Source organism: Vipera berus (assembly GCF_964194415.1).
Source record: "Vipera berus genome assembly, chromosome: 2".
Classification (NCBI taxonomy): domain Eukaryota; kingdom Metazoa; phylum Chordata; class Lepidosauria; order Squamata; family Viperidae; genus Vipera; species Vipera berus.
Window position 1 is genome coordinate 141,248,557 of NC_138203.1, and position 144,179 is coordinate 141,392,735.

The 144,179-nt window shown below is 42.0% G+C and overlaps 1 protein-coding gene and 1 long non-coding RNA gene across 2 annotated transcripts; one reads left to right on the plus strand and one right to left on the minus strand.

Annotated features, from left to right (window-relative positions):
- Positions 1–6,353: 6,353 nt before the first annotated feature.
- On the minus strand, positions 6,354–46,990 carry LOC308663868 (nuclear receptor subfamily 1 group D member 1-like). The gene is made up of 8 exons (XM_081320641.1): positions 46,146–46,990; positions 18,646–18,936; positions 16,892–16,980; positions 15,702–15,846; positions 13,936–14,456; positions 12,378–12,563; positions 11,400–11,610; positions 6,354–9,435 (listed from the first exon to the last, which is right to left on the minus strand). The coding sequence occupies exons 1-8, from the start codon at positions 46,159–46,161 to the stop codon at positions 9,239–9,241; spliced, it is 1,656 nt and encodes a 551-aa protein (XP_081176767.1). The 5' UTR covers positions 46,162–46,990; the 3' UTR covers positions 6,354–9,238.
- On the plus strand, positions 35,214–37,490 carry LOC308663869. The gene is made up of 3 exons (XR_014025517.1): positions 35,214–35,293; positions 36,657–36,790; positions 36,903–37,490. It is a non-coding gene; the product is annotated as an uncharacterized lncRNA (long non-coding RNA).
- Positions 46,991–144,179: the final 97,189 nt, after the last annotated feature.

Genomic DNA, 144,179 nt, shown 5'->3' on the forward strand with positions numbered 1-144,179 from the left:
ATTTCTCCTTAGTTCTAGGGGTTGTTTCTCTCTTTAACTAGTTTTTATCCGTTGCTTCTTGTCCTGCCTTCAGGTGCTTTGGAGAATAGCTTGACTCCCTCTTCTTTGTGGTAGCCCCTGAGATATTGGAACATTGCTATCATGTCACCCTTAGTCCTTCTTTTATTAAACTAGACATACCCAATTCCTGCATCTCTTCTTGTATGTTTTAATCTCCAGCCCTCTAATCATTCTTGTTGCTCATCTCTGCATGCTTTCTAGAGCCTCAGCATCTTTTCTATATTGTGGCAATCAAAACTGGGTGCAGTATTCCAAGTGTGCTCTTACCAAGGCATCATAACGTGGTATTAACACTTCACGTGAACTTGATTCTATCCCTCTGTTAACACAGCCTAGGACTGTGTTGGCTTTTTTGGCAGCTGCAGCACACTTTGGCTCCTAGTTTTAAGTGATTTTCCACTCGGACTCCAAGACCCCTCTTACAGTTACTACTACTGAACCAGGTACCACTCATAGCAACGGCAAAGGAATGCAGGGCAAAGCAGGGTGATGATGATGTTTCCTCCTTATATACCTCTACTGCCTAGTGACCAATCACTGAGACTACTTCTGAACACATATAAAAAGCCCATTTTTTTCTGATCAGGCATGATGCAGGAGGCAACTGTCCAGGGAGGCAGATAATCCAATCTCTGCAGCAACCCAAGCCAAACTGGCCATGAAGGGCAGTGCCCAGAAAATGGAGGAGTTGCTCTTTGGCACCATCAGTTTTTGCTGGGCAGATTCCAGCCTAACTTTATTTTCACTAATGTCAATGAGTCATTGTAGATCATGTGCCTGGCAAAACTTGTGCTGGGAGAAGAGGGATGATAGTGCTTTATGAAGAGATAAGAATGCCTTCTTAAATGAACAGTGCAAAGAAATAGAAGAAAACAATAGAATAGGGAGGAGCAGAGATCTCTTCAAAAAAACTGGAGAGATGAAGGGAACGTTTCATGCAAAAATGGGCATGATAAAGGACTAAAATGGCAGGGACCTAACAGAGGCAGAAGAGATTAATAAGAGGTGGCAAAATTACACAGAAGAACTATGCAAAAACGAGCTTAACATCCCTGATAACCACGATGAGTTGGTCACTGACCTCGAGCCAGACATCTTGGAATGTGAAGTGAAGTGGGTCTTAGAAAAACTGAGCAACAACAAAGCTACTGGAGGTGACAGTATTTCAGCTGAGCTATTCAAAATCTTAAAAGACAATGCAGTAAAAGTGCTACACTCAATTTGCCAGCAAATTTAGAAAACTCAACAGTGGCCCCAGGATTGGAAAAGATCAGTTTACATTCCAATTCCAAAGAAAGGCAGTGCCAAAGAACGTTCAAAGTATCGCACCATTGCACTCATTTCACATGCTAGTAAAGTTATGCTTAAAATCCTACAAGCTAGACTCCAGCAGTATGTGGATCGAGAACTACCAGAGGTACAGGCAGGATTTCGAAGAGGCAGAGGAACTAGAGATCAAATTGCCAACATACGCTGGATCATGGAGAAAGCTAGGGAGTTCCAGAAAAACATCTACTTCTGCTTCATTGACTATGATAAAGCCTTTGATTGTGTGGATCACAACAAACTGTGGCAAGTTCTTAAAGAGATGGGAGTACCAGACTATCTTATTTGTCTCTTGAGAAACCTATATGCGGGTCAAGAAGCAACAGTGAGAACTGGGCACGGAACCACTGATTGGTTCAAAATTGGGAAAGGAGTCCGGCAAGGCTGTATACTGTCAACCTGCCTATTTAACTTATATGCAGAGCACATCATGAGAAAGGTAGGGCTAGATGAATCAAAAGTTGGTATTAAGATTGCCGGGAGAAATATCAACAACCTAAGATATGCAGATGATACCACTCTAATGGCAGAAAGTGAAGAAGAACTAAAGAGCCTCTTGTTGCGGGTGGAGAGTGCAAAAGTTGGGTTGAAACTAAACATTAAGAAAACCAAGATCATGGCATCCGGCCCTCTCAATTCCTGGCATATAGATGGGGAAGAAATGGAGGTAGTGACAGATTTTATTTTCCTGGGCTCCAAGATCACCACAGATGGGGACTGCAGCCAAGAAATTAAAAGACGTTTGCTCCTGGGGAGGAAAGCCATGGCAAACCTAGACAGCACACTAAAAAGCAGAGACATCACCCTGTCAACAAAAGTGCGTATAGTCAAGGCTATGGTTTTCCCAGTTGCAATGTATGGCTGTGAACGTTGGACCATAAGAAAGGCTGAGCGCCAAAGAATTGAGGCCTTTGAACTATGGTGCTGGAGAAGACTCCTGCGAGTCCCTTGGACTGCAAGGCGATCAAACCGGTCAGTCCTAGAGGAAATCAACCCTGACTGCTCTTTAGAAAGCCAGATCCTGAAGTTGAAACTCAAATACTTTGGCCACCTAATGAGAAGGAAGGACTCACTGGAGAAGAGCCTAATGCTGGGAAAGGTTGAGGGCAAGATAAGAAGGGGACGACAGAGAATGAGGTGGCTGGATGGAGTCACTGAAGCAGTAGGCGTGAGCTTAAATGGACTCCAGAAGATGGTAGAAGACAGAAAGGCCTGGAGGAACGTTGTCCATAGGGTCGCGATGGGTCGGAGATGACTTTGCAGCTAACAACAACAAAGTGCTTTAAATCCAAACACTTAAAGACAAATGTGTAAGTTACCTGTGTTTCAGGCTGAGGAGGAGATGAAATGATGAGACCATCTCCATACCACAGTTAATGGGACATGAGGATGAGCTTTCATTGTATCATGAGAACACAGCAGAAGTGGAGGTACACAGATAAGCTAGCAGTCAGCTAATAATAGACAAGTGACCGGGAACCACTGAAGTAGTCTGTGAATTTAGATTATTCTATTTGTGTATAATATTTGCAAAACCCCTTTAAAGAGGAAAGGAATATTATTGTGGCCTTCACTGGCCTCTAGTGGTGAACAGAGGCCATTACAGTTGCAAAAAGCTAACTGCCAACCATAAACCACTTGCCTGAAATTAAATGCAATATAAATCCTGCTTTGGGACATTTTTAGAAATGAAAAAAGGATAAAAATGTAATAAATACACTATTTATATCATCTTAAAAAATATGGGAAGATCTTCAGAGAAGCAAAAACCCGGGATATGGAGGAGTGATGACTGAAATAGCTCAGCCTAAATCAGAGGTAGGCAACCTTGGCTCTTTTATGACTCATGGACTTCAACTCCCAGAATTCCTGAGTCAGCTATGCTGACTCAGGAATTCTGGGAGTTGAAGTCCATGAGTCATAAAAGAGCCGAGGTTGCCTTCCCCTGGCCTAAATCATTATTAACAATATGAATACCTCCCACTTAAGCAGTTCCTAATGTTTAACTCAGGAGAACGGCAGGCATTGCCTTTTTTAGAATGGCCAGGAATATTTCTAATGCAAATCTTCTCAATACAGATATTACAAATACACATTTCAGAATTCTGGGCAAAGGCTTTCATAGGAAAGACAAGTACTGGGCCTCCATCATTCCTTTTCCTTCAGGCATCCGAATTTGTTTTCCTGGAGGGTAGGGGGTGCTGCACAATCCAGGGTGGCTTCAAAATCAGCAAGTTGATGGTTGCACTGTTGCAATCTAAAGGTCTTTTGTCCATAGAAAAGAGATGGAACTTGGATCGCAATGCCGCTCTCACCCTGTGGCAAATTTAGATCCCCTCTTCCCTGTGCACAGGCTGGATATTAGTGTGTTTGCATGCAGGCAGGCACATCCTTGTGCATCATCTGTCACCTTACTATCTAACATTTTCAAATAGCCCTGAAACTGCTTCGAGGTTTTGCATATATTGATAGTATTACAAACAATAGAGAATATTCATTATGCCTGCCCAGGGGTTTTGTTTATTTTTTGTCATAGAATGCCCAGAACAGAGTTCCAGCACCTTTTTTGCATGGAACCTTGTAGGGTAGGCAAGGCAGGTTGTATGACATGTGTGTGTTCCGGCACCTTTTTCTTTTACAAAAAAAGCACTGCGCCTGCCCATTTCAAACTGAAAACACCCTAATAAGAGAGCTTGGGGAGGAGTCTTCTAAACAGTTATTTAAAATATGGTCTCTAGGCAGAAAATCTTACCTAAAGGAATCCTACAAGGTCTACCTGTCTATGGAGGTTCTCAGTCATCCAGGTTACGGTTGTCTGAAAGGTGCCTTTTCAAGAAGCTTCTTGAATGAGAAGAGAAATGTCTTCAAAGAAAAATGAGAAAGTCCAGTTGCCTCTTGAAGAATACAAGGTCTACCAAACTTATTTCTTTCTAAAAACTAGACTTATTACTACTGGGATTGTATTTTAATCTTTTTTCATTGAGACATTGTATGGTATTGACAGTGGAGCTACACGCCTTGCTTGATGAGAGCAACAATGACCATAATTCTGGCCTCAGTTGTGGTTGCGAGTCAAAGACTACCTACTGTAGCTCGTTGTATTCTTTTTTCTTCAGCCTTAAGAATTTGTTTTGAGGGAATGCAGTGCTTGACACAGTATAAGACTGCTCTCATGCTCACGTCTGGGGAAAAATAACTCTTAAATGCATAAACCAAACATGGACAGAGCCAGAACGAAAGTAAAGTCTCATACTTTAGGTCTTTGTTAACCATCATCGGTTCTAGATCAGATGGCACAGCTTTGGGACTATTTAGATCATAGACCCTTGTAAAAAAAAAACCAATAAAGACTTATTTGAAGAACTGGAAAATTTACACGAATTTTTTGTTGCAGGAAGAAAAGACTATATTGATGATTTACGGATTTGGGGAATAAAAAGGATTAAAGAGGGAGGAGAAAGCATAAATGGGAGCTACTACATAGAAGGGTGGAAATCATAATCCCATATTTTTTCTTATTTTCTATCTTCTCTTTTTCTTATTTTTCTTTTTTTAATACTTTTATTGTATTCAAAAATTCTAATTAAATTCTAATTTAAAAAATAAATCAAGGATCCCAGAATCGATCTGTGCAGTTGTCCTATCATGGATACAAGATGAAGTTTTGTGACAAGTCAGACCATGCCCCCAAGTATTTTGATAGGTAGATGTTCAACAGAGGAGTCCTATTCCTGGAGGGTTATTCTACTAATCATGAAGGTGATTGCCATCAGAGATGGCACCCAGCAGATATTTGGAAAATCTGCAGTAGTTCATCAGGAATATCTGAATTAGTTTAACATTACTGTAGCATCCACCAGCCTCACACGGTAAATTATTTTGCTGATATTAATAAATCAGGAGTGTGTTTCTTTTCTCAGTTCTAAACTCTACACCAGCGGCCCCCAACCTTTTGGGCACCAGGGACCAGTTCCACGGAGAGGTTTTTCCACAGATCAGAGGGGCCGTGGTTTTGTGTGTTGCCTGCAACCCGCTGATGGGGCTTTGCTTGTTCGCGCGGCTCAGTTTTTGGCATGCTGCAGCCCAGTGCCAATCTACCGACCGGGGATTGGGGATCCTGCTCTACGCCAATATCTGGGCTCCAAATGTTTGGGTTTTGTAATAAGGTCCCCTTGGCCGAACTCAATGTTCCAGCACAATGGTTCTCATCCTGTGGTCCGCTGACCTCTGGTGGTGGGGAGGGGAGGAAACCACAATGTTGTCACAGGAGGTCTAATGAAAGCTTGAAGAAATTATTTAAATATTTACCGGTATTTATTTATTTATTTTATTTTAATTCCATTTATATCCCGCCCTTCTCCGAAGACCCAGGGCGGCTTACAAGCTTAGCAGTAGCCTTCATTCTATGTATATGCCTGCTTATTAGGGCTTTCACACACACCCCAAGCGGCATTATTACAAAGTCAGCTTAATTGCCCCCAACAATCTGGGTCCTCATTTTACCTACCTCGGAAGGATGGAAGGCTGAGTCAACCTTGAGCCTGGTGGGATGTGAACCTGCACTAATTGCAGCCAGCTGGTGTTACTTAAGGAGGCATTAGCCCACTGCTCCACCAAATATTAAGTCGTGGAGGTCCATGGCCATGTTCTATGGCCACAAAAGGCATTTAAAAGAGGTATGTGGTGAAGTAAAGGTTGAGAACCATCCTTCTAGCATAAAGCCAAATCTGTTCAGTTCTGCATTATTAAGCCTCCAGAGGGTATCAGTCTGCTTCTGTAGATTGGTTGTTGGGGAACAAGACAGAGGGCTACTGCGATCCTGAATTGCTTGCCTGATTCCAAGGATCACCTGGTTGCAAGTTTGGTACTACCGGTGACGCAGGAGGCTATCTCAAGACTGTGAATCTTGGAACCCTTTTTTGTCACAGTCCTAACTCCTGAGCACAAGAAGGACAGAAAGCTTGTACTGTTAGCAAATATTTATTTTATTTATCTTTTTCATGTATTTATTGCACTTCAATTTTAGACAAAAAATAAATTCTCTCTTTTCTCTGCCTTGCCAGCATCTTTTATGAGTCTTTTGGACTCCCAGCAGTAGCAGCAGCAGCAGCAGCAGCAGCAAATAAACCCCTCTCCATTTTCCCATTGCAGCAAATATACTTCAGTTTAGGGAGGGGACTCTCTTTGTTCCTACATACATCTCTAAGAAAGTGCAACGTTTGGTTTCATTTTCAAAGCAGTGTTGAACAGCAGCAGCAAGTGTCCCTCCCACCCTGCAAAGAACATCAAATATTCCCCACATCATGCATCAGGAGGATGATCCAAACATGCTATGAGACCTCCTGTAAATGGGATGGAAAACCTGTCATATATCAATGTAGAGAACCAGGCAGGGCTGACCACAACCAGACAGGGACACTGGGAGATCCTACTGGAGAGAAGAGGGAGTCCAGGATCCCTTTTTTTTTGGTCATCTCCTAGTCTTTTAAAAACATCCCAATGGGTCGGCTTCTTCTTTTAAATCTGTAATTCGATATGGGGAAAAATAGATCCTAGGTTCTCAAGGCCTAGAGCGCTCAAGTGTATTAAACATGTGGATCTGCCGTTCCATCTCCTTTTGAGCACAGAATGTGGAGCTACAGAAGTTAGCATCCTGCACATCTCCTCTTTCCTTCTGTTATTTGTCGTGGGGAAATACATTTTCTATTCTTTCAAGGTTGGGCTTCAGCAAAATCCAAGTCCCAAACATACATCAGAGCCATTTCTCCAATGCTGTGTCACAATCGGGCATAAATAAAAAACAACAACACAGAATGCAATTGAATATACACACCCATGTGACCCTTTGGTGCTTCAAACCATATATATATTGATCGGGACACTGATGTGCCATTGTGATGTACAGTCTCAGAAACCCAGAAAAACCGTAACAGAGTTTTTAAGAGATCAGAGGGTGGAGCTAACTTCAGTATGCATAGCTTCCAATGCCACCTTCACTTTCATTGTCCGTGACTAGTGGAAGCAGAGTAAATTATGCAAAATAAACTAATATGGCATCTGTTTAAGTTGAATAATTTACTCAGGTCATAATTTACACATTTCTTGGCACAGAATCTGGTTGCTTAAAAAAAAAGTAATATAAAGTGCAAAGAACACCTAAGGAAGGCAGTCTACTGATGACTGGGTGAATCAGCCAAAATATTTGGGGTTTACATGGGAAATCTATAATAAAAGATGGTGCTGAATATAATAAGAAAGGCAGCTTGGAAAGTGCTTGGGATTCTTGGCCCCATCCTTAAAAAGGAATGGGATTTGGATGTCGAAATGAGAGGCCAAGGGTTTTTAGGAGAAAATACCCCAAACTTCATTGTTTAGGGGGAACAGATAGGAAAGCACCAAAGCCCAGAAAGTAATCAGAAAAGTTGAGCAGAAAGGTCTTGGAGTGTTTGCTTCGCTTCGCCCTTTCTTCCTCATGGCTGGACCTTATAGGAAAAGGAAGACTGGCTAACCCAAATCGTTTTCTCTCTTCCAATACAGGTAGTCCTCAACTTACGACCACAACTGAGACATGTTAGCGAGTTTTGCCCCATTTTATGACCTTTCTTGCCACAATTAAGTGAATCACTGCAGTTGTTCAGTTAGTCACATGGTTGTTAGGCGACATCTGGCTTTCCCATTGACCTTGTCAGGACCTGAGAACACTGCAACCGTCATAAATATGAACCGGCTGCTAAGCCTCTGAATTTTGATCACATGACCATGAGGATGCTTCAGTGGTCATTAAGTGTGAAAAATGATCATAAGTCATTTTGTTCACAGTGCCATTGCAACTTTGAACTGTTGTAAGTTGAGGACTACTTGTAGTTCTTTCAAGTCATCCAACTACAATCAATTTCCTATCACTTGCTGAAAAACTAGACTTCTGATCAACTGATAGTATCTCCATAGCTTTCCTCCCCTTACCGCCTCTTTAATCTGCTGTATCCACAGATTATGGAGAACCAATCTGTCACAAACTGATGGAAGACCTGTTGTATGTTTGTTTGAGATCTTTATGAAATATGTATTATCTACACACTCATACCTAACAAGATGAAACAGAACTGGGATGTCACTTAAAACAGTTGCCGAGATGAGATGGGGGTGGAGGTGGAAAGCTTAAGTAGTTCTATTTCCTCTTTGATCAGACCATCTACTCAGTAAAATCTCTTTTCTTTGTGTGTACCCACATACGTACACACTTTCTGAAAATAGCAGCAAAGGAACAGAGGCCAACAAAGGAAAAGGAAAAAAAGTTTTGAGACTTGGGACTTCACTAGCGTGCAGATTAAGGAAGCTAGATTTTGCAGTAACTGCCTTGCCAGGTGGTCCTACGTTTGCCCACCCTCAAGAGCTACCAAGGATTACTCTTATGTACAATGTAGGTGGTGCATTTATATACAGGGTAGAGCCTCAAAACAACACCGTATGGAAATATATGTGTGAATATATGCATGCGTGTGTGTGTATACACACCCACACCCGTTTAGAAACAACAGATGTGTCCAGTTTGTTTGCCTGATCTCTCTTGGCACGTAAATGATCTTCAGTCTGCATTGTGCTGTGGAGAGCGCTATCTGGGAAATGCATCCTTCCTTCCTTTATCCCATCTCTCTCCTCACTGGATCTACTCCAACAAGCTGCCAGGGGCTATAGGCTTCCTGCCTTTGTCGTATCCTTTCTACACCTCTTATTTCATCATTACGGTCATTTCCCAAAGAGCAACATTTAGTCCGCTGCAGTAAATTTACTTGATGGTGGATTTTTTTTTCTTTCCTGAAGTCTTAGGGCTTATGAGATTGATGTGCTGGAATTAAGGGCTGATCCGGAAGGCAAGAGGTTTCTCTGAATGCTGCTTGTTCAGAGTTCTCAAGTCGGGGAGACGGAGAAGCAGCTTGGGGAAAAGCGTGGAGTCATCTGGATGCTTCTTGATTACTAGAGTTCTCAAGGCCCGGATTAAAGTCTCCTGAAGAATTTCAACAGCCTCCACATCGGAGATCCCAGAGCGATCTGAAAACCAAAACAAAGGTGTTAAAAATTAAGAGAAATAAAGAAGATATGGAAAAAAGAGGGGACGGGTTTAGCTGTCTTGGAAAAATGACAACACATTAGGGAGAATTAAACCACTTAACGGTAGCCCTCAGCTTACAAACAAAATGGAGGCTGGAACTGCAGTTGTAAGTCATTGTAGTCATAAGTCGAGTTGCCACATGACTGAACTCAATTTTACAACCATTTTTACAATGTCATAAAGTGTGTCATCATGGTCATTAAATAAATCATATGGTTGTTAAGCCAACCCCCAAGCCCTTAATTGAATCCAGCATATCCAAGGGCTATTTTTTTTGCTTAAAATCAGTGAGTCATAAACCACAGTCACATGACCGTGGGACACTGCAACCAATCGTAAATATGAGCCCTAGTTGCCAAGCTCCCAAAATCTGATCATATGAACCATGAGAGGGGGAGACAGCAGTTGTAACTTTAAGAACAGGTTGTAAGCAGCTTTTTGAAATCTGCCGTTACTTCCAATAGTTATTAATTAACCAGTCATAAATCAAGGACTAACTGCACTATTTCACTAGATTTCTCAATATAAAATGCATTGTCAAATATATAAAATACAAAATGTGAAAGTGATCTGTGTTCTACATAAGATGATGTACAATGCAAAGTATACGCATGCATGGAATATAACTATAATTGCAGTTTATCTAATTATATTATATTGCATTGTACAGTTTTTTACCATTCATAGTCTGGTTCTTCTACTGTAAATGCACAAAAAGGACAGAACAGACTCTTCTGACAAATTTAATACTTGTTGGACTTTTGAAATTTCAATAGATATTTCTCGCATACCTACTTGCTGACTGGATAGAGGAATTTTAATGGAATTCTAAGAAATTATTCTTGTACACAAAAGAGCCTTGGTGGAGCAGTGGGCTAATGCCTCCTTAAGTAACACCAGCTGCCTGCAATTAGTGCAGGTTCGCATCCCACCAGGCTCAAGGTTGACTCAGCCTTCCATCCTTCCGAGGTAGGTAAAATGAGGACCCAGATTGTTGGGTGCAATTAAGCTGACTTTGTAATAATGCCGCTTGGGGTGTGTGTGAAAGCCCTAATAAGCAGGCATATACATAGAATGAAGGCTACTGCTAAGCTTGTAAGCCGCCCTGAGTCTTCGGAGAAGGGTGGGATATAAATGGAATTAAAATAAAAATAAAAATTGCATCCACATTTCTAAATGGTAAATTCATTAGAATTCATAAGCCCCTATGCTGAGAAAATGTTTCATTGTACTATTTTAAGTATCTTCCTTCTCACCAGAAAATGTCAAAAAAGCAGCTCAATTGCCCATTTCACTGGGATGCACTGGGGGGCTATTTTTTCTCCCCAGATTCCAGCTGGATCTATTTCTTAACCCATCCTTCCTTCTGCAAGCTTCTTCCATCATATCAAATTGGGTTCCATTCTGTTCTGGTTACAGAAAGGCACATAGACTCCATCTACATGATCCTCCACCAAGGCAGGTGATCCTTGACTTAAAACCACAATTGAGCCAAAAATTTCCATTACTAAGCAAGACAGTTGGTTAAGTGAGTTTTGCCCATTTAACAACCTTTTTTGCCACAGTTCTTAGTAACAAGGATGTCATATGAATCTGGCTTCCCCACTGACTTTGTCAGGTTGCAGAAGGTGATCACTGGGACACTACGTGCGAATTGCCAAACATCCAAAATTTGATTATGTGATCATCATAATGATAATGGTCATATGTTACTTTTTTTTCAGTGCTGTTGTAACTTCGGTCACTAAACGAATGGTTGTTAAGTCGAGGACTACCTATACAGTCTCCATCACAGGATTACAGCGAGAAGGAAGGCCTTTAGTAAAAGTTACAAGAGCTCTTGCCACAAGTATGTCTCACTCCCCAAAGCCTTAGTCTGGTTGTAACACAAGCTTACACCCACCTGCTGAGACAAGGACCACAGCCATGAAGAGGGCCATCTCCTGTGCATCTAGCCCCAACGAACTGAGCTTCTCGCTGAACTCAAACATGGCATCCAGCAGAGAGCCCATGCCCATGGAACGTAGGCTGCAGAGTGAATATGTTTCCCCACTCAGAAATGTTACTTTCTTCTCCTTGGGACTGAAGAGGGTGGAGAAGCGTACCATCAGCACCTATGAAAGGACAAATGGTGGAACAGTGTCACATTAAGCAAAGACACATCTTTTTGACAAACACACTCTCCACTGAATGAAGATACACAGCTAGCAACTCATAATTTCCCAGAGCAAACTCATTATCATCTCCATCTGCATCTGAAGAACCACAAAGAAATTTGGAAGAAAAAAAAAGGTGCCCAGCCTGGAAAAGCGAGGCAACATCTACGTGCGTGCTGTTTGCATCATGGAAGCAAGCCAAAGGCCTAACAAGTAATCTACTTCAAGTGTAAAATTGATAAGATTTGTAGGTACAACTTTCTTGTCCTTACTTGCATTTTCCACAGTTGGGCAACTGCTGGGACACAAGAATGCTATTTGGAAAGAGTTCCAAATTCTGAGAAGAGAGTGTCTTAATTATTAAGGAAAATTCCCTACTCCAACACTAAAAGCAATAAGGAGACAGTCTGTAGGGAGGTTTCAGCTTCAGCTCCAGTGAAACCTTGCCAGCAAGATTTATGTTCTCCAGATGATAGCAAAGCTATTTGACAATTAAAAGGCAATTCCGTAACACTTGAGAGACTGTGGAAAACAAACCCATCCCCAAGAGTCACTCTCTTTGTACTTCCTCATCCTTGCTGTGTACCCTCATAGCTTCTCTCCAAAACAAACAAACAAAAGTCATTCTGAGCACCATTGCAATGCAGAAAAGAACTTGAGGCTGACTAAGTTTGCATCCATCATTTTTTGCACAGATTTGGGGAAAGAACGCACCCAACACTGACCTGGAAAGTGCCCGCTTTGAGGAGCATCACTTGATCCTGCTGGCAGAGTGACTGGAAGCCCGGGATGCTCTTGGCAAACTCGACCACCTCCTTGACAGCTGGTGTGAAGCACTGTAAGAACTCTTCCCACACTTGCTGACTGCTCTTGCCACTGCCACAATAAGGGGTGGCATTCAGAGGACAAGCCTACATGCCACAAAGAGATTGACAGAAAGAGGGATGTTTGGTCAAGCAAAGCTCTTTGCAAAAGTTCCATTTTAACACTCAAATAGTATTATTTAATACTTTTAAAAGATGCTTGTTCTCTCAGCACATAAACAGGGTGGCTTTGTGACTAGAATGCAAAGTAAACTAGCTTAACCCAAAGGCACATCCAGATATAAGGATAGAATTTGTAAAAGGAGAGGGAGAGAGAAAAATGATTAAAAGGGTAATTTGCCTAACTGGCCATTCTTTTGGATAAAAGAATATTTGTAACTTTCCTTCTTCCAGTTGAGGTTATTTCCAAAAATGATCCTCCAGTGGAATAAAAAGTTTTTAAAAAGTATCTGGGATTAGTAGAAAGCATTGCTGGAAAGTAAGAGGGGTCAATTTGCAATTCTTCACTTGAAAGCCCTTCCATAGGCCACCATTTCGAACCGTTTTAGCAGTAAACTCAGTAGCTTGCCAATGTGGACCTGCCATCACAACTAACTGTCATTTAAAAACTGTAATTGAGAAGTGGCCCAAATGATTTTACTAAAACAATGGATTGGCTCAAAAAAAAAACACTAGAATTTTTCATGAACTCATGCAGATAATGATTTTACGTCTTACTTTCTTTGGTAAAACTAAGAGCCACAAACAATTGTTTAAAATCACCAGGAGCTATTTTGCATTTGTGGTGGCAACTGGTTGTGGCACACAGTGCTTTGCTTTGTACTGTTTGATCTGGACATGGCCATTCCATCTGGAGGGCACCACTTTTACTATTTAATCCTGTGGTTCATGGTCTTAAAAATTAGAACAAGAGCAGTTACTTATTTAAAAGAGGGGCAAGGACAGGAAATGGCCATGGGAACCACAGATACCATGGCAGCTTGTCCTGCCAATCCAAGGATCCAAGGAGAGCAAAGTCTGTTTGGTTTTTCTTATTTCCACTGCACTACCAATACTTTACAGCAGAGGGACATCAAGGATTTGAAAATCAGCTTTCTTTTTGGCAAAGCCTATCTTTTTACCCGAGATCCAAGGAAGTAGACCCAAATCCATGCTCTGCAGGCTTTCCTCAACTGTAATATCTAAGATTTTAAACTTCCAGAAAGAGACACAATGTGGCTCCAAGGTGACCAGCAGTGACACCAGAGTGTCTTAATGCTAGTTGGCTGAGTTCTGGTTGAACAGAAATTCTTTGGGACAAGATGGCGTCAGTCATCCTCTGCAATTTCCCCCAATCGTTTGCAGGAAATAAACCCAAAGGGTGCATGCAGAGCGATTATATCAAGAAAGCTGCTTGTATGCTGATGGATATCTCCACGTCCCCAGCCACCACTCCCCAGTATAAGACTGGCCTACTCACAATGCCCCTTCTGGTGGTTCCCCGCCATGGACAGCTCCTCTGGACATCTCCCTCAGAATAACCAAAATCAAAGGGTGGGTAGCATCCGGCATTTTGAAGATAACTGGTCTGCTGGTTCTGGAAGATCTCATTGCCATAACAGGAGGGACTGTTGTCAACGTAACAGGGTGGTTCTTGAGGGTTGTAGCTGGAGAGGCGAAGAGTGGCTGATTCGTATCGCCCATAACCCAGGGAATGATTCAGCTGCGGCTGTTCGTTGTAGTTGGTCAAAGGGGCAGCCTCGGCCCCTGGGGAGCTACTACGCCTGCCTAGACGGTCCTGCCCGCTGAGGAAGATGTCATGGTAAGCCCTGGAGATGGCATTTATTGCCTCCTCTTCCTGCGTATTAGGACTGGGTGGAGCATCCACCTCAGAGCTCAGGCCCACATCCATGGGGACTTCGTTCAGGCTGCTCATGTAGCTTTGCATCTCATCCAACAGGCGCTGCTTCTCTCGCTTAGGGATGCGACCAAAACGCACAGCTGTGGAAGGGAAGAAGGAGCGTGACAATCTGAGGGTCAAGGAGACATTACGCTGTAACAAGCAGCAATAAAGGAACTGAACAGGTAGAACTTTCTTCTGTGCCATAACCCTACAGGAGGAGAAGCTGCACCCTAACACGATTCCACCGAAGGTGGCATTTCTAGCTGGGGAAACAAGGAAAGCTGCACGATTCTTAAAATTCACTTAATACAAACACAATGATGCTCAGGAAAACCCGTCCAAACTCTCAGACGCACAAACGTACAGTATGATGGTCTTCTCCAATTTAGGAGGTTGTGGCAAGCGATTTATCTTTGTTCATTCTTCCCCAGCAAAGAAAGAGAGGATCAGATCCAACCCTCCTTCCCAAGCCAGCAGTGCCACCACAAAGCCAACATTATAAGCAGTTTATAATTAGGCCTCTGGGTCATGTACTTGGGAGAGCCACTGTGCCATTAATCAAAGGACATTGCTTGGTCTCTGCATGCAAGTGGCTCTTCCCCATCTTTCTCTCCTGCTCTGCAAATTCTGACACAAAAGCATTAATCAGCCCAGGGTTTCATTTATCAACCAAGCATTTGCTGACACTGTACCTTTGTGAGAGAGTGACTGCAGGGACAGCACTACAGGCCAAGAGCTGGGGCTAAGGTTTTATCTCTTTAAATACATTAACACTGAAACATGTCTTGGTATCAGCCCAGCCTTTGCTTGTTTCCCTACCACCCTCTGCCATGTCCTAATCATTTTTAGCAATGGCAACCATCAAGTTATTGTTCCTTAAAAAAAGGGGTGAACAGCCTTCCCAGTGCTAGGGACCACTGTGGTTTATGACACTGGACAAAGGGCAGAAGAAGCATACGGGAGGCAAATTTCTCATTTTCATCATTGAAGAGCTTCAAAACAAATCATTCTGCCAAAATTCAGTAGCTAAATCTAGGCAGTGCAATTTGAGGACATGGGAGGATGGAGCTGAGCGGTTTTTTCCAAGGATGGAAATGGGAGCACGTTGCCTTCCAGAGGTTTTCCTGCTTCATGTTTTCTGTCTCGGAGCTATTCAAGAAAAGGGAATCCACGTGAATGGCTCTCAGTGTCAGCCAGTTAATTCTAATGTGTTTGATCATGAAGCAAACATTCATGACTACAGATTGTCAATCAAACTGAATTCATTACAGTTGCTTTCAAGCCTTTAATTACAGACCCACACCGACGCAAAGAGGGACCAGCCCTACCCAGATGCTGCTTACCATCTCTTGACATGCCCACTGCCAGACACTTCTTGAAGCGGCAATGCTGGCAGCGGTTGCGATTCATACGCATGATCATGCAATTTTCGTTCTTCACGCACATCTTGTAGTTGATGTTCTGCTGGATGCTCCGGCGGAAAAAACCCTGAAGGCACCAGGAAAGAGGAGGTGAGCCAACAAATGGACACATGTAAAAAATGAGTCTACTGGTTTTTAGCTTTCTACTCTGCTTGGTGTCAGCTTTGGAGTATCCCTCGTGCCTTTTTTTCTTAATGTTGGCTGAAGACATCTAAGAAGACAAAATATCCCCCCTTGGGTTCCAGAGAGTCAACTGAACAACTGGCAAGTTGGTAGGGTCTAGCTACCTGGAAGAAAATACATGGCTGAAACATTCCTTGTTTTGCCAACTGAATTGCTGAAGGACTGGTGGATGCTGGACAGTGCTACTACTTAGCAGTGGAAACTCTGGTTGTAAGTCAAGCATTATTGGTATTGTGGTTCTTATTTTAGAGAAATCAAACACCTAACGGAGAATCCAACTTGTGGATTAATAAATTAATCCAATTTGTGTGTTAATGGAGACTCCAACTAAACTAATTTCTCTTTAGCCTGGGATCAAAACCGAAACTCAGTATGGATTCAAGTTGCACATGCCGCCAATAGGTCTGCCAGTGTAGGATTTTATATTAGGTATCCTAAATATTTTGGACTTTGAAAGAGCAGGGTAATTGATTCTTTTGAACATGGGTGTTGAAAAGGCTCCCGAGTGCACTAATGGATAGCTAAGAAAACAGGCTAGTGGGTCATCAAATAAAACAACCCAGAGTTTTCAGCAGAGACTGAAGCGACCAGATTCAAATTATCACACTATGGAAACTTATATCCTGGGAAAGATAGCAAGAAAGATAAGAAAAGAATGAGTAGCATCAAGCTTGAGGGACTTAGTTTTTATAGTGGTAATGGGGTACACTGGAAGATCTGAAGGACCAGATGAAGAAAAGATCAACCTGGAGAAAATCCCATCTACATTGTCACTAAAAACTGACATGGCCTTCAGGGCACATGATCAATCAATCCATCTTGAGCATTTCAACTTGAACTATTTTTAAACAAAGATGTTTTTAAGTCTTCTACAGTCTTGTCATAATAGGAACAAACAAAATAGGAAGAAAGCAAGAAGATGCACCTACCTTACATCCTTCACAAGCATGAACCCCATAGTGGAAGCCTGAAGCAATGTCTCCACAAACTTTGCAAAGCAACACCATCCCACCAGTCTCTGCAAAGGAAGAGAAGAAGTGATCTTAATTCCCTGCCAGGCCCAAGTTTCTGATCCAACCTCCCTCTTCTCTGTCCTAGCACACTGAAGTAACTTTTCCTAACTTGTCTATGGAGCTTCTCAATCACCCAAGTCATGCTTGTCCCAAGGGTGTTTTTTTCCATAAGGCAGCCGGACTTTCTTCTTTTTTTTTTAGTATGAAAACATTTTGCATCTCATCTAAGAAGCTTCTTTGGTTCAGAACGGAACGTTTTCAAAGAAAAAAACCAAGAAAGTCCAAATGCCATTTGGGAAAAGGACCTTTGGGTTTCCCCAACTTGCTGTCCTCCAGACGCAATACACGTCAACTCCTCTAATCCCAATCAGCATGCCTGTAGGATTTGGAAATGGAAGTTCAGCAGACTTAGAGAATAACAATTGGGAAGGGCTAACAGTGACAAACTGGCTCCATCAGAATGGAATCCATCTGAACTTTTATTTAAAATGGAAATAACAATGGTCACGTGCACACCTGTACAGAAAGACTTTGCACGTTGGACTACCACCTGTTTAAACATGTTTTACTGACTAATTCACAACTGACTAAATTCACCTCTCACATTCAGCAGAACCCAAAATTCAAAAGCCATGATTCACTATTGTCATAAGGGACCAAACCAAATTAAAACAAATCACAGCTTAGTACTGCATGGGAACCTTGTCCAATATATTTGCAAAACGTTACTGTAAGTAAAACAATACTATACCTCCAATAAGGAGGGTTTCATAATTTCAAGGGACTGGGTGGATCTATGCCCTCTTTAATGGTTCACTTTTTTGTTTGAAGCAAAATGGTTTTGAGCAAGGGGTGATTTTTAACATTTGATTTAAATCAGAAAATGAGTACACCCAAAAGAGCAGTAATTACCCTTCAAGGAGAATAACAGTTCTCTTGGTCTTTCTAACAGGACTCTAGGTTCGAACCAAACCCAATGGAACGATTATTAAATATCTTGAATAGTAGTTTTGATAGAAATAATCTCCCTGACAAGATCGGATGGCTTTTGAGCTTCTAGATCTGAGACTTTAATCCATCTGATTCAGGATGAGGTCGCACTCCCGCAGATAGACCCAGTTCTCAACTTGGCTGATCTCCTGGATTTGTGATCCCTACTCAAAGACCAAGTGGCACTCACGGGAGGAGAGCCTTTGTACAACTTCAGTTGGTGCTCCAGTTGCAGCCTTTCCTGAATCAGGAGTCCCTGCACTCAGTCATTCAATCCCCGTCATTTCACGTACGGACTGCTGCAAAGGGGTCTACGTGGGGTTATCCTTGAAGAGCATTCGGAAGCTTCAAACAAATCCATACAAACACTTTTCTACCATTATTCCTTACTGCAGAAAGAGCAGGGTTGAGACTACAGGGAAAAGAACCTGTGGCTTCCTTAAGACTGCCTAGCAAGCACAGCCTTGCTCGTAACTCAGATCCTTAAGGCTCAATTCTCAGCCATCACTTCCAGAATCACCTTGCAGTCCAAAGATTTTCCTTTCTTTGCTCTTAAAGCAGAAAATGCAGAAAAATAAGAAACTGAGCATTGGGTTCAATCTAAGACTTTATTCCATCTCTTCATGTATGCCAGAAAACCTATACCAAACTGAGGAGATATATGTGGAAGAACCACTTACTTGTGAAAGTGCTGGTGGCTCCATTCTGCTTGGCGGCAGGCACCTTATTTGATGCTGGGGGTAGCTGGCCCTTGCTGGGGTAGCAGACCCCTTCAGGAAACTGGAAGGCTACCTTGGGTGAAGAGGGGGAGCTGGCCTGCTGTGGCTTGATGGCTCCAATCTCGGTGAGGGTCAGCTCTTCTAACGAGGATGGCAGTGAGTGTTGGGGTGAAGACACCAGATATCCACTGGGAGGGCTGCCTGGAGTGGGGCTGGAGCCAGCTGTTGAACCCACATAGAGGATCACGCCACCTGGTGTATGAGAAGGAAGAGGGAAGTTGAACCCAGTGCAGAATTAGAAAGATGACTGTGATGGAGATAGGCAGGAACTATTTACCAAGGCAAAACGTGTTTAAAGTCCAGAACAACAAAATTGCATTTGGGAGGAGGTCAGACAGAGACCTCCCTAATTTACAGGAGGAGGAGGAGGAGGAGGAGGAGGAGGAGGAGGAGGTACAGCACAATCAGACTTGCAAGATTCTACTTATTATAGCCAATCTCAGTAAAAGTAGTTTTAGCCTTCCCGAGGAGTCAATTCCTGATACGTCTAGGGCTGACAACCAGGAACTATGGATGGCACTGCAGAGGGAGTTAAGAAGAATCTGCAAAAAATGGCTGCCTTCTAAGTCAGAATTGTGGCTGGAAATCTCTGCAAGAGCACACATTTGGGGAAGATAAAGAGCCACTGAATCCATATCCTGTCCAATGATGATGCTACCCATACCCCACTGATTTAACTCACACTATTCCGACCACGGTTTGCCTCAAGCATGTCACGTAGTTCAAACAAAATAAAGATAGTCTATTCATAGAGAGATGTGTTACTATCAAGCCCACCATCAATCTGATCATCCCACTGGGTTATGCCTGCATGATTTATGTCTGACCAAAGCAAATACCTGTGAAGCACATACTATAGCTGGCCTGCCAGATGCCTCCCCTGCCTTCATTACAATTCAAAGCAAGCAGACAGGCAAGTTGTTTCTGAAACAAGACTGGTAGGTTGTGTTTGCTGGATGGGTCCATAAGCTATGCAAGCTTCCAATAGTCTGTTGAAAGAAATACGACCTGCGTTTCTAGGTCACCTGTTCAAGAAACACAAGTTCCTACATATGAAAGAGCAAAGGACATTTCCAAGCAACAAGAAACTATACCTGAAAAGCTACAACCTTCATTTTCTAGCTTTGCATACTGGCCAAAGAAAAGCAGGCTCCTTGCACTTAGAACAGGGGTGTCAAACTGTCAGCCCACGGGCCTGATGCATCATGCTGAAACCGCACCCACCCCAGCTCCATCAATGAGGGAAAAATCGCGATACGTCGCGACACGTCACGTGACTTAGAAGGTCTCACTGTCTGTGGGTAAGCAGAGACAGAGAATGGAAGCAGTTTCTACAATTGCCGGCACTGCTGTGTTGCGTTTCCACAGGTCTTAACAGCCTGCCTACACAAATCACATTCTTAGATGGAGCATACAGAGGTCAAGAATCTGCATTCACATTATCACAGAGTGCTTCCAGACAAAGCCTTGAGTATGCAATTCCTGTGAGTTGTTCACAGCTCTTGGGGGGGGAATGGGGGATATAAGCAGCCAAGCCACAGCATCTTCTCACTTTCAACCTTCTTGCATTCCTTTTAATTTTTTTTAAAAAATAAGGATAATGCAATAATAACTGCACAAGATGCCACAAAGCAAATAGATCCTTCTTATTCCTCAACTGCCATTTAGAAATGGCAAACAAACAACAAACAACCCCCACCCTAAGCCTGGCACTGCTACAGAGACCACAGAAAAGCGATGACTCCATTTCTCCTGTTGCAGCTTGGAAAGGCCTCTACAAAGACGGTAGGCCACCAACAGAGTTCAGCCTTTATGCTGCCGAACTGCCACTCAGTCCTAGCACAAACAAAAATAAAGATTCTGCTATGTACCCAGATGGCAAGCTTTCCTGCCCAAGAGGGACCCTGCCATACACTACAAGCTGTAGTAGAGGAGATATTCACAGCTAAATTGCAACATGAGCATTTATTCGGCACTCGTGATTTAAGGCCACCCTTCTTATTCCTGCCCCTGGTAAGACACACAGTAAACAAGTGTCTCATTTTTCCAGTCTTCTTTGTGCCAACAAGTTGGCCTGCCAAACTATATATGGGATGTCAGAAAAGAGGAAGTTGAGAAACTGGATTTGAACTAGGTCACTGCCACCCAAAATCATCATTTCTCCCCCCTCCCCACTTTTTACCCTGAAAAATATCTCTTTAGGCATGGCTCTGATCTGCTCTGTGGTTGTTGCCAAGTACGTCTCAAGGTACAAAGCCAATGACCAGCTGAACGCATGCAGGCTCCATGTGACTCCTGGACAAGGCCAGGGAAACAGCCGGAAAAGCGTGGCCCAAGAGGCCCCAGTCTCTAGAAAACTAGGGCAAACGAATGGCACAAACAAACACCCAAACCCCAGATCTCTGCAGAAAATCATTCTAAAAAATAACCCCTAAGCCAGCATTGCTTTTGGTTCTGGGCAGAGCTTTTCACCCTGGTTCCAGGGAATAATTAAAAATGGTAGGAATACCATTCCATAATTTTAGATAGCAATCTATTCCATTGGATAATAAAGCAACAGCCTGTCATGAAGTTGCAAATAGAGGAATATCAAGATGGAGCTCCAGCTTGCACAGACATCCAGCCAAAGCAAGGAATTAACTAGGGGAGGTCAACTCACAACAAAAGTAGTCCAAGCCAGGTGAAAGTCCTTTATCTGATAAAGGCTATTAGGTCAGATTTGCAGGCTAACCTGTGCTCCTAAGGCCTCTTCCTCAGTTCCACATAAGTGTAGCATAACAAGCTCCAGTAACCACTTGGGGGGCTGACATATCTTTGCGAGATTACTTTTGTCTCATCTTCAGTTATTGATGGAAGCACCTTAGTCACTCTTAGCTGCTCCAGTTTTAAAGTAGCATTTTCTCTCTTTTCCTAACACAATATTTTGGTTCACTGTTGATACGGTTGTTGACATCAAGGCTAGGATATGCCCAGCTTCAACTCACCCCTTTAGGCTGCTGCAGGCCTCACCTTTCCCTTCTGATCATTGGATGTGACTTGGGCTGTAGGCAAAGTCTAATACCTAGCTTCTGCCTGGGTAATGCTTAACTGGCATTTTTTATAGCACTTGTCTTCTTAAAAGTACAGGGCTTAGTTCTTTTCTGAGAGCGCATTGGTCTTGGTTTTTAAAAAAACAAAACAAAACACCAACTAGTGCTCTCTTGAGGCCTAGCCCTATAATGTACAGTTCAATTTAAACCAGGAAACAGACTTGGTTTGCTGTGTGCTGTGTGTTCTATCAACATTGGGTGTATTACAGGTTTTCCACTACTTTTGCCAAAAGATAGGCTTTGAATGACCGTATTTTTGTTATTTCTGAGACTTTCACACAAGCACCAGAACGGTTGCATTTAAGTTGTCCTAAGTGGGTAGGGAAAAGGCACCATTTTGCCTATTCCATTCTGGCTCGGCAACACTCAGTGCCATGGTGATAAATGCTATTTCATGGAGCCTTTCACAATTATATGTTCTACCCGTTCTTTCCAGTCACTGCCTGCCGTGAGGTCAGAACTGCCCTCTTTGGTCATTCACTGCCAGCCAGCACTACCATTCCTTGGCGGAACAAATCAAGGAGTCAGCTCACTTGTTGATTGCTCCCTCCCACTTCACCTCCAGCATGGCTAAGATCTATCAGCTGGACTATTTTTAAACATGGATTTCGCTCTCTTTGAGGTATGCAGGAGGTGATGCACCAAGCAGAAGCCTCAGGAGGGCATCCACCTGCATCAGCCTGCACCTGCCACCCAATTTTGGGGCAACATGACAGGTAGTTAAGCCTATTATTTCCAGCATCTGGCTAGGTTGTCCTAACTGCCTACTCAAAAGGAGTGGTTAGCATGTTAAAGCAAGTCTTCTGAAAAACCCTCAGATTTCAATCTGGATGAACAGGAACAGATCTAACCATTTCTCCATCCAGCCCAATATTGCATGCTCTAGGCATTTCTTCAGGGTATGAACCTGGAAAGATCTTCCATATTATCTGCAACATGATCTTCCCTAACTACAGAGATGTCAGGGAAACGTGTGCCCTTCCCACCTAGGTCTGGCCCTACCCCACAGACTGCTCTCCCTTTTGCTTCTTGGATCCTCCCTCTCCCCTCCACCCTTACATTATAATTTGTCATATTCTTTTGCTACCTCCAATTTTTTTCATCCCCTATATAAATACTTTGTAAAATGGGCCTCAGAGGTTTAGCAGAAGCCAATCTTCCCCTTACATCTGTGTCTAAACCTAACACATCCACAAGGAACCCACAGCAAAACTGGAAATGTACTTTCCATGTGAACCTCTCCACACTGATCTTCCCACTGACAGGAGTTTCAACCGCCTCCACGACCAATTGTCACCAGTCAACTTTGTCTTGCAAAACCTGGCTTGAAAAACATGTGCCCAAAATAATCAGCCTTTCTTTTCCATTTTCACAGGCATAGTGGGGCTTAAAAGGGCTTCAGTGAATGCTGCCAACTTTAAAACCATTTTGGCCTTGTATCCAACAAGAACATGCTCAGAGAGCAGCTGTGAGGCATCAGGAGTCTTTCTGCTTTGGCCTCAAGCATACGTGAACACCGCCTCCTTGGATCAGAAAGACGGTCCAACCATCTTCAAATGCACAACAATAAACTCAAATAATAAGAAAGCTCAGCAATAACAAAGCAGAAACAATAAAGCTCTTGGCCTCAGTGTTAATGAGTTATCCCTTGATTTTACTGTCAGGTTTGCAGTGATCAAGGAAGCAAATTGTTCCTAACCCTGAGAAGGCCTAAGGATCACTTTGGAAGCACCAGAGATGCTAACACAAGGGCAGATATGTAATATTTTCAGTAATTCTGAAGCCATGGGAGAAAACAATTGGGGTATTTTTTTGCCTGGAAAAGAAAAAGAAAAAACATACATGGAAACTTTAAAATGTTGTAATTTTTGTCTCTAACTATTAGCCGCAGAATCCTAAGAAACCTAAGCTTTCTTAATTTGATCAGTTTGACAAACCAGAAAACAGCAACAATAAAGGCAGAAATAAACCACATGAACATAAAACAAAATTATGTCCTCTGATGCCTAATGGCAAACAGAGCCAACAACCTCCAAAATAAAGTATTATCAGCAAACAATCCCATAAACAAACAGGGAGCTGAATCCTTGGGGGGGGGTGAGTGTCTGAAATCAGTTCACACTTCAACCTAAGAGCTGAATTGTCCTCCTTGTGGTATATTTTCAAAAAAAATAGCACTCTGGAATCTGAGATAAAACTTAGTACAAATTAATAGAAAACATGTGGAAGGAATAAAGGATAGCAATCCATAATACGTTGCATTCACTATTCCAAACAAATTTCATTGGTGGTTTTTTATTCTTGCCATCATTTTTTTTACTTTTCCTGATTTTTTTTAAAAAGACCTGGGGGGGGATGAAAATTTCCCTCTTCTCATTTTTTTCTTCTACTATTTGCACTTCTAAACAAGAGAATAAGTCTATTCTCTTAGTTCTTGGAATAAGTCCAAGGAAATTTTTTCCTCCCACACGTTTATCACTTGATTTGGTGAAGTACACTAGCACTGCCCAGAAATTACCTCAAATTCTTTTCTAAAGTAATGTTTGAGAGACCATGGGCAAACAATAGGCACCAACTGCTTAGGATGTTGCATTCCATTGCAGAAAGGCATTACAGGGGACCTACAACCCCAACTGGGACCAAAATTTCCATTGCTAAGTAAGGTGGTTAAGTGAATTATGCCCAATTTGGCCACTTTTGTCATTATTGTTAAGCAAAATCACTGCAGTTAAGTAAATCCAGTTTCCCCCATTGCTTTTCAAAAGCTGGCTGGAAAGGTTGCAAATCGCAATCACGTGACCCCAGGACACTGCAACTAAGTACATGCCAGTTGCCAAGCACCATGACTGTGGGGATGCTGCAATGGTGGTAAGTCCCTTTTTTCAGTGCCACTGTAACTTTGAATAGTCACCAAATGAGTGGTTGTTAAGCTGCCTATATCAGCTCACTTTAATAGAGGGATGTTCTACTACACCAGGGGTCTTCAAACTTGGCCCTTTTATGACTTGTGGACTTCAACTCCCAGAATTCCTCAGCCAGGCACACTAGCTGAGGAATTCTGGGAGTTGAAGTCCACAAGTCATAAAAGGGCCAAGTTTGAAGACCTCTGTACTACACCTTTCTGCAATGGAATGCAACATCCTTACCGTAGTAGATGCCTACGTGGGGGCCACTGCCTTTCATCAATTATTGTGATCCCTTAAGGAAATCAAGGATAGACTAGCAGGTTTATAAAATATCAGAAATCGTTTGTGGACTTTTTGCTGAAAAATGGATACAACAGAGTTAAATACTTTGAATTCGCAATTGAAAAGGGCTAGATATGGGAAGAAGTGATTTATGCAATGTAACTTTAAGGGTGACGGGGAGTGATATTTTTCCAAATGCTGTAAATATTAGAAATTACTTCTTTAAATACTTTTCTTATTTTTCCTCTTTTACTTTTTGCGCATTCTATTTTTCTTTATATTCCTTTTTTCTTTTAAACTCATTTTGTATTATCTTTTATTACTGTTAAAACAATCAAAAATTACTTGGGAAAAAAATAGGGTACCAAGTTAAAAAACCTAGCCATCAAATTTAGGGAAGGTTGAGCCTTCATGAAATTCCATTCATTCTAGTAGGGAAATGAAGCATATACAATACTAAATTAAGTCCTTAGCATGGAATTAATGATACTTAACCTTCATCCTCCTTTTCTTCAGAGGAAATAATACTGCATGAAAAAAGTATATTAAATCACAGGAAACCACACAAAATACAAAAACGACATAGGGGGAAAGGGGCAGATTTGCACTGAGCTCAGAGATATTTGTGTGTATGTGTGAGAAAGAGAGAAAGAAATATTACTCAAACTGAGCTCTCCTCATGCTGACTATATATGTAGGGGGGTTTTAGCAGTGTGACCAAGTGGTTTGACCCTATCTTCTTTTGGTAAGTTTTTTCAACTTCCTACTCCAGTCCACAACTCTAGCTCCTCCCCATCAAAGGACTAACACAAGCTAAATCTTAGTTTCTGAGAGTAGCCAAGGTTAGTTAGATGCTGCCATCTGCTGAGGTGAGGATGTGTAAAGGCTACCTTAAAAAAAGAAAGAAAGGATAACCAATAAGGAAATTCTATTTCTGCTGCTCCTTTCATGCTAACTTTCTACTTCCAGGATGTTGCTGTTTTAAATATAATATAAATAACATCTCTCACCTCCAAGAGTAAAAAAAACAAACCCAGTTTATTATATTTTTGTACATCAGTATCTGCTAGTTCATTCTGCTGTAGAAATCCAAACTTTGGACAAAGTACTATTTAATGGAATTCACTTTGAAGCAGGCATGCAAAAGAACCATTGAGAGAGTCAGTCAGTTGAGTGTAGGTGACATAACAGAAACAGAGAGATTGAGTTCTAGTTCCACTTTAGGCACAACACCAGCTGGGTGACCTTAGGTCCACCCCTCTCTCGTAACCCTAGAAAGGAGGCAAGGGCAAAGTGCTTTTAAAAAACCATGCCAAGAAAACTGCAGGGACCAATCTAAGTAGTTCCAGATATTCAATATGGCCTTGTAGGCATAAACACACACACCAAAAAGGGCATGCATAAGTTTTGGTGAAAAATTGAGACAAACACTAAACAAAACCAAGCCACCTTGGGTTTCCAACCCCTAATTCCTAATCTAATGGTACATCCTGTACAAATTTATACATAATTGCTATCTGTTTTTAAATCATGCCCAGCTAACAATAGTTTAATGAACTCTAATTATGGTAGACCAGTTACTAATTGTAGAACTGGTGTATCTGGCTGGAGGCAGATAAACTCCATTTTTATTTAAACTCCATTTTTGTCTGTGTTTTTGAGTCTTCACTCTGCCTGTATATTCCTGGATCATGTGGTATCATTATCAGAGAACTCCACACCCAGAGAAGCAGCTCATTTAGGATTAACTCCTTTTTCTTGTTGTGGATAAATTATGTAAACGTTTTTCATACTTAACGTCTAGCCTTATCAGTTAGTGATAGAAGGAACCTATCTTCAGGGACAGCCATCCTCTATTAGGGGTGTGAATATTTTTCTGCTTTGAGAATTGCTTGTTCATAATTGGGTTTTTTGTTCTTCAGAAGTTTTATAAAAATTTGCAAATTGTGATTTGTGATTGGGTCCTGGGAGCACCTCTTTGTTTCTCTACAGAATCTATAAGTTGCTATTTCCCTGCCTTGTGGGATAATTGTTCCATTGAACCAGGAAAAATGATCCCAGCATTTGATTGGGCCAATCTACAGTTTGGCCAACATTTAATATCTGCACAAGAGAGCGCTAGCAAGAATCAGGAGTGGAGGAGAAGCTGAAAAAGCCCAGGAAGGCAAGGATGGAAAAATGCTATTGCAAGGAAAACAGTGCAGATGTAACCCTATAGTAAGGTAAAGGTAAAGGTTCCCCCACACATGCGTGCTAGTCGTTTCCGACTCTAGGAGCCGGTGCTCATCTCCCTTTCAAAGCCGAAGAGCCAGCACTTGTCCGAGGACGTCTCCGTGGTCATCTGGCCGGCATGACTAGACGCCAAAGGCGCACGGAACGCTGTTACCTTCCCACCATAGTGGTCCCTATTTTTCTACTTGCATTTTTAACGTGCTTTCGAACTGCTAGCTTGGCAGAAGCTGGGACGAGTCTTCTGATCGACAAGCTCAGCGTCCTAACCCACTGAGCCACCGCAGCCCTTTTAACCCTATAGTAGGGGTGCACAATTAATTTTCCCAAGGCGCCATATGAGAAGCTGGGACTGTTGTGGATGGCTCAACCAATAGATTCAATACACTACTGTGAAGTATGCACTATGCACATATGTAAATTGAAAAAAATAGTCACCTTCAAAATAACAGCAATGCAGTTCTATTTGCATGCATGGTGTATACTTATTTACATTTCATTTTTAATTTCCAACTGATCTCATTTGGGTCAGACAGGGGCAACCAAAGGGCAGGATGTAGCCCAGGGGCAGTAAAATGTCCAGTTCTGCCCTACAGTGACCAGGTGAGCTTGGCTTGATGGTATCTTCTTGAAAATAAATCTTCATCCACTGCAGTATGGATTGTTTATGCTGTCCAGGCATTCTAGGAGATGCTGTCTTCAGGCACGCCTTTGGAGACCAAGTAAGGAAAGCTACCTTAATGGCTTGCGGGCTGTTTTGTATTTGGAACACATTTTATTTGCAGCAACAGCTGCTTCAAATGCATCTTGGTAGAGGAAATTTCTCTGATTTCTGTTCCTAACAGAAGGAACAGGCTCTTCAAAGGGGAAAAAAAAAGTAAACACAATTTTCTATCTTCAAAATAGAACATACGGATTCCCCTATCTTCTTTACTCTATGAGTAAAGCTCAGCATTATGAAAGGCTTGCGATGACCTAGTTGAGAATTTAGCAATTTAACTTTCATGTCCCCAATTCCAGTTAGCCCCCAGCCAAGGGATTCTCTGCATTAAAAAAAAATCTTGTAAACAAATCCTCCCTCATCATTTGCTGCTCTCATTTTCACCTCTTAACCAATTCTGACCTATTTAAAATCCCTCTCCCTTGCCCCCCCCCAAAGCGACCACATAAAAGACCCGCTTTTATGCAACAGGGCTGGGGCATGAGGTTAATCAAGGCTAACGGCACCACTCAAAACTGTCCTGGTGTTTGCGGTGAGTCAGTGCCAAGGGAGAAGCTTTAAGTGCTGGTTATTTTTAGCCTCTGCCGATAGCTGGAGAAAAGTTTGGACTGCGGGTGAGGGAGCAGGTTGCAAAAAAAAAGAAAAGAAAAAAGAAAAAAAGAGCTCCGGTTCCCAGCTCTTCTTTGCCTCCAAATTCGGGTCAGCGCCTCACGTGTCCTCATCTCGCTCTAGTTGAACGAGTATCAGGAACAGGCAACGTGCTGGAGTCCAGCCAAAGCGGGGCGAGGAGACACCTGACTCACGATTCACGTGGCTCGGCGGCGCAGGCCATTCCGATGGCAGGCGGGGGCTTTTTCGCCCGAATCGCTCGGGATGCAAAAGGAAGGAGAGGGAGGGAGAAGAGGAAAAAAAGCCTCTGAGACTTAGACGCTTAACTACGCCTAGAAAGGAACCCAAAAATATCACGGAAGGTGGAATCCTGGAACCCCGAAATGAAATTGGGGGTGGGGGGTAGGAATTCAGCAACAAGAGAGGCGCTTTTGCATTTGCTAACAGCTTTATTGTATCTTATGTAATCAACTTGGTTAAAATAGGGTTGCCTCGTTTGTAGTTGTGTGTTGTGCAAAAAGGGCCGAAATATGGCACAGCAGCTGCAGAGAACTGCACGATCCCAAGAAAAGAAGCAGATGCTTCCCTACGTTGCAGGCAGCTGCCACGGTATACACGCGCGCGCGCGCTATTAATCGCTATTCTATTGGCACCTTTATGTTTCACAAAATGGGCTCCTTAAAGCAGCAGTACCTTCCCCCAAAAAAGTCTGAAGAAATCGGCCTATTTTAATGCCTACCGGAAAGGAGCTGTGGTCTGCCATGTCCGAAGCAAAGTTAATAGCCCCAGCTGCTTCCAGATGTGTAACTTAAGCTGTCACCTCCCATTTTCCCCACTGTTTTGCAATTCAGCTAATCTACCAGTGAGAATCCAAAATAGTAGGATGAGTTCATATATCACACGGGATGTGTTTGAAGTCTGAATGTAGTCACCTAAGTCTACAAACCATGGTTTAGCATGAGGTAATTTGTTACTTGTAAAGATTATGTTGCAATAAGTGGTAATTTCTAGTCAAGCGTCCCTGATTCTTACTAAAAGATAAACTGGGATCAGTCCTATTTGGATGGGATACACTAGGAAATTCCTCACTATACAATTCACTGGGAAATTGGGAAAAATATCCCAGAATGTTTTGAAATATTTCAAAGAACCATTTCTGATGTCACTCAGATGTCACACAAATTCTGGGTTTGTTATTCACTGAAACTGTCCATCTTTCTTCAGGCCTGGAAAAAAAGGAAGGAATCTACAACTTTTAAAGCAAGTTTTGATTTACATAGAAGCCTGAAAAAAGGTGAGCTGCTTTTACTGCTGTGTTAACATAAGGGCTGAAGCACGTCCAAATCATCATCAAAGCTTGTGTGGCTCTATATTGGTGCCAAGAAAGCTATTCATTTAATGATCAGGAGTCAAAACTAACTTGAGGAATCCTCAACATTTTACTATTCTTTTATCCCATTTCATTATTAAAAACAATCCCCAAATCAGATTGTCATTTAGCACTATTATTTAAACGATACAACCAAAGATAGATAAAGCATGCAAATACTGATTGGCAGACAATCTGGAAAAAATAATATGGGAAGAAACCCAATGCACACAACTGGAATACAAGGAAGTGATAGCAACAGTGGACATTTTTACCATAAATAATTCAAGGTGGTGAACATATACAATACCTCTTCCTTCTTCTTTTCCTCTAAAATAACAACTCTTGTGAGGTACGTTGGGCTGAGAATGACTGGCCCAAAGTCTCCCAGCCAGCTTTCTTGCCTATTGCAGGACTAGAACTCACAGTCTCCTGGTTTATAAGCCATTACCTTCACCACTACAAGCAAGAGCAGGGGGTCTCCACACTTGGCAACATTGTGACTTGTGGATTTCAACTCCCAAAATTCCCCAGCCAGCTTGGGTGGCTGAGGAATTCTGGGAGTTAAAATTCCACAAGTCTTAAAAGTTGCCAAGTTTGGAGATCCCTGACTAAGAGGCTTGGAGACTATAACCTTTTGCTAATTTATAATCTAGGGAGTGTTAGCAGAGCAGAGCAACCTATATCTAATTCTGAAATTGGTATTTAAGTTGCATTTTTCTCTGCCCATCTCCCCCATGACAAAAAGATGAAAAATGCTTGTTGCTTATAAATGCTGGGCATTAATATAGTATTCTTAGCCATCAAGCCAGAGTACACTTCCCAGCATTCCATTAGAGCAGGTTTTCCCAATATCTACTCCCAAGGCTGTATGGGACTATCTATTGCTGCTGTTGTGTTATTATTTGCAGTACTATTAGTTAAAGTAGTATTTATTTCATACAATAACCGTTTGGGGGTTGATAAACAATCCAAAACTTAATTAAGGGGTTGATGGGCTGAAAAGTTTAAGGACTTCTGCATTAAATTAAAAATCAGTCTACTGGTTCCATACAGAGCCAGTTCAATCAGAAAGGATACTTTTATTTAACAGCCCTGGTGGAGCAGTGGTTAGAATGCAGTATTGCAGGAAACTCTGCCCACAGCCTGGAGTTCAATCCTGACCAGCTCAAGGTTCAGCCTTCCCCCCTTCTGAGATTGGACCCAGATTGTTGGGGACAATATGCTGACTCTTGTAAACTGCTCAGAGGGTACTGCAAAGCATTATGAAGTGGTAGATAAATCTAAGCGCTACTGCTATTAACCTTCAAAAAGCTTTAAACCTGTATGAGTGAACCCCAGTTATAAAATGGCCTTGCAAACAGACATACCAACTGAGCATATATGTCATACCAAGCCAAAATTATGGTTTAATATGAGGTAGAACTCCCCTCCCTCCATTTTCTTCTAATAGATCAAACTATGGCCCCTTTATGATTTGTAGACTTCAACTCCCAGAATTCCTGAGCCAGCAATGGTTCAATTCTGGGAATTGAAGGCCACAAGTCATAAAAGGGCCATAAGTTCCCAACCCAGTAATAGATGTATGCTTACAGTTCAACACAAAGTAGGACTTGTTTTTGCCTTATGTTGAACTACAAGTACAGGAGTCTTATAACCATTTGTTTAATGGCCATGCAAAGTTATGATACTGCTGAAAAAAGTGACTCGTAGCCAGTCTTCATACTTATGACCGTCACAGCAGTCAGATCATCAAAATTTGGGTGTTTGGCAACTGGTATGTATTTATGGCGGTTGCAGCATCCCAGAGTATGACATAAATGCCACTTACAATCTTCTCAGGGGGCTTCAGACAAGCAAAGTCAAATGGGGGAACCCTGGTTCACTTATAACTATGATTCACCTAACAACCGTGCCTTAAAAAGGTCATAACATCAGATACAACTTAATGACATCACTTATCAATGGAAGTTGCAATCCCAACTGTGGTCCTAATAGGACAAAGTAGCAATATCCTTGGCTGGTGGTGTTGTCAAGGCAGGACTTGGAAAACACGTTCTCCTTTGAAGCTGAATGAGCACCCATTAGCTACTAAGGAGGGGTCTCCGTAAGACCATTTTGTCCACAGAGTCTTAAAATATGGAATTGCATGGCTGCTTGCAACTTGTCAAAGTGAATTGCTATACACAAGGTCAGTACATCTGGTCAGTGTATCTTCACAGCTGTCAGCAATTCTAATTTCTACACTGACTTGCAAGTTTTTAAAACCTGCCTTTTTAAAAATTTTATTGCAGCTTTTTTGTAGCAAATGGCCCTCTCTGCAGAAGCAATCTCCTTGCTGCATTGCCCTTCTCTCAGTTGCATGATTTTCAACCATGTTGCATCTGCCTCATCCATCAACCCACCATTACAGGATCTGTGCTGATACTGCAGTTTGTTTGTATGCAGCAGTGTGGAAGAAGGAAGCAGTGGCAACCAACGCAGACAATTTCTGAACATCCAGCAAGCAAAGAATAGGTATGGCACCTTACATGTTTCAGCAAGAAAAAGAATTACAGTTGCAGAGAGATCAATCTGTGGCAACCTCCACAACTGACATGCTAAAGATAGCTGCTGTACTGCTTGTTTTGGGTGACCTGAATTTACCTGATAAAAGGCAAATTCAGCTGTGCTCTGAATTGCCTTTAAAGCTAACAACAGCTGGGGGGAGTCCTGCCTTATGTCAGAATGTAGGCCAAGAAAACTGCTTTTTCCCTCCACCCACCTCTTTTTGTTTTTTATGTTTTTGAAAAACAGCAAATCTGATTTCCCTCCTCTGCAGATATGAGAGATGGCCTTATTTTGAGCTCATATGAGAATCACTTTGAAGCTGACCTTTGCATTCCTCATCTCTAAAGACTGCAGTTCAACAGGAAAGAAAAATTACTCAAATTTTGCTTACTTAGCTGAATAACAGAAACAGCAACCCCAGTCAATTTTTAATAGGGAAATTCCTGGTCCAAATTCAGAAACTATCTTCCACCAAAAATAACAAAAAAGATTTCACTGAAAGAATGGGACACTTTTTGTACTCCTAGCGTAACAACTTCACCACAGGATTGTCAGGTGGCAGACAAAATTAAAGAAAATCAAAAGGAGCCGATAATAAGATTGAGATTAAAAGCTTACTAAAAGGCGGGGGAAGATCCTCCTTGTAATTTATCAAAAATTATTTTCCAACTCTTCGGGCTAGTTATAAAAGAATTGACAGTGTTGTCACCCAAGTACCAAACACGAATGCATTCTTTTTTACTTTACTTTAACTAGGATATACACATATACACCCCAAAGAGAATAATTTCGTTTTTTTTGTCCTAATATAGTCCTTATTTTTTCCTCTGCAGCAAAAAGCCTTTAAAGCAGATAGCTTTATTCTTCCCCATCCATCTCCTCTCATATGTTCAATCCAGCGCCACAAGTTTTCATCCTACAGAAGAAATGGCTTGGCATCCAGAACGTCACAAATCCTGCCTCTTTATTACCCAGTCATGAGAAGTCCCGTGTAAAGCAATAAATCAATAATGATGACTCCTGCATAATTTAAGAAAGTAACAAGGAGTTTTGGTGCTATGAAAGACAACTCTCCCAAGCGTGCACCCAGGGCTTTGACATACAGAAGCAGAAATCAGCACATCAAGATGTGTCATCTATCAGTTATAACCAACCACCTGGAACTACGTAAGTCAGCCAAGAAAAATCAGTATTTAGCTGGCATTGAGTCTTTCCCTTGCTCATCCCATTCCCTCTAATATGGAAAGATGTGACAATTTGGGAGAATGTGACAATGTTCTCCTTATAAGATGGGACCAGGACTACATACAAATGATGCATGAGCTGAGAAGGGTCTCAGGTGAAGTATGTCAGGAGACATCAGCAACACATTCAGATATTTAATATGTCTACACCCGCCATCAGTGGAACAGGGATAGGAGCAATAAAAGGGGGCAGTAGTTCAGGGTTTTTTGCCTTTAAATAGGTTAGGTTAAACAAATCAGAGTACATCCATGAGCTTGTCAGAAATGTAACCGCATTCGTAGATGCCTAAGAAATAAATGTGATAGTAAAGAAACTTGTTTTCCTAATAGGGCCAGATATCCCTTCAGTAACATAGTTTAGATGAATCTAGGTTTCCAATCCAAGGATCCAGTATTTGCAGTATTTTTCCTATATGTTACTCTAAAGGCCAGATTAAAGCTCCAAACAAGCTATCCTTGTATCTAACCTGATTCTACAAAGTGCTGAGAAGTTGGAACACTTTATAAAGAAGAGTGTTGTGAGAATTTATTCTATACTATGTTTGAATATCTAGCCTAGTTTGTACTGGCCGCCCTGACTGCAGTAGTCATGAATCTCCAGAATTGCAAGTATAAGGCTTTTACAGGCCTACCTACAGAATTCCCTACGATCTTATGGCATGTGTAGTATGTATGAACTGCTGCTACTATATGACGTCGTGGGAAAATCCATTCTCTAGCTTATGTATTTGAGCTTCTATGAAATCTGAAGACAGCAGAATCCAGCTTGCTCCCAGTGTGACCAGAGAGATTGTTCAAGTTCACTGGTAAAATTCAACTAGGGGAAATGCTGTAGGCAACAGTTTACTGCAAGTATCTTTGAATCATTTTTATTTTGTTTTATTGCATTATAGAATGCAACTAAATCAAGTTGACTTTTGGTGGTTGGCTTCCAAAGAAGCTCAAGGTAAGAACTGGGACTAGAGAGACTGTGGCCAAGAACTCATCCTTGGACAAGATTCCCAAAAGATTCTAATAGTGAACACTTCATTTCCTATTATTATGCAGAAATTGCTGTAAAAAATCCTGACAGTTTATTCTAGGTCAAGAAGTAGGCTTTGTTGAGCTACAAGCCCCAAATACTCTTAGCCAACCTTGCTCTTAGAGAAAGATAGAAAGAATTGGTCAGCAACATCTGGAAAAGTATACAGGTAGCCTTCAATTGAGCCCATACTTTCTGCTGCTAAACAAGGCAGTTGTTAAGTGAGTTTTGCCCCATTTTATGATATTTTGGTGGCAGTTGTTAAGTGAATCGTGGTCGTTAAGCAAATCTAGCTTCCCACATTGACTCTGCTTCTTGGAAGCCAGCTGGGAAAGTAACAAATGGTGATCACGTGACCCTCAGAACAGCACAACTGTCATAAAGACATGCCAGTTGCCATGTGTCCAAATTTTGATCGTGTGATTGTAGGGATGCTGCAACAGTCGTAAGTGTGAAAAACGGTCATAAATCTTTTTTTTCCTTTTTCCATTTCTGTAGTAACTTCAAAAGGTCACTAAACAAATGGTTGGTAAGTCGGGAACAACCTGTACATTCCCCATTGCTGTTCTAAGTGACACAGTCTTGTACCTGTAAATTAAAATTAGCCTTGCATTTCTAGTCCTCGTTGTTCCATTTCACAGACCTCACTGCTTCTAAATTAAGCTCTGAGGGTATCTCCTTTTCACACAACACAGTACTGTACATCTGTCAAATGCTGTTTGCTCATAAGCTTGTAAGCCGCCCTGAGTCTTCAGAGAAGGGTGGGATATAAATGGAATTTAAAAAAAAATAAGTCCTAACCAGAAAGAACGAAAAAGAGGACTGGGCTTATCCTGTCCTTTCTTCCCTTCAGCTTCTCTCACACTCCAGCAAAGCTTTTTCTGATGCTCAAATGCTACCAAAGCCCACAACGTTTCCTGCAAAGGTAAGCCACATTTGATTCTGCTGAATCGAAGAAGTTTAACGTAGGTGGCAGGCCTCTGTCCACCCAGAGCTGGCCTGTGCTCCTAGGTTGCCATAGCTTGCCTGCTGCAATACATTATAGCTTTGATCTCAGTCTCTCCGGCACCTATGTAAGTGTTGTTGATGCCTGCAGTCAGCAAAGTAGGTCAAAGTCACCCACAACGGGAGAAAAGGCAGGATGAAGTGGCAGAACTCTAAGTTGGGAAGGAAAGAGTATTTTTGATATGCAAAAACCAGCTATCTGTAAGAATCCAATGGGAATAAGAAACTAAAGCAACCTTATACCCTGTTGTTCACTCGAGAAAACCAAGCATCAAGCTCACTTGACAAGGCTGTAAACCAAAGAGTATTGTCTAATAAACAACAAGCAACTCTTTTCCAATTTATAAAACCTATTTGCTCTTCTTTGCTTGTTTGCCCAGAATTGATGCTAACTCACTAAAAGTGTTCAGGTAGTTCTCGACTTACGACCACAATTGAGCCCAACATCTCTGTTGCTAAGTGAGACACTTGTTAAGTGAGTTTTGCCCCATTTTATGACTTTTCTTGCCCCAGTTGTTAGGTGAATCACTGCACTTATTAAATTAGTAACACAGTTGTTAAGTGAATCTGGCTTCCCCATTGATGTTTGCTCATCAAAAGGTTGCAAAAAGTGATCACATCACACCTGCAACCATCATAAATATGAGTCAGTTGCCAAGCATCTGAAATTTGATCATGTGACCATGGGGATGCTGTAACAATTGTTAAATGTGAAAAACGATCATAAGTCACTTTTTCAGTGATGTAACTTCAAATGGTCACTAAACAAACTGTTGTAAGTCGAGTACTACCTGTATAACTAATCACAAGCCTGGCTTGGATTCATATTTATATTTAAGGCAGAGGTTCCTTTCTTTCTTTCAAAGTTTCTCTCCCTCCCTTTTCAGGCTGTCATCATGCCTCAAATGCATAAACTTTGTGTGGAGGAGTTTGCCGATTTACTTACAAATCTGAATTCTGCATGTTGCCCAAGTAATGCTACTGATCATAGGCAGCCTGTACTTGGGGGTGCCATTCTTGTGTAAGTATTGATCCCATTTTATATTTGGGGAAAATATCAGGGCAACCTTTTTTAAAAAAATCTGCTGATATGACCTTAGTGCCTTAAAATCTTTCTCATTTGAACCCAGTAGAGCTGTCATAGCAGGATTCTAGGCTAGAAAAGTGGAGACCATCTTGACAGAATGACCAAAAGGATCTTCAAACCCAGTTGTGTTGATTTCTTCCATATAAAAATTGCACAAATATACGTTGCCTCCTAAAGAGGCATGGCAATGAGACAGCTGGGTGATCAATACAATAGCACAGAAGTGCGAAGCAAGCTGTTATAATACTAACATCACTTAAAAATTGCCAGAAAAATATACATAAAACAGATAAAAAAGAACTGAGCCCCAGCTTTTTTCAGCAGAGACAATTATGAAATATGGCAACCTTTAAGTTTGGAGTTTGCCATATTTCTTAATTGTCTCCACTGTTAAAAGTTGGAGCTCACTTCTTTATTTGTTTTATGGATATATTTTTCTGGCACTTTTTAATCTTTCCCTTTTATCCCCTTCCCTTTCTTTCATTTATGTTAGCTTGTATTTTATTGTTTTGTTGAATTTTAATAAAGCTATGTGGAAAAACCCCTTAATATCACCATCTAATTCCAGACCCATAAATGGCATGCCTGTTGGCATTATCTATATCATTCCATCACCCAACTTGTTATATTTTGTGTCCCCTCTCCCTGCCCTGATCAAATTGTGAGGGCATTTTTGCTTCCTTTCAAGAAAATGGGCTGTGGGCTAATCAACGTAACATACAAATATGTAATCAGTGATGAGGTTTTCAAATTCTTGGATAAATCCCAAGAAGCCAAGGTGGATAATAATCAATGACTTTTTTAAAAAAATCCAAAAAATCAGATTTTTTTAATTTAAATCGGTTTTTTATTTTTATCAACTTTATTTGAATGAAATGCTTTTGGAGTAAAAATCTATCTAAAGATAGTTTTCTATTTAAGATACATTAATAATTTAGTTTATTCACCATGAAATGGAGTTTAGTTATGTAGCATGAGGCTGTATATTTACATTTTGCAAGCTGAGCTAACATACACTACATTGATGTATTCACACAATTTCACAGAAACCATGAGATAAATCATAAAGTTTAGGAATATTCCTTTATCCCATTGTTTTGCTGAGACTCCATCTATTATTCCCTACCAACTGCAGTATCAGCTCAGTAAAATTAATTGCTGAGAAAAATTGTCAATGTTCTTGACTGCCCAAACTCTGTAATTTACACAGAAGTCTAATAGTATATGCAAACAGAAGGGGGGGGGGGAAGAGTGAAGCATTTGGTATATGTGGAAGTATGTACTGTGATGTGATTTGTAGAACCACGAACTAAACGCACAGTGCATTTACTTCATTGTACTAGCTGAGACTATAGCTCTGAGAGAACATGTTATTTTGAGCATGCAGAGAGGTCAAGGATCTATGGGGAAAGGACAAAACACTAGTTAATTTTCTCCTTAAGAAGAAAGCTATCTATGAAAACCACTGATTATTAGAAACTGAATGGATTCTGGAAAAACAGCAGGAGATTCCTGGTTTGTATACCCAAAATAAAACAGCCTATGGAAGAAAACGTCAACAACGTCCAATGCAGAAAACAATATTTTGAACACACCTAAGTTCCATATACGGTTTCTACTGAAAACACAGAGAAAACTCTTTGACAAGAATGGGGATATGTTGGCACAATAGGGTATTCTGTGCTGAAGTTTTGGTGCAAAAGATATTGGGACCAGAAAGCTAGAAATATTTCTTTGGCACCTGGAAAATAGTAACACCAGCATATGAATTTGTATAGCATTATAGTTCAAATTTTAAACAAAACTTCCTTGTTAAAAGGAAAAGACTCCTAAGGCTACAGATAGTCTGGCAGCAATGGTGGGTGGAAAGAATGGTTTAATGAAACACAGGTTTCCTTTAGTAGCTGCAATGGTTTCGGGTTAGCAAAAGGCCACATTCCACTAGTAAATTGCTGAAAATTGTGCAGCTACTATATACTCCAGACTGTAGCCTGGAATCAAAAGGATACTTTGAAGCAGAACTCAGATACCACATCTTTCCAAATATTTACAGCCCAAGCTCCATCCATGAGATCTCCTATCAGATCCATGAGATCTCCTATCTAATACCCATGAAAGGATTAACATTGTTTTAAAAATAGATTTACAGAATATACGTTATAGTCCTCGACTTACAACCATTTAGCATTGAAAAAAGTGACTTATGATCATTTTTCATATTCATGACCATTGTAGCATCCCCACGGTCATGTGATCAAAATTCGGATGCTTGGCAATTAGTTCAAATTTATGAAGGTTGCCGTTTCCTAGGGGCCACGTGAACCTCTTTTGTGACCTTTTGACAAGCAAAGTCAATGGGGAAGCCAGATTCACTTAACAACTGTGCTACTAACTGAACAACGGCAGTGATTCACTTAAAATTTGTGGCAAGAGAGGTTGTAAAATGGGGCAAAACTCACTTAACAATTATCTCACTTAGCAACAGAAATTTTGGGCTCAATTGTGGTCATAAGTCGAGGACTACTTGTATAAGCACTGTTCTGTATCTTAAATATCTGTGACTACAACAATGTAGAGCCAGCATGAGGAAAAGAAAAAATGTTTTTATTTCCAGAATTTACAGAATGGTATAAACACAGGATAAGCAAGTGCCAGCCCAGAGGAACAATCTGGTCCTAGATATGGCCATTATTATGAATTCAGCACAAACACACACACCTAGTGTGATTTAAGAGAGAGGCAAAAATCCTAGAATACACAGGTTTATTCATTTCCATTTTCTATTCCCATTGTGTCTCCTTCCAAGGAAAGCAGAATCAAGCTTTGAAACATTCATCTTCAGCAAGAACCAAAGGTGAAAGACTTGATTCTTTGCCTCTGAAATCCAATTTAAATCTGTTTGCAAACCAGTCTATTCGCTAAGCACTGGCATCGCGGTGTTTCTGTTTCTCTTGCTTCTGAGTCAGTTGTACCTCTTAAGCAGGAATTAATTTTGAATGCTTCTTCATAGGACAGGTCATTTTCTAGTAGAACTGACATACAGGATGCTACACTAAGCACAGCATCCTCTGACAACTTGGGCATTTTTGAAAGCTCATAGCTTCTATCTACTCCTGTGGCAGAAAAGGCAGCAGCAACAATTCCTTTTACAATTGTCAAGCGTTTTCCTCCTTCACTAGATGTGTCAGGCAGTTCTCTAGGTTTGCCATATAGGTGCAGAAGGCAGGGGGCAAACTAAACATCATTTTACACAACGTTTCCAAAGACAACCCAGAGCATAGTCTTAAGACTTCCGCAATTCAGATGGCGGGTGCTGAACTAAGCAGGAATCACAGCAGCAAAAGATGACACTTGAAGCCAAACTACCTGAAGGTCCCATCTGAAAGCCGCTTCTAAAGCACTGGAAATAGCCTGCCTTTTCTATGTTTTGTCCTTCCCAAAACTTTTTTTAATTTATTATTTGTAGCCCACCTTTATTATTTTAATATAAACAACTCAAGGCAGAGCGTATATCTAATACTCCTTCCTTCTCCCATTTTCCCCCACAACAACAACAACCGTGATAGGTGAGGTGGGCCGAGAGAGAATGACCTGCCCATGGTCACCCAGCTGGCTTTCATGGCTATGATAAGACTAGAACTCACGATCACCCAGTTTCTAGCCTGATGCCTTAACCATTAGAGCAAACTGGCTTTCTTCTAAAGCTTACACCCATCGCTAGTAAGGGTGAAGCCCAAATTGGGGCAGGGAGAAGGGAAGGCCATATCCATTTCTCCAACAAAGCAGAGGAGAGACCTGCAGAATCCACATTCCACCAGATGCGGAAGCACACGAGTGAGTGAAAATAATCGCTTCCCAAAGCTGTAGACAACCAACATTTTTGTTTCCCAGCCATATCAACAGCTGCTTTGGAGCCAGCAACTATGCTTGATGGCAAAGATGGAGGAAACCCTTGTTAAAGAAGACATACAGCTTTGTCCTTCAGTCACTTTGTGTGATTGTTCCCGTATTACTTGAAGAAGTACGGGTAGTCCTTGACTTACCACAATGAGCCCAAAATTCCCATTGCTATGCAGGACAGTTGTTAAATGAGTCAGGCCCCATTTTATGATCTTTTTCTCTTTTTTGCTGCAGTTGTTAAGCAAATCACTGCAGTTGTTCAGTGAATTTAGCTTCTCCTGTTGCCTTTGCTTCTCGGAAGCCAGCTGGGAAGGTTACAAACAGTGTTCACATGACCCTAGGATAGTGCAACTGTCATAATTACATGTCAGTTGCCAAACGCCCGAATTTGGATCACGTGACCTTGAGGATGCTACGATCATAAGTATGAAAATCAGTCATAAATCACTTTTTTCAGCACTGAAAAACTTAAGTTCAAACGGCCACTAAGTGAATGGTTTTAAGTCGAGGACTGCCTGTAAGATGTACATGCCCATGGTATGCTTCTATTCTGGCAGAAATCAACAGGCAATGCCCATTTTACGAATATGAAAATGCAAGAATTTTCTTTGCTGTTTCCCATCCCTTATGTAGATTTTAGAGAATTTCACTGTCAAAAACATAAATGGAAGCCTTATCCTAATCTTATACCTAACAAGACATAAACTTCCAATGTTATCCCATCCAAAATTTGTACCCAGTTCCCAATTCTGATCATTTCTTGGCCTACAATATAAAACACTATCTTTGACATGCTTGACATGTTTATCCATACATTAACCTCACGTTCTGGGTTACCGTATCATACTGAATTATAAAATATCCACCTAGTGACTGCATTATCTAGAAGGCTAGCAGAGAGTTGAATTCAGTTTGAATTCAGTGTGCTGTGCCAACACAGGCATCATAAATGCCACAAGAACTAGTATGTATAAAAGAATTTCAACTCCTTAGGCTGCCTGAGACGGTTGGGTTCATCCTAGGATCAGCTGCTCCCAGCTGGAATCTCCACTGCAGATTCTTCTCTGGCAACAGAATGGCTTTCCAGATCCTGTGGATCCTCCCTCAGAATTCCATTAGCCACGATGACTAAGGTTTTCAATTCTAACACAAGGTATCTGACTAAGGAATGCTGCCACAGAGGTTGGGATCCCTTATTTTACAGTATACAGTGAATTAGTTACCATATCCTAATTCTGAAGCTTTGCTTATCTGGGCCAAAGCTGTCTACTCTGAGAAACATCCTAATGATAACCTGCAGAAAACTGCACCCCTTCCACAAAGTATGAAAAACATGTGAAGAACAGTTGCAGGAACTGGGTATGGCTGGTCTAGTGAAAAGAAGGACTAGGGGGGGACATGATAGCTGTATTCCAGCATTTGAGGGGCTGCCACAAAGAAGGGAGAGGTCAAGCTATTTTCCAAAGCAGCAGAAGGCAAGACAAGAAACAATGGATGGAAACAGGAGAGAAGCAACCTGGAATTAAGGAGAAACTCCCTAACAGTGAGGACAATTAATCAGTGGAACAGCTTGTCTTCAGAAGTTGTGGGTACTTCATCACTGGAGGTTTTTAAGAAGAGACTGGACAACCACTTATCTGAAATGGTATAGGGTCTCTTGCTTGAGCAGGGGGTTGGACTAGAAGATCTCCAAGGTCCCTTCCAGGTCTATTCTGATTGAAGGTATATGGCTTTGCATTGAATGTGGACATTCAGCAGGACTGCCTGGAATGGAGGCAAAATGGGAGATATGCTAACTGTATCAGGGAACAACTTAATCCTTCCAAGTCCTATCCAATCATGAATATCCCCTACAACTTTCTTTTTTGGCTTAGCAGAAGCCTGTGTCTTACCTAAGCCAGCCAGCAAGGAGAGGAATCTGAGGAGTAAACTATGAACTTCCCCTGAGCTGCAGATGGATGTATCTGCCTTGCATAACCTGTGTCCTTATAAATAGAATCCACCAAAGACTGTTTTGGTAAGTAAGACATTCCTGACCTGTTCTGCCAGCCTTCAAAAGACTGCTCCTAGCCCCTGCAGGCAGATGTAACTATGTTTGGCTCCTCTTTCTCAGTGAGTCACTTTGTGATTAACTGGAGGAATTCCTGGGCACGTGCAGATGCCAGGCCTGCGTTGTTAGAGGATTGCACTCAGGATTAGTTGGTATACAAACATATTTTCAGCCCCCCACCTATGTCCTGAAGAAAGTCTTTCAAATACAAAAGCTGACCCACTTCAAGAAAAGAGAAGTCTGGCACCCATTCAGTTACTAGTTGATGATTGCTGCTCTTGCAAAATTCCTATTTGAGAACAGGGTCATCCCCAAAAGAATCAATATTGAATGACAGCCCTCCAACAAAAAGCACACTAACATCACAAATCTACAAATGTGATTTGTATGAGTTGTCAATACAATGGTACACTCATCGTGAATTGGTTCTGGGAGGTGCCATGAATACCAAAAAGGATGAGTATGAAACAAATTTTTCCCATAAGGAATAATGTAATGAGTCACAAGGCCGCTGACATCGGCAGGTTCTAGCTTGTGTGTTGAATACCAAACAAACAATATGAATCAGGACAAAACTTTCTGTCAAAATGTGTTGAGTACCAAATTCAATGAGTTTCAAAGCAGTAGGTTACCAAGGTACCACTGTAGTTGGCAAAGGACTTGAGTTGCATGTCAATGTGAAACCAGAAATTATGAATGGACCCCCTGGAATGTCAAAGAGGTTAAAAAGGCTACATATCGTTGCAGGGAAGAGCAAGTAATTGGAAAAATTAAAATTTCTGCATCTTAGGAATAAAGGATTATGTCCCATTATTCTGCAGGGTTCATACATCATGTCAAACCGTGGCTTGCTTAACTGTGCTACTTAATCACCAAGTGACTGGGTTCACACACTTAAGTCAAAACCAAACAACCCAAAATATGGCTTAGCGCAATGTACAAACTGGGTCACTAGTGAAATTGCTTGCTCAATACTGTCAGCTCAGCATGCAGTACTGTTGCAGGGAACTCCAAAACTTCTGAGAACAGTTTTCTCCCCAACCCTCCCTGATGTTGGAAGGATTGGCCACTAAAGCTTCCTCCAGTAAAACTAGTACTCTACCAGCAAGCCCTGAACAGCCCCACAAACAACTGTCCTTTGCAGTGGATCAACTCAGATACAAGACAGAACGCTGCAGATATCAAATCTCTGCTCAGAAATAGGCTGAGTCCTCACATCTGTCCCTACCTCCTGTTTGGGGGCAGCAGCTTAGCAATTCCTATTGCCATCATCTCTGTCTCCAAGGGCCCCATGCATTTGAGAGAGAGAAGGTTCTCCCCAACAGTACTTTAACCAATATACACAATCTGGGTTGGGGAGATAGTAGATAGGAGATGGAGCACCAGGAAGTCATTGCATTCTATTGCTTTAAAAAATTCCCCATATGGAACTGAAAAGGCAACTTTAAGATATATGAGCTTCAATTCCCAGAATTCCCCAGCAAAAGCATGTTGGATGGAGAATTCTGGGTCCACATATATTAAAGTTACCAAGGTTGGGAAACACTGATCAGAGGGATCTTTCATCTGGAGAGAGGTAAATGCACCATACTGTGAAAAGACAGCAGAGGTGAGAACTTCTACCCCAGTTCTCCTGCACATTTCAAAACTTTGCAGCACATTTAATAACAATAGCACTTAAGACTTATATACTGCTTCACAGTGTTTTACAGCCCTCTCCAAGCAGTTTACAGCCAGCATATTGCCCACAACAATCTGGGTCCTCATTTTACCGACTTCAGAAGGCTGGAAGGATGAAATTTAAGAAACTCTGCAAGGAAGACATCATTACATGGAAGTTTATTCTTTGCAATAATATGCAAATCTCCAGCAGCAAAAGATAAATGTCACCTGCACAAAACACACACATATACTTATTCTGCGTTTACCATCTTTTGTATCTACAGTGTTCTGCTTCTGAAAAATCAGCACCCAAGTTGCTTTGCAGATCAATGAAGCTATGGCTCCTTAAAATCTTGCTTAAATCACCCTCTTGCTGCAGAAATTTAATCAAAATCTATCTTCAATGCAGTAAGGACCAGAAACCTGCCTTTTTAAAACAGCAGAATACTTAATTCTGCCCAGGCATTACTTTCTCCCTTTTCTTTTCTCCATGCTGGCTGGGGAATTCTGGGAATTGAAGTCTACCCATCTTCAAGTTGTCACGGTTGAGAAACTCTGTTCTGAATGGTTTGGACTAGATTCTCAGTATGTCTGAACTCAGCTTATGGGAGTTACAAGCCACACCTGCTTCAGGGCATCAAATTCAAAAAGTGTGTGTGTTGGGGGGGGGGTGTTAGACTAGCCCAGTAACCTAGTTTATCTGAAAATAGTGACTTTCCTTGCCTCAACACTTCCCCAGTTTTGGTTTTGACTATGGACTGCAAACTCTTCTCCTACATTCCACAACAGTCGTCAAAGCGCACTGACCCCACCTAACCTCTCCCGCATCCATACAAAAGGCGGCTGGCTGTAGGGAGCCCTTTCCCCCCGTTCTTCTAGCCGAGGATAACACAAAAACAAGAAGCCACTTTCCAGAATCATCCATCGCTTGGTTTGTTTACGGAGAAGCACAAATGCAGCGACACTCATGTGACCGCTTCATCGTACACAAATTAAACCGATTTTGAACAGCGATTCTCACCACCACCACCACCACCCCAAGCCCGGGTCCCTCGCCCAGTCCCAGTAATGAAAGATCCGCATTCTCCAATAATTTGCATTGCACCAATAAGTCCCCTCTTTCTTTGTACTGCATAAATCTCCAATTGGCTGTTTGTAACTCCCTTTTTCTCTTCCACAACCATTTCAGTATCAACAGAAACTATTATTCCGACTCCTCTTCCTTCGCGTACTGAGGTGTTTTTTTTAGGGGCGGGGGAGGGGGAATCCACAGCGAAAGCCCTTTTCTGATCCCGTTTCCAAAGACGTTCGCGACCCAAAAAAGGCTAACAAGCTAAACAGAATGCAAAAGAATGCATTTCCTGGTTGTTGTTTTTTTTAAAAAGCAAAATGAATTAAACCCGACTTAGACGCTCCTTCCGGTACTGTAGTGAGCTACGGTATAGTGCGCAAGCTAAGAAGGAGTGGAAAACGTTAAAAAAAAATCGGCCGTGATGGCATAAAAATACAAAACACCGTTCAACAACGCAGCGAGGTTCCTGGCTACTTCATTTCCTCGTTCGACCTCCTTTGGTTCGCGCCCATCAACCCACTTGCAAAGGACTGAAATCCGGAGCGGGGTGGGGGTGGGGGAGGGAGAGAGAGGAGAATAAAAACTGCAGCAGAAAACAGGCTTACCGGAATTATTATCCATGCTGGGTCTCTCTCGCCGTCCTCCCGTTATTAATGCAAACCTGGTTCTCGGGTTGCAGGGGGGGAAAAAAGGGTGGTGGTGGTAAGGAATCACCTCGAGGAAGGCAATGAAGAGTTGCGCGTTGGGTTCGCTTGCTTGCTTTCGTAGCGAGGACTGGGCTCTCCCAAATGAGCAAAAATAACTAGAAAGGGGGCGATGGGTAGCAAGCCGGCTGTGCGCGGTGAGGGAATCCTCTCCACCGACCCACCCCCCCCTCTTCTCCTGCCGGCTTGTGTGTGTGTGTGTGTGAGAGAGAGAGAGAGAGAGAAAGAGCGCGCGCGCGTGCTTGCTGACTCCTGAGCCACCGCGCTCTGCAAAATGGTTTGTGCTTTCAGCAGGCAAGCGTCGTGTTCTCGACTGCGACTTCCACGTGCTTTCTGAAGCAAGGCTCGGCAAAAGGCTCTGAAACCGAGTCGCTCCCCTCCCCAACCCAGTTCCCTTAATTCGAGGCTATGTGGGTGAGCTTTCCTGCTGCGGCTGGGTTTTTTTTCTTTTCTTTTCTTTTCTTTTCTTTTTTTTTTGCTCGTTCAACTCCAGAAAACGCTCTTGTTTTCTAGCCAGGCCAGGCGCGGGGGAGTTAGGATCTGGCGTAGCTCCGCGGCTGGCTCATGTGTAGCCTGCATGTGACAGAAGCAAAGGCTTGCCCCACTGACACACATTCGGGCAGCCCAAGCGATGACATCAGCTCCGCGGCTGCACATGGGCAGGAGGCGGGGCGGGAGGAGGGAACGCAGTGGAGCTGTGGCTGCGCGCCTTGTGGTCCCCCTGCTTGGGATGGGGAAGAAATTCACATACACGCACCTGCCTGGCACCGTCCCAGGTGGGACGTAGTCGAACGGTAGGGTCAGGCTTTTGTTAGGGTAGAAAACGGACCAGGTATTTCGCTGCGAAGCAGGAGCTCCAGCGAGGATAAGAAAAACAAAATATGCTCGAGGCGCACCGGTTTTACGACTTCTGCTAAGCGTGTGTAGGGGCGCTGCAAAAAGGCAAAGCTGTGCCTCTTTTATTACCTCTTACGTAGAGGTTTCTGGTTTGCCCCCTTCCTCAGCTTCTTCGGGTGGGAGGAGGCATAGCTTTCTACAGCACTTTGTTGTAAACCACTTTATGATAGTTGGGAGGCCTACAAGTTTAATAAATTATTACATTATTATGGTTGGTCACACTCAGCCAGATGTTTAGACTCGATTTGACATTTTTATCATCCAATAGAATCCTTCCCAAGGACTTGGGACAGGCAGATGTTTTATTTGGAAGAAAGCTACACATGTTGACTTTGTTATGGTACAGCTGTTAGGTGTGCCTTTGTGCATATGTTAGGAAAAGAGAGATAACACTCTTCTATAATCTGCAAGTTTTGCCCTATGGACATGATTTAGCAGAATTATGGAAAAAGAGTTGTACTGTCTGCTAAACATGTTATTTTTCAGAGAAGGGTTTAATTAGGCTATAGATGTATAAGCTTACCTGAATGTATGCTTCACTTCACCTAATTAGACTCACTTTTGAGAAGACACACGAAGAATTTAATGGGAATTCCAGGATTAAGAGAATTCCTTAATTCTCTTAATTTCTCTAGGACTAAGGATGGATACCAACAGCTAAACCACCACAGGAACATCTATTAAAGGTGAACTGATGCACAAGAGAAATTAAAGTCACTCCTACACTTGCTCACTGCAGCCTGAAATGCTCTTGAAAGATATATACGTATGCCCTAGTTTTGCTAACTTGAGGATGGGAAATGGGAAACTGTCACCCTAATTTCTAAATCCTAGTCCACAATCCCTGTAACCACTGATAAAAATCTGCCTAATCTTTCCTTTCAGGTTTGGGAAAAGAAAAGAGATTCCAAAAAAGGTTTGTTTTTGCCTCTGATCCCACTGTTCCTTTGCTTCTCTTCTACCTATCATTCGGCTATAATACATTACACCTGAGGGAAGGGGCCTTCAGCAAAAAACTGTGTTTCCTGTTATAATGAAAGGAAGACTGAAGACTGGCCATTTTAAGAGCCCATGGAGCCTATTCCAAAGGAACCAGAGCATCTTTAAATGTTTTAATGCTCGGAATGGCAAGCATTTCTCCACATAATCACTAGGAACAGAATGTAATGTTTCCTGTTAGTGAAATAAACTTGCTTTACATAAAAATAGCCAGAGAGAGACAGACTGACTGTATGCATATGTCTATGTGTATATGTAGTCCTCAACTTATGACAATTGGGACCAGAATTTCTGTTGCTAAGGTGGTTGTTAAGTGACTTGCACTCAATTTGTTGCCATGGTTATTAAGTAAATCCCTGCAGTTGTTAAGTGAATCATGTCATTAAGCAAATCTGGCTTTCCCCATTGATTCTGCTTGTTGGAAGTTGGCTGGGAAGGTTGTAAATGGCAATCACATGACCCTGGGATGCTGCAACCATCATAAATGCGTACCAGTTGCCTATTACCCAACTGGCAATCACATGACCACGAGGATGCTGCAACGTTCATAAGTTCAAGGACTAGTTTTAGTCACTTTTTCCTGTGCAATTGAAACTTCAAATGGTTGCTAAGCAAATGCTTATAAGTCAAGGACCACGTATATATAAAAATAGGCTAAATGTGTTCCTCATGAGCAGACAGACTACAGGAAGTAGGCTAGCTCCATTTTTTAGTCCACAGTACTCCCCAAGATCATGCTACTGAAATTCAGTGGCCGAACACTGATTTTCAGCAGTGCAATTTTTCTTTTAATTACGGTAAATCAGGCCTTAAATAGGTATATAAGCCTCTGTGTAGTTTAACATACTTATTTGATCTTATTTCCACCCCAAAAGCTGAAAACGTCAATCCGTTCACTCTAATGACATTGTCACATCTTCCTTCAATCCTTGAGACTGTTCTCCTAGTTTTTGTTTTTTTTAAAAATCATGGTCTGTGCCACAAAAAGATTATACATTCTCTGTAGACCTATGTGCTGTTTTGCCAGTAAGCATTGCCATATTTATTGGAAACCCCCAAATCTATACAGTAGAACAGAAATTGAGCAGCATAGGCAAACCTTCTCATCAGGTAGAAGGATATTTGTTTGTCTCCCTATCTATTTATTTATGAATACAATTTATATGGCAGGAATGATGAACAAAAGACTAAAACCAAGAAAAACCAAACATCATGATTAATAAAAAAAATAAGTTCAAAACTACCAATACATAGGGTGCCTTGAAGAGCATTCAGAAGCTGTAATTAATCCAGAATATAGCAGTGGGGGCAATTGGAGCATTTCATGATATGCTCATAAAAATGTGACATGAGCCTTGTGGCGCAGTGGTTAGAATGCAGTATTGCAGGCTAATTTTGCTGACTGCCGACTGCCAGCAGTTCGGCAGTTCAATCCTCACTGGGTCAAGGTTGACTCAGCCCTCCATCCTTCCAAGGTCAGTAAAATGAGGACCCAGATTGTTGGGGGACAATATGCTGGCTTTGTAAACTGCTTAGAGAGGACTAAAGCGCTGTGAAGCAGTATATAAGTCTAAGTGTTATTGCTATTCCATAAGCCACTTGACTTCTAGTGATCTTCTGAGTGCAATTCAAGATGCTGGTTATCATCTACAAAACAGGACATGCCTGAGATTTGAAAAAAGAAAATAATTCCATTCCTTAAGCAATAAAAAGACATCAGCCAAACAATGCAGCCACCAGTTTATTTAGCATTCCAGTCCAAGTGCCTGAAAGAACAACCAAATCTTTAACACTGTACAAAAGGACAACAGGACAGGGCTATCCAAAATTCAAGGGGGTGTTGACTCCTGCATGCTGCTTAATTGAAGGAATGCCAAGCGTGCCCACCTGATTGGCTCGGGTGGGGAAAGCTGAAACAGAGACTAGCAGTTTCACAAATAACCTGATCCTGTGCCTTGGATTTTGTATAACCAACATCTTGTATTGAATTCAGAAGATTGCTAGAAGCCAGCTTGGCTTATGGAGTAATGGTGTTATACGAGTATCATGAAATGGCCAAAACTGCCTACACTGCTGCATGCTGGATTAATTGCAGCTTCTGAATGCTCTTCAACAACACCCTATATTAGCGATGGCGAACCTTGTAGAGACCGAGTGTGCAAAAACCAGCCTCGCCGCTCCCGCTCCGCTCCCCTCCCCATACACTCCACCCCTGCTCCGCCCCCACCCCACCTGCCCACAGGGCCACCCACCCCTCCACGGCCTGCTGCAGATTGCCCAGGCGGCCCAGCAGTGCCATGGCAGCCACGCCCTCTGCCTGCACCCCGCAGTATCAGATGTGTGTGACAGGCTATGAGGGCGGAGTCTTATCCCCACTTCCCGACTGCCATGTCCTTGGCTGTGCTGCTCCGCGTGGGCTGCGGTCGGGGGCGACTGTCCTCCAGGGGGCTGCTTGTGAGGAGGGGGGGCTGGGGCAATGGCGCACGTGCCCACAGAAAAGGCTCTGAGTGCCGCCTCTGGCACGTGTGCCATAGGTTCAGCACCACTGCCCTATATACAGTATATTATAGTAATTCAAACAGGAGGTGAGAAGTGTAAATTACAGTGAACTAGACTAGAGCATAGGACGCTGAGCTTGTCGATCAGAAGGTTGGCAGTTTGGCGGGTTAAATCCCGAGTGCCACGTAACAGAGTGAGCGCCTGTTACTCATCCCAGCTTCTGCCAACCTAGCAGTTCGAAAGCACGTAAAAATGCAAGTAGAAAAATAGGGACCACTGGTGGGAAGGTAACAGCGTTCCATGCGCCTTTGGCGTCTAGTCATGCCGGCCACATGACCACGGAGACGTCCTTGGACAAGCGCTGGTACTTCGGCTTTGAAATGGAGTTGAGCACTGGCCCCTAGAGTCGGAAATGACTAGCATGCATGTGCGGGGGAACCTTTACCTTTACCTTTAGACTAGAGCATCCTGATCGAGAAATGGACACAACTGATGCACGACATGCATCTGGGCAAGGCTCTCCTAGCCATAGCTGCCACCTGCTGTAAAATGTAAATCCAAGGCACAGCAATTCTATCAGGTCCTTCAACTACTAACCACTGCATCTTATTAAAAGATAAGGCCACTAATTCCACTGCAACACAGAACATCTACAATAAAATCATTACTAAAAACACAAAACCATAGGCATCAGGAGAAAGATTATTCATTCTGTATACAATGCAACCCCAGTAGCCACCACCCAGTTTAACCCAAGGACTGTGGGAAGAGCCAGATATAAAGGCTCTCTTAATCATGATCAGAATGGGGTCAGAGCAATCTCATCAGGGAAATTGTTCCAGAGAGCAAGCATGTCACAGATAAGGCATGCTTCTTAGATCTCATTAGGGGATACAGGTTAATGGATGGGACTTGGAACATGCTCACTCTGCCATATCAGGCAGGATGAGCAGAAACTATGGAAGGTGCTTTCTTAGATGTTAGCAGCCTGATACCATTATGGGCTATTTAGTTTATAATTGGTACCTTGAATTACTCAAATAAGGAATACTGTAATTGGTAATCAGTACAGCTCATGTAGCAAATCTGTTACATGGTCATCAGCGGTCCCCAACCTTTATGGTTTGGCAGCCCTGCAGGGTGAGGGAGAGGGGAACCAGCACACTGCTTGTGCAAGTCAAGCTGCGCGTGCATGCACATGCGCACCAGCCTGTCACTTTTTTAAATTATAATTATAATTATTATAATTATTATAATTATAATAATTATAATAAGTTGGAAGGGACCTTGGAGGTCATCTAGTCCAACCCCCTGCTAAGGCAGGAAACCCATTTCAGACAAATGGCTGTCCAGTCTCTTCTTAAAAACTTCCAGTGTTGGAGCATTCACCACTTCTGGAGGTAGGTTGTTCCACTGGTTAGTTGTTCTAACTGTCAGGAAGTTTCTCCTTAGTTCTAGGTTGCTTCTCTCCTTGACTAGTTTCCATCCGTTGCTTCTTGTCCTGCTTTCAGGTACTTTGGAGAATAGCTTGGCTCCCTCTTCTTTGTGGCAGCCCCTGAGATATTGGAACACTGCTATCATGCCACCCCTCACCCTTCTCTTCATTAAACTACACATACCCAATTCCAGCAACTTACGCAAGTCAGGCTGCACGAAACGTGCACATGCACCAGCCAGCCGGTCAATCAGTCCAGTTCCGAACGGGCCACAGCCTGGATCCCAGGGGTTGGGGACCGCTACCTATAATTGTCTGTGTGAGTGCATCTGGATCAACTGTATCTTCCAAGTGGTTTTTCAAGGGTAGCCCTGTGTAGAGTATATTTATTTTATTTATATATCATACTTAAGAAACATCCATCTCTCTCTCAGAAGGTTTCTGGGCAGGGTAGAATATTTCAGTAGTCCAGGAATAAGGTTTGTCAAAACATGAGTAATTATCTGAAGGGTTCCTTGGTTCAAAAGAGAGCACAATTGGCACACAACATGGATTTGTGCAAAGGCCCTTTTAGCTTCAACTGCTACCTGCTCCTGTAGCAAAAACAGTAAATCTAAAAAGACCTTCACAGTGTGTACTCGTCCTGAAGAGGAAAGTGCAAACCCATTCTTGACTAATATGGAAAATCACCAGTCCCACGGATTGTAAAAACCCACAACCACTCAGCTTTTGTTAAGGTTGAACCTGAGTCTGTTTTTCCCCATCCAGGCTTCCATAGCCTCTGGATACTTAAGACATGACATCATCACCTAATCAGCCTGGAGTTGAGATGTACAATTTGGTATCATCATCATCCTAACTGACCGCAAATTGATGGATGACCTCATCCAGTGGCTTCATATAGAAGCTAAACAGAATATAGAGCCTTGAAACATTCCACAAATTAGGGGCTTCAGATAATGCTTGAGCAATGGGAAAACGTGTAGACTAAAGGTTTAAATTTTACATTAAATTATAATTTAAAAGAAAAAAATTCTAAGATGATATACCATTGGTTTTTAACACCAGACAAATTGTCAAGAATGTATAAAGGTACCTCAAATGAATATTGGAAATGTAAATGTAAAGAAGAAACTTTTTATCATTTATGGTGGACATATGACAAAGCAAAGAAATATTACAGTAGGATTCACATCTTAATACATTAGATTCTTAAAGTGAATATAAAGATAACTTTTCATTTAGGCTTAGTGGATAAAGAACTTGAAAAAAAATTGAACTTTGATGTTATATATGCTGTTAGCAGTAAGAATGTTCTATGCACAGAAATGGAAGGATACTATGATTCCCACAATGGACGAATGGCTTGAAGAAGATGGTGCAGTTAGCAGAGATGGATAAATTGACTGCTTTGATTAAAGAAAAAAAATACAATTAATTTTGTTTTTGCTTGGAAAGCGCTTTTAGACTTTGTGTTTGAGGTAGGAAAAAAAGAAACTTTGATTTTGGGTTTTGCTTATTAGTTAGGTTTGTTGTGATAGAAATGGCTAATATGCATTATTATATAAAAGTAAAAAGTTGATGTTTTATGTTATTTCCTTATTCTACTATGCGAAAGAGAGTTGGAAGTCAATGCCTTTTCTTTTCTCTTTTACCCTACACTTTTTTCTTTCCCTTTCCATTCACTATTTTCACACTATCTTTATTTTTCTTTGTATTTATGTATTTTATAGTTTGATAAACTAATAAAGATATTTAACCATAAAAGTTATGGGTCCCAGACTTGATTGCTTCTTCTCTGTCAATACCAACTGAACCTAATGACAGAGAAAGGAGGAGAACCATTGCTACACCATGATGTCCATACTCCTAATTCCCTCAAATAGGCTAAGACTGTGGTGGTGAACCTATGGCACACGTGCCACAGGTGGCACGCAGAGCCCTCTCTGTGGGCACGTGCGCCATTGCCCCAGTCCTAGGCCAGCTGGGTTTTATAAAACCTTTTTGCTTTAGGCCTCTGCCACCATGTGCAAAAAAAAAAGTTCAATCAATCAATCAACTTTTAACTTCTTGCGGGGGGGAAAAAAGATCTCGCAAAGTTGGAATTGATTGAACTTTTTAGTCCCACCCAGTCTGCTGTTACCACCCAGCCATGCCCACCCATTGGGCCACGCCCACCCAATGGGCCACACCCACCCAGCACCTGACGATATATAAGTGGGTTTTGGGTTGCAGTTTGGGCACTCAGTCTCTAAAAGTTTCGCCATCACTGGGCTAGGACGTGTCACACTGGATGGTGTTGAAGACCACTGAAAGATCAAGTAGAATCAGAATATTGCACTACTTCTTCTTGGCTCTGCCAAACATCATTAATAAGCTCAACCGATGTTCTCCCAATACCATATCTTGACTTAAAATCTGACTGAAAGGAGTCTAACTAATCAGTATCCTCCAAAAGTTGTTTCTGCAGTCCAGCCACCTTCTCAACCACCTTCCGTAAAATAGGAAGGCTGAAGACTTGAATATTGTCCAATACAGTTGAGTCCAGCTAAGGCTCCTGGAAGAGGGATGTGGCACTACCTCCTTCAAGACAACGGGAAACACCCTTTCCCTCAACAAAGCAGTTATTCCCCTATTACATGTCACCTCCCAGGCAGCCTTCACCAACAAGGAACAACATGGATCTAATAAACAGGTGACTGAGTTAACAGACCTGAGGATCCTGTCCACCTTCTCAGGAGTTACTGCCACAATTGTCTCCAGGCTATTCCTTCTGAATTCTCCAGGGGATTCCCTTTATGTTCAAGAGACAAGCATTGAATATCGCTCATTTCTTCCTGAGGTCTCTGAAACAAAATCATTTTGGGGTGTTTTCAGACAAGGTTAACAGGGAATTTTTGTGAATGTTGCCAGGAATTCCAATCTTATTAAACAAAGACCATTATAGAGAGGAAGAAAAATAGCTGCATGATATATTTTGACAGGGACGGTACTAGAAGACCTCTTTGTTCTCTCCAAGCCACTATTAATATTCGTGCACACCTAGAGGACCAGTTAGCTTTTCTAGGGGTGAAACGGTGTGAGCCAGAAGTAATATATATATATATATCTAGGGCACAGAGAGAGACCCTGCTGAATATGAAACTAGGACAACAGCTATTAATAGGACTCCTTTTATACTTTGAAAAACTGGGACAGTGCAGTGCACTCTTGACACATTGCCAGAACAAAAGATTACAGAGTAGGGCAATGTGCATATCCACATTTAGTGACTTGGAAGGTGACTCCTTGTCCTCTGCTAGGGGGACAGACCTAGTTGACCTTAACTGATCTTGAAGAGCAAAGACCTGGTTAGAACTTGGATGGGAAATTACCAGAGAAACCTAGGACCAAAGATTAGGTTAGAATTTTTTTAAAAAAATCATGAAAGAAAGCAGTGGCAATCTACTGTCTTGATACTATTGCAGGGGGAAACAATATGGACGGGTCCATGAAGTTACCATGATTCAACCCTGAATTAAGAGAAGGTTTACTGATTCTTCTATGCTGTTTGTTTTGCCCTGGAGTTCCTTGGATCAAAATCTGCACCGTAGAAGCACCAATAACTTGCGTAGCTGAACATCCTGCTGGAAATGTCTGTGCTTTCCCCCAAAAGACACTATATATGCAGTCTGTCATAACAGCCACAGGAATAGCAACATAAGGCAAGATGTTTTAGCAAAAGTTTTTTTTTTCTAGTCTGAGTACACTTCAGATCCCTGGAAGCTTTTCTACACAAGTTCCACTGAAATGAGTAAAAGATATACAGCAAAGAAATCCTGTTAATTTCAAACATTGGGGGGGGGGGGTCACAAGCAGTGGTAAAGGCTGCTAGTTTCATGGCTCTTAAAGGAGATTTGGCAAAGTAATGAAGGATAGATCTTTCTTTGCCAACTTGTCATGCAAGCCATATGCCAAGCTTCCAAAGAAATGTACATCCCTACAGGAAACAGGCATCACCTTCCTTCCCTGACGCAGGTTTCCTCCTGTGGCATCTGTCTGCTCTCAGAGAAAACAAGTTGCTGAACAACTTGGACCTTTTCATCTGATTTCGCAGGGCTTCTCTTATGTCCTAGAGCAGTGATGGCAAACCTTTTAGAGACCGAGTGCCCAAACTGCAACCCAAAACCCACGTATGTATCATCGGGTGCCAGGTGGGCGTGGCCCATTGGGTGGGCGTGGCTGCGGGGGTAATGGCAGACTGGGTGGGACTAAAAAGTTCAATCAATCAATTCCAACTTTGCGAGATCTTTTTTTTTCCTGCGAGAGGTTGAAATTGATTGATTCTTTTTTCTTTTTTTTTGCACACGGCGGAGGCGTAAAGCGAAAAGGTTTTATAAAACCCAGATGAAGGTCTAGGACTGGGGCGATGGTGTGCGTGCCCACAAAGAGGGCTCTGCATGCCACCTGTGGCACAGGTGCCATAGGCTCGCCACCACGGTCCTAGAGACCTAGCTTTTTACTGGATCTGATAGGAGCATGGAATTGCTTCTAACACAGTAATAGAATTACTCATCCCTAGAGAAGACTATTACTTGTGCCTCTGCATAAGTCTCTCCTCTGGGCATACCTTTTTCCCATCGACAGGTATCAAAGAGAAAATGGGCTTTACCGCACAAACCTGTTCAAGTCTTCTACCACTGACAGCGACTAACTCTCTAGGAGCTCAAGATATTCAGTTCCACAACAGTGACTCAGAAACATGATGTCTAATTGATTGCAAGTGTTAGGCTTATGGTGTTAGCCTACAATGTTGGGTTGAAAATATATTAACCATAATGCTATGTCTTTAAGTTGTTAATTGGCCAATGGGTGTGTAAGTGTTCTCATGGCCATAAGAGGAAGCTAGGAACGTAGATTCTCTCTCTCTCTGAATTCACTGATCTCTACTATTACTGTTTTTGCTCTGCTGTTGGTTTACTACTGTTGTAAACCTGAACTGTGTATTGACCTCTGGACCGGTAAGAAGACTTTGTATTTTGGATTGCTACTTGGACTGTTTATTTTTGACTGTGCATTTTTGTTTTTACACCACCTCAAAGTAAAATACTTTTTGCTTTTAGAACTCAGTGTATTTCTGTGTGTGACTTTTACTGCTCTCAGTGCCCTTCCTTGTCTGTGCAACTCTTTGGTAGCACAAGGAGACCTCTGCACAATAAATTCCTTAACACTGGTTATGGGCCCAGGCCTGTACTGAGAGTAAGTACACACAGTTTTCCTAGCTGAGTTTGTGTTAGCTTTTTGGTGTAAAATGGCACAAGAACAGTTGTCAGGCATCTCCTGGATAACCCGGTTGGATGGGACAAACTATGTTTCCTGGTCCACGAAATGCTGCTTGCACTTGCGCAAGGAAGGACTATGGGCTGTTGTAAATAACCCACCAGATACTACTGCTTGGGATCCAGATGACGAAGAGGATGCAAAGAAGTTAGACAACTTTAAACGAAGCAACGAGAAAGCTCTTTGCATTATTGGACTAACACTGAATGACCAGCAGCTTGTCCATATTCGTGGTGAGGAGTCTGCTGCTAGGTGTTGGGATGTTTTGCGAAGGCTTTATGTTCGAGACAGTGTGGGTGCACATATACACCTTACACGTAAGCTGTTTAGGGCTCGTCTGCAGAAGAATGGAGATATGCTGACCCATTTAAATTACATGAAAGCAATTTTTCAAGAGCTTCATGAAAAGGAGCTGATTTTTTCAGAGTTGCATCAGGTCTACATTATTCTGTCATCTTTGGATGAGAGTTATGATGGATATGTTTCTTCTTTGGAAGTCCTGACCAGAGAGGAACTGACATTGACTAACATTACTGGGAGACTGCTGGAAGAGTCCAGAAGGAGGCGTGACAGAGACCAGCTGAGAGAGACACAGCCACGAGAGAAGCAGCAATTCACCACTGCTTACAACGTCAAGAAATGTTATTCTTGTGGGGCTAGAGGGCATATAGCCAAATTCTGTAGAAAGGGTAGAAAACAGAATGTAAATAGCAGTGGGAAGGCTAAGAAGGGCATTGGTTTGGCTGTTTCTGATGAACCAACATCCAGAAATAATGAATTGTGGGTTGTTGATAGTGGGGCTTCACAATGCATTACTAAAGTGAAAGAGAGGTTTGTTAATATGAAAAACAGCAACCAATATGTTTCACTAGCCAACGGTTGGAAGATGAAGGCCTCTGGTGAAGGTAATTCCTATTGTCCATGCATTGATGAACAGTTACCTATGTTATATATACCTAAGCTAAGATTCAACCTGTTATCTGTAAGGGAATTGGTTAAGGTTGGGTTTGTGGTAACATTCAGAGGGGAGCAATGCACTATTGAGAGGAATGGAACCTGTGTAACTGCTAATTTGAAAAATGGTTTATTCGTTCTCACAAGTAACCAGGTTAGTACAGTTAAAGCTAACTCGATATGTGAGAACAAGAAGCCACATGATGAGTGTATACATTTATTGCATAGGCGGTTAGGGCATGTAAACTTTAACTCACTACGTAAAACAGTGGAATTAGTAGAGGGAGTTAAACTGAAGCCATGTAGTAAGTATTTGAATTGCAATGCCTGTAATCAGGAAAAGAGTAAGGCAACTCCTGCACACAGGATAAACAGCTTCAAAACAACTGTTCCTTTGGAAGTTGTGTTTGCTGAGTTAATTGGACCCATGAAACCAAGTTTAGGAGGGTCATGCTATATGTTAAGTATATTGGACCACTACTCTAGATATGGTTTTTGTTATCTGCTTAAGTCAAAGGCAGACACTTTCGAACAATTTGCAAACTGGCTGAAGTTCGTGGAGAGAAAAACAAAGAGAAAGGTTCAGTGCATAATTACTGATAATGGTACTGAATTTACAAATAAGTGTTTTGTTGATATGCTACAATCAGCTGGCATTGAGCATAAACGTTCAGCCCCATATAGGCCTCAACATAATGCTTTTGTTGAGAGACGTGGGCAAACGTTACAAGCCATGATTAGAACCATGTTAAGAGATTCAGGCTTAACAGATAGACTGTGGGGGGAAGCAGCAAAATGTGCAAACCATGTTCTGAATATAGTTGTTAATACTTCTACTGGTAAAATACCATATACAATATGGCATGGTAGAAGACCAAACCTTGATTACCTGCACACATTTGGCACCCCAGCTTGGGTCCACATTCCTGCACAACTCAGGAGTAAAGGCCAACATAGGGCTAGGCAATTATACTTTGTAGGTTATGAAGCTAACCATAGATCCTATCGTTTCTGGGAACGAGGCACAACTAATGTATATAACAGTGCGAATGCAAAATTCCTTGAGCACGTTGGTTGGGATAGGTTAGAGCAAGAAACTGTTAATACTGATCCTCTAGTGTTTGAGGACTCCTCTGATAACGTAACTAGTAATGATAATACATCTCCTGTAAATATAAAAGATGAAGAGGAGATAGGGGAGATAAAAGAGAAATCAGAGGAAGGAAAGGAGTTAGAAATTCAAAGCCCTGTAATTCCTTGGCGTTCAATGCGTATCAGACATCCACCTGATCGCTATGAAGCTAGTATAGTATGTCAAGTTAGTGTAGAGCCATCTAACTATGATGAGATCAGGATGTATCCTGAAAAGGAACAAGCATCATGGAAAGCTGCAATGAACAGGGAGTTGAAGTCTTTGCAGAATCTTAAGGTTTATCAGAAAGCAAAACTGCCACCTGGTGAGCAAGCTATAGGTTGTAAATGGATATATAAAATAAAGAAGGGTGTAGATGGAACTATAACCCATAAGGCACGTTTGGTTGCACAAGGTTTTGCCCAAACTACTGAGGATTATGACGAAGTGTTTGCACCCAGTCTAAGGGCAACTACTTTAAGAGCAGCTTTAGTATGGGCGGCTAAAAACCAATATATGGTTAATCATGTAGATGTTGAAACTGCATATTTACATGCTCCATTGCAACATACTATTTATTTAAGAATACCACCAGGATTGACCAGTGATAGAGACCATGATTGTTGGGAATTAAAGAAAAGCCTCTATGGATTGAAACAATCAGGCTATGAGTGTAATACATGTTTAGTTAATGAGTTAAGTGCAATAGGTTTTGTAGCCAGTAATGCTGATCCTTGTTTGTTTAGAAGGGAACACAACGGAGCATTATCTTTTATTTTATTATTCACAGATGATATTGCAATAATAACAAAAACTGAGTTAGAAGCACAAACTATCATTTCAAGATTGCAAAATAAATTCACAATTAGAAATCTTGGAGAAATTAGCCACTATTTGGGGTTAGATATTGTGAAAACGAATAGGGGTTTTAAGGTGTCGCAAGCCAGTAAAATATCTCAGTTATTAAAGAGATACAATATGGAAATGTGTAAACCAGCAAAAACTCCGATGGCTATGGATTTTAAGGACACTAATGTTGAGAGTCCTGTATTTGATAAGACTATGTACCAATCTTTGATAGGAAGTCTTATGTATCTGAGTAATTGGACTAGACCTGATATTTCTTACTGTGTAAATCAATTAGCTAGGTACAACAATAATCCAACTGTTAGACACTGGCAATCAGCTAAACGGGTATTAAGGTATTTGAAGCAAACTATTCACTACTCGTTATATCTAGAGCCAAATCGTGAGTTAATCCTTACTGCATATGCAGATGCGAGTTTTGCCTCTGATACAAACACTCGTAAATCTACTTCAGGGTTGGCTGTAATGTTGGGTGATTCTTTAATTGGATGGAAGTCTATTAGACAAAAACACATAAGCTTATCTACAATGGAGGCTGAATTTTCATGTCTATCAGTGTTATGTACAGAACTGCTAGTGTACAAACAATTATTGTTAGATATGGGTTTAAATGTAAATGATCCATTCATTGTGTATGAGGACAATCAAGCTGCGATAAAGATGGCTAGTAATGCTGCAGTAAGAACAAGATCTAAACATACTGATCTTCGTTATTTGAATGTCAGACAATGTATCAAAGATAAATTAATACAGCTAGAGTATTGTTCATCTAATGTAAATATTGCTGACCATTTTACGAAGGTACAAAGTGCTGTGAAACACAATGCTAATTGTGAAAGAATGTGCATAAGATTGTAAGAGTTATATATTATTCTACCCAAAGGGGAGAATGTTAGGCTTATGGTGTTAGCCTACAATGTTGGGTTGAAAATATATTAACCATAATGCTATGTCTTTAAGTTGTTAATTGGCCAATGGGTGTGTAAGTGTTCTCATGGCCATAAGAGGAAGCTAGGAACGTAGATTCTCTCTCTCTCTGAATTCACTGATCTCTACTATTACTGTTTTTGCTCTGCTGTTGGTTTACTACTGTTGTAAACCTGAACTGTGTATTGACCTCTGGACCGGTAAGAAGACTTTGTATTTTGGATTGCTACTTGGACTGTTTATTTTTGACTGTGCATTTTTGTTTTTACACCACCTCAAAGTAAAATACTTTTTGCTTTTAGAACTCAGTGTATTTCTGTGTGTGACTTTTACTGCTCTCAGTGCCCTTCCTTGTCTGTGCAACTCTTTGGTAGCACAAGGAGACCTCTGCACAATAAATTCCTTAACAGCAAGAACTCATCAGCTTCTGTTAAACACCTGAACATATGTCTGATTTTAATTCAGGCTTGGAAAACATTATTTACACCAGCCGTTTCCAGTTTTTCTCTTACATCAACTACAACATTATAATTAAAGCTTGAGAGACCATCCCGTATGCTTGGTCCAAGCAGTTGGAGTATTTCCAGTATCTGGAACACATCCAGATAATATCTGTAGGACATAGAACAGAATTATTATATATATATATATATCCTTGACTTAGGATCACAATTGAGCCCAAAATTTCTGTTGCTAAACAAGACAGTTGTTAAGTGAGCTTTGCCCTATTCTATGACTTTTCTTGCCACAACTGTTAAGTGAATCACTGCAGTTTTTAAATTAGTAGCATGATTGTTCAGTGAATCTGGCTTCCCCATTGATTTGGCTTGTCAGAAGATTGCAAAAGTGAATCGCATGATCCCAGGACTCTGCAATCGTCTTAAATATGAACTAGTTTTCAGGTGTCTGAATTTTTATCTCATGACCATGGGGATGCTGCAACAGTCATAAGTGAAAAATAGTCATAAGGCACTTTTTCAGCGTGTTGTAACTTTGAATGGTCACTAAACAAATTGTAAGTCGAGAACTACCTATAATAGAAGTCTCAAATCCAACTTGATTTCTAGTGAATTCATATAACTTTCTGGCATATAACTATTTTCTTGACAATATAGACGTGATTGTCTTTTTATGCATTTTTTTTACTGGCCAAACTCTAATGCAAGATGGAATCTAATGAGATGTTGATGTACCACCTAAAATCTTGCAAGATTTCGAACATTTTGTGAGTTTTGAAACAAGAACGGTCAGATTTAGTGACTGTGACTTCCGTTGTTTCTTTTAAGTGACTTCCTCTTCATGAATCACCTCCCATACCCCTTACACATCCTACAGTAGTTTCAGATCACAGGTGCGAATTTTTGCTCTCTAGGAACTTGCATTATTTAAGGCCTCTCCAAAAAAAGCATTCCCCACAGCCTTTCTTTGTCTTGGTGCATGGCATCTTCACCTCCTCCCCACGTGCTTTCCTAATATTCCCTACTGCAGCTATCATATTAATTCATTCAGAAAAGAATTTAGCTTTCTGGAAAGAAACCTGACCACTGCAAAAGATCTTGGGAGGAACGAGAATGAGGAGGGTTTGAAATACGGATGATGGCAATCTCTGAGTGAGCCCAGCCTCTGTTGGTTGTTTGTGGCAGTTTGCAGAAACTGCACTTCGCACCAGCATGGTCCAGAAATCTTGCCTTCCCACCCTCTTCAGGTGACCCAGATTCCAGCAGTGAAACTCTTCATTTTGTACTAAATAAAAGGAAGGCAGAGTTTTTCAGATACAAACAAAAGAGACTGTTAGGCAGCGAGAAGAGACTCTTCCTTGATTTTTTTTCAAGCAAACCGTCATCATTGGGACAAAAGGCCCACTTGTCTCAGAGATGCCAAGAACATAATGACAAGGGGAAGATCATTCAATCCTTATTCCTCTCACAGAGAGGGCACAGCTTGCTTCTCTGGCCTTTCCAGTAGGAACGCTCTGCTCCAATTCTTGCTTCCTTATTGCATTCTATCTGGTTCTAAGCCTGGACATGCACTTTGTTTTAGGATTACCTAGATATGTACAGTATCCACCTTCTTTCCTGGCAGCCTAAGACAACAGAGAGAGCACTCCCTTCTCTAATTTTTTTCCACAGTAACTCTTGTGAGGGAGGTTGGTCTAAAAGTGTAAATATCCCAAAGACACTGAGGGATCTACCACGTGCCGACATTCCTATACAGGTAGTCCTCGACTTACAACCACTCATTTTGCGACTGTTCGAAGTCACAACAGCACTGAAAAAAGTGACTTACGACCATTACTCATGCTTACGACTGTTGCAGCATCCTCATAGTTACATGATCAAAACTCAGATGCTTAGCAACTCATTCACATATATGACGATTGCAGTGTCCCAGGGCCATGTGAACACCTTTTGAGTTCTTCTGGCAAACAAAGTCAATAGAGAAACCGTATTAACAGCTGCAGTGATTCACTTAACAACTGTAGCAAGAAAGGTCGTAAAATGCGGCAGAAGTCACTTAACAAGTGTCCTGCTTAGCAACATAAATTTGGGGCTCAATTGTGGTCATACAATAAATCAAGGATTATCTCTACAGCACTAGTCAAGGACTGTGCTTACTAGTTATTAACTGCTCCCCTCTGTTCCACCTCACATTATTTCTCCATGCCTGCAATCCATTAGCTAGACTCTTTGTGGACACAGATTTAGCACTCTTTCAGAAAAGCATTAGATCCATGTGCAGAGTCAGCCTCACAGAGAAGTCACAGATGCGAAGCATGGCTGCATCCGCAACTTATTGGTTGGGCAACTTGGCAAGTGACTAAATATGCTCCTCCAAGCATGCACCCACACTTGCCCAACCCTTCCCCACCCCATATTAGGGAAAATGATTGGTGGTTGTTTTTTTTTTGCCACCAGGCAAACTTCATGGGAGGGGAAACAAATGTGGGACAGCCCACCAATCATTTTGTCTAACATTGGTCCTGCATTAAAACAGAAACAGCACCAATCGCCAGTCACATTACTGTGGATAGACAGGGTACAGCAATCAGGGCAGAAAATGTTTTGCCTGCATATTTTTCCTGGAGATAGTATTATAATGCAACCATTTGGTTGCACCAAACATTTGGTCTGCAAACTCCATCTTGGAATGTAGAACTGTTTCCCATAACCTGTTTTGGGGGTTACCTCACCTGATGCACGTTTGTGGAGACCTCAATATTGCACATCCTTCTGTAGTATTTTGATGGGTCCTGATATAGATTTTGCTCAGTGGTCTATTGTGTATTTTTATTTCACTGGTGGTGTCTTTAACAACAGTATACATTGCATATGTTCAAAACACTAAATAATAATTGTCATGCTACAATGCAAGACTGGGCACATTTGAGAGTAAATGCCATTCTCAAATATAGTGGGACTTGTTTCAAAGTTTGAATATCACTGCATAGTTTCTACTTGGGAATAAAGTTACTGGAAATCAGTAATGATGCAAAGAATTGGACTGCAAAAACACTATCTGTGGTTTCCTCCAAGAGATGTATGGCACACGGAAAAGCATTGCTTTGTAAAGTATGTGGTCTGTTTCCTAACTCATACTAAGTAGATTCATATGAGTGGTGAAAGAGAAACTGCCTCTGGAATCTTCTAAATGCAATAGGGCAGATCCTCAACGAAAAGCACTGTTCTATAAGTAATCTTGGAGATAGCTTGGCCTCATGCAGTACCTATGCCCAGCACTAGGAATCCAACAGAATAACACAGCCCTCCCTTTTTAACAAATTGTATATTTCCACCTTCTACCCATCTTTCCTTTGGAATGAAGACTAGATTTATTTAGATCCAAATCTTGCCAGCAAGGCTCCATCATAAGACTCGTTTTCAAGGACAGGCTGACATCATAGAATCTAGTTCCCCACATCTACCCGGTAGACTTCCCATCCAAACAGAGCTTTCCAAATGAGAACAGTAGTGCTGTGTTTTGCAAGGACTTGTGTTTGTTGCTCAGCTTCTGAACACAGGAAAGACTACAATAAGCAGATATTTACCAGGCTCTGTTATCAAGTCTGCGCATGTTGATTGCTTTAGTAAACAAGCCATCTATGGTACCCAGTCAAGTGGAAAGAATTTTTTAAACAACCAGTTGCAGATGGTCACCTGTGTCTCCACTGCCTTAGCAGCTTTCCTCATTCCTCAAAGCAGGTAGGACTCCACTGCTGATCTGCCAAGTGATGAGCTGGTTAGCACATAATCAAAACTGCTTCTGAGCGTGTAATGAACAAATTCCCCTCATCACTGAGTCAAACTATGAGTCAAACTAATCCGTATGTCTGCAGACATGTTATGATCAATATATCCATAGGAATAACAAAGGGTTATATTAAGAGACTTAAATTTATTTCATTAAATTGTAACTGCCCACTCCAAAAAAAACCTCTGGACAGCTTACGAAACCTAACACAGGTTAAAACAATTAAAAACAGAATAGTGCTGTAATAAATAAAGGGATGCATCGCCGTGGTGGGATTCAAATACGTGAACAATCGGTTCTCTGTGGATGCTGCTTCCAGAAGTCCATTCTGGGCCTGGGCAACAAAAAATTAGCTACGGTTCTGCCAAAGTGGTGCGAACTGGCTGAATCCCACCACTACATGCATGGTTTCTGAGCAAAACTGGTTTTAAAGTCCCTACAGCAGGGGTAGGCAACCTCGGCTCTTTTATGACTCATGGACTTCAACTCCCAGAATTCCTGGCTGGCTCAGGAATTCTGGGAGTTGAAGTCCATGAGTCATAAAAGAGCCGAGGTTGCCTACCCCTGCCCTACAGTATATGCAGCAAGTCAGGTTTAGGATCAAGAAGCGCGAGGGGGGGGCGGGTACCTACTACAGTATTAAACAGATCTGAAGCCCAGCATTTGTCTTCCTTCCTGGGTTTCCCATAACCTCCCAAGGGCAGAGCTGAAGAAAAAAGACACACTGCAGACTAGGCTGCTTTTAACTTCGGTTCGACTTCCTCAAGGAGGAGAGCGATTAATAGGAGAGATGTAATTACGCTCAGGGGGATCTCTCTCTCTCTCTCTCTCTCTCTCTCTCTCTCTCTCTCTCTCTCTCTCTCTCTCCCCTTTCTCGCTCCTTCCCCCTCCCCCGCCCTTCTTCATTTGATCCCGTATGCAAGAGTCGCGACTTCCCAAGCCAGAGTGAGTCCAGCGCCTGCGATCGCACGTGGGGGAGCGCAAAGGCCCCTTCCCTGAAAGTCTGGGTCTAGTTCTGCCCACCGGATTCAGGAAGGACGGGCCGGCTAGGCAGGCGTAACTGTTGCAGCTGTTCCAGCCTTCTGGGCCAACTTCAGGCAAATCGAGGCGATTATGCTAATTCCGCGAGAAGCTGTTGGCCCGGATCCGCCAGGGCGCCACGGGATTAAGGAAGCGAAGCCACATGCCGAAAGGAGGGGTGCAGCGTGACTTCTTTGCCGCACGTGGCTAGAGGACGGGGAAGCCGGGGAGTGGCACCCGGGGTTTGAATAGGATAAACATTAAAGAGGTGTGTGTTCTGAAGGTAACTAAACGTGCTGTTTGTCTTGGTGTGGTATGCAAACTATCCTAAAGGCCACTTTGTTGTCCATATTCAGGCACAGAATTATTTCATCTTTTCTGTCCCTTTTCCTGAATAACAGAGTTGGAAGGGATCTTGGAGGTCTTCTATCTAGCTCAAGGGGTCTTCAAACTTGGCCCTTTTATGACTTGTGGACTTCAACTCCCAGAATTCCTCAGCCAGCGTGCTCAACCCCCTGCTCAGGCAGGAAACCCTGTACTGTTTCAGACAAACGGTTGCCCAATCTCTTCTTAAAAACCTCCAGTGTTGCAGCATCCACAATTTCTGGAGGCAAGTGGTTAAAAAAAAACTATTGGAACAGTACAGGTGATGATCAACGCCTAGCCCCCACATAGACTGTCTCCAGGTGGATCTGTCCCCAGCTTGGTCCTTGAGATTGTCCAATCGCTATGACTGAATCATCCACCTTGTTGCTGGCTAATATGTTCTTTAGTGCAGAATTCCCCAACCTTTCTGGCTTTGTGGACCGAGGGGTAGGGAGAGGGAATAGTTCCACCCTGTTATGCAAGTGGGGATGAGTGAGTACGTGTGTGTGCTTGCCCACCGCTTCAGGCAGCCCAGTTAAGAACAGCTCACAGCCTGGTAGTGGGCCAGGGGTTGGGGACCCCTGCTTTAGTGCATGGACATAATATACCTAGAGTAAAGGTCCCCAACCTTTTGAGCACCAGGTACTGATTCCGTGGAGAGAAGGTTTTTTGTGGACTGGAGGGGGCGTGGTTTCATGTACTGCCTGCATCCCGCGGATAGGGCTTTCCTTTTTTTGCGGGTTGGTTTCTGGCATGTCATGGATCGGTGCCGATCCACAGACAGGGGGTTGGGGATCCCTGATCTAGAGGTCCCCTACAAAATCTTTTCCCCCAGGCCACTGGCTAAATTGATCATCTGACTGCTTGTCTGAGTTCACACATGACACTAAACTAATTTGTTTAACCATGGTTTATTGGATAAACCACATTTCAGTATGTACAACATGAAAACTTGGTTTTATAAACCACAGGACTGTATTTATACCACATGCTATTTCAACTCCAAACCAGTAGAAGTGCAATGTGAGGAGTGAAGAAAAGAAAAGAAAAGAAAAGAAAAGAAAAGAAAAGAAAAGAAAAGAAAATACTGCACAGTGGGAAGCAGGCCTAGCTGTTCTCAAGTGGGGGGGGGGTATCGCCCATCTTCCCTCTTGGCATTCTAGGTAACAAGTGGCAGCATTTTGCCTTGTGCTTAATTCCTGGATTTGTGGCTTCACTCTTCTAAATTCTATTGCCTGCCACATCCCAGAGAGGGGTCCTCTCCATGAAAGCCTGAAGGGAAAGGATTGGTTTCAGCTCACAGGCAACATAAGATGTTGGATTGTTGCTGCTTCTGCATAGGAAAGAAAAATAATAACTAGTTTGTAGCAACCAATCTGAATTGGCTATTTAAGACTCCTGGTTGCTGGGTTTACATATCATGCTAAACTTCAATGAGGTTTATTTGATTTTGGATTAGCATGTGATATAAATCCAGCCATTGTTATGAAACACATTAACAAAAGCATTGTAAAGTATGATGCATGAAAATAAGCTCTTATTAAGTTCTATAGCCGTTTGTTTTTATGTGATTTAATAGAGCTTTCCTCCTAGGAGGTTTTCACTCCACTGTTTTTTCCCCCCACAAGAGGATAGAGATTGTGACTGACCAAAAAGTCACTCTGTGGACTTCCACCAGCATCACTCTTCCATTCTTTGTTCTGGTATAATAAATACAGCAGCTGAGCTTCTTGCCATTCAGATATGTTGACTCTAACTCCCATCATGCCTCTGAAATAATCTAGAATCCCATTTGATTGAGGCAGTGTATACATTTCATAAATGTAGGAAGCCAGCTAATTAGCTATGATGAGAAGTAGAGCCCATCTGGAGGACACGGGAATGAGGAAAGGCTGTAACAAAGAGAATACTTCTACAATAACTAAGCTTGTCAAGTATCAAATGGTCCAAATATTTCATAAATAATCAGAGCAATTGATAATAATTAAAATGGCCTTCAAGGTAGGCCAATGTTTTCATTTCCCTGAAATGCAAGACTTAACAGAAATATAGCCTGCCTCAGGGCACTGAAAATTTGAAAGAAAGGATTTCCTGGCTTATATTTATTTCAGAAATATGCACATGGAGTACTAAATGTTATAATTGTACACTACAAATGTGTGCAGTCGATATGTGTATATCTATACCTACCTCTCCATTTTTTTTTAAATTGGAAAGCTGCTATGTGATAAAGCACAGCACCACCCTCCAGCATCCTGTTTATTTCTAGCAATGCTCTTGGCTCCAATGGACCACAAAAACTTTATTAGAAAATAAAATACAGTACAGTACAGTACTTTCTCTGGATGTATGCCAATCTGCCCAGAAATAGAACAGAGATAACCTGGCATTGTAGGAAGCACAGTACCGGATATCAAGGCTACAATGAATAGCAAGAAGCATTCCATAAAAATCGGGTTTTGTTAATGGCCCCAACGACAGCCATGTTTTGAACAAACTCCTTTCCCTCAGAATGCGCAAAAAAATATTTTCAATGTTTTAAATGTGCTTGCCGGCTCCCCAGTTTAAGGATCCCTGCTGTCCGTAGAGCTTATTCTGCTGAAGCTTCCCCACATACGCCTATTTAGTTGCCTGCCTCCCTACTGATAAACATTGCCTAAGCCACAATTTTGTTGCCTTCTTCAGCTCCCTGCGACTCAGTGCCCTTTCTTTGAGCGGGTGTTCTTCCAAAACAATCTAAGAACGTGTGTGTAGGAGTCTCTGCTGGGCATTGTGGTTGGAAAGCTCACAGCCCTGTGCTCCAGATCTGTCAGTTAACAAGTACTCATATTGAGATGCAAATGGTGTTCTTTCTCCTCATTGTCTGGGAATTAACTGGGGGGGAATATTGTTTTGTTTGATTATATGGGGGGGTGCAGAGGTCCATCAGTGCTGTTTCTGCTCCTTGTCTGAGGATCATTGGAACCAGATTAGGAGCCCTTTCAGCCCCTTTCTCCATAAACAACAAGCAATCTTTCCTCATTTTGTCCTTCATGGCTGCCCTTCCCCTTCAAAATAATACTGGAATGTTTAAAAGGAGTTCCCCTCGGAGGAAAAGAAATGGGATTTGGTCAGGGTTCTCACAAGGCAGAACAATCTTGAAGTGGACCTTTGAGAAAGGCTATGATGGGACGCGGTGGCTCAGTGGGTTAGGACGCTGAGCTTGTCGATCAGATGGTCAGCAGTTTGGCAGGTCGAATCCCGAGTGCCGTGTAACAGAGTGAGCGCCTGTTACTCGTCCCAGCTTCTGCCAACCTAGCAGTTCGAAAGCACTTAAAAATGCAAGTAGAAAAATAGGGACCACTACGGTGGGAAGGTAACAGCGTTCCGTGCGCCTTTGGCGTCTAGTCATGCTGGCCACATGACCACGGAGGCGTCCTCGGACAAGCGCTGGCTCTTTGGCTTTGAAACGGAGATGAGCACCGGCCCCTAGAGTCGGAAACGACTAGCACGCATGTGCGGGGGAACCTTTACCTTTACCTATGATGGTCTGATGCTGAGGACCCAGAAGAGGTGGATAGAGTGCGGTTTGCTAGGCATTTCTCACACAGCATACTATAGATTCTACACTGCATTCTCCTGCACAGTAGTATCTCCAGTCCTCTTGAGATCCTAGGGGAGTACTGTTTGCTAGGATTATTTTAAGGGTGATCTTTCAGAAACACCAGAACCAGCCCTTTCTTCCACCTTTAAGGCTGCCCTTAGGCACTGAGCGCAACCCAACCCTAAGTCCTCCAGAGTTGCTCCTTATACCTGATTACTGTTACTGTAGGAAGATTGTATAAGTAGGCTGCCCTCCTAGCCAATACGTTGTCACCGCCTCCCCCCCCCAAAAAAAAAGAGCTGGGTGGTACTTTCTGTGACTTTAAGCCAGGGAGCCAGGTGGGTGGGAATGATAGGAGGTGGAGCCCAACAGTTGGATGGGGAGAGTAGGTCACTACACAGAAATGAAGGGTACTTACTAGAGCCTGCAGTGTGTAGTAGCTGAGCTGTTTCTCTCACCACGCCTGGGGATTTCTTCCACATCAGAGGGAGAGAAGCATTAAGGGCAGCTGGGCAGCTCATCTGGAGCTGAAGCGGGTCCCTGACCTCCGACAGGCTGGGCAGGCAGGGGCGTAAGAGCGAGAGGGCAGGCAGCAGCCTGGACAGGCTGGAGGGGGACAACAGGCTGGGCAAGGATAGCAACAAGGGGCAGGTAAGCAGTGAGATTTAGGGCAACAACTGGAGTGGCAATAGGCAGATGGGCAGTAGCAGCAGCAAGGAAGACAGCAGATGGAGTTGCAGGGACGAAGGGAACAAGCTGGGCAGGAGCTCCAGAAGCAGCCCGGGCAGCACCTGGTGCAGGAGGGGGGACAGCAGCCAGGGCTACACATGAGTCAGGCCTGCCTGGGAGGAGAGGTCCTCCAGATGCTGGTTACCTTAGCAGGGTGGGAAGTAATTTGCAGGATCTTTGCTACTGGAACATAATAAAAGCATCCAGTCAGCGAGCCTTGTGGCTCCTAAGAGCCTTCCTTCACTTCCAGAGCATTTGGGGCCGTGCACAGGGCAGCAGGTCCACAGGAGGCAGCTGCCCAGAGTGTATTTTTAGCTCCCTAAGGTCAAGAACACTAACTTTTAAAGCCGGCTGAGCCAGCACACGGCCAAAGCTCACCAGGCTGTTTTGCACCCAGCAATGGGAGGCACTCCCGCTTCTTCTTTCTTTTTCTAAGGATGTTCCTCACCACAAAGGGGGAGGGGGAGGGGGAGGACATATTTCCACCCCTCTAAGACAAATGCTTCTAATTGTCACTGGCACTGGGATTGCAATTCCTGGAATTCTCAAGCAAAATGACAGGTTGGGAATCCTATAACATCAAAATATTTTGAAGCTGTCAGGTTAGAAAGACTGACCAAAGAACCACATGAGATAGGAATCGCAGCACTGAGGCGTAGTGAAAAGCCTCAGTTTCTATCATATAACTTTTATTGGCCGGACAGATTGGTGTACTGTACATGCCTCCAAAGTTAAGATCATGCCCTATCAAGGCTTTATTTCTTGTGCCTCCTAAATATTTGTTACAATTAATCTCAGATATATTCTTCTTCACCCCTGAGATCTGAAGGCAAGCTTCAGATTTAAATGCTTTTGTGTCTGAGCAAGAAAAACTTGTTAAAAAAGTATAATTATTTTATACTATTGCAAAAGTTTCTGGTGATCGAAAAACAGATCCTCTCCAGAAAAACAGAATAACATTCATATTCTGAAATTTCTGCCGTGGTTTCCCACCTTAATTTTGAACATATTTATACCCCAATTCCTAACTGAATTGGGGATAAGAGAATAAAGTAATAATTGTCCACCACTGGATATGGCAGATGTTATTCTATTGTTCTTCAAAAAGATATTAGTATGATATATTTCCTTAATGGGGCAGCAAGTCATGCTGAAACACACTTCACCCATTCATAGGACAGAAGATTAATTTATTGTTAAAAAAGAAGAAGAAAAATACAAATATTTGAAACCAGAATACCGTATCTTATATTATGTAATTAAAGGCTTCAAGTATTAAGAAATGCTTCTTATGTTTCAAACAATTATTAAAAGAATGTTTTAGATATTTTGGCCCCCTCAATGGATATAATTAAAAGATTGTCAATTTGAGGAAACATTAGTACATAAGCTTTGGGCATATTCCCTAGTTATTTCTTATTCATTAGGGGTGAATGCTGTAGTGAACCAAGTTGTAGGAAGGAAGCTAAAATGTAAAAATATGGATGAGTTCTTAAATTCTGTGTCTCTGTTTGTTTGAATATGTTTACATATGGACAGCTCTGAATATACAATAACATGGTTAGATAGTAGCAAGAAAGATCATTTTATACTCTTGGAAAAATATGTGCATTAATAAATGTTAAAAGTTTGTTCAATTAAATTGCCAGCTCTCCGTTTTTTAAAAAGGCTTTGTATTGACAGAAAGGCAAGGGTGGACAACATGTTTCTGTATGGCCTACACTTAATGATTTGTTAAAAACTGAGTGGTATAACTGTATTGATAGAAAACTATTATTAGAAAAGTATTTTTCTGCCTTTTTTCTTTTCAGTTTTCATTATTTAGTTTATTTTTGTATAGCTTTGTGATCCTAGTTTAAATGAAATTTCTCTGCAATTTTATTATAATTATTATCTTTATTATCTTATGTAGATTGAAAAATCCATTAACACAATATTTAAAATGTTCCTTTTATTCAGCTCGGAGTGGTTTTGTTCTTGTTTTGTTGTTGTTGCTTTAAAAGGAACAATACGAAGAGTCGGTGTATGATGGGAAGAGCAGTTTCTCATTTCTACAGTGCTGTTCTGTTTTAAGATTGAGGTTTGCTTGGGATCTGTGAATGCACAGGTAAGCGTAGGGGGGGGGGAAACCCTCACTATACAATATCAGCCTGTTTTTTTTCTTTCCGTTTTGGTCTCTGAGCATCACATGTATGGTTGAGCAACAAGCAATGCGTACTGGAGGTTGAGAGAGAAGGTCAGTCAAGCACTGATGATAGCCCAGCCTGACCCAGAAAACTACTCTGCATATTTGTATGAGTGATGGATGAAAGCTGATGCTGAGACCAAAAGGCAATATGCTAAACCAGGGGTCAGCAACCTGAAACGGTGAAAGAGCCACTCAGAACCGGTTCCCTCACAAAAGGAAAAACTGGGAGCTGCAGAAAATGTGTGCACATGCGCGTACATGCGCGCATGCGCAGAACAGGGTTTGACTGAAGAGTGGAGCCAAGGCGAGATATGCACTTACCCTGCATATTTGAATTGATTGGTTGAACTTTTTTAGTCCCACTTTTTTTTTTTGAACTGCACATGGCAGAGGACTTGGAGCCGCAGGAGACGGCTGAAAGAGCCGCATGCGGCTCCGGAGCCGCGGGTTGCAGACCTGTGTGCTAAACCCTGAGCAGTGGGATACCATGGAGAGCTGCCACTGAAATGGTTGTCCTCCTTGAGACGGTTTGTTGCTTACAGTGGAGGAAGCACACTTCAACAGCAGGTAAACAAATATGGTGCTAGGTACCCAGCATGTTGTGTGAGGAAAGCATATTAGCAAATGCTGTATCACTGAAGTGGCTGTGTCTTGTTTAAATAAAAAATTACAGCATGGTGGACATCCAAAAGGTACCTAATGCAGCCAGTGGTACTGTGTAATTGGAACTCCATCTTGGCTCAAATGAAGAAAAAAAAAGCTTGTTATAGAGATACTGATAGAACCAAAAGAATAGATTCTTAGTGTAGAAAACTCTGTGGGATCCATTGGCTTATTGTTCTGCCACTTCATCAGTTTGATGAACTAAACATCACCAAGACAAAAGAGCATTTGTATAGCCTCTTACTGAAGCATGTAAAACTATGTTAGCCAAATGACAAACTGTTAGGATATAAATATCAAACTTCTAGAATTTGAAGCAAAAAGATGAAAAACCAACTCAGTTAAAAATAATGGAATCAGTTAGTTTAAAGCAAGGGCAAGAATACAGTACAATTGCTGCTACCATCACCATGCAGTCACGAAACCTCAGAACAAATGATGATTTAGTGGCAAGCTCTTCCATAGCAAACACAAACTTCCCAGAGATGCAGTACAATGCCGGATATCAAGGGCTTATTTTTTTATTGTAGCTCAAAGAGATAGGTGTTACTAGTTGTAGACAGTCAGTGCTGATTCCAGTTTGGTCTAGCGCACAGGTCTGCAACCCGCGGCTCCGGAGCCTCATGCGGCTCTTTCAGCCGTCTCCTGCGGCTCCCAGTCTTCTGCTATGTGTAGTCCCCCCCCCCCAAAAAAAAAGCGGGACTAAAAAAGTTCAACCAATCAATTCAAATATGCAGGGTTGGTGCATATCTCGTCTTGGCTCCACTCTTCAGTCAAACCCTGTTCTGCGCATTTGTGCATGTACACGCATGCACACACAATTTTTGCGGCTCCCAGTTTTTCCTTTTCTGAGGGAACCGGTTCCGAGTGGCTCTTTCACTGTTTCAGGTTGCTGACCCCTGGTCTAGCGGTTAAGGCATCAGACTAGAAACCAGGAGATTGTGAGTTCTAGTTCTACTTGAGACATGAAAGCCAGATGAGTAACTTTGAGTCAGTCATTCTCTCTTAGCCCAACTCACCTCACAGAGTTGTTGTGTGCAAAATGGACAAGCAGAAAGTATTGTGTGTGTTCGCCACCTTGAGTTATTTATAAAAATAGTAAAGGCAGGATATAAATAAATAAACACACACACAAACAAAATATCTTCTTTGATTTTAAATCCTTCTCTTATTGCCAACCTCAGTGTTTCTGCTCCTGGAACCTCTATTGACTAATGTAACACTAGGATGAAGGATATTTTCCCTAGTCCACTATCCTTCAGAATCAGAAAACAACAGGAACAGAAGTATTCAAAACCTCACCCACCCACAGCTGAACTGATTCAAGCCTATCCTTATTATTGTTATTTTAGTGCAACAGGAATGGATGTCTATAATGCACTAACAGGAAATAAGGTGTTCAGTCAAAAATGCCTCCTGCCCTAGTCTATACATCTGCTATAACACAGCGAGAAATGTAGGAAGGCTCAGAAGGAAAATGGGAAAATACAAAATGAGGCTGATGCAGACACTGTTTCTGCTATTGCTCTCTGCAGAACTGGGTGTAAGAGCTGTCACTTTTGCTGAAAAGGAACCTTATCTCTAAGGTTGTAGCCTGGCTATGACAAACCAAGGCTGATACGATGAGCTGTATTCCACGGCTTGTGGATGTGATCCAAAGCATCATCCATCTTTAAACAGAGCAGCCATCACTATGAAAAGCAGCTGCTAGGAAGTGATGGGAATTGTAGTCCAACACATCAGCAAGGCATCAGGTAAGGAAATGTTGAGAGACTAGGAGCCCCTTGTGAGACAGAAATATGACTTTCACCAAAAGACAAAACAACACTGAGTCTTCTCATCTTAACGGAATTAAAAATAAGGGTCCTGGGGCACCAGCTAAGACCCTTGGATTCCTCAAAGAATGACTCCCCATCCACCATTTTTAATCTGAATCCAAGCTATATAGGAAGTTGTATCCCTTGCCCATTGGTAGAGGCATACAATCAGCATGCCTTGCTTTTCTGTTGCCTCTTTAGGACTGAGCAAACTGATGTTCAAAGTAATGCCTGACTTTCATCAAATTTTGAGTAGCAGGACTGTCTTAGAAGAAACTTAAGAAACTTAAAAAGCTGATGAGTAGTGAGACTCAGACCACCAGTCTGTCCTAGATGCCCCTCTCCAACTTTCAGGGATAGAGATTTTCCCAGTCCTACCTGGAGATGTCAAACTCAATCTGGTTAGATAAAGCATGTGCCTTGCCCCTGAGCCTCAGCTCTCTTCTTATCCTGCCATTAACAGAATAACAGAGTTGGAAGGGCCCTTGGATGTCTTCTATAGTTGCAAGAAAAAGTATGTGAACCCTTTGGGATTACGTGGAGTTTTGCATGAATTGGCCATAAAATGCGCTCTAAACGTCATGTAAATATTCACACTGCAGGGTGGAAAAAGTATGTGAACCCCTAATGACTTCTCCAAGAGCTAATTGGAGCCAGGAGTGAGCCAACCTTGACTCCAATCAGTGTGATGATATTGGATGTGTTGCTGACAGCTGTCCTGCCCTTTAAAAACACACACCTCTTTTGGGTTTACTGGTCTCAAGAAGCACAGTCTGATGTGAACCATGCCTCGCAGAAAAGAGCTCTCAGAAGACCTACGATCAAGAATTGTTGACTTGCATAAAGCTGGAAAGGGTTACAAAAGTATCTCCAAAAGCCTTGATGTTCATGTATACACGGTAAGACAGACTGTCTACAAATGGAGAAAGTTTAGCACTGTTGCTACTCTCCCTAGGCATGGTCGTCCTGTAAAAATGACTGCAAGAGCACAGCGCATAATGCTTAATGAGGTAAAGAAGAATCCTAGAGAGTCAGCTAAAGACCTACAGAAATCTCTGGCACATGCTAACATTTTTGTTGACACATCTACAATAAGGAAAACATTAAACAAGAATGGAGTACATGGGAGGACATCACGGAGGAAGCCATTGCTGTCCAAAAAAAATATTGCAGCACGTTTGAAGTTTGCAAAAGAGCACCTGGATGTTCCACAGCACTACTGGCAAAATATACTGTGGACAGATGAAACCAAAATTGAGTTGTTTGGGATTTAAACATGATGTGATAACATATAAAGAAATTCTTAGATTTGAAAAGAATGAATGGCAATTGAAGTCTTATAATATTCTAAAAGAAGAAAAAATAGTACAAACTTGGTTTCAGTATGGGCAGTTACAGGCCAGATGGAAAGAAGATCAGAAAATTGGCATTTCAATATCAGATGGGAATTTGGTAAAGCAAATTAGAGATCAAAGTTGAGCGCATATAAGGAGGATATATAATGCATTGATAGAAATTAACTCAGAAGCAGAACTGGTTAAGGATTGTATGATAAAATGGGCCCAGAATTTTCAAGAACCAATAATAATGGACACTTGGGAGAAAATATGGGTTAAGAATGTTAAATTTAGACAGGCACAAAACTTAAGGGAGAACTTTTATAAAATGTTTTATAGATGGCATTTAGATCTCAAAAAATTAGCATGTATGTATCCAAATTGTCAGCCAAAATGTTGGAGCTGTCGTTGTGATAATGCAACGTATTATCATGTATGGTGGACTTTTAAAAAGGTTAAAGCTTTTTGGATCAAAATTTGGTGGAACATGCAGAAGATCTTTAAGAAAAAGATAAGATTTTCACCACAATTGTTTTTGTTGGGTATTATCACTTACTGTACTGTTATAGAAACTAAATTGATGCTGAACTTAATAACAGCTGCAAGACTTTTGGTAGCGCAATACTGGAAGAAGGAGGATTTGCCTACTATAGAAGAATGGACTTTGAAAGTTTCGAACCTGGCAGAAATGGCCAAAATCTCGGCATATGTGAAAGATCACTCGCAACAAAGATATATAGTGGAATGGAGAAGATGGATTGATTATATTCAGAATAAATATGGGACTACAAAGTATCATTTAGCATATGAATAGTTATTAGTTATTAGAGGATATATTATTTATCTTTTCTATGGCTAAGGAGAGTTAAAGTGCGATAAGATTTAAAGAGTAATTATAGTAATTAGAATATTTTAGAGTAAGATTGTATGATGTAATACCCTGTATTCAGCTCTGGTGAAGTCGGGGGCGGGTGTTGGGAAGGGAGGGAAGGGAAGAGGGGTGGGGGAGAGGGGGTATATGTTCTAAAAATGTATTTTAAAACTTTTCAATTAAAAAAAAAGGCACAGCACACCAACATCAAAACCTCATCCCCACTGTAAAATATGGTGGAGCATCATGGTTTGGGGCTGCTTTGCTGCCTCAGGGCCTGGACGGATTGTTGTCATTGATGGGAAAATGAATTCCAGAGTTTATCAGGACATTTTGCAGGAAAACGTGCAACCATCTGTCCGCCAACTGAAGCTCTGCAGAGGATGGGTGATGCAACAGGACAATGACCCAAAGCATACAAGTAATTCAACAAAACAGTGGCTTCAACAGAATACGCCTTCTGGAGTGGCCTAATCAGAGTCCTAACCTCAACCGATTGAAATGCTGTGGCATGACCTTAAGAGAGCGATTCACACCAGACATCCCAAGAATATTGCTACGCTGAAACAGTTTTGTGAAGAGGAGTGGTCCAAAATTACTCCAGATCGTTGTGCAGGTCTGATCTGCAACTACAGGAAACGTTTGGTTGAGGTTATTGCTGCCAAAGGAGGGTCAACCAGTTATTAAGTCCAAAGGTTCACATACTTTTTCCACCCTGCACTGTGAATGTTTCCATCTTATGTTCAGTTAAAACATGACAACAGCTAATGTTTGTGTAGTATTATTTTAAGCAGACTGTGCTTTTCTATTGTTGTGACTTACAGGACGTTTAGAGTGCATTTTATGGCCAATTCATGCAAAACTCCACGTAATCCCAAAGGGTTCACATACTTTTTCTTGCAACTGTAGTCCAACCCCCTGCAGGCGACCCTACACCATCCCCGACAAATGGCCATCCAACCTCTTAAAAACCACAACCTCTGCAGGCAAGCTGTTCCACTGACTTTTTTTTCTCCTAATGTTGCATGACAACTTTCCTTTGCAGCACACTAGAAAGCTGGGTCAGTGCTGCTGTAGTGTCTGCATATCCCTCCTTCATGTGTGAACCCAAAGGTTCAAATGGGGATGGGGAATCACGGACACTGCAGAATCCGCATTTGGGGCTTGCTTGTCTTGTTGCACTCTACAGAGGATTCTAAATATAAGCAGCCAACAGTGAAAAAACTGTGTCAGACATCAACGCTAGAGGCTCTGCAGTACAATCTTATTTAACCCTTCCTCCCTTTGCTCTAGTGGCACTTATGGAATCATATACAGGTTGTGGCTAGGCTTTCTGCAGCTTTCTCAATCTTCCCTGCTGTTTCTTTGCCATTTATTCCTTTCCTATCAGCAGCCATACAATATACAGTATACGGAACGATGCAAAGAGATAGTCTTTACCTACAAGAAGATATACATTAGGTTGAAAGGAGACATATGAACAGGGAGCAGAACCTGAGCTCTCATGACGGAAGTACAGAAAGCAAAAGTGAAAAACACCTCCACAAAAAAAAATATTAAAGTTACCATAACTAAAAAGCCCCTGCTGCTGTTTCCTCCCTCCAAAACTGGGGAACTGTGCTTAATTTCAATCAATCAGTTCAACAGATGCAGTTTCTCTATATGGGAAGCAGAAAATTCTTTCTGGAGCAATTTCTGCAGTCTGTAAAAGACACAAGGTACAGCTAGCGGGGGGGAAGGATTTTAATTCTGCATGGGTCAAAAAAACATCAGAAGAAGCCTAGTAGCACCTTTTGTGACTAACCAATTTTGCTGAAAGGTACAGTCATGGCCGAAATTGTTGGCACCCCAGAAATTTTTCAAAAAAAAATCAAGTATTTCTCACAGAAAAGTATTGCAGGAACACATGTTTTGCTATACACAGGCTTATTCCCTTTGTGTGTATTGGAACACACTGCTCCTTGGTGGAGCAGTGGGCTAATGCCTCCTTAAGTAACACCAGCTGCCTGCAATTAGTGCAGGTTCGCATCCCACCAGGCTCAAGGTTGACTCAGCCTTCCATCCTTCCGAGGTAGGTAAAATGAGGACCCAGATTGTTGGGGGCAATTAAGCTGACTTTGTAATAATGCCGCTTGGGGTGTGTGTGAAAGCCCTAATAAGCAGGCATATACATAGAATGAAGGCTACTGCTAAGCTTGTAAGCCGCCCTGAGTCTTCGGAGAAGGGCGGGATATAAATGGAATTAAAATAAATAAATAAATAAATAAATAAAATAAAAAGGGAGGAAAAAAAGCAAATTGGACATAATGTCAAATAAAACTCCAAAAATGTGCCGGACAAAATTATTGGCACCCTTAACTTAATATTTGGTTGCACACCCTTTGGAAAAAAATAACTGAAATCAGTCGCTTCCTATAACCATCAATAAGCTTCTTACACCTCTCACCTGGAATTTTGGACCACTCTTCCTTTGCAAACTGCTCCAGGTCTCTCTTATTGGAAGGGCACCTTTTCCCAACAGCAATTTTAAGATCTCTCCACAGGTGTTCAATGGGATTCAGATCTGGACTCTGCTGGCCACTTCAGAACTCTCCAGTGCTTTCTTGCCATCCATTTCTGGGTGCTTTTTGACGTATGTTTGGGGTCATTGTCCTGCTGGAAGACCCAAGATCTCGGACGCAAACCCACCTTTCTGACACTGGGCTCTACAGTGCGACCCAAAATCCTTTGGTAATCCTCAGATTTCATGATGCCTTGCACACATTCAAGGCACCCAGTGCCAGAGGCAGCAAAACAACCCCAAAACATCATTGAACCTCCACCATATTTTACTGTAGGTACTGTGTTCTTTTCTTTGTAGGCCTCATTTCGTTTTCGGTAAACAGTAGAATGATGTGCTTTACCAAAAAGCTCTATCTTGGTCTCATCTGTCCCAGAAGGATTTTGGCTTACTCAAGTACATTTTGGCAAACTGTAATCTTGCTTTTTTATGTCTCTGTGTCAGCAGTGGGGTCCTCCTGGGTCTCCTGCCATAGCGTTTCATTTCATTTAAATGTCGACGGATAGTTTGCACTGACACTGATGCTCCCTGAGCCTGCAGGACAGCTTGCATTCCTTTGGAACTTGTTTGGGGCTGCTTATCCACCATCCGGACTATCCTGCGTTGCAACCTTTCATCAATTTTTCTCTTCTGTCCACGACCAGGGAGATTCGCTACAGTGCCATGGGTTGCAAACTTCTTGATAATGTTGCACACTGTGGACAAAGGCAAATCTAGATCTCTGGAGATGGACTTGTAACCTTGAAATTGTTGATATTTGTCCACAATTTTGGTTCTCAAGTCCTCAGACAGTTCTCTTCTCCTCTTTCTGTTGTCCATGCTTAGCGTGGCACACACAGACACACAATGCAAAGACTAAGTGAACTTCTCTCCTTTTTATCTGCTTTCAGGTGTGATTTTTATATTGCCCACACCTGTTACTTGCCCCAGGTGAGTTTAAAAAAGCATCACATGCTTGAAACAATCTTGTTTACCCACAATTTTGAAAGGGTGCCAATAATTTTGTCCAGCCCATTTTTGAAGTTTTGTTTGACATTATGTCCAATTTGCTTTTTTTCCTCCCTTTTTTGTTGTGTTCCAATACACACAAGGAATAAACCTGTGTATAGCAAAACATGTGTTCCTGCAATACTTTTCTGTGAGAAATACTTGATTTTCTGGAAAAATTTCTGGGGTGCCAACAATTTCGGCCATGACTGTATATGTTTTTGTGAGCTGTGGTTCACTTCATCAGATGTACAAAATAGCTAGATTGATGTAGGATTTAAATTGGAATGATCCTGATTAATGGAACAAGAATTGATTTGTTGGCCACAACCATGCAAGATACATTTGAAGAATAAATGGTAAAGCTAACCTCACAATCGATACAAAAACTGTGAGTGGCGCAAAGAGCCATGGAAAGATACTCGGCATTACAAGACAAGATAGAAAGACCTGCACATGGATTAGAGAGCAAAACAAAAGTATATGATATCATCAAGAGAGTAAAAGAATGGAAATGGAAATGGGTTGGTCACATAGCAAGAAGAACTGATGGCAGGGGGACCAAGGCAGTTATAGAATGGACCCCACTAGATAAAAAGCATCCACAAAAGAGCGCTAAAACAAGATGGATCAGTAACATCTGCAAGTATTGCGGGCCCAACTGTCGAAAACTCAGGACTGTATTGGTTGGAAACATGTGGAAGAGGCCTTCATCCTGCAGTGGATAGACCAGGGGTCTTCAAACTTGGCCCTTTTATGACTTGCGGACTTCAACTCCCAGAATTCCTCAAGCCATAAAAGGGCCAAGTTTAATGACCCTTGGTATAGATAAATGTCTGAAATGATAATGATGGTGATGTTGGTGAAATGGTAAAGCATTTGGGGAAAGAAACCACCAAGTGTTCAATTATATTGTTCAGTTATACTTTCAGGTTGTGTAACAACCTGTGGCACAGGAAATATTGTGCATGGGAAAGGAAGAGTAGGTTCAAGTAAATATCAACCTATTCTAAAGGCTAGACAGTGACGAAACTGAAACTGCATATTTCAGCGAGACAACAGACTACAATAGGAGTGTTAAACCCACAGCCCATAGGCTGCATGGAACTCTGGATAACTAGTAATAAGGCCCCACAAGATAATAAAAATATTTAAAAAAACAAAGGAAGTTATATATATTTTATATATAATATATATAATATTATATACTGTGTATTATATATAAGGTAAAGGTAAAGGTTCCCCCGCACATGCGTGCTAGTCGTTTCCGACTCTAGGGGCCAGTGCTCATCTCCGTTTCAAAGCTGAAGAGCCAGCGCTTGTCCGAGGACGTAGCCATGGTCATGTGGCCAATGACTAGATGCCAGAGGTGCACGGAACGCTGTTACCTTCCCACTGTAGTGGTCCCTATTTTTCTACTTGCATTTTTACGTGCTTTTAAACTGCTAGGTTGGCAGAAGCTGGGACGAGTAACAGGCACTCACTCTGTTACGCGGCCCTCAGGATTCGACCTGCCAAACTGCCAACCTTCTGATCGACAAGCACAGCGTCCTAACCCACTGAGCCACCGCGTCCCCTTCGGAGAAGGGCGGGATATAAATGGAATTAAAATAAAAAATATATATAATATTATATATGTTATATATAATATTATATATACTATTATATATTTTATATATAATATTATATATATTATATATAATATATATTTTGTATATAATATATATTTTATGTATAATATTATACATTTTATGTATAATATTATATATTTTATATATAATGTAGTGGTGCAGTGGTTAGAATGCAGTAGTTTGTCAGTTTGATCCTGTTGAGGCTCTAATTTCACTCAGCCTTCCATCCTTCTGAGGTCAGTAAAATGAGGACCCAGATTGATGGGGGGAGGGCAATATGCTGACTATAAACTGCTCAGAGAGGGCTGTAAAGCACTATGAAGCGGTATACAAGTCTAAGTGCTTTTGCTATCGCTATAAGGCCCAAAAACAATTCCTTTTCACTCAGTGTGGTCCAGGCAAGCCAAAAGGTTGGACAACCATGGACTACAACAGCAGTCCCCAACCTTCTTGGCTCCATGGACCAGCAGTGGCGGTAGCAGGAAGAGGGGTGGTTTTGCGTGTGCAACCTAATTCAGGGCATGCACAAATGAATCTTCGGACTCTTGCCCGCCACTTATGCAACCCAATTTCTCCTCTACAACATGCCTTAAAATCAACCATAAATTACTTACAGGACAGAAAAATACAGTAAATGCTCTGGAATGGCCCTAGCCCCGAGACTTAAACATATGCAGAAAATTCAGATATACAGTGGGGGGAAAAAGCCCAATAAAATATTTCTGAGGTAGAAAAGTTCAGCAATGAAGAATTGGGGGGAAAAAACTCCATTAGCATGAATGGATTTTTAGCTGGCTTCAGTTTTAGAAATGTCTGGAAACTTTTCTACTGACTGAAAGGATGCACAAAATTCTATACCTGGCCTATTTACAGTTTTTTTTTAATTTTGAATCTTAGCTACATATAACTTGCATACAGTCAGTGTCCAGAAAGCACATGGACTACTTCCACGATGGTATACCTCGAGCAATGTTCTGTTGTAACAGAGTGGCTAAAAGTCTACACACAAAACAACCAAATTGGATACAGGTAGTCCTCGATTTACAACAGTTCATTTAGTGACTATTCAAACTTGCAAGGGCACTGAAAAAAATGACCATTTTTCATACTTACTACCATTGCAGCAGCCCCGTGGTCACGTGATCAAAATTCAGACGCCTGGGAATTGGCTCACATTTATGATGGTTGCAGTATCCCGGGGTCATGTGATCACCTTCTGTGACCTGACAAGCAAAGTCAATGGGAAAGCCAAATTCATTTAACAACCATGTTACTAAGTTAACAACTGCAGTGATTCACTTCACAACTGTGCCAAGAAAGGTTGCAAAATGGGGCAAAATTCACTTATCAAATTTCTCAGCAACAAAAATTTGGGGCTCAATTGTCATAAATCAAGGACTAACTGTATTGCATATCTCACAATCAAAAACTACAGAGGAAGCAATTAGAATACATGTCATACACTAAATAAAGTGTTCAGAAAAAAACATTGCGAATAACTGTGAACCATGTAGAAGCTACACCAGTTATCTTTCAGTTAAGGATTTAGGAGTTCCTAATGTTTTGCATGCAATTGCATAGGATATTATTGTATAATCAAGATAATCAATTCATGTGTTTTTTCTTAATATGGATATTTTGTGCAATAAAAGGTGGAGGAATTAGATCACAATTAATAAAGAATTCTCAGATGGGTTCATGAGACAGTACAAATTACGTATGTGCTGAAAGCACATCCAATCAGTATCAGTTCTCAGGTTTAGCATATATAATTATAGACAAGATAGCAAAAATACTTTTTATCTCATCAGATCATCAAAACACATTGCAATCTCTTCCAAATCAAACCAATTTTGTTGATCAGGTGTTTTTTGCCACCTAGTGGGCAAGAGTAAAATGTAAATTTTTGAAACCATGTTTAACTTAATTGACATGAAACTCAGATTTACAAATCATGCTGATAAACCAAGGTGGTCTACATGGTGTCACCCACTGAAGGATTGCAAACCCAATAATTGCATTTAGATAATATGGGTTGTGAGGTATTTGGTAAACCCAACATGTGTGATTTATCCAATAAAACGAGCTCAAACCATATGAACCTAATCTAAAAATGTGGCTTTCTATAGGTGGTCTTGCAAGACATGGCTGTCTCTACAATGGTGGCAAACATCTGTAGCTCAGGTGGAGGCTGAAGGTTTGTTCTCCGAGTTTGTGGATTAGTTTCCAAACGTTTTTGTTACCAGGCTAGGTAACATCTGTGGAATTTAGGGGATGTTAGTGTCAGTGTTCTTCGGTTTATAAAGGCTTCAGGTGGGGGGAGGGTGTCAATTAAGGGTCTTGTGATGGATCAGGTGTGGGTCATAGTGAGAATCTTGTAATGGGTCTTGTAATGGGGAGGTTACATCAGGGTGATTGGGAGGTGAGCTGCTGGTGGTGGTGGTGGGGGCTTGTGTGGGTTGGTTGAGGTTCAGTACTGTCTCTGGTTTGCTGTGTGGTTGATTTGGATTCTGAGGGGTTCGTACGCTGGTTGTAGGTCAGTGTGTCTGTTGATGCAATTGCTTGTGGAGTGCCAGGCTTCGATGAATTGATGTGTATGGCGGGTGGTAGTGTGGCCAATGATTATGTTGTTAGCTGCGAAGTTGTGTCCGACCGATCGCGACCCTATGGACAACGTTCCTCCAGGCCTTCCTGTCCTCTACCATTTTCTGGAGTGCAGTGACTCCATCCAGCCACCTCATTCTCTGTCGTCCCCTTCTTCTCTTGCCCTCAATCTTTCCCAGCATTAGGCTCTTCTCCAGTGAGTCCTTCCTTCTCATTAGGTGGCCAAAGTATTTGAGTTTTAGCTTCAGGATCTGGCCTTCTAAAGAGCAGTCAGGGTTGATTTCCTCTAGAACTAACCAGTTTGATCGCCTTGCAGTCCAAGGGACTTGCAGGAGTCTTCTCCAGCACCATAGTTCAAAGGCCTCAATTCTTTGGCGCTCAGCCTTTCTTATGGTCCAACGTTCACAGCCATACATTGCAACTGGGAAAACCATAGCCTTGACTATACGCACTTTTGTTGGCAGGGTGATGTCCCTGCTTTTTAGTGTGCTGTCTAGGTTTGCCATGGCTTTCCTCCCCAGGAGCTAACGTCTTTTAACTTCTTGGCTACAGTCCCCATCTGCGGTGATCTTGGAGCCCAGGAAAATAAAATCTGTCACTACCTCCATTTCTTCCCCATCTATTTGCCAGGAATTGAGAGGGCCAGATGCCATGATCTTGGTTTTCTTAATGTTAAGTTTCAACCCAACTTTTGCACTCTCCACCCACAACAAGAGGCTCTTTAGTTCTTCTTCACTTTCTGCCATTAGAGTGATACCATCTGCATAATGATTTTACTGTATGTTGCTCCAATCAAACTAGTCCTGTTTGGTGTCAGTGTAGGTAGAGATTAAGGATTTAGGATCGTGGTGTTTAACTGCTAACCAGTTTTTGTGGATCCTGGTTTTTAATTGACGTGATGTTTGTCCCACGTAGAATTGGTTGCAATGGTTACAGTTGATTTTGTAGATTACGAGGGCAATTCGGAAATAACCCTCCATTTGGTTATCAATGACAGACACTCGCAGATACAGAACGTTTATTATACACATTAGAAAGCAACAACATGTCATTACTTTTTGACATAATCACCATTTATGACAATTGCACTATCCCAGGGTCATGTGATCAGCATATGTAACCTTCCCAGCCAGCTTCTGAGATGCAGAGTCAATGGGAAATCCAGACTCACTTAACAACCATGTGATTCACTTAACAAATGTGGCAAAAAAGTATACAAAATGGGGCAAAACTCACTTAACAACTGCCTTGCTTAGCAACAAAAAATTTGGGCTCAATTGTGGTCGTAGGTTGAGGACTAGCTGTATTATGTTCCAAATCTCATTTGTGTTAATAAATCTGGGGAACTGTTCCAATAACAGGAAAAAGAGAGAGAAATGATATCCTTGTCAAGATCCGTAAGAATACTTGATGTTTTCACATGTAATAACCCTAGAAAAGAGAAGTTAATACTTAGCATATGTGGATTAAAAGGGAGAAAATTTCAGCAGGTACAAAAAACAAAAGAAATGGTATCGTACATATTAACCCTCAACTAAAACCAGACCTTGTACTGACTGATGAAAATGGTAGATATACTTGGGTGGAGGCTAATATACACGGGGAAAAAACTTTAATACTGGGACTTTATGACCTAAGAGGATAAAGCATTATTTTATAAACAATTTATGGAGAGATGAACAGGTTTCTCTTATGAAATTTGGTGCTTGATGGGGATTAGAATGGATTGACCTCCCAAACTGGCCAGAAATTCTAATAAAAACATTAAAGTAATTCAATTACCAAAAGTTTGATTTGATGGACAGTTTAAGGATGGTTGATAAATGGAGACCGAAAAATGGCAATTCAAGAGAGTATACCTATTTTTCTTAAAGACATAGGTCCCTTTTATTTTATTTATTTTATTTTATTTTATTTTTATTTTTTATTCTATTTATATCCCGCCCTTCTCCGAAGACTCAGGGCGGCTTACAAGCTTAGCAGTAGCCTTCATTCTATGTATATGCCTGCTTGTTAGGGCTTTCACACACACCCCCAAGCGGCATTATTACAAAGTCAGCTTAATTGCCCCCAACAATCTGGGTCCTCATTTTACCTACCTTGGAAGGATGGAAGGCTGAGTCGACCTTGAGCCTGGTGGGACTCGAACCTGCACTAATTGCAGGCAGCTGGTGTTACTTAAGGAGGACTTCCAAGAACTTGGCTACTAAAATCTCCAGTAAATATTACCAAAGACTTTTTCAGATCATAATCCTATGAGTTTGGTTTAGAAAAGAACATATAATTCTTTTAGATGGAGACTAAACAAAATGTTGCTACATAAAAAAGCAATAGTAGAGAATTGTTACAATTAAAATACTTTTTAAAAAGCAATTTGGATAAAGGCATTGACTTAAGAATGGTTTGGAATACAAGTAGAACTTTTCATTTTATACAACTTTATAGTAAACTTAAAAAGAAGAGTCAATAGAAAACATGAGCTAATTGGAATGAAATAGAGAAAAAGGATGAAAATAAATCAGATAATATTGACAAAAAATGGAAGTACTAATGCAAGAAAATGAAAAATTAGAACAAACAAATCAAAACTTAGAAAGAGCGGTAGCAGTTTTAGAAATGGAGAAAGTGGCACACTATTTAAGATTTCAAAATATTCCTGAAGACAGAGAAGATATAGCAGTAGTGATTATTGATTTACTGGCAGAGGCTTAAAAGCAGATCGAGCAGAGATACAAATGGAGATAGACGAAATATTTCAAATGAATTAAAGCTATGCAATTAAATATAAAGAAAACAAGAGATGAGATACTGAGAAAAGTCAGAGATGATCCATTACAATACAAGAATAAAGAAATTGTGGTGTTAAAGCAGATCCCCAAGAGAATAAGAGACACCTGAAGACAATATTACTTCTTAACTACAAAGCTAATTGTAAAATGTATAAACTTCAGATGGTTAATGCCAGAAGGGATCTTAATCAACTGGAATAATACAAGATATCAACTGGACTCAGTTTGGAAGGCACAAGACTTTGATGAAAGAAATCAAGCATTTTTAAATGAAGAAGTACAATATCAACAAGAGGAGAGAAAAGATCAGAATCAAACAGAAGAAACAACAGGAATCAACTATACAAACAGAAGAACAGAAAGAGAAGCTTGATCAAGAGAGTAAGGGAATTGCAAGAGAATAGAGGACTATGAGATTGACAAGACCTAAATATAAGTAATTGAAATGGAGAAAGAAAATGGAATTTTTTCAGTGAATATAAATGGACTGAATTCCCCATCAAAAAGATTTTTTTTTTTAGAAAGGTACAGAAATTAAATGTAGATATAATTTGTTTGCAAGAGACACATATAAAAAGGACAATACTACAAACTGTTGGAATACCCCAAAATTGGGAAACTTTACCATGCATCAGTGCAGCAGAAAAAAAGAGGCGTAGCCATATATATTAAAGAGACAATAGACTCTAAAATGATTTATTCAGATGAAGAAGGAAGAATTGTGATGGTAGAAATATTCTTACATCAAAAGCAAACATTGTTGGTAGTACCATATGCACCAAATAATAAACAGGAAGAATTTTATCAAAATCTCCATAGAAAAATAACAGAAATGGAGTATCAAAATATTTGCTTAGGAGATTTTAATGCAATAGTGAATGGGACATTAGATTACAAAATTAGCAAAACAGGAAAAAGTGGGGAAAAAAGATTACCTAAGACTTTTTTTAATATGATAGAGGAAATTGGGGTGCAAGATGTCTGGAGGGAAATTAATCCAGGAAAATTACAATACACATTCTATTCAAATAGTCGTAAATCCTGATCCAGAATTGACATGATTTGGATGACATCTGAATTGAGGACAAGTATGCAGGAGATTGAGATAGAACCAGGTACATGGGCAGACCACAACCCCTTAAAATTGACATGGAAAGGAATACCAAAAAAAATAAGATGGATTTTTAATCAATCTGTATTAAAAGAAAAAGAATTTATAGAACTAGCAACAAAAGAAATGGAGTTTTTCTTTAAAGAAAAAAAAGAAGATACAACATTACAAAATGTATGGGATACAGCCAAAGCATATTTTAGAGGCATAGCCAGGGCTTTATTTGTCATAGAATGCACCGGAACAGAGTTCTGGTACCTTTTTTTTGTGGATTTTCCAGAGTTGCATTCTTTTCCTATTCTTTCTGTTCCTATCCTCGTTTGTTTTTGAAAATGTCCCGCTGGTGGTACAGTGCAAGCGGGGTCCCCTCTGGCGCTGTCTGCCTCCTCTAGGAGGAGCCAGGAGGTGACAGAGCACCACAGCCAGTGTGGCTTGATTGGCTGGGTTGGACCATGTGATATGGAAGCCAATGGTGGCAGTGGGGGACACATAAACGTGGAGGCCATCTTTCACAAGAGCATGAGTGAGTCTTTTGCCTTCTCTTACACAAGGTGGAGTGTGTGAGAGGTTAAAAAGAGGCAAAGTGAGGCTTCTGCTTTGCCATCGCGACGTTGGTGGACGTGTGGAGGTGACCTCCATCTCCACCGTCCAGTTTTATTCCACTGGGGGACCCTGGAAAGGGTCGGAAGTCACCCTGGAGGGATGGCAAGTGAGCAGAAGACCCCCATGCAATCTCAGAAGGGCGGCATCCTTTCCATTTGATCTGGGGCAGCTCTTCTAACTAACGGAAAAAAGATCGGCCATAGCAATATGGCCCATCACTTAGCTGCTGACAGCCGAAGTCAAATCTACTAACAAACACTTTGAAAGCAATGCGGAGGAACTGGGTGAGATCTTACCTTCTCTTTACCTCAAGTATTTTCCTGTAAAAAGCCTCTTGAAGTATTTTCCCCCTGTGAAGAGAGAGGGAATGGTGGCGTTTGACTACCCAGGGGAATTAAAGCATCAAAAAGAACAACGTTAATACAAATTCGATCTATATGTTTTTGGAATTTGGGGTCCAAAAATTCCCTACTCTTACTGGGACCTTTTATTTTTATCTGTAAAAAAGATTTTAAATTTGAAAAAGGAACCTAGAAAGGTTCGGGACTTTAAAAAATTCTTACCGGTAAATACTATTGGTGACACCTTGTGGTGAAGTTTGGTATAATAACTTGCTACTTTCTACAAAGAAACCTGACTCACAGCTCAGACCTAGATAAGAGTTCCATGACCTTGCTACTATCTATGAGGAACTGTGAAGGTGAACTTTTACTGACTTTTGCTCAATAAACAGCCTTCACTAGAAAGACTATTTACAACTCCATGATAGAGATGGAGGAAGGCCAGCAAAAAATCCTTGCCATGCTAACATGAGACCTAAAATGAAAGACCAAGATGCCAGCTCAGATCTACAAAGCCAAATTTTAATTGCAACCAAAGAACCAACAATCCAGAAAACAATAGAAATTGAACAACTGAATACCAAGACAGAGGACGTACCATATTTTTTGGACCATAAGACGCACCTGACCATAAGACGCACCCAGTTTTTAGAGCAGGAAAACAAGAAAAAAAAATATTCTGAACCAAATAGTTGTTGTTGTTGTTAGCTGCGAAGTCGTGTCCGACCCATCGCAACCCTATGGACAACATTCCTCCAGGCCTTCCTGTCCTCTACCATCTTCTGGAGTCCATTTAAGCTCACGCCTACTGCTTCAGTGACTCCATCCAGCCACCTCATTCTCTGTCGTCCCCTTCTTCTATTGCCCTCGATCTTTCCCAGCATTAGGCTTTTCTCCAGTGAGTCCTTCCTTCTCATTAGGTGGCCAAAGTATTTGAGTTTTAGCTTCAGGATCTGGCCTTCTAAAGAGCAGTCAGGATTGATCTCCTCTAGGACTGACTGGTTTGATCGCCTTGCAGTCCAAGGGACTCGCAGGAGTCTTCTCCAGCACCATAGTTCAAAGGCCTCAATTCTTTGGCGCTCAGCCTTTCTTATGGTCCAACTTTCACTGCCATACATTGCAACTGGGAAGACCATAGCCTTGACTATACGCACTTTTGTTGACAGGGTGATGTCTCTGCTTTTTAGTGTGCTGTCTAGATTTGCCATGGCTTTCCTCCCCAGGAGCAAGCGTCTTTTAATTTCTTGGCTACAGTCCCCATCTGCAGTGATCTTGGAGCCCAGGAAAATAAACTCTGTCACTACCTCCATTTCTTCCCCATCTATTTGCCAGGAATTGAGAGGGCCAGATGCCATGATCTTGGTTTTCTTAATGTTAAGTTTCAACCCAAGTTTTGCACTCTCCTTCTTCACCCGCAACAAGAGGCTCTTTAGTTCTTCTTCACTTTCTGCCATTAGAGTGGTATCATCTGCGTATCTTAGGTTGTTGATATTTCTTCCGGCAATCTTAATTCCAACTTTTGATTCATCTAGCCCTGCCTTTCTCATGATGTGCTCTGCATATAAGTTAAATAGGCAGGGCGACAGTATACCAAATAGTACCGGTATACTAAAACAGGGCTTTTCAACCTTTTCATCCATTGTACCACTTTTAGGACAAGCCAATGTCCGAGTACCACCAGTCGCCCAGCAAGGTGTCAAAAACTTGACCACCACCCCCAAAAAGGGGGAAAAATGATAAAGTACAGGTAGTCCTCGACTTACAATGATTCACTTAGTGACTGTTCAAAGTTATGATGGCACTGAAAAAAGTGACTTATGGCCATTTTTCACACTTATGACCGTTGCAGCATCCCCAGGGTCATGTGATTTACATTCAGATGCTTGGCAATCGATTCATATTTATGACGGTCACATTGTTCCAGGGTCATGTGATCACCTTTTGCAACCTTCTGACAAGCAAAGTTAGTGGGGAAACCAGATTCACTTAACAATCATGTTACTAATTTAATTTTTCTCTCTCCTTCTTTCTCTCCCTCTTTCCCCCTCCCTCTTTCTTTCTCTCTCCTCTCTCTCCCTCTTTCTCTCCCTTTCTCTCCCTCTCCCTCTTTCTCTCCCTATTTTTCTCTTTCCCTCTATTTCTCCCTCTTTCTCTCTATCCCTCTATTTCCCTCCCTTTCTTTCTCCTTCTCTCTCCCTCTTTTCCTCTATTTCTCCCTTTCTCTCTCTCCCTTTATTTCCCTCCCTCTTTCTTTCTCCTTGTCTCTCTCTCCCTTTCTTTCTCTCCCTCTTTCCCTCTCCCTCTATTTCTCTCCCTTTCTCTTTCTCTCTCTCTCCCTCTTTCTCTCCCTCCCTATTTCTTTCTCCTTCTCTCTCTCCCTCTTTCTCTCCCTCCCTATTTCTTTCTCCTTCTCTCTCTCCCTATCTTTCTCTCCCTCTCTCTCTCTTTCTCTCTCTCCCTCCCTCTCCCATTGTCCCTTCTTTCTTTCTTTCCTTCCTTTCTTCTTTCCCTCCCTCTTTGTCCTTCCCTCTCAGCGTTAGAGCAGTACCTGCGGAGGCGGCCCTGCGGCCCAGCTTTCTCTTGCAGAAAGCAAGCTGAAACGGAGCGAGGGAGATTGCCAGGAACATGAATCAGTCAATCTCACGCTCCTGCAATCTCCCTCGCTCCGTTTCAGCTTCCCTTTCTACAAGAGAAAGCAGGCTGAAATGGAGCGAGGGAGATTGCAGCAGTGCAAGATTCGCATTTCTGGCAATCTCCCTCGCTCCGTTTCAGCCTGCTTTCTCTTGTAGCAAGGGAAGCTGAAACGGAGCGAGGGTGATTGCAGGAGCGCCAGATCAGCGTTTCTCAGCACGTGCCGATTCGTGCTCCTGGCAATCTCCCTTGCTTTCCACTTGTGGAGGTTGGGGCTGGCCATACGGATCACCTTCAGACTGTAAGACGCACCCTCGTTTCCCCACACACACACTTTTGGGGGGGGGGGGAAGTGCATCTTATGGTCTGAAAAATACGGTAATTGATCAACAAAGACAGCTTACTGAGTAACCAGACGAGGCAACAACTTTAAAAATGGAAATGACTTTCCACACAAATCAGAAGAAAGTTGAGAAAGAAGAAGACCAGGTTGAATTGAAGACAACTATACCAGAGCAAATATGGGGAGCTGGGACACTAGAGCGACAATCTAATGATTACAAATTGACTAGTCTTAGTTTCTTAGTATAGTTTCTTATGAATGGAGATAAGGGAAATTTTGGTTACCCAAAAGCTGAAAACTATGGATACTAAAGGTTAAATAGGAGTCTTGATCAGAAACTAAAAATTAAAAATTAGGTAGAAATTAATAACAGAACATGGATTGTCTATGAAGACCTATTAAGATACGTATAAGCTAAACATATTTATTATTTATTTATTTATTTTAATTCCATTTATATCCCGCCCTTCTCCGAAGACTCATATAGATAAATGTAATAATGAAGTTTTTATTGATACAATTGTTTGATATAATCAAAAACGTACTAGTTTAAATATGACATAGTAACTTTTAAAGGAAAAAGAGAAGAAATATTTGATGCTGTTATTGAACTATTGATAACCCATTCACCAAATTGTTTTTTTTAAAAGTACTTAAATGTAAAGTTGGAAAACGAATAAAATATTTTAAAAGAGAGGCTTTGCTGTTTCAGTTCCTTGAGTAGTTCAAAGGCTGGGACGAAAATCTCTTTTTAGTCTTTTATACTTGATATTCAAACTGCAGAGGGGAAGAATAAGAATGAAGCCAGTGTCTTGTGATTTGGAGGTATTATTATTATTAATAATATATATTAATTATGTATTGGTCAGATGTAAAGGTAGACCTACGGTATGAGGTTTAATCAGATCTATTTATTAAATCGGGTTTAACTTAAAGGTAAATTAAAAGTAATCTGTTCACTGACAAAGTTTCAACTTTAATTTGTTTCAAGTCAATATCCATATTAAACTCCAAATGTAAATTTTTCCACCTTGTTTGACAACTTCTTAAAAATAATTTTACAAGCAACCAAATTTTGTTTTACTGGGCCAATTTCATTCCACACAGAAAGCTGACATTTCCACTCATTAAACTAAATGGGTATGCCAGTGGTAAATGTCCCAAAACATTAATAAAATGCCTTCTTGTAATTCAAAGCCACACAGTGCATGGTAACTGTAATGTATTGGGCTTTGTCTTGTTAAGGGAACACCACGTGGGTTAATCGCTGGAAGGTTGCTTAAGCAGGGAAACTGGCTAACGGCTCCCAGCTCCTCAGACAACCCATCTCCAGTGCCACCATTGGCTGCCTCTAAGGCAGCAATAGGTTGCTTTAAACTTATTGGCCACCGCCTAGAGACCAGGGTATAAATTGCTGCATTCGCAGCCCTGTTTCTCCGTTCAGATCCTGCAAACAATAAACAATGATCTATGCTGAACTCACTCGCCTCATCTCGTCATTGAAGCAACGAACCCAGTATTTAACACTGGTGACGAGGATGGGATCCTGCTCCTCCAACTGAGCTGAAGAGTCTCTAGGGGAGAGGCAGTGCATGCCTGGCGGGAAAAGCAATTCCTCCCCCTATGGTCGGCTAGCACAGCCATGCTAGCGACCACGTGCCCAGAGGACCAGTCCCTGGGCAACGGAGGATCAGGATTCGAAGACGCCGAGCACCAGTCATGAAGACCAGCAGAAATGGCCAAGGTCGGAAAGCTGGAAGAATTCAACATAACTCAGCCAGAAGGGTGGTCCTCGTACCTGTCCAGGGTCGAGAACTACTTTCGAGTGAACCAGGTCGCCGAGGACGGACTGAAGACCACCATGCTCCTCTGTGTGTGCGGCCCAGCAATGTTTGACATAGCGGAGAACCTGTTCACGGCAATGCCATTGGAGTCTGTATCGTTCGCAGACTTGAAGAAGCTCGGAGACCACTTCCAGCCCAAGCTGTCGGTAATCGCTTGGTGCTATGCATTCGAGCAAAGAGTCCAGCAACCAGGTGAAACTGCGTCCGAGTTCATCACGGCCTTGAGGCAGGCCGCATTCCTGTGCCAGTTCTCCGATCTCAAGGAGAGGCTACAAGACCGGTTTGTCTGCGGTCTCCGAAACCGAGAGCTACAGCAAAAGCTCTTCGCCAAAGAGACTCTGTTGTTCCCAGACCCGCTGAAAGAAGTCATGGCAGACGAAGCCACCAGTGGGGCCGTATGAGCCATGCAGCCCGCCAAAACTACACAACACGAAGAAGCCGTCCACCACGACGACACCGAACACACAGAAGACCCTGAAGACGACACAGAAGTCAACAAGCTACACCAACACCATGACCAACAGTGTCGCAGTGACAAGCAACTTGGGGCCACTTACAAGGCAGATCCCTTCCTTAGATGCCCAGGTTGTGGTGGCCGCCACCAACACTTGGACTGTAGGTTCTGGACAGCCACGTGCTGGGCCTGCGGAAAGATGGGCCACATCGCAGTAAAAGATGGGCCAAGCTGAGGCCATCTGATATTGTATTAACTGATTTTCAGAATGCCAGAGTCGCAGTCAAGGGTGAGGCCACACTAGCCATTAAATTTAAGGGGTTTTCGGGGCACCTGGATGTTGTCGTAGTAGGGGGTCAGAGAACGAGCCTGATTGGGCTCGATTGGTTTGATACACTAGGCATCCAAGTAACCGGGATCAACCGGACACAAGTTGCGAGTCTAGCGACAGTATGCAAGGAATTTGCAGATGTGTTTGATTCAGCTCTGGGGACATACACGGGTCCGCCAATAGCATTTAAACTAGATCCAAACGTAGTGCCAGTCAGGATTAAACCTCATAGGGTTCCATTTGCTCTTAAACACAAGACAGACACTGAACTAGATAAACTTGTTGAACAGGGCGTACTGCAGCCAGTAGATGGGGGTGATTGGGAGACCCCAATTGTAACATCACTTAAAGCCAACAGGGAGGTCAGAATCTGTGCAGATTACAAATGCACAATTAACCGTGCACTAATACAGCACGCATACCCAGTACCGGTAGTAAGCCACATCCTGGCATCTTTGCAGGGTGGCACCATTTTTGCAAAATTAGATTTGGCTCAGGCCTACCAGCAGCTCCCTGTTGATGAGGCCACAGCCGCAGCACAGACTATAGGGGGGGGTATTTAAAGTAAAGCACCTGCAATTTGGGGTCAGTGTAGCCCCTGGCATTTTTCAGGGCATCATGGAACGTACACTCAAGGGCATTCCGGTGGTTTGCCCCTATTTTGATGACGTGCTCATCGCTGGTGAGTCCTGTGAGGTGCTTGCAAGGAGGCTCAGAGCCATCCTGCAAAGGCTGCATGAAGCAGGCCTCAAGCTTAAAAAGAATAAGTGCAGTATTGGAGTCCCCTCAACTGAGTTCTTAGGGTTTCGCATTGATACTGACGGCATCCAACCTGCTGAGTCGAAAGTAAAAGCCATTCAGATGGCACCCAGCCCTAAAACAAAAGGAGAGCTGCAGGCATTCCTAGGCCTCCTAAATTTTTACCACGTGTTCCTTCCTAACAAGGCTGTAGTGGCAGAGCCGCTACACCAGCTCTTGGATAAAAGTTCACAAAAAGAGTTTCCAGGAATTGAAGGCCCTTCTGTCCGTTAGTTCTACTGTCACTCATTTCAAGGAGTCAAAGCCAGTTTGCTTAGTATGTGACGCATCCCCATATGGGGTAGGTGCAGTCCTAAGTCACTTAGAGAGAGATGGAACTCAAGTTCCAATTGCTTTTTATTCAAGGACACTGTCCTCCGCCAAGCGTAATTACGCTCAAATTGACAAAGAGGCACTGGCTATAGTTGCTGGAGTAAAAAAATTCCACGACTATTTATATGGCAGGGACTTCACAGCCTTCACAGACCATAAACTGCTATTGGGGTTATTCACTACAGACAGACAGACACCCCACATTTTATCCCCTAGGATGCTTAGATGGTCCATTTTTTTATCAGCTTATACTTTTAAGCTAATTCACAATCCCGGCAAGGATATGGGCCATGCAAATGGCCTGAGCAGACTTCCACTGCTTCAAATCGAACCAGACCCGGCCCCAGCGGCCTGCATTTTGTCCATTCAGGACTTGCCAGAGTTTCCCCTCCACGCAGGAGACATTGCTGCAGAAACAGCAACAGACAAGACCCTAAGTAGAGTGCTGTCTTGGGTACACACAGGGTGGCTGGATAAAAGCCCAGGTCCTGAGTTTCAGAGCTATTTTACAAGAAGACACGAGCTCTCAGCTCACAAGGGTTGTATTCTTTGGGGGAACAGGGTCATAGTTCCCACCTCACTAGGAGACAGAGTATTGCAATCACTTCATGAAGGTCATCCGGGTATTGTTCGCATGAAAGCCTTGGCAAAAAGTTATTTATGGTGGCCAGGATTAGATAAAGCCATTGAGGTCCAGGTGCATGGGTGTTATACATGTTATACATGCCAGCAATCAAGACGTGAAATGCCACACGTTCCAGTTCACAGGTGGGAGGAGACTTACACTCCCTCGTCTAGGATACATATAGACTTCACTGGGCCCTTTCAAGGACAGCTCTTTCTTATAGTGGTCGACAGCCACTCTAAATGGCTAGAAGTTATACCAGTCGCAAACATGACTACTGCTAGGTGTTTAGGAAACTCTTTGCCACACACGGGCTGCCAGATGTCGTAGTGTCCAATAACGGGGCCCAATTTATTGCCGCAGAATTTCAGGCATTCCTGAGAGCAAACCTCATTAGGCATGCGACATCGGCTCCATTTCACCCATCTACTAATGGTCAAGCCAAATGTATGGTTCGCACCACAAAGGAGTCATTGAGGCGTATAGTGACTGGGGACTGGCACCACAGACTGGCCGAACTTTTGCTTTGCCAACATTCCACACCTTGTATGGCAACAGAGAAAAGCCCAGCAGAGCTGTGCTGGGGGAGGCACCTAATCACAAAGCTGGACAGGCTGCACCCAGACCGGGTGGCAGCTGAGGCCTCTTGCCCAAAACCCCCGAGAGGGCTGCAAGTGGGTGATGGGGTGTGGGCCAGGAACTATGGGAACTTGGTGCCAGGGAAGATTACCAAAACGTCAGGCCCTCTCTCATATGAAGTGGGCCTAGAGGGTGGGCGAGTTGTCTGTCGCCATATCGATCAGCTTAGGAAGCGTTTTCCAGAACGGCCACAAAGCGAGGACTTCATCACAGGTCCTTTCCACAGACTGCAAACCGGCAGCCATGCTGAGCAATCCATTGGCTCTGAGGGTCCAGCCAGAGCAACAGGGAGGTGGCTGGAGGGGAAGAAAGCCCAGGACTGCAACATGGGTCCCCTGATGGAAAAAGCCAACCAGAACACTACAGCCACTGTGCTAACTCTGTGGAGCAAACTGACTCTGGGGTGGGCCAACCTGGAAGGGCCAGCCAGAGATTTCCAAGTCAACCAGACTTTTGAACTTAAAGACACTGATCTACCCAGCCCAGTGGGCAAGCTGGTAGGCCAAGAAGCGCCTGGGTCCCCCAGACGTTCCACAAGGGTTCACAAACCACCTGCATATCTACAGGATTTTGTTCTGAAATAATGGAGCTATAATATGTCTGTATCATGACTGTGCTGCTAGCTAGGAAACATCTGTATTAGACAGGATGGAAACATGAAAATGCACACTATTGTTGTACCTTGTAAATTTGCATTGCTGTAATCATTTTCCTTTTGTTGTTATAATGTTTGTATATTCTAGGGGGGAGGGGTGTGATGTATTGGGCTTTGTCTTGTTAAGGGAACACCACGTGGGTTAATCGCTAGAAGGTTGCTTAAGCAGGGAAACTGGCTAACGGCTCCCAGCTCCTCAGACAACCCATCTCCAGTGCCACCATTGGCTGCCTCTAAGGCAGCAATAGGTTGCTTTAAACCTATTGGCCGCCAGCTAGAGGCCAGGGTATAAATTGCTGCATTCGCAGTCCTGTTTCTCAGTTCAGATCCTGCAAACAATAAACAATGATCTTTGCTGAACTCACTCGCCTCGTCTCGTCATTGAAGCAATGAACCCAGTATTTAACAGTAACATTAATAGTATTAACTTACCTTGAACAAAATCCTAGTCTTTTAGATACACTAAAAATTGAAGGGTTTTTTTTTTCAACCACAAAGGTAAACCTTGTAGGGTAGGCAAGGTGGGTTGTATGACGTGTGTGAGTTCTGGCACTTTTTTTTTTAACAAAAAAAGCACTGGGCACAGCTATAACCTACATGGTGAAAAAATAATAACAAAAAAGACAACAATACATATTATTAAGGGAAGAATTTGAAAAATTAGAATCAGAACTGCGAAGGAATCCACAAAAGGATTCTGAAAAGAGAAATGGAAACAATAAAACATAAATTACCGTAAATCTGTTGGATTCAGAAAAATTGGCACAGCAAATAAAAAGAGCAAAACATTTTTTTTTGAAAATGCAAACAAACTAGGAAGATGGTTAGCTTACAAACTTAAAAAACAGAAGAAACTGATAAATAATTTAGTAGATGAAAAAGGTTGCCTACAATTTCAAAATGAAAAAATAAAAAAGATAGTTAAAGAATACTATAAGAAAAGAATACTATAAGAAACTGTACGATATAGAAGTAATTCCATGGGAGAAAATGATTCAATATCTGGAAGAAAATAAACTTAAAACCAAGCTAGAGGAAAAAATAACAATGATGGAAATAACAGAGGCTATAAGAAGACAAAAAAAATGAGAAAACACTGGAGCCAGACGCACTACTAGCAGAGCTATATAAATCTTTACAAGATATATTAAGTGGTCCATTGAAGGACATGTGCAATGAACTTTTATTGGAGGCTAAACTCCCAAATACATGGACAGAAGCAAATATTACCCTAATGCCAAAAGAAGATTCAGACTTGATACAGATAAAAAATTACAGACCGGTATCATTATCATTATAGGGATGCGGTGGCTCAGTGGGTTAGGGCACTGAGCTTGTCGATCAGAAGGTCGGCAGTTTGGCAGGTCGAATCCAGAGTGCCGCGTAGCAGAGTGAGCTCCTGTTACTCGTCCCAGCTTCTGCCAACCTAGCAGTTCGAAAGCATGTAAAAATGCAAGGAGAAAAATAGGGACCACTACGGTGGGAAGGTAACAGCGTTCCGTGCGCCTCTGGCGTCTAGTCATGCCGGCCACATGACCACAGAGACGTCCTCAGACAAGCGCTGGCTCTTTGGCTTTGAAACGGAGATGAGCACCGGCCCCTAGAGTCGGAAATGACTAGCACGCATGTGCGGGGGAACCTTTACCTTTATCATTATTAAATGTGGATTATAAAATTTTTACTTCAATAATAGCAGAGAGACTGAAAAGATTTTTAACTGAATTTATATGTTCAGACCAAAATGGATTTTTACCAAAGAGACAAATTAGGAATAATTTAAGAGTGATAATGAATATATTGGAATACTATGAATTACATCCAGGGAAATAATAATAATAATAATAATAATAATAATAATAATAATAATAATAATAATAATAATAATAAGAAGAAGAAGAAGAAGAAGAAGAAGAAGAAGAAGAAGAAGAAGAAGAAGAAGAAGAAGAAGAAGAAGAAGAAGAAGTAGTAGTAGTAGTTGGAAGGGACCTTGGAGGTCATCTAGTCCAACCCCCTGCTCAGGCAGGAAACCTTATACCATTTCAGGCAAATGGCTGTCCAGTCTCTTCTTAAAAACCTCCAGTGTTGGAGCATTCACCACCTCTGGAGGCAGGTTGTTCCACTGGTTAATTGTTCTAACTGTCAGGAAGTTTCTCCTTAGTTCTAGGTTGCTTCTCTCCTTGACTAGTTTCCATCCGTTGCTTCTTGTCCTCCTTTCAGGTGGTTTGGAGAATAGCTTGACTCCCTCTTCTTTGTGGTAGCCCCTGAGATATTGGAACACTGCTATCATGTCACCCCTCACCCTTCTCTTCGTTAAATTACACATACCCAATTCCAGCAACCGTTCCCTATATCTTTTAGCCTCTAGTCCCCTAATCATCTTTGTTGCTCTTCTCTGTACCCTTTCTAGAGTCTCGACATCTTTTTTACATCGTGTTGACCAAAACTGGATGCAGTATTCCAGGTGTGGCCTTACCAAAGCATTGTAAAGTGGTATTAGTACTTCACTTGATCTTGATTCTATCCCTCTGTTAATGAAGCCTAGCACTGTTTTGGCTTTTTTGGCAGCTGCAGCACACTGCTGGCTCATATTGAAGTGATTGTCTACTAGGACTCCGAGATCCCTCTCACAGTTACTACTATTGAGCAAGGTACCACCTATACTATACCTGTGCATTTGATTTTTCCTGCCTAAATGTAGAACCTTACTTTTTTCACCATTGAATTTCATTTTGTTAGATAGCGCCCAGTGTTTGAGTCTGTCCAGATCCTTCTGTATCTTAAGCCTATCTTCTGGAGTATTGGCTATTCCTGCCAGCTTGGTGTCGTCTGCAAATTTGATGAGTTCCCCATCTATCCCCTCATCCAAATCGTTAATGAAGATATTGAAGAGCACTGGGCCCAGAACAGAGCCCTGGGCACCCCACTACACACTTCCTTCCATGTAGATGCAGTTCCATTGAGGACCACACACTGAGTACGGCCTGTCAGCCAGCTACGAATCCATCTGGTGGTGATGCTATCTAACCCACATTTTTCTATCTTATCAAGTAGTAGGTTGTGATCTACTTTATCAAATGACTTACTGAAGTCCAAGTAAATTATATCTACAGCATTCCTCTGGTCCACTAATTTTGTCACTTGGTCGAAGAATGTAATAAGATTTGTCTGGCATGATCTGTTTTTGACAAACCCATGTTGACTTTTAGTGATGACTTTGTTTGCATCAAGGTGTTTGCTGATTTAAACAGTTGAAATTGGGCAAAGCTCCCGGAACAGATGGATTAACAGCAATTTATTATAAAAAGTTGTTGCCTGAAATGATTGAACCCTTAAAGATTTTGTTTAATGAAATTCAGACTGGAGGCGCAGTTCCTCCATCATGGAGGACAGCTTTTGTATCGTTGATCCCAAAGGAGGATCAAGATCTTACTCAACCTAAAAATTATAGACCTATATCGCTTTTAAATACAGATTATAAGATTTTTACTAAAGTATTGGCTAATAGATTAATGCAAGTTTTGAAACAAATGATTCATAGTGATCAATCGGGATTTATATCTGGGAGGTATATGAAATATAATGTAAGACAAATTGTTAACTTGCTTGAATATTTGGATAAGAACAACCAAGTCTCAGCAGCATTGATATTTTTGGATGCAGAGAAAGCCTTTGACCAATTGAATTGGCAATTTTTATTAAGAGTTGTTGAGGAGATGAATTTTGGAGAAGGTTTTCTACATGCTATTAAAGCTATATATCAACAACAAACTGCACAAATTATAGTTAATGGGGGATTAACAGAGACTTTTAAAATTGAAAAAGGTACAAGACAGGGTTGCCCCCTATCACCATTATTGTTTGTTTTAACATTAGAGATTTTACTAATTAAAATTTGAGAGTCCTCTTTGATAAAGGGAATTAAAATAAAACAGAATGATTATAGATTGAGAACTTTTGCTGATGACTTGGTTGTGACAGTATCCCAACCGTTACAGTCGGTTATAGACTTGATGGAAATTATAACTCAGTATGGTAAGGTTTCTGGGTTTAAGGTGAATAGTAATAAGACTAAGATATTATCCAAGAATTTATCTATGAGTGAAAGGGATATGTTATCTAAATTAACAGGTTTTGAAATAGTGAAGGTTAAATATCTAGGAGTATATATTGCAGCCTCAAATGTAAAATTGTATAAGAATAATTATGAAATACTATGGTTGAAGGTACAAAGGGACTTAAATAATTGGAAAAAATTACAATTATCATTACTGGGAAGAATTGCAGTTGTTAAAATGAATGTTCTACCAAAGTTTCTCTTTCTGTTTCAGATGATACCTATATTGAAAAAGGATGCCAACCTTGATCAATGGCAGAAGGGTATTAACGAATTTATCTGGGAGGGGAAAAAACCAAGAGTTAAATTCAAGATTTTACAAGATGCCAGGGAAAGAGGGGGACTCAAGGCACCGAATTTGAAATTGTACTATGATGCGGTTGCCTTGACCTGGGTTAGTGATTGGCTTAATCTAACTAACAAGAGAATACTTCATCTTGAGGGATGGGATTTGGTATATGGATGGCATGCATACTTGCTTTATGATAAGAAGGTAGACAGGGCTTTTAAATCCCATATTCTTAGAAGTGCTTTATTGCGTGTCTGGAAAAAGTATTATTATAAGTTAAATTATAAAATACCGATTTGGGGAATTCCTGGACACGCGATAGAGGGCGTATCTATGGGAGTGAGTATGGATATGGTTTCTTATAAGGAACTACTTAGATTGCAAGGGAATGATTGGCAACTTAAACCAGTAGAGGAGTTAAGACAAGAAAACATAAGTTACTCTTGGTTTCAATATACCCAATTGAAAGCTAGGTGGAAGTCAGATCAAAAGGTTGGCATCACTACTACAGATCAAAATTTAGTAAATTAAATTAGAGATTCAAATTGTGCACATATAAAGAGGATATATAATGCTTTAATTGAATTGGATTCGGAAACGGAACTGGTTAAAGACTGCATGATAAAGTGGGCACAAAATATTCAGGAACCAATTTCGTTGGACACCTGGGAGATAATTTGGGTCAGAAATGTTAAATTTACCCAGGCTCAAAATTTAAGAGAAAATTTTTATAAAATGTTTTATAGATGGCATCTGGATCCCAAGAAGCTGTCCAACATGTATCCTAATTTACAGTTTAAATGTTGGAGGTGTGGTAGTTTAGAAGCTACCTATTTTCACATGTGGTGGACTTGTAGAAATATAAAAGCTTTTTGGATAAAAATTTGGTGGAACATTCAAAAGATTTTTAAGAGAAAGATAAAGTTTTCCCCGCAATTGTTTTTATTGGGCATTGTTGTAGATTGTGATGTTAAAGAAACTAACTTGATGTTGAACATGATAACGGCAGCACGGTTACTGGTGGGACAATATTGGAAGAAGGATAGTTTGCCCACTGTAGAAGAATGGGTGTTTAAAGTTTCGAATCTTGCAGAAATGTCTAAGATTTCTGCTTATCTGAAGGATCATTCACAGGAAAGATATATTTCAGTTTGGAGGAGATGGATAAATTATATTCAAAACAAATATGGGACTAAAAAGTACCATTTAGCTTATGAGTAGATTTTAGTGGGATATTGTTATTGGTACGTTGTTTGTAGTTATGTTAAAAGAGAGTTAAAGCGTATTATGAATTTGGTTAATTGTATATTATGCATAATTTTTATTTAGAATATGATTATTGTAACTATAATCCTGTATTTAGCTCTGGGAAGTGGGGTGGGGAAGTGGGTGGGTTTGGGGTGGGAGGGATTTGGGGATATATTGTAAAATTTTGTTTTTGTAAGACTCTTTAATAAAAAAAAGGTGTTTGCTGATTTGTTGTTTGATTATCTTTTCCAGAATCTTCCCAGGTATTGAGGTCAGGCTGATAGGTCTGTAGTTTCCTGGATCTATTTTTTTTCCTTTTTTGAAGAATTGGCACTAATATTATTAGATGCCCAAAAGGCATTTGATAATGTCTCCTGGCAATTTATGATTCAGCAATTAAAAATAATGGACTTACATATGATTAAAACAATATACAATAAACAAACAGTGAAAGTAATTGTGAATGGAGATTATACAGAGTACTTTGAGATTAGAAAAGTTACAAGGCAAGGATATCTATTATCTCCATTGTTATTTATTTTAACCTTGGAAGTTCTAAATAGAAATATTAGAAAAGATACAGAAATTAAAGGACTAGAAATAAAAGGTGAAACATACAAATTACAAGCATTTGCAGATGATTTAGTATTTGTTTTAGAAGAACCTTTGGAGATGATTCCTAAACTCCTGGGAAAGATAGTACAGTATGGAGCAATAGCCGGACTGAAAATAAACAGAAAAACTAAAGTAATAGTTAAAAATCTTTCATATAAACAAAAAAATGTCAGAAAAAATAGAATTACAAATAGTTAAAAAGGTTAAATACCTGGAAATATACTTAACAGCAAGATGTTCAATGATAAAAGAAGATAATTATACAAAATTATTGAATCAAATAAGAGTGGATTTGGAAAAATGGGAAAACTTGCAAATGTCAATACTAGAAAGAATTGCTACAGTGAAAATGAATATACTACCAAATATTTTATTTCTATTCCAAACAATACCTATAAAACTTGAGAATAAATTCTTTGAAGATTTAAATTCATTAATTTTGAAATTTATTTGGCAAGGAAAGAAAGCTAGAATTAAGATGAAAATGTTACAAGATGCCAAGGAAAATGGAGGTTTTGGTTTACCGGATTGGGTTTTATATTATCAAGCATCTGTATTAACATGGGTAAAAGAATGGATAATTCTTAGAAACAAAAGGTTGTTATATTTGGAGGGACATGATTTACAATTGGGGTGGCACGCTTCCTTATGGTATGGGAAAAATAAAATTCATAAGTACTTTCAAAATCACTATATAAGAAATGCATTATTAACAACATGGAAAAAAATAAAATGTAAAATATATCAGAAAATTCCAGGGTGGCTTTCAACAATGGAAGCATTTGTATTCTGACTCTGACTGTTGTTTAATGATGTATCCCCTTGCTGAGACACCTGTGCCTGGCCTGTATAAGTGGATACTATCACCTGCTAACAGCCTTTGCCAGATAGCAGAACTCATGAAATTACCTTTTTATCATCCAGAAGGACCTTTATTTGCATGCAGAGAAGATTACAGCAAAGAAGATGTAGTAGATGATGAATGGACGGTATTTCAAGGTCAAAGACAGTAATGGTCCTACCATGAGAGGAGACCGCATGTGAAATGGTGCCAAGAAGTAAAAGAACATTCACAGTTAAGGAGAAGGAGGAAGTACGTCACAAATGGGAGGGGTTGGCTGAACAAATTAACATAAATGTTGTAGTTCCCAAACAACCACATGGTGGCAGCACAATATGCACTGCATAATACTTTATGGTTGATGTAACAGCACAATTTGCACACCCAAATTTAGTTGATTTTGAAAAAATCTGGACCTACAGAAATATTGTCAAGCTCTGTGGGCTTGATGATGGGAGGGGGGAGGGAGACAACGACAAATGGCTGAGAGGTTTAAGTTTAAGTTTAAGTTTTATTTAATTTGTATACCGCCCTTCTCCTTGGTAGGGACTCAGGGCGGTTCACAGGGCATATATAAAAAAGACAATACAAAAATTAAAAAAGATTAAACCCATGCCCAGTTAAAAACAGTAATACAAATCTAAAACGACAAATTAAGACCCATAATCCCCCGTCAGGCCAGACCAGCCATTTCAAATAGGTGGGTCTTCAGGCCACGACGGAAAGTTCGGAGGTCTGATGCCGTCCGGAGCTCCACCGGCAGTTGGTTCCATAATACCGGAGCGCCCACAGAGAAGGCCCTCCCCCTGGGGGCCACCAGTCGGCATTCCTTGACTGGCGGCACCCTGAGGAGGCCCTCTCTGTGGGAACGCACAGGGCGGAGGGGAGTTGATGCCGGCAGCAGGTGGTCCCTGAGGTATCCCGGACCCATGCCATGTAGGGACTTAAAGATCGTAACCAAAACCTTGAACCTCACCCGAAAGACAACTGGTAACCAATGCAGCTCGCGGAGCAAAGGTGTAACATGGGAGTACCGGGAAACTCCCAAGACAACTCTCGCGGCCGCATTCTGTACCAGTTGGAGCCTCCGAGTGGTCTTCAAGGGAAGCCCCATGTAGAGAGCATTACAGTAGTCAAGGCGAGAGGTCACGAGCGCATGAGTGACCGTACACAGGGCATCCCGGTTCAGATAGGGCCGCAACTGGCGCACCAGGCGAACCTGGGCGAAAGCCCCCCTAGTCACGGCCACTATATGATCTTCCAGGGTAAGCCGTGAATCTAGGAGGACTCCCAAGTTGCGAGCCCTATCCACGGGGGGTAAGAGCTCACCCCCCATAGAAAGAGATGGAACATTTTGAATGTCCCGGGATGCCGGAATGTACAGCCACTCAGTCTTGTCAGGGTTGAGTTGAAGTCTGTTCCTCCCCATCCAGACCCGAACCGCCTCCAGGCAACGGGACATCACAGCGAGGGCATCACTGGGGTGGTTTGGGGTCGAAAAGAAAAGTTGGGTATCATCAGCATATTGATACCCAACTCCAAAACCACGAATGATCTCACCCAGCGGTTTCATGTAGATGTTGAACAGGAGAGGCGAGAAAACCGACCCCTGAGGAACTCCACAAACGAGAGACCTAGGGGCCGATCTCTGCCCCCCTGCCAACACCGACTGCGAGCGTCCCAGGAGATAGGAGGAGAACCACTGAAGAACTGTGCCTCCCACTCCCAATCCCCTGAGACGCCGCAGCAGGATACCATGGTCGATGGTATCGAAAGCTGCCGAGAGGTCTAATAGGACTAGGACAGAGGAATATCCCCTATCCCGAGCCCTCCAGAGATCATTCACCAGAGCGACCAATGCCGTCTCCGTGCTGTACCCGGGCCTGAAACCCGATTGGTAGGGGTCCAGATAATCCACTTCATCCAGGACCAGAGGGAGCTGATGCGCCACCACACTCGACAACCTTCGCAAGAAAGCGAAGGTTGGAGACTGGACGAAAGTTGTTCAAAACAGCTGGGTCCAAGGCAGGCTTCTTGAGGAGAGGTCTCACCACCGCCTCCTTCAAGACGGTGGGGAAATAACCCTCACTCAAAGAAGCAGATATAACCGCCTGGAGCCAGCCTCGTGTCCTCTCCCTAGCTGCATAAACCAGCCAGGAAGGGCACGGGTCCAACAAACATGTGGAGGAGCTCAGCCTCCCCATAATCCTGTCCACTTCATCAGGGGTCACAGAATCAAACTCTTCCCAGGTAACATTGACAAGACCGCCCGTGTCCTGATCGCCTGACTCTGCCCAGCTGGAGTCCAAACCGGTCCGAATCCGAGCGATTTTATCTGACAGATGTTGACTAAATTCCTCGGCACGACCCTGCAAGGGATCCTCCCTCACCTCCTGATTAAGAAGTGAGCGAGTCACCCTAAACAAGGCGGCCGGGCGATTATCTGCAGACGCGATGAGGGTGGAGAAGTAATTGCACCTCGCCACCCTCATCGCTGCGAGATAAGACCTAATATAGGTTCTTAACCGCAACCGGTCGGGTTCGGATCGGCTAGACCTCCAGCAGCTCTCTAGGCCCCGTTTCCGACGCTTCATCTCCCGGAGCTCCGCGGAAAACCATGGAGCTCGCTGGGATCTGCGCCGGGTCAGGGGCCGCAAGGGTACAACCCGGTCAAGTGCCTCAGTGGCTGCCCTTTCCCAGGCTTCCACTAAGGCATCCGCCGAGCTGTGAGCAGTGGAGGCAGGTGGGGACCCCAGCGCCGCTTGGAATCTATCAGGATCCATTAAGCGTCTGGGGCGGTACCATCTAATTGGCTCCGTGCCCCCACGGCGGGGGGTGGCAAAACGGAAGACCAGCCGCAGGAGATGATGATCGGTCCATGACAGGGGCATAATAAATGGAGAGCCCCCACCTAGATCATCCAACCACCGTCTAGATAAAAAAATCAGGTCAAGGGTGTGGCCTCCCTCATGAGTTGGCTCTGAAATTACTTGCGTCAGGTCCATGGCCGCCATGGAAGCCATGAACTCCCGAGCTAGCTCAGATGAACCTCCCAGGGATGGTAGATTGAAGTCTCCCAAAACTATAAGTTTGGGAAACTCAACCACCAAGCCCGAGAGGATATCGAGCAGCTCGGGCAGGGCTGCCGCTGTGCGACTAGGCGAAATGTACACCAGCAGCAAGCCCAACTGCGCCCCAGGACCAAATCTCATAAAGAGAGACTCACACCCGACTATCTGAGAAACGGTGGTCTCCCGCGGGCATAAGGTCTCCCTAATGGTAACCGCCACTCCCCCACCCCTACCTTGAGCTCGTGGCCGGTGTAGCACCCGGAAGCCTGGTGGGCAGAGGTCAACCAAAGGGACCCCACCCTCTGGGCCCAACCAAGTCTCCGTGATGCAAGCCAGGTCCGCATGCTCACCCTCAACTAAATCCCTAACGAGGGGAGCTTTATTAACCACGGACCTGGCATTCAGGTACACCAGCCGGAGCTCAGGAGGCTGCACATCCTCGCTCCCGGGATCTCGGGGAAGAAGCAGAGGGTCGGAGCGCCTCACCGCTTGCAAATAGCGGGGACGGCCCTCCCGGTAGCGATACGGCCCCCTGTCTATCCGCCTGCTGCCATTCCCCGTCGTGGGAATTGATAATCCCACGACCCGCTCATGAGCCCCGGCGACAACGCCACCCCTTTCTCCCCCCGTGCTATCAGACCCAAGGCTGGTCTGAACCATGGTAGATCGGCCACCCCCCATAGCCAAACAACCGCTATCACCCACCCCGCTCCCTAGCCCTATAAAAAATTTGGATAAAAAAATAATCAGAGGCTTTCTAGATTTACATGGACAGCCCCTGCCCCTGCCCAGCCATCTCTCAGAGACCCAAAACTCGGGCCCATCATCAAGGTTATCAACGTTTAAGGAGGCAGGTCGCACCCAGGAGAGGGGGGCACCCCTGAGGGCGTACAAACGCGTACTTGTTGTGACTCAGGGCCAGCCTGTGGGTCCGGCAGCCGGCTCAGATGTCTCGGATGACTCAGATGAGGGGGAGGAGGAGGGTGTGGAAGACGAACTGGCTGATGATGGCTTGGAGGCTTCGCAGAGCCCCCAGCCGGGGCCCTCTTCTCAGCTGCGTGAGCCCGATAGTGCGGAGGATGATGACCCACAGCTGGCCCTGTTCAAGGACGCCCGACGCAGGAGGCAGTCGAGCAGGAACAAACAGAGAAAGGCTGTGGGACTCCTCGGGAGGAGGCACAGGGAGGCCACGCCCTGAATTCTAAATAAAAGGAGTGTTTGGGGAAGGGCTGGTTGCTGAAAGCAACCCTTCCGTTTGAGGATTCAAGTTCCAGTGTTTTGTTTCTTGTTCTGTTGTTTGAGTAATAAATCTTGGCAGACGCTTTCCAGCCTCAGACGCTCTCCAGTCTCTACTGTTTGAACAGGGGTTTGCCTTATTGCAAGGCCAGTAGCAGGCTGGTTCAGAACAGTACTCGTATATTGCCGCATAAGTATAAAAAAGTCCAAACAGTCCAGGATAGGCATCCATTAGTTGTCCATGGGAGGATTGAACATGACAGAAGTCTGGATCCCCACCCAACTTCACTGCCACTCAGTTGGGTGGCCCCCAAGACAGGCCGCAGCCCGTTCTCTCACAACGGGTAGAGACTCCGTTCCTGGGGGTGGACCAGGTATCCTCTGGGTAGGCAAACCCCATAGAGCTCCCACCTCTATGAGGTTGCAAATGGAAAAGTCCAGCCACTCTCCCACCGTGGCCGATACCCAGGTATGTCGAAAGTCCAAAGGGAGAGGGGAGAGGATAGGCAGGCAGATGGTAAAAAGTGTGTCCAAGGCAAGGAGGGTAGGCAGGCCAGAATAAAAATAGTCTGAATCATCGGCGTCACTGCGAGAGCAGTCCAAAGATGATACACAATGCAGGAGCCCCATGTCGTCCTTGCTCCGGTAAGATAACTCCCGGTCGTCCTCTTCGCCACCCAAGCGGTCCGAAGATGCCGTCGCCATAAGAGGCGGCCTGAAGCAAGGGTATAGGTCAACCATCGTCGCCAAGGTGAGTAATAATAGTCGCCCTCTCCACCGCCAAAAGGTTCCCCGGCTAAGCTGCCAAACAGCTGTTCAGCGCGAGAAGGCATGGGGACGACTGACTGCCGGGAGAAAGCCAGAAGGGAAGCATTAGGAAGGAAGACAGTGGAGGCCAGCTGCAGGGACAACGGCGCGGAAGGAGCCAGGTGCGGCCCTACCTGGACGGGTACCGAATGCGGAGCTGCTGAAAAGCTGAGCAGCCGTGAGTCTGACAAACAGCTGATCGGCACAGGAGCATCACCCAGCAGTGTGGACTAAATGGCTGAATAGGGAAGAGAGCCAGAGGCCTGCTTCCCTGTTTTGAACACTAGCCACCGGATGCTGATTAGGTGGGTGAGGGGTGGAGCTGGTGGGGAGGACAGTATGTAAGGCGCTGGGAGGAAACCACTCCGAGCGCTAACTTTGCTGTCATTAAAGGCTTGTCAGACTCTTCCGAATTTTTGCCAGCTACGTCTACCACTTTTCTTTTCTTTTCTTTCTTCCCTCTGTGGGAACCAGGGGTTGGTAAGAACTTTGATAGATATTCTAAATTCTGAAGGGAATTTAAAATCTAAACAAGAAATGGAAAATCAGGGTATTGATCTATCATGGTGGGCAAATTTACAAATGCAAGTTAGATATGATAAAGATATTAAACTATGGATTTTACAAGGAGCAAACTTTGTTTGATAAGATATTAACCTCTGATGAGAAACTAATTAAGAAAATTTATAATTTTCTATTAACTTTGAAAATGAAAAGCAAACAAGTTAAAGAAACAATGATAAGATGGGCAAAATTTTTTGGATACAATATAGAAGTAGAAAAATGGCAAAATTTGTGGGAAAGAAATTATGAACTGACAATGTCAACTTATAAAGAAAACTTATATAAAATGTTTTATAGATGGCACTATTAGGGACGCGGTGGCTCAGTGGGTTAGGACGCTGAGCTTGTCAATCAGACGGTCAGCAGTTTGGCGGGTCGAATCCCGAGTGCCGCGTAACAGAGTGAGCGCCTGTTACTCATCCCAGCTTCTGCCAACCTAGCAGTTCAAAAGCACGTAAAAATGCAAGTAGAAAAATAGGGACCACTACGGTGGGAAGGTAACAGCGTTCCATGCGCCTTTGGCGTCTAGTCATGCCGGCCACATGACCACGGAGACGTCCTTGGACAAGCGCTGGCTCTTCGGCTTTGAAACGGAGATAAGCACCGGCCCCTAGAGTTGGAAACGACTAGCACGCATGTGCGGGGGAACCTTTACCTTTACCTTTATGTATTAGTGAATGTAAACTCAGCAGCACGTTTGTTGAATAAATACTGTTGAATGTATGAAAAAAATCTTTTAAGAAAAGAGAGAAAAAGGATGATGTTATCTAATTTGGTAATGAAACATCTACAAGCAATCAAGCTCAAAGAGCACCAAAGAACACAGTATCCTATGATAATCTGATGAGGCTTTTACATTGCATAATATCTGTGGATGGAGAGTGGGGAACAAACTAAATAAAAATGATAAAATAGCATATTTTGAGCAAATTAAATCTCTTTGGATATATTTTTAAGAGAAAAATCAGTGTGGGAATGGACGTGTATATCTAAAAATATCTGCATTTTGTAAAGTCAAATGAAAGAACAGTTATGCAGACTAATTCTGATTTCAAGCTTGAAATTCAACCCCGACTCTCATTCTGGTGTCTGTTTTTACATTTTACATTTTACACCCACATCCCTGATGTGGAATTTCCTTCCTCAGATACCAAAAAAGCTTAATTTTTAAAAACGAGAACAAAGCACCCTTTTTAAGCATTAAATTTGACTCCGAATCTCATTATGGCGTCCATTTTTATCTTTGGGTCAAAAAATTTTTCCACCTTCTGGGCAGCTACGTTACTGACTCTGGCATCAGGAATTTCCTTCCCTGGACAACAAAACGGCTCAATTTTTAAAAAGTAGAAATAGCACCAGTTTTAAGAATGAAATTTCACCCCGAATCTCATTCGGGGGTCCATTTTTACATTTGGGTCAAAAAAACTTTCTAGTCTCCTGAGCACCCACATCTGTGACCCCAGCATCAGGAAATTCCTTCCCTAAACACCAAAAAAAGCTCAATTTTAAAAAATTAGAAAAAGCAACATTTTTAAGCAGGAAATTCAATCCTGACAATTATTCTGATGTCCGTTAATACATTTGGATGAAATACTTTTTTCACCTGCTGCGCACTGAAATCCCTGACTGCGGGATCAGGAAATTCTTTCCCTGAACACCAAAAACCCCTCAATTTTTAAAAAGTAGAAAAAGCACCATTTTTAAGCATGAAATTCAATCCCAAATCTAATTCTGGTGTCTGTTTTCACATTTGGATAAAAAAAAATTTTTTTCCTCCTGGACACCCACACTACTGACCCTGACATAAGAAATTTCCTTCCCTACACAATAAAAAAATCTCGATATTTAAAAACTAGAAAAAGCACCATTTTTAAGCATGAAATTCAACCCCGAATATCATTCCAAAGTCTGTTTTTACATTTGGGTCAAAAAATTTCTTTGCCTCCTCAGCACCCATATTCCTAAACATGGCATCAGGAATTTCCTTCCCCAGACATAAAAAACCCCTCAATTTTTAAAAACTAGAAAAAGCACCATTTTTCAGCATGAAATTCAACCCCGACTCTCATGGTGTCTGTTTTAAGGTAAAGGTAAAGGTTCCCTTGCACATGCGTGCTAGTCGTTTCCAACTCTAGGGGCCGGTGCTCATCTCTGTTTCAAAGCCGAAAAGCCAGCGCTTGTCCGAAGACGTCTCCGTGGTCATGTGGCCAGCATGACTAGACGCCAAAGGCGCACGGAATGCTGTTACCTTCCCACCGTAGTGGTCCCTATTTTTCTACTTGCATTTTTATGTGCTTTTGAACTGCTAGGTTGGCAGAAGCTGAGACAGGCGCTCACTCTGCTACGCAGCACTCAGGATTCGACCTGCCAAACTGCCGACCTTCTGATCGACAAGCTCAGCGTCCTAGCCCACTGAGCCAACGCGTCCCTTGGTGTCTGTTTTACCTTTGGGTAAAAAAAAAAAATCGTCTCCTGTTTTCCTATTTTTCTTCTTCATTTTGTTGTTCATTTTCTTTTCCTTTTTTGTTTTCTTTTTTCTTTTTTTCATTTTCTTTTCTGTTTTTTATTTTTATTTTTCATTTTTTCTTCATTTTTTCTTCATTTTTTCTTTTCTTTTACTTGTTCTTTTTTCTTTTTTCTCATTAATTTTCTCCTTTTCACTTTTCTTTTTCTTCCTATTTTCCTTTTCCTGTCTTTTTATTTTCCTTTTTCCTTTTTCCTATTTTTCTTATTTTTGTTTTTTCCTCACTTTTTATAATTTTGCTTTTTTGTCCTATTTTCCTTTCACTTTTCTTTTCCTTATTCTATTTTAATTTTTTTCTTTTTCCCTTTCTGTTTTCTGTATTCTTTTTCTTTGTTCTTTCTTTTCTGGCCTCCATTCTGTGCCAAATTGTTGAGTACAGATATTAGATTGCATTGTGGATACAGTTCTGAATTAGACTCTGGATCCCATTCTGAACTTTATTTTGGATTTTATCAAGATCCCATTGAGGGTCCAATTCTGGATTAGGTTGTAGTTTCTGTTTCGGGTTAGATTCTGGATTCCACTGGATTCCACCACAGATCCCATTATGGACTCTATTCTGAATTGGATTCTGGATACCACTCTGGATTAGATCACCAATTTCATTCTGGGTCCCAATCTGAAAGTTTTCTGGCTCCCATCCTGGGCACCATTCTGCATAAGGTTCTGGAGTACACTGTAGGCTGTTCTGGATTTGTATCTATGTGCAATACTGGATCAGATTAGTCCCATTTCAAATTAGATTCTGGATCCCATTATGAGTACCGGTATATACTGGATTGGATTCCAGATACCATTCTGGATAGTATCCCTAATTTTATTCTATATCACAATCTGAAATTCTCTGGATACCATTCCAGATACCATTCCGGGCATGGCTCTGGAGCACGCTGTGGGCTACTCTGGATTTTCATCTGAGTCATTTTCTGGCTTGGATTCCGAATCCCAGTCTGAATTGAATTCTGGATCCCATTCCAGATTTGACTCAAAATTCCATTCTTTTTCCTTTTTTCTTTTTCTTTCTCATATTAATTTTTTTTCCTTTTTCCTTTTTACTTTCCTTTTTCTTTTATGTTTTTACTTTTTTCTTATTAATTTATTTTTCTTTTTTCCTTTTCCTTTTTTTTCCTGTTTTTTTCTATTTCTTTTTCCTTTTTTCCTCTTTCTATTACCTTTTCTTTTCTTTTTCCTTTTCCCTTTCCCTTTTTCTTTTTTATTTATATTTTTCCTATTAATATTTTATTTTTATTTTATCCTTTTCCTTTTTCCTTTTTTCCTCTTTCTATTACCTTTTCTTTTCTTTTTCCTTTTCCCTTTCCCTTTTTCTTTTTTATTTATATTTTTCCTATTAATATTTTATTTTTATTTTATCCTTTTCCTTTTTCCTTTTTTTATATTTTATTTATATTTTTACTTTTTACTTTTTTATTAATTTATTCCTTTCCTTTTTCTTTTCTTTTTTCTATTTTCCTTTTTGTCTTTCATTTCATTTTCTTCTTTTATTATTATTTTTCCTATTTTATCTATTTTCACTTTTTTCTTTGTCTTTTTTCTTTCCTTTTCCTTTTCCTTTTTTCTATTTTTTTCTTTTTTCCTTTTTCTATTACCTTTCCTTTATTCTTTTTTTATTTTCTTTTTCCTATTAATTTTTTTTCCTTTTTTCCTTTTCCTTTTTTTGCTTTTCCCTTTTCATTTTCCTATTATTTATTTCTTTTTTCCTTTTTTCTTTTTCTTATTTTTTCTTTCTTTTTTCTTTTTTCCTTTTTGGTTTTTCTTTTTTCTTTTTATTTATTTCTTTTTATTTTCTTTATATTTTCACTTTTTACTTTTTCCTTATTAATTTTTTCCTTTTTCTTTTTTCTTTTGTCTTTTCTTTTGTTTTTCTTTTCTTTGTTTTCTTTTTCTTTTTTCTTTTTTCCTTTTTTTCTTCTTTTCTTTTCTTTTTTTTCCTTTTTTCTTTCTTTTTTCTTTTATTTATATTTTTACTTTTTACTTTTTTCTTATTTTCTTTTTTCTTTTTTCCATTCTTTCTTTTTTCTATTTTCCATTTTTCTTTTCTTCATCTCATTTTCTTTTTCATTTTCTTTTTTTTATTTTTTCTCTTTTTCCTTTTTTCCTTTTTCTTTTGTTTTTTTCATTTTCTTGTTTTTCTTTTTTCCTTTTCCTTTTTCCTTTTTTTCTTTTTCCTATTTTTTCTTTTTTTCCTTTTTTATTCCTTTTTCCTTTTTTCTATTACCTTTCCATTTTTCTTTTCTTTCATTTTTCTTTTTTCTTATTAATTTCTTTTCCTTTTTCTTTTTTCCATTTTTTTCTATTTTCCTTTTTCCTTTTTCTTTTTTCATTTCATATTCATTTTTTTCTTCTTTTTCATTTTTCATTTCATTTTCTTAATTTTTTCTTTTTCTTTTCTTTTTCCTTTTTCTTTTTTCCTTTTCCTTTTTTCCCTTTTCTTTTTCCTTTTCCTTTTCCTTTTTGTTTGTTTCTGTTTCTTTATTTTTTCTTTTCTTTATTTCCTTTTCCTTTTTATGTTTCCTTTTCTTTTTTTTCCTTTTCCTTTTACTATTTCTGTTCTTTTTCTGTTTCTATTTCTTTTCACTTTTTTGTTTTTTGTTTTTCCTTTCCTTTCCTATTTTCTTTTTTTTTCTTTTCTTGTTTTTCTTTTCTTCCTTTTTCCTTTTTTCCTTTTCCTTTCTTTTTTCCTTTCCTTTTTCTTCTTCTTTTTTTCTTTTTCTTTTTCTTTTTCTGTTTTTTTTCTTTTTTCTTTTTTCTTTTTTCTTTTTTCTTTTTTCTTTTTTCTTTTTTCTTTTTTCTTTTTTCTTTTTTCTTTTTTCTTTTTTCTTTTTTCTTTTTTCTTTTTGCAAACAAATAATGGAAAAAGAAAAAGGAAATAAAAAAGGAAAAAGGAAAGGTAATAGAAAAAAGGAAAAACAAAAACAAAAGGGAAACAAAAGAAAAATGAAATGAAATGAAAAGAGAAACAAAAAATGAAATTAAAAGGGAAAAAAGGAAAAAGAAAAGATAATAACAAAAAAGAAAAATGAATTGCATTGGTTACCAGTTGTCTTCCGGGTGAGGTTCAAGGTCTTAGTGATGGTTTTTAAGTCCTTAAATGGCATGGGTCCGGAATACCTCGGGGACCACCTGCTGCCGGCGTCGACTCCCCTCCGCCCCGTGCGTTCCCACAGAGAGGGCCTCCTCAGGGTGCCTCCAGTCAGAGAATGTCGGCTGGTGGCCCCAGGGGGAGGGCCTTCTCTGTGGGCGCTCCGGCTTTGTGGAATCAGCTGCCGGTTGAGCTCCGGATGGCACCAGATCTCCGCGGGTTAAAGACCCATTTATTTGAACAAGCTGGCCTGGCCTGATGGGGAATTACTTAGGGTTTTAATATTTATATATATTTTTTATTGTTTTTATTGTGGGCAATAATTTAATTCTTTTTTAACTTTTGTATTTTTGTAGTTTTAAGATATGCCCTGTTCACCGCCCTGAGTCCTTCGGGAGAAGGGCGGTATAAAAATTTAAATAAATAAATAAATAAATAAATAAATAAATAAATAAATAAATAAATAAATAAAATGAAAAAAGAAACAGGAAAAAAGAAAAAAGAGAGAAAAAGGGAAAATAAAGGGAAAAAAGGAAATAAAAAAGGAAAATAGAAAAAGGAAAAAGAAAAAGAAAAAATTAATAGGAGAAAGGAAACAAAATGGCAAAAGAAAAAGAAAATGAAAAAAAGAAAAAAGAAAGAAAACAATAAATTAATAACAGAAAAAAAGAAAAGGGAAAAAAGGAAAAGGAAAAAGAAAGAAAAGAGGAAAAAGGGAAAAGCAATTGAAAAAGAAAGGAATAAGGGAAGAAAAGGAAAAGAAAAAATAAGACAAAGAAAAAAGAAAAAAATCAAATGAAAAAAATAGAAAATAGAAAAAGAATGGAAAAAAGAAAAAAGACAAAGAAAAGGAAGAAATTAATAAGAAGAAAAAAGAAAAAGAAATTAAGAAAAAAGAAAAGGAAAAAAGGAAAGGAAAAAAGGAAAAAGAAAAGAAAAATAGAAAAACAAAAACAAAATGAAATGAAATGAAAAAAACAAAAAAGGAAGAGAAAAATTGAAAAAGAAAGTGAAAATGAAAGAAAGGAAAAAGGAAAGGTAATAGAAGAGGAAAAATGAAAGAAAGAAAAAGAAAAAAGAAAAAATGAAAAAAGAAAAAGAAAAGAAAAGAAAATTAATAGAAATAAGGAAAAAAGGAAAAAGGAAAAGAAAAATTAATAAAAAAGCAAAAAGCAAAAAGCAAAAGCAAATAAAAAAGAAAAAGGAAAAAGGAAAAATAAAGGAAAAGAAAAAGGAAAAAGGAAAAAAGAAAAAGAAAACAAAAAAGAAAGAAGAAAGGAAAATAGGAAAAAAGAAAAACAAACAAAAGTAAAGAAAAAGAATAAATTAATAGGAAAAAGAGAAAGAAAAATGAAGAACAAAAGAGGAAGGAAAAAAAGAAAAAGAAAAACAGGAAAATATAAGCAAAATATAAGTGTCGAGCCCCACAGGCCCGACATTCAGCAGGGGGGTTGCGGCCGGCCAGAGCGCCCCACCCCGGGTCCTCTCCACGGCGGGGGAATCAGACCCCACCCTTCCCGCCGCGGATGCACCTTGCCCGCGGCAGACGCCTCCCGGACCTTCCGCGTTCACCCGGCCGACTGGGCACCTGCTGAGGCACCCCAAGGACTCACGGCTGGCTGCAAAGCACGTGCATGCACGGGACCGCTACGCAGGGCCCCGCCCGACGCCGGCTTGCCCCGTGGACTTCTCGTCGGATGAGGAGGGCGTGCCTGCTTGGTCTCTTCGAGCGGGTCCCCAGTCGACTCAGGGGGTTGCGCCTCTGACGCCGGTGCTGGACCCTGTGCCGGCGTGGGAACATCCTGCTGGCGGACCTGCCGTGGGGCAGCTGGTAGCCCTCGTATCCCGTAGGGCGTGGCTAGAGACTGGACTCATGGAACGAGCCTGCAGGGACGGGTCTGCAGCAGCACCGGAGACCGTGGGGGGTGAAGGGGAGTCTGGGGCCCGGAGTCGTAAAAGGAACACCTTTGGGTGGGGGGTGGTTATTATAGGGGGTGGTTGTGGGGTGCGGGGCCGCGAATTTAGGGCTGGGTGGGTACATACCTGGTAGGAGGAGCGCATCAGGGTCCAGGGCGGGAAGCCCAGGGAGCTGACGGGGGAGGGTGGAGTGTAAATAGGGGGGAAGGCGGATGTTGGCCTGTTTGGGCGGGGCATGGGTGTGTGCTTCGGCCAGCTATTTAGCAGCGTTGGTTGCGGGTAGCAGCCAACACTGACTTCGCCTTTTCATGGATTGCTGTTTGCCTTGCAATAAACGCTTATCTGTGGAACCGACACCCGTTCCGGCTGTGCATCTTTCCTGCTATCGCGGACGGGGTTGAGAATAAGCAAATGAAAAAAGAAAAAGAAAAAATATGGAAAAGAAAACAAAATAGAAAAATGGAAAAGAAAATGAAAAAACAAAAAAGGAAAGGTAATACCAAAAAAAAAACCCCTTCATGGATTACTGCCTTGTCGTGGCGAAGGGGCTTGCGTAATTCAATGAAGCTATGAGCTATGCCGTGCAGGGCCACCCAAGACAGACAGGTCATAGCAGAGAGTTCTGACAAAACGTGATCCACTGGAGAAGGAAATGGCAACCCACTCCAGTATCTTTGCCATGAAAACCCTATGGACAGTACCAAAAGGCAAAACGATATGACGCTGGAAGATGAGCCCCTCAGGTCGGAAGGCGTCCAATATGCTACTGAGGAAGAGCAGAGGGCTATGTTGTGACTCAGGGTCAGCCTGTGGGTCCGGCAGCCGGCTCGGATGACTCGGATGACTCAGACGAGGGGGAGGAGGAGGGTGTTGAAGACGAACTTGCTGATGATGGCTTGGAGGCTTCGCAGAGCCCTCAGCCAGGCCCCTCTTCTCAGCTGCGCGAGCCCGACAGTGCAGATGAAGAGGACCCACAGCTGGCCCTGTTCAAGGACGCCCGACGCAGGAGGCAGACCAGTAGAAGCAAGCAGAGAAAGGCTGTGGGACTCCTCGGAAGGAGGCACAGGGAGGCCACACCCTGAACTCTAATAAAGGGAGTGTTTGGGGAAGGGCTGGTTGCTGAAAGCAACCGCTCCGTTTGAGGATCAAAGTTCCGGTATCTTGTTTCATGTTCTGTTGTTTTGCTTGTGAATTAAACTTGGCAGACGCTTTCCAGCCTCAGTTGTTTTCCAGTCTCTACCGTTTGTACAGGGGTTGCCTTTCTGCAAGGCCGGTAGTAGGCTGGTACAGAACAGTTTGCTTTCAGCCTCCCACCCCTACAACTAATTATGGAGCAGCTTCGTGCCGAGAATGCTCAGCTCACTCAGCAACTCACTTTGCTGGCAGCTCAGGTGGCTCAACTGCAAGCACAGATTCATGCTGCACCCCCACCCAGGAGAAAATGCCAAGTTGCAATGCCGGACAAATTTACAGGTAATCCTGAACTGTTTCCTGCATTCCTGGGACAATGCCAGCTCTTTATCAGCGTGAGAGCAGCTGATTTCCCCACTGACCGGGATAAGGTGGGGTTTGTGTTAAGCCTTCTTTCGGGAGATGCAGCTCGTTGGGGCACGCCTCTGCTGGCACAACCTAGCCCATTGTTGGATAACTTTGTGGGGTTTTGTGACCATATGCGTCTAATGTATGAGGACCCAATTAAGACGCAGGCTGCCACCCGACGCCTGAAAGCTCTGAGGCAGGGTCAACGCCCCCTACAGGCCTATATCAGTGATTTCCGGCTGCTTAGCCAGGATTCCGCCTGGAATGAGGCTGCGCTCGTGGATGCCTTCCAGGATGGATTGTCGGAGGAGATGTTGGATGAGCTGGCCCGCGTGGACATTCCCTCAGACCTGAATGGGCTGATCCATCTTTGCCTGCGGATCGATGCCCGGCTGCAGCAGCGAAAGAGTCGCCGTGCCATCCCACAGACCCCTGCCGCCCCTGTTGTGCGTGAGCCCCCAGTCCAAAGGGAGGAGCCAATGGAGCTGGGTGCCGCCAGGTCTCGTCTATCGGTGACGGAAATGAACAGACGACGATCGGGGGGGTTGTGTTTTTACTGTGGGGACCCTGGACATTTGGCTGCTTCTTGCCCAAAGAAGCGTCAGCGGGCATCAGTGACCAAGCCTGCCCCGAAAAGTCCCCTACTTTGCTGTCGGGAAACGCCCCGAGCCCGATCTAGACGGTGAGATAGATCGGGCGTCCCACAACAACAACACCGAGCGATGCCGTTCCGATGGTGCCTGTGAACCTCCACGGCATTTGATTTTGGAGGCACGTCTGATCCTTCCTGGCAAGCCAGAGGGGATTCCAGTCCATGCCTTAATTGACTCTGGGGCTACCACAAACTTTATGGACTCAGCCTTTGTGGCCAAATGGGCTGTTCCCCAGTGTCCGGTGGATCCGCCCATGTTAGTGGAGACTATCGATGGTCGAGTGCTCCTGTCCGGGCCTATTACGGCCACCACGCAACCAGTATGTATGGCCATCAGTTCCCATGTGGAGGCCATCCAGTTCTACATCACTACGGATCTGCACTTCCCCGTGGTCTTGGGACTGGCGTGGCTCCGGGCGCATGATCCACAGATCTATTGGTCTCAGAACTTGGTCACCTTCCCAAGCTTGCAGTGCGTGGACCACTCCCGCCATATCTGTGCCGGCCAGGTGGAGGGTTCCCCAGGGGTTTCCTTGCCTCCCGAACTGTCTGACTTCGCTGATGTGTTCAGCGAGTCAGAGGCAGATCAATTACCCCCGCACAGGCCCTATGACTGCTCCATTGACTTAGTCCCTGATGCGCCTCTTCCAGTGGGGCGTCTGTACTCCATGTCGGAGCCCGAGTTGGCTGCATTGCGGGACTTCCTGAAGAAGAATTTGGCTCGCGGTTTCATCCGGCCCTCGTCCTCGCCAGTGTCTGCACCCGTGCTCTTCGTCAAAAAGAAGTCGGGCGAGTTACGGCTTTGCTGCGACTACCGGAAACTCAACGCCATCACGGTGCGCAACCGTTACCCGCTGCCCCTCATCCCCGAGCTTTTGGACCGTCTCCGGGAGGCTAAGATCTTCACGAAACTGGACTTGCGTGGAGCTTACAACCTCGTCAGGGTTCGGCCGGGTGATGAGTGGAAGACGGCGTTTGGTACTCGCTATGGACATTTTGAGTACACGGTGATGCCGTTTGGCCTGACCAATGCCCCCGCTGTGTTTCAGCATTTTATGAACGACATCTTCCGGGATCTGCTGGACCAGTTTGTCGTGATCTACCTGGACGACATCCTGATCTACTCCCCGTCGCGTGAAGTGCATCATCAGCATCTCCGTCAGGTCCTGCAGCGACTTCGAGAACATCGGCTGTTTGCCAAGTTGGAGAAGTGCCAGTTCTACCAGGTGACCATCGATTTCCTGGGTCACCGCATTTCTCTTGAGGGCATCGCCATGGAGCCGAGTAAGGTGGAGTCGTTGCAGAGTTGGCAACTCCCGCGTCGCGTGAAGGATGTTCAGCGACTTCTTGGATTTGCCAACTACTACCGAACATTCATCCCTGGCTTTGCTGCCTTGACAGCCCCCCTCACCCGGCTCCTGCAGAAGAAGACTCGGTTCCAGTGGAACGCACCCGAACAACAGGCGTTCCAGGCTTTGAAGGAAGCCTTTATGAAGGAGCCCATCTTGAAGCATCCTGACCCGCAACGGCCGTTTGTTGTGGAGGCGGACGCCTCCGACATTGCCATTGGGGCAGTGTTACTCCAGGCAACGACGCCCAGCGGTACCCTTTTTCCTTGCGCGTATCACTCTCGAAAATTGAACCCCTCGGAGCGCAACTATACCATCTGGGAGAAGGAGCTGCTGGCCATTAAAGCGGCGTTCGAGGCTTGGAGGCATCATCTGGAGGGAGCGCGGCATCAAATCAAGGTCCGGACGGACCATAAGAATCTGGAAAGCCTGCAGACCGCTCGGAATTTGAACCAACGCCAGATCCGGTGGTCTCTTTTCTTTGCGAGGTTTGACTTCCGGGTTCGGTACATACCAAGCGGGCACAATCAGAGAGCGGATGCTCTGTCCAGGAAGCCCGAATATACCCGAGTGGAAGACAAGCTTCTGCCCAGGACAGTGATCCCCGTCGAGTCTTTTGCTGCGGTGCGGGAGCCGGTTGATATACGGGCTCGGATCCGGGAGGCACAGCAGCAGGAGGCGTGGGTGGCTCAGCGGAAGGAGGAGGTGGGGCCAGATTCGCCTTGGACGGTCACGGATGGACTCTTGTATTATCGTGACCGGCTCTATGTTCCGGGAGGGCCACTCAGGGGACTCGTCCTCAGCCAGTGTCATGATAACCCAGCAGCGGGGCATTTTGGCCTGTTCAAGACTCTGAACCTGGTCTCCCGTACCTTCTGGTGGCCTCGAGTTCGACACGACGTCCAGTCTTATGTCACCTCCTGCATCCCATGCAGGCAGGCCAAGTCAGCGACAGGGGCCCCGCCTGGTTTACTGCAGCCTTTGCCAACACCCAAGAGACCCTGGGGGGCTGTGTCCATGGACTTTCTGATGGATTTACCCCCATCCTCCGGCTTCACGACAGTGTTTGTGGTGGTGGACATGCTGACCAAGATGGCGCACTTCATCCCCTGTCACGGTTTACCGTCAGCTCGCGCCACTAGTCGTATGTTTATCCAACAGGTGTTTCGGCTGCACGGCCTCCCCGATAGAGTCGTCTCCGATAGGGGGGCCCAGTTTACAGCCCGCTTCTGGCAGGAGTTGATGCGTGCGTTGGACATCAAGGTTTGCCTCTCGTCCGCGCATCATCCTCAAACTGACGGGGGAACCGAGAAGGTCATCGGTATCCTGGAGCAGTATCTGCGCTGCTACGTCAACCTGCAGCAGGACAATTGGGTGGACTATCTGGCCATAGCCGAGTTTGCCTTTAACAACTCGCAGCACACCTCCACGCAGATGACACCGTTCTTGGCCAATGTGGGTTATCACCCCCGGTTTTTCCCCCTTTCTCCCGTGGACTCACCGGAGTCGGCAGCGAACGACTTCATGGCAGAGTTACAGGCGATCCATCGTTTGGTGCGACGGCAGTTGGAGAAGGCCAAGGCCGACTACAAAAGGTTTGCCGATCGGTCAAGACGGGATACGCCTCCACTATCGGTGGGGGATCGGGTCTGGCTGTCCACCAGGAACCTACCGTCCACACGGCCGGTGAGGAAGCTAGATCACCGATATTTAGGACCGTTCCCAGTCGAGGCTGTCATCAATCCGGTCACCTATCGTTTAACTCTGCCACGTTCCCTGCGCGTGCACCCCGTCTTCCATCGGTCCCTGTTGGTCCCCGAACAACCGGCTTGTCCACTCCGCCAAGCGGAACCTCCCCCATCAGGACCTCGTGATGGAGGCAGCACCCCCGAGTACGAGGTCGCCAGCATCAGGGATTCCCGTTGGTTGAAAGGTCGTTTCCAGTACCTGATTGAGTGGAAAGGGTACGGGCCGGAGGACTTCACCTGGGAAGATGCGACCGCCGTTCATGCCCCTGCGTTGGTGACTGCTTTTCACGAACAATTCCCATCCCGACCGCATCCGGATCGGCAGCCCCGGGGGAAGGGCCCTGCGGTGCGGGATAGTGTTGTGACTCAGGGTCAGCCTGTGGGTCCGGCAGCCGGCTCGGATGACTCGGATGACTCAGACGAGGGGGAGGAGGAGGGTGTTGAAGACGAACTTGCTGATGATGGCTTGGAGGCTTCGCAGAGCCCTCAGCCAGGCCCCTCTTCTCAGCTGCGCGAGCCCGACAGTGCAGATGAAGAGGACCCACAGCTGGCCCTGTTCAAGGACGCCCGACGCAGGAGGCAGACCAGTAGAAGCAAGCAGAGAAAGGCTGTGGGACTCCTCGGAAGGAGGCACAGGGAGGCCATGCCCTGAACTCTAATAAAGGGAGTGTTTGGGGAAGGGCTGGTTGCTGAAAGCAACCGCTCCGTTTGAGGAGCAAAGTTCCGGTATCTTGTTTCATGTTCTGTTGTTTTGCTTGTGAATTAAACTTGGCAGACGCTTTCCAGCCTCAGTTGTTTTCCAGTCTCTACCGTTTGTACAGGGGTTGCCTTTCTGCAAGGCCGGTAGTAGGCTGGTACAGAACAGGCTAGTACTAGTAGCGCCAGAAAAAATGAAGTGACTGGGCCAAAGCTGAAAGGACGCTCATCTGTGGATGTATCTGGTGGTGAAAGGAAAGTCCAATGCTGTAAAGATTCTTTCTCCATAGGAACCTGGAATGCAAGATCCATGAATCAAGGCAAGCTGGACGTGGTCAAACAAGAAATGACAAGACTGAACATCGACATCTTAGGAATCAGTAAGCTAAAATGGACAGGAATGAGTGAATTTAATTCAGATGACCATCAGGTATACTACTGTGGGCAAGAATCCCTCAGAAGAAATGGAGTAGCCTTCATAGTCAATAAAAGAGTAGGAAAAGCAATACTGGGATACAACCCTCAAAATGACAGAATGATCTCAGTTCGAATCCAAGGCAAACCATTCAATATCACAGTAGTCCAAGTCTATGCCCCAACCACCGGTGCTGAAGAGGATGAAATTGACCGGTTCTATGAAGCCCTACAGCACCTTATAGAACTAACACCAAAAAATGATGTCCTTATCATCATGGGAGATTGGAATGCTAAAGTAGGAAGCCAAAAGATAACTGGAATAACAGGCAAGTTTGGCCTTGGAGTACAAAATGAAGCAGGGCACAGGCTGATAGAATTTTGTCAAGAGAATACGATGGTCATAGCAAACACTCTTTTCCAACAACCCAAGAGACGGCTTTACACATGGACATCACCAGACGGTCAACACAGAAATCAGATTGACTATATGCTCTGCAGCCAAAGATGGAGAAGCTCTATACAGTCAGTAAAAACAAGACCAGGAGCTGACTGTGGCTCAGACCATGAGCTTCTTGTTGCAAAGTTTAGGCTTAAATTAAAGAAAGTAGGGAAAAGCGCTAGGCCAGTCAGGTATGAATTAAATCATATCCCTGTTCAATATACAGTAGAAGTGACAAATAGATTTAAGGAATTAGATCTGATAGACAGAGTGCCTGAAGAACTATGGACAGAGGTTCGCAACATTGTACAACAGGTAGCAACCAAAACCATCCCAAAGAAAAAGAAATGCAAGAAAGCAAAATGGTTGTCTGAGGAAGCTTTGCAAATAGCTGAGGAAAGGAGGGAAGTGAAAGGCAAGGGAGAAAAAGAAACATATGCCCAATTAAATACAGAATTCCAAAGAATAGCTAGAAGAGATAAGAATGCCTTCTTAAATGAACAATGCAAAGAAATAGAAGAAAACAATAGAATAGGGAGGACCAGAGATCTTTTCAAGAAAATTGGAGAGATGATGGGAACGTTTCACATATAAAAAGCCCATTTTTTTCTGATCAGGCATGATGCAGGAGGCAACTGTCCAGGGAGGCAGATAATCCAATCTCTGCAGCAACCCAAGCCAAACTGGCCATGAAGGGCAGTGCCCAGAAAATGGAGGAGTTGCTCTTTGGCACCATCAGTTTTTGCTGGGCAGATTCCAGCCTAACTTTATTTTCACTAATGTCAATGAGTCATTGTAGATCATGTGCCTGGCAAAACTTGTGCTGGGAGAAGAGGGATGATAGTGCTTTATGAAGAGATAAGAATGCCTTCTTAAATGAACAGTGCAAAGAAATAGAAGAAAACAATAGAATAGGGAGGAGCAGAGATCTCTTCAAAAAAACTGGAGAGATGAAGGGAACGTTTCATGCAAAAATGGGCATGATAAAGGACCAAAATGGCAGGGACCTAACAGAGGCAGAAGAGATTAAGAAGAGGTGGCAAAATTACACAGAAGAACTATACAAGAATGAGCTTAACGTCCCTGATAATCACAATGAGTTGGTCACTGACCTCGAGCCAGACATCCTAGAATGTGAAGTGAAGTGGGCCTTAGAAAAGCTGAGCAACAACAAAGCTAGTGGAGGCAACAGTATTCCAGCTGAGCTATTCAAAATCTTAAAAGACGATGCAGTAAAAGTGCTACACTCAATTTGCCAGCAAATTTGGAAAACTCAACAGTGGCCACAGGATTGGAAAAGATCAGTTTACATTCCAATTCCAAAGAAAGGCAGTGCCAAAGAATGTTCAAACTATCGCACCATTGCACTCATTTCTCATGCTAGTAAAGTTATGCTTAAAATTCTACAAGCTAGACTTCAACAGTATGTGGATCGAGAACTACCAGAAGTACAGGCAGGATTTCGAAGAGGCAGAGGAACTAGAGATCAAATTGCTAACATACGCTGGATCATGGAGAAAGCTAGAGAGTTCCAGAAAAACATCTACTTCTGCTTCATTGACTATGCAAAAGCCTTTGATTGTGTGGATCATAACAAACTGTGGCAAGTCCTTAAAGAGATGGGCATACCAGACCATTTTATTTGTCTCTTGAGAAACCTATATGCAGGCCAAGAAGCAACAGTGAGAACTGGACACGGAACCACTGATTGGTTCAAAATTGGGAAAGGAGTCCGGCAAGGCTGTATACTGTCGCCCTGCCTATTTAACTTATATGCAGAGCACATCATGAGAAAGGCAGGGCTAGATGAATCAAAAGTTGGAATTAAGATTGCCGGAAGAAACATCAACAACCTAAGATATGCAGATGATACCACTCTAATGGCAGAAAGTGAAGAGGAACTGAAGAGCCTCTTGTTGCAAGTGAAGAAGGAGAGTGCAAAACTTGGGTTGAAACTAAACATTAAGAAAACCAAGATCATGGCATCTGGCCCTCTCAATTCCTGGCAAATAGATGGGGAAGAAATGGAGGTAGTGACAGATTTTGTTTTCCTGGGCTCCAACATCACTGCAGATGGGGACTGTAGCCAAGAAATTAAAAGGCGCTTGCTCCTGGGGAGGAAAGCCATGGCAAACCTAGACAGCACACTAAAAAGCAGGGACATCACCCTGTCAACAAAAGTGCGTACAGTCAAGGCTATGGTCTTCCCAGTTGCAATGTATGGCAGTGAAAGTTGGACCATAAAAAAGGCTGAGCGCCAAAGAATTGAGGCCTTTGAACTATGGTGCTGGAGAAGACTCCTGCGAGTCCCTTGGACTGCAAGGCGATCAAACCGGTCAGTCCTAGAGGAGAACAACCCTGACTGCTCTTTAGAAGGCCAGATCCTGAAGTTGAAACTCAAATACTTTGGCCACCTAATGAGAAGGAAGGACTCACTGGAGAAGAGCCTAATGCTGGGAAAGATTGAGGGCAATAGAAGAAGGGGACGACAGAGAATGAGGTGGCTGGATGGAGTCACTGAAGCAGTAGGCGTGAGCTTAAATGGACTCCAGAAGATGGTAGAGGACAGGAAGGCCTGGAGGAACGTTGTCCATAGGGTCGCGATGGGTCGGACACGACTTCGCAACTAACAACAACAACAAAAATACAAAAAAGGAAAAAAGGAAAAACAAAAAAAGAAACAAACAGAAAAAGAGGAAAAGGAAAAAGAAAAAAAGGTAAGGAAAAAATGGTAAAGGAAAAAAGAAAAGAAAAGAAAAAAGGGAAAAAGGAAAAAGAAACAAAAGAAAAGGCAAAAAAGAAAAAAGAAATTAAAAAGAAAAGGGAAAGGAAAAAGAAAAGAAAAAAGAGAAAAAGAAAAAAGAAAAAAGGAAGGAAAAAAGAAAAAAGGAAAATAGAAAAAAGAAAAGAGGAAAAAGAAAAGAGAAAAAAGAAAAATGGAAAAAGGCAAAAGAAAAGAAAAAAAGAAAATGAAAAAATTAATACAAATATAAAATAAAAAACGGATAAAAAGAAGAAAATGGAAAAAAACAAAGTAAAACCAAATGAAAAAAGAAAAAAGAAAGAAAAGAAAAAAGAAAAGAAAAAAGGAGAAAAGAAAAAAAAAAGAAAAAAGAAAAAGAAAAGAGAAAAAGTAAAGGAAAAAGGAAAAAAGAAAAAAGAAAAACGAAAATAGAAAAAAGTAAAAAGAATAAAAAAGAAAAAGGAAAAATTAATATGAAAATAAAACAAAAAAGGAAAAAGAAGAAATAAAAAAGGTAACAGAAAAAAGGAAAAAGGAAAAGGACTAAGAAAAGAAAAAAGAAAAAAGAAAATGAAAAAGGAACATAGGAAAAATAAGAAAAAGGAAATTAAAAAAGGAAAAAGGAAAAAAGAAAAAAGAAACAAACAGAAAAAGGAAAAGGAAAAAAGGGGGGGAAAACAAAAAGTAACGAAAAGAAAAAGAAAAAATAGGAAAAAGAAAAAAAAAGAAAAAATAGAAAAAAGGAAAAAGGGAAAAAATTGGAAAAAGAAAACAAAGTGGAAAAATAAAAATAAAAAATAAAGGAAACGTTATAGAAAAAAAGAAAAGGGAAAGGGAAAGGAAACAAGGGAAAAAAAGAAAAACAAGAAAAGGAAAGAAAAGGAAAAAGAAAAAAATAACAAGAAAAACAAAAAACAGAAAAACAAAAAAGGAAAATAGAAAGAACAAGAGTGGAAAAATAAAGGAAAAAATAAAAAGAAATTTATAAGAAAAAAAGTAAAAAGTAAAAATATAAACAAAATAAAAAATGAAGAAAAAATGAAAGAAGGAAAAAAGAGAAACGAAATTATAGAAAAAAGAAAAGGAAAAAGAAAAAGAATGATAATAGAAAAAAGGAAAAAAAATAAAAATAAAAGGAAAATAAAAAAAGAATGCTAACCCTAAATTTTGCGTTAAGGTTAGGGTTAGGGTTAGGATTTAGGGTTAAAGTTAAGGTTAGGGTTAGGGTTAGGATTACGGACAATGGTAACAGCCAGTGCACGTGTAGATCACTCAGAGGCGGCAAGACCAACTCAATGGTAACAGCCAACACATGTGTTTCACTTTGTGACGTGTTTCACTTAGTGACGGTCACACCAAGTCAACGGTAACAGCCAGTGCATGTGTAGATCACTCAGAGGCGGCAAGACCAACTCAATAGTAACAGCCAACACATGTGTTTCACTTTGTGACGTGTTTCACTTAGTGACGGTCAGACCAAGTCAACGGTAACAGCCAGTGCACGTTTAGGTCACTCAGAGGCGGCAAGACCAACTCAATGGTAACAGCCAACACATGTGTTTCACTTTGTGACGTGTTTCACTTAGTGACGGTCAGACCAAGTCAACGGTAACAGCCAGTGCACGTGTAGATCACTCAGAGGCGGCAAGACCAACTCAATGGTAACAGCCAACACATGTGTTTCACTTTGTGACGTGCTTCACTTAGTGACGGTCACACCAAGTCAACGGTAACAGCCAGTGCACGTGTAGATCACTCAGAGGCGGCAAGACCAACTCAATGGTAACAGCCAACACATGTGTTTCACTTTGTGATGTGTTTCACTTAGTGACGGTCACACTAAGAATGGTAACAGCCAGTGCACGTGTAGATCACTCAGAGACAGCAAGACCAACTCAATGGTAACAGGCAACACATGTGTTTCACTTTGTGACGTGTTTCACTTAGTGACGGTCAGACCAAGTCAACGGTAACAGCCAGTGCACGTGTAGATCACTCAGAGCCAGCAAGACCAACTCACTGGTAACAGCCAACACATATGTTTCACTTTGTGATGTGTTTCACTTAGTGACGGTCAGACCAAGTCAACGGTAACAGCCAGTGCACGTGTAGGTCCCTCAGAGGCGGCAAGACCAACTCAATGGTAACAGCCAACACATGTGTTTCACTTTGTGATGTGTTTCACTTAGTGACGGTCACACCAAGTCAACGGTAACAGCCAGTGCACATGTAGGTCACTTAGAGGTGGCAAAACCAACTGAATGGTAATAGGCAACACATGTGTTTCACTTAGTAACGTGTTTCACTTAATGATGGTCAGACCAAATCAACGGTAACAGCCAGTGCACGTGTAGCTCACTCAGAGATAGGAAGAGCAACTCAATAGTAACAGAAAACACATGTGTTTCACTTAGTGATCTGTTTCACTTTGTGACGGTCAGGCCAAGTCAATGGTAACAGCCAGTGCATGTGTAGATCACTTAGAGGCGACAAGATGAACTCAATGGTAACAGCCAACACATATGTTTCACTTAGTGACGTGTTTCACTTTGTGACGGTTAGACCAAGTCAACGGTAACAGCCAGTGCACGTGTAGGTCACGTAGAGGCGGCAAAACCAACTGAATGGTAATAGGCAACACATGTGTTTCACTTAGTGACGTGTTTCACTTAGTGACGGTCAGACCAAGTCAACGGTAACAGCCAGTGCACGTGTAGCTCACTCAGAGATAGGAAGAGCAACTCAATGGTAACAGCCAACACATGTGTTTCACTTAGTGACGTGTTTCACTTAGTGGCAGACAGGCCAAGTCAGTGGTAACAGCCAGTGCACGTGTAGGTCACTTAGAGGTGGCAAGATCAACTTAATGGTAAGAGAGAACACATGTGTTTCACTTAGTGATGTGTTTCACTTAGTGGCGGACAGGCCAAGTCAATGGTAACAGCCAGTACACGTGTAGGTCACTTAAGCGACAAGACTAACTCAATGGTAACAGCCAACACATATGTTTCAGTTAGTGACGTGTTTCACTTAGTGACGGTCAGACCAAGTCAACGGTAACAGCCAGTGCACGTGTAGGTCACTTAGAGGTGGCAAAACCAACTGAATGGTAACAGACAACACATGTGTTTCACTTAGTGACGTGTTTCACTTAGTGACGGTCAGACCAAGTCAACGGTAACAGCCAGTGCACGTGTAGATCACTCAGAGGCGGCAAGACCAACTCAATGGTAACAGCCAACACATGTGTTTCACTTTGTGACGTGCTTCACTTAGTGACGGTCACACCAAGTCAACGGTAACAGCCAGTGCACGTGTAGATCACTCAGAGGCGGCAAGACCAACTCAATGGTAACAGCCAACACATGTGTTTCACTTTGTGATGTGTTTCACTTAGTGACGGTCACACTAAGAATGGTAACAGCCAGTGCACGTGTAGATCACTCAGAGACAGCAAGACCAACTCAATGGTAACAGGCAACACATGTGTTTCACTTTGTGACGTGTTTCACTTAGTGACGGTCAGACCAAGTCAACGGTAACAGCCAGTGCACGTGTAGATCACTCAGAGCCAGCAAGACCAACTCACTGGTAACAGCCAACACATATGTTTCACTTTGTGATGTGTTTCACTTAGTGACGGTCAGACCAAGTCAACGGTAACAGCCAGTGCACGTGTAGGTCCCTCAGAGGCGGCAAGACCAACTCAATGGTAACAGCCAACACATGTGTTTCACTTTGTGATGTGTTTCACTTAGTGACGGTCACACCAAGTCAACGGTAACAGCCAGTGCACATGTAGGTCACTTAGAGGTGGCAAAACCAACTGAATGGTAATAGGCAACACATGTGTTTCACTTAGTAACGTGTTTCACTTAATGATGGTCAGACCAAATCAACGGTAACAGCCAGTGCACGTGTAGCTCACTCAGAGATAGGAAGAGCAACTCAATAGTAACAGAAAACACATGTGTTTCACTTAGTGATCTGTTTCACTTTGTGACGGTCAGGCCAAGTCAATGGTAACAGCCAGTGCATGTGTAGATCACTTAGAGGCGACAAGATGAACTCAATGGTAACAGCCAACACATATGTTTCACTTAGTGACGTGTTTCACTTTGTGACGGTTAGACCAAGTCAACGGTAACAGCCAGTGCACGTGTAGGTCACGTAGAGGCGGCAAAACCAACTGAATGGTAATAGGCAACACATGTGTTTCACTTAGTGACGTGTTTCACTTAGTGACGGTCAGACCAAGTCAACGGTAACAGCCAGTGCACGTGTAGCTCACTCAGAGATAGGAAGAGCAACTCAATGGTAACAGCCAACACATGTGTTTCACTTAGTGACGTGTTTCACTTAGTGGCAGACAGGCCAAGTCAGTGGTAACAGCCAGTGCACGTGTAGGTCACTTAGAGGTGGCAAGATCAACTTAATGGTAAGAGAGAACACATGTGTTTCACTTAGTGATGTGTTTCACTTAGTGGCGGACAGGCCAAGTCAATGGTAACAGCCAGTACACGTGTAGGTCACTTAAGCGACAAGACTAACTCAATGGTAACAGCCAACACATATGTTTCAGTTAGTGACGTGTTTCACTTAGTGACGGTCAGACCAAGTCAACGGTAACAGCCAGTGCACGTGTAGGTCACTTAGAGGTGGCAAAACCAACTGAATGGTAACAGACAACACATGTGTTTCACTTAGTGACGTGTTTCACTTAGTTACGGTCAGGTCAAGTCAATGCTAACAGCCAGTGCACGTGTAGGTCACTCAGAGATGGCAAGACCAACTCAATGGTAACAGCCAACACATGTGTTTCACTTAGTGACGTGTTTCACTTAGTTACGGTCAGGTCAAGTCAATGCTAACAGCCAGTGCACGTGTAGGTCACTCAGAGATCGCAACACCAACTCAATAGTAAAAATGGTGTTTTTCAAAGCTTTTAAATCAAGCATTTTTTGGTGTCCGGGGCAGAAAATTCCTGATGCCGGAGTCAGGGATTTTTGTGCCCGGGAGGTGAATATATTTTTTTTGACCCAAAGGTAAAAACGGACCCCAGAATTAGATTCGGTGTTGAATTTCTTCCCTAAAAATCGTGTTTTTCATAGTTTTTAAAAATCAAGATTTTTTTGGTGTCCGGGATAGAAAATTCCTGATGAGGCAGCAAAACTCTTAGTGATGGTCAAACCAAGTCAACGGTAACAGCCAACACATGTGTTTCACTTAGTGACATGTTTCACTTTGTGACAGTTAGACCAAGTCAACGGTAACAGCCAGTGCACGTGTAGGTCACTTAGAGGCGGCAAAACCAACTGAATGGTAATAGGCAACACATGTGTTTCACTTAGTGATGTGTTTCACTTAGTGATGGTCAGACCAAGTCAATGGTAACAGCAAGTGCATGTGTAGCTCACTCAGATGTGGCAAGACCAACTCAATGGTACCAGACAATACGTGTATCACTTAGTGACGTCTTTCACTTAGTGACGGTTAGACCAAGTCAACGGTAACAGCCAGTGCACATGTGGGTCACTTAGAGGTGGCAAAACCAACTGAATGTTAATAGGCAACACATGTGTTTCACTTAGTGACGTGTTTCACTTAGTGATGGTCAGGCCAAGTCAACCGTAACAGCCAGTTCATGTGTAGGTCACTTAGAGGCGGCAAGATCAACTCAATGGTAACAGATAATACGTGTTTCACTTAGTGATGTGTTTCACTTAGTGACGGTCAGACCAAGTCAACGGTAACAGACAACACATGTGTTTCACTTAGTGACATGTTTCACTTTGTGACGGTTAGACCAAGTCAACGGTAACAGCCAGTGCACGTGTAGGTCACTTAGAGGCGGCAAAACCAACTGAATGGTAATAGGCAACACATGTGTTTCACTTAGTGATGTGTTTCACTTAGTGATGGTCAGACCAAGTCAATGGTAACAGCAAGTGCATGTGTAGCTCACTCAGATGTGGCAAGACCAACTCAATGGTAACAGACAATACGTGTTTCACTTAGTGATGTGTTTCACTTAGTGACGGTCAGACCAAGTCAACGGTTACAGTAAGTGCACGTTTAGGTCACTTAGAGGCGGCAAAACCAACTGACTAGTAACAGACAACACATGTGTTTCACATAGTGACAGGTTTCACTTAGTTATGGTCAGGTAAAGTCAATGGTAACAACCAGTGCACGTGTAGGTCACTCAGAGATGGCAAGACCAACTCAATGGTAACAGCCAACACATGTGTTTCACTTAGTGACGTGTTTCACTTAATGATGGTCAGACCAAATCAACGGTAACAGCCAGTGCACGTGTAGGTCACTTAGAGATAGCAAGACCAACTCAATAGTAACAGACAACACATGTGTTTCACTTAGTGATGTGTTTTACTTAGTGACGGTCAGGCCAAGTCAATGGTAACAGCCAGTGCACGTGTAGGTCACTTAGAGGCGGCAACACCAACTGAATGGTAACAGACAACACATGTGTTTCACTTAGTGACGTGTTTCACTTAGTTACGGTCAGGTCAAGTCAATGCTAACAGCCAGTGCACGTGTAGGTCACTTAGAGATGGCAACACCAACTCAATAGTAAAAATGGTGTTTTTCAAAGCTTTTAAAGCAAGAATTTTCAACACCATCCTTAAAAATGGTATTTTTCAAAGATTTTAAATCAAGATTTTTTTGGTGTCCGGGGAAGAAAATTCGTGATGCCGGGGTCAGGGATTTTTGTGCCCAGGAGGTAAATTTTTTTTTGACCCAAATGTAAAAACAGACACAAGAATTAGATTCGAGTTTTAATTTCAACCTTAAAAATGGTGTTTTTAATAGTTTTTGTAAATGAAGATATTTTTGGTGTCCGGGGAAGGAAATTCCTGATGCCGAAGTCAGGGATTTTTGTGCCCAGGAGGTGATTTTTTTTTTTGACCCAAATGTAAAAACGGACGCGAGAAATAGATTCGGGGTTGAATTTCGTCCTTAAAAATGGTGTTTTTTATAGTTTTTAAAAATCAAGAATTTTTTGGTGTCCGGTCAAGAAAATTCCTGATGCCGGGGTCAGGGATTTTTGTGCCCAGGAGGTGAATTTTTTTTTGACCCAAATGTAAAAACGGACACCAGAATTACATTCAGGGTTGAATTTCACGCTTAAAAATGGTGTTTTTTATACTTTTTAAAAATCAAGAATTTTTTGGTGTCCGGGGAAGAAAATTACTGATGCCGGGGTCAGGGATATTTTTTTGCCCATGAGGTGAAATTTTTTTTTTGACCCAAATGTAAAAACGGACACTTAGAGGCGGCAACACCAACTAAATGGTGATAGGCAACACATGTTTCACTTAGTGATGTGCTTCCCTTAGTGACGGTCAGACCAAGTCAACGGTAACAGCCAACACATGTGTTTCACTTAGTGACATGTTTCACTTTGTGACAGTTAGACCAAGTCAACGGTAACAGCCAGTGCACGTGTAGGTCACTTAGAGGCGGCAAAACCAACTGAATGGTAACAGACAACACATGTGTTTCACTTAGTGACGTGTTTCACTTAGTTACGGTCAGGTCAAGTCAATGCTAACAGCCAGTGCACGTGTAGGTCACTTAGAGATGGCAACACCAACTCAATAGTAAAAATGGTGTTTTTCAAAGCTTTTAAATCAAGAATTTTCAACACCATCCTTAAAAATGGTATTTTTCAAAGCTTTTAAATCAAGATTTTTTTGGTGTCCGGGGAAGAAAATTCGTGATGCCGGGGTCAGGGATTTTTGTGCCCAGGAGGTAAAAATTTTTTTGACCCAAATGTAAAAACAGACACAAGAATTACATTCGAGTTTTAATTTCATCCTTAAAAATGGTGTTTTTAATAGTTTTTGTAAATGAAGATATTTTTGGTGTCCGGGGAAGGAAATTCCTGATGTCAGGGATTTTTGTGCCCAGGAGGTGAATTTTTTTTTGACCCAAATGTAAAAACGGATGCCAGAATTAGATTCGGGGTTGAATTTCATCCTTTAAAATGATGTTTTTTATACTTTTTAAAAATCAATCATTTTTTGGTGTCTGGGGAAGAAAATTCCTGTTGCCGGGTTCAGGGATTTTTGTGCCCAGGAGGTGAAATTTATTTTTTGACCCAAATGTAAAAACGGACGCCAGAATTAGATTCGGGGTTGAATTTCATCCTTAAAAATGATGTTTTTTATACTTTTTAAAAATCAAGCATTTTTTGGTGTCTGGGGAAGAAAATTCCTGTTGCCGGGTTCAGGGATTTTTGTGCCCAGGAGGTGATTTTTTTTTTTGACCCAAATGTAAAAACGGACACCAGAATTAGATTCGGGGTTGAATTTCATCCTTATAAATGGTGTTTTCATAGATTTTAAAAATCAAGATTTTTTTTGTGTCCGGGGAAGAAAATTCCTGTTGCCGGGTTCAGGGATTTTTGTGCCCAGGGGGTGAAATTTTTTTTTGACCCAAATGTAAAAATGGACACTAGAATTAGTTTCGGGGTTGAATTTCGTCCTTAAAAATGGTGTTTTTTATAGTTTTTAAAAATCAAGAATTTTTTGGTGTCCGGGCAAGAAAATTCCTGATGCCGGGGTCAGGGATTTTTGTGCCCAGGAGGTGAAATTTTTTTTTTGACCCAAATGTAAAAACGGATGCCAGAATTACATTCGGGGTTGAATTTCACGCTTACAAATGGTGTTTTTTATAGTTTTTAAAAATCAAGCATTTTTTGGTGTCCGGGCAAGTAAATTTCTGATGCCGGGGTCAGGGATTTTTGTGCCCAGGGGGTGAAATTTTTTTTTTGACCCAAATGTAAAAACCGAGGCCAGTATGAGATTCGGGGTTGAATTTCATCCTTAAAAATGTTTTTTTTCATAGTTTTTAAAAACCAAGAATTTTTTAGTGTCCAGGGAAGAAAATTCCTGATACCGGGGTCAGGGATTTTTGTGCCCAGGAGGTGAATTTTTTTTTGTTGACCCAAATGTAAAAACGGATGCCAGAATTACATTCGAGGTTGAATTTCACGCTTACAAATGGTGTTTTTTATAGTTTTTAAAAGTCAAGCATTTTTTGGTGTCCGGGCAAGTAAATTTCTGATGCCGGGGTCAGGGATTTTTGTGCCCAGGGGGTGAAATTTTTTTTTTGACCCAAATGTAAAAATGGACACTAGAATTAGTTTCGGGGTTGAATTTCGTCCTTAAAAATGGTGCTTTTTATAGTTTTTAAAAATCAAGAATTTTTTGGTGTCCGGGCAAGAAAATTCCTGATGCCGGGGTCAGGGATTTTTGTGCCCAGGAGGTGAAAAAGATTTTTTGACACAAATGTAAAAACCGAGGCCAGTATGAGATTCAGGGTTGAATTTCATCCTTAGAAATGGTGTTTTTTATAGATTTTAAAAATCAAGATTTTTTTGTGTCCAGGGAAGAAAATTCGTGATGCCGGGGTCAGGGATTTTTGTGCCCAGGAGGTAATTTTTTTTTGACCCAAATGTAAAAACAGACACCAGAATTAGATTCGAGTTTTAATTTCATCCTTAAAAATGGTTTTTTTCATTGATTTTAAAAATCAAGATTTTTTGGTGTCCGGGGAAGAAAATTCGTGATGCCGGGGTCAGGGCTTTTTGTGCCCAGGAGGTTAATTTTTTTTTTACACAAATGTAAAAACCGAGGCCAGTATGAGATTCGGGGTTGAATTTCATCCTTAGAAATGGTGTTTTTTATAGTTTTTAAAAATCAAGCATTTTTTGGTGTCCGGGGAAGAAAATTCGTGATGCTGGGGTCAGGGATTTTTGTGCCCAGGAGGTGAAATATTTTTTTTTGACCCAAATGTAAAAACGGACTCCAGAATTAGATTTGGGGTTGAATTTCATCCTTGCAAATGGTGTTTTTCATAGATTTTAAAAATCAAGATTTTTTTGTGTCCGGGGAAGAAAATTCGTGATCCCAGGGATTTTTATGCCCAGGAGGTGAATTTTTTTTTGACCCAAATGTAAAAACGGACACCAGAATTACATTCGGGGTTGAATTTCACGCTTACAAATGGTGTTTTTTATAGCTTTTAAAAATCAAGCATTTTTTGGTGTCCGGGGAAGAAAATTCGTGATGCCGGGGTCAGGGATTTTTGTGCCCAGGGGGTGAAATTTTTTTTTGACCCAAATGTAAAAATGGACACTAGAATTAGTTTCGGGGTTGAATTTCGTCCTTAAAAATGGTGCTTTTTATAGTTTTTAAAAATCAAGAATTTTTTGGTGTCCGGGCAAGAAAATTCCTGATGCCGGGGTCAGGGATTTTTGTGCCCAGGAGGTGAAAAAGATTTTTTGACACAAATGTAAAAATCGAGGCCAGTATGAGATTCGGGGTTGAATTTCATCCTTAGAAATGGTGTTTTTTATAGATTTTAAAAATCAAGATTTTTTTGTGTCCGGGGAAGAAAATTCGTGATGCCAGGGATTTTTGTGCCCAGCAGGTAATTTTTTTTTTTTGACCCAAATGTAAAAACAGACACCAGAATTAGATTCGAGGTTTAATTGCATCCTTAAAAATGGTGTTTTTTATACTTTTTGTAAATGAAGATATTTTTGATGTCCGGGGAAGGAAATTCCTGATGCCGGAGTCAGGGATTTTTGTGCCCAGGAGGTGAATTTTTTTTTGTTGACCCAAATGTAAAAACGGACACCAGAATTACATTCGGGGTTTAATTTCACGCTTAAAAATGGTGGTTTTTATACTTTTTAAAAATCAAGATTTTTTGGTGTCGGGGGAAGAAAATTCCTGTTGCCGGGTTCAGGGATTTTTGTGCCCAGCGGGTGAAATTTTTTTTTTTGACCCAAATGTAAAAACGGACGCCAGAATTAGATTCAGGGTTGAATTTCATCCTTGAAAATGGTGTTTTTCATAGATTTTAAAAATCAAGATTTTTTTGTGTCCGGGGATGAAAATTCCTGATGCCGGAGTCAGGGATTTTTGTGCCCAGGAGGTGAATTTTTTTTTGTTGACCCAAATGTAAAAACGGACACCAGAATTACATTCGGGGTTTAATTTCACGCTTAAAAATGGTGGTTTTTATACTTTTTAAAAATCAAGATTTTTTTGGTGTCCGGGCAAGTAAATTTCTGATGCCGGGGTCAGGGATTTTTGTGCCCAGGGGGTGAAATTTTTTTTTTGACCCAAATGTAAAAATGGACACTAGAATTAGTTTCGGGGTTGAATTTCGTCCTTAAAAATGGTGCTTTTTATAGTTTTTAAAAATCAAGAATTTTTTGGTGTCCGGGCAAGAAAATTCCTGATGCCGGGGTCAGGGATTTTTGTGCCCAGGAGGTGAAAAAGATTTTTTGACACAAATGTAAAAACCGAGGCCAGTATGAGATTCGGGGTTGAATTTCATCCTTAGAAATGGTGTTTTTTATAGATTTTAAAAATCAAGATTTTTTTGGTGTCCGGGGAAGAAAATTCGTGATGCCGGGGTCAGGGATTTTTGTGCCCAGGAGGTAAATTTTTTTTGACCCAAATGTAAAAACAGACACCAGAATTAGATTCGAGTTTTAATTTCATCCTTAAAAATGGTTTTTTTCATAGATTTTAAAAATCAAGATTTTTTGGTGTCCGGGGAAGAAAATTCGTGATGCCGGGGTCAGGGATTTTTGTGCCCAGGAGGTAAATTTTTTTTGACACAAATGTAAAAACCGAGGCCAGTATGAGATTCGGGGTTGAATTTCATCCTTAGAAATGGTGTTTTTTATAGTTTTTAAAAATCAAGCATTTTTTGGTGTCCGGGGAAGAAAATTCGTAATGCTGGGGTCAGGGATTTTTGTGCCCAGGAGGTGAATTTTTTTTTTGACACAAATGTAAAAACTGAGGCCAGTATGAGATTCGGGGTTGAATTTCATCCTTAGAAATGGTGTTTTTTATAGATTTTAAAAATCAAGATTTTTTTGTGTCCGGGGAAGAAAATTCGTGATGCCAGGGATTTTTATGCCCAGCAGGTAAAAAATTTTTTGACCCAAATGTAAAAACAGACACAAGATTTACATTTGAGTTTTAATTTCATCCTTAAAAATGGTGTTTTTAATAGTTTTTGTAAATGAAGATATTTTTGGTGTCCGGGGAAGGAAATTCCTGAAGTCAGGGATTTTTGTGCCCAGGAGGTGAATTTTTTTTTGACCCAAATGTAAAAACGGATGCCAGAATTAGATTCGGGGTTGAATTTCATCCTTAAAAATGATGTTTTTTATACTTTTTAAAAATCAATCATTTTTTGGTGTCCGGGGTAGAAACTTCCTGTTGCCGGGTTCAGGGATTTTTGTGCCCAGGGGGTGAAATTTTTTTTTGACCCAAATGTAAAAATGGACACTAGAATTAGTTTCGGGGTTGAATTTCGTCCTTAAAAATAGTGTTTTTTATAGTTTTTAAAAATCAAGAATTTTTTGGTGTCCGGGCAAGAAAATTCCTGATGCCGGGGTCAGGGATTTTTGTGCCCAGGAGGTGAATTTTTTTTTTGACCCAAATGTAAAAACGGACGCCAGAATTAGATTCGGGGTTGAATTTAACGCTTACAAATGGTGTTTTTTATAGTTTTTAAAAATCAAGAATTTTTTGGTGTCCGGGCAAGAAAATTCCTGATGCCGGGGTCAGGGATTTTTGTGCCCAGGAGGTGAAAAAGATTTTTTGACACAAATGTAAAAATCGAGGCCAGTATGAGATTCGGGGTTGAATTTCATCCTTAGAAATGGTGTTTTTTATAGATTTTAAAAATCAAGATTTTTTTGTGTCCGGGGAAGAAAATTCGTGATGCCAGGGATTTTTGTGCCCAGCAGGTAATTTTTTTTTTTGACCCAAATGTAAAAACAGACACCAGAATTAGATTCGAGGTTTAATTGCATCCTTAAAAATGGTGTTTTTTATACTTTTTGTAAATGAAGATATTTTTGGTGTCCGGGGAAGGAAATTCCTGATGCCGGAGTCAGGGATTTTTGTGCCCAGGAGGTGAATTTTTTTTTGTTGACCCAAATGTAAAAACGGACACCAGAATTACATTCGGGGTTTAATTTCACGCTTAAAAATGGTGGTTTTTATACTTTTTAAAAATCAAGATTTTTTGGTGTCGGGGGAAGAAAATTCCTGTTGCCGGGTTCAGGGATTTTTGTGCCCAGCGGGTGAAATTTTTTTTTTTGACCCAAATGTAAAAACGGACGCCAGAATTAGATTCAGGGTTGAATTTCATCCTTGAAAATGGTGTTTTTCATAGATTTTAAAAATCAAGATTTTTTTGTGTCCGGGGATGAAAATTCCTGATGCCGGAGTCAGGGATTTTTGTGCCCAGGAGGTGAATTTTTTTTTGTTGACCCAAATGTAAAAACGGACACCAGAATTACATTCGGGGTTTAATTTCACGCTTAAAAATGGTGGTTTTTATACTTTTTAAAAATCAAGATTTTTTGGTGTCCGGGCAAGTAAATTTCTGATGCCGGGGTCAGGGATTTTTGTGCCCAGGGGGTGAAATTTTTTTTTTGACCCAAATGTAAAAATGGACACTAGAATTAGTTTCGGGGTTGAATTTCGTCCTTAAAAATGGTGCTTTTTATAGTTTTTAAAAATCAAGAATTTTTTGGTGTCCGGGCAAGAAAATTCCTGATGCCGGGGTCAGGGATTTTTGTGCCCAGGAGGTGAAAAAGATTTTTTGACACAAATGTAAAAACCGAGGCCAGTATGAGATTCGGGGTTGAATTTCATCCTTAGAAATGGTGTTTTTTATAGATTTTAAAAATCAAGATTTTTTTGGTGTCCGGGGAAGAAAATTCGTGATGCCGGGGTCAGGGATTTTTGTGCCCAGGAGGTAAATTTTTTTTGACCCAAATGTAAAAACAGACACCAGAATTAGATTCGAGTTTTAATTTCATCCTTAAAAATGGTTTTTTTCATAGATTTTAAAAATCAAGATTTTTTGGTGTCCGGGGAAGAAAATTCGTGATGCCGGGGTCAGGGATTTTTGTGCCCAGGAGGTAAATTTTTTTTGACACAAATGTAAAAACCGAGGCCAGTATGAGATTCGGGGTTGAATTTCATCCTTAGAAATGGTGTTTTTTATAGTTTTTAAAAATCAAGCATTTTTTGGTGTCCGGGGAAGAAAATTCGTAATGCTGGGGTCAGGGATTTTTGTGCCCAGGAGGTGAAATTTTTTTTTGACACAAATGTAAAAACTGAGGCCAGTATGAGATTCGGGGTTGAATTTCATCCTTAGAAATGGTGTTTTTTATAGATTTTAAAAATCAAGATTTTTTTGTGTCCGGGGAAGAAAATTCGTGATGCCAGGGATTTTTATGCCCAGCAGGTAAAAAATTTTTTGACCCAAATGTAAAAACAGACACAAGATTTACATTTGAGTTTTAATTTCATCCTTAAAAATGGTGTTTTTAATAGTTTTTGTAAATGAAGATATTTTTGGTGTCCGGGGAAGGAAATTCCTGAAGTCAGGGATTTTTGTGCCCAGGAGGTGAATTTTTTTTTGACCCAAATGTAAAAACGGATGCCAGAATTAGATTCGGGGTTGAATTTCATCCTTAAAAATGATGTTTTTTATACTTTTTAAAAATCAATCATTTTTTGGTGTCCGGGGTAGAAACTTCCTGTTGCCGGGTTCAGGGATTTTTGTGCCCAGGGGGTGAAATTTTTTTTTGACCCAAATGTAAAAATGGACACTAGAATTAGTTTCGGGGTTGAATTTCGTCCTTAAAAATGGTGTTTTTTATAGTTTTTAAAAATCAAGAATTTTTTGGTGTCCGGGCAAGAAAATTCCTGATGCCGGGGTCAGGGATTTTTGTGCCCAGGAGGTGAATTTTTTTTTTGACCCAAATGTAAAAACGGACGCCAGAATTAGATTCGGGGTTGAATTTAACGCTTACAAA

Coding starts and splice junctions, on each gene's coding strand:
- LOC308663868 (XM_081320641.1), bottom strand. Junction 15,847..16,891: donor ATGCTTGTGAAGGATGTAAG/GTAGGTGCATCT, acceptor TGGTGCCTTCAG/GGTTTTTTCCGCCGGAGCAT. Junction 11,611..12,377: donor TCAAAGCGGGCACTTTCCAG/GTCAGTGTTGGG, acceptor GTCCTTTCATAG/GTGCTGATGGTACGCTTCTC.